Source organism: Canis lupus, chromosome 23 (assembly GCF_048164855.1).
Source record: "Canis lupus baileyi chromosome 23, mCanLup2.hap1, whole genome shotgun sequence".
NCBI lineage: Eukaryota > Metazoa > Chordata > Mammalia > Carnivora > Canidae > Canis > Canis lupus.
In genome coordinates, this window is record NC_132860.1 from 22,705,182 (window position 1) to 22,849,360 (window position 144,179).

General features: G+C 39.1%; 11 protein-coding genes and 1 pseudogene across 11 annotated transcripts in view; 3 read left to right on the forward strand and 9 right to left on the reverse strand.

Annotated features, from left to right (window-relative positions):
* LOC140615480 (olfactory receptor 51I2-like) overlaps positions 1–126 on the reverse strand; it is a 939-nt gene extending 813 nt beyond the window's left edge. Inside the window, exon 1 of the mRNA XM_072795347.1 lies at positions 1–126. This exon is cut by the window's left edge and continues 813 nt beyond it. Within this exon, the coding sequence (XP_072651448.1) occupies positions 1–126 (126 nt within the window).
* Positions 127–16,981: 16,855 nt separating this feature from the next.
* On the forward strand, positions 16,982–17,926 carry LOC140615481 (olfactory receptor 51I1). Its single transcript, XM_072795348.1, has one exon. The coding sequence runs from the start codon at positions 16,982–16,984 to the stop codon at positions 17,924–17,926; it is 945 nt and encodes a 314-aa protein (XP_072651449.1).
* A 9,536-nt stretch (positions 17,927–27,462) lies between these two features.
* Positions 27,463–28,407, forward strand: LOC140615268 (olfactory receptor 51I2-like). Its single transcript, XM_072795186.1, has one exon. The coding sequence runs from the start codon at positions 27,463–27,465 to the stop codon at positions 28,405–28,407; it is 945 nt and encodes a 314-aa protein (XP_072651287.1).
* Positions 28,408–36,288: 7,881 nt separating this feature from the next.
* Positions 36,289–38,071, reverse strand: LOC140615482 (olfactory receptor 51Q1-like). The gene has a single exon (XM_072795349.1). The coding sequence runs from the start codon at positions 38,069–38,071 to the stop codon at positions 37,118–37,120; it is 954 nt and encodes a 317-aa protein (XP_072651450.1). The 3' UTR covers positions 36,289–37,117.
* Positions 38,072–43,657: 5,586 nt separating this feature from the next.
* LOC140615483 (olfactory receptor 51Q1-like) lies at positions 43,658–45,137 on the reverse strand. Its single transcript, XM_072795350.1, has one exon. It carries the CDS (start codon positions 45,135–45,137, stop codon positions 44,190–44,192), a length of 948 nt encoding a protein of 315 aa, XP_072651451.1. The 3' UTR covers positions 43,658–44,189.
* A 14,365-nt stretch (positions 45,138–59,502) lies between these two features.
* LOC140615484 (olfactory receptor 51J1-like) lies at positions 59,503–60,456 on the reverse strand. The gene has a single exon (XM_072795351.1). The coding sequence runs from the start codon at positions 60,454–60,456 to the stop codon at positions 59,503–59,505; it is 954 nt and encodes a 317-aa protein (XP_072651452.1).
* An 11,484-nt stretch (positions 60,457–71,940) lies between these two features.
* On the reverse strand, positions 71,941–72,876 carry LOC140615485 (olfactory receptor 51I2-like). The gene has a single exon (XM_072795352.1). The coding sequence runs from the start codon at positions 72,874–72,876 to the stop codon at positions 71,941–71,943; it is 936 nt and encodes a 311-aa protein (XP_072651453.1).
* Positions 72,877–81,158: 8,282 nt separating this feature from the next.
* LOC140615486 (olfactory receptor 51L1-like) lies at positions 81,159–82,112 on the reverse strand. The gene has a single exon (XM_072795353.1). It carries the CDS (start codon positions 82,110–82,112, stop codon positions 81,159–81,161), a length of 954 nt encoding a protein of 317 aa, XP_072651454.1.
* Positions 82,113–90,487: 8,375 nt separating this feature from the next.
* Positions 90,488–91,480, reverse strand: OR51M1 (olfactory receptor family 51 subfamily M member 1). The gene has a single exon (XM_072795354.1). It carries the CDS (start codon positions 91,478–91,480, stop codon positions 90,488–90,490), a length of 993 nt encoding a protein of 330 aa, XP_072651455.1.
* A 9,653-nt stretch (positions 91,481–101,133) lies between these two features.
* Positions 101,134–112,292, forward strand: LOC140615269 (olfactory receptor 51Q1-like; annotated as a pseudogene).
* A 6,178-nt stretch (positions 112,293–118,470) lies between these two features.
* LOC140615489 (olfactory receptor 51B6-like) lies at positions 118,471–119,418 on the reverse strand. The gene has a single exon (XM_072795355.1). It carries the CDS (start codon positions 119,416–119,418, stop codon positions 118,471–118,473), a length of 948 nt encoding a protein of 315 aa, XP_072651456.1.
* A 5,796-nt stretch (positions 119,419–125,214) lies between these two features.
* On the reverse strand, positions 125,215–126,153 carry LOC140615490 (olfactory receptor 51B6). Its single transcript, XM_072795356.1, has one exon. It carries the CDS (start codon positions 126,151–126,153, stop codon positions 125,215–125,217), a length of 939 nt encoding a protein of 312 aa, XP_072651457.1.
* Between the last annotated feature and the right edge of the window lie 18,026 nt (positions 126,154–144,179).

Below are 144,179 nucleotides of genomic sequence, written 5' to 3' on the forward strand. Positions count from 1 at the left end.
GTTGCCTCCGAGGGCCACGGCATACATCACACAGAGGGGCCCTGCTAGCCAGGAGTGAGAGCTCTCCAGACCAGGGATGCCAGTCAGGAGGAAGGAAGCAGGATGACTGACAGTGAACAGTCCCATGGCAGGGGGAAGCCAGGGCACTTTATAGGTTCGGACCTGGAGGACTTTGGAGAGTTGCCCTTTCTGGGGGGCAGGGGCCAGGGAGTCGGAGACACAGGGCATGAAGTCCACACAGTGGGAAACTGAAGCCTTCCTGAGATCACTGCTTAGGGGAAAACATTGGCAAACTTCCTTTCTTCATATTTCCTCAGCATCAGGCTTCCGGCTGGGATAATAACCCTCTGTTTTATAGATGAAGGAAGACATTGATAATACATCAGTTAGGTAAAAGAAAATGTTTCAGTCGCATTATGTTAAGCTGTATTCTCTACAATTTCAATATGTTCTTGAAGCAGCATTGAACGTGTTAATAGAGAACCTTGGCAGGTTGTGGCATCAGGAACTCACATTATTAACCCCTCACCACATAGGCACAGCCTTACCCGGGTTTTGTTAAATGACACGTTACTCACTGCATTCCCAGACCTTAACTGAAAAGACTTTTCTGTCTGTGAGAGTGATTATAGTTGGTATTCTCCCGTCATTCGGATGATCTGGAAACTCTTTCACCTTCATTGCCTCATGATGATTAAAGACAGGGCTGGAAAGCTTTTCTTTTTTTTTTGGAAAGCTTTGCTTCTGGCAGAACTGTGTCAGGCAAAGGCACCCTCCTTAGGCAGAGGAACTCCAGAAATATTTTCCATTTCCCCTTCTCCCAACACTAATGACACAAGGCCAGAGCCTAATCTCAGAGTCTTTGCTGAAGAGGAGGAAGGAAGAAGGGGACTTGGGAGCCTCCGTTATCTCAAGGCCCCAGAAGTGCTCCAGGTAGGACTAATGCAGCATTATTACATGGGGAACGTGCCTGGAATTTCTGGGGTAGTGTATGACTCGGATCACCCCGTGGTTCCCAAGATCAGTGCCACCTCTCTGTGTGATTCATTGCATCCGTTCTAGTCACAGAGCTCAGTCTGTGCCCGCCTGGCCTGTCTCCCTCCAGGCATGTGATTGCTTGGGATCCACCACTGAACAAGCCCTTTTTTCTTCCCCCTGAATACAATTCCCATTCTTCATACAACTACCAGTGATGGAATTTAGGGGAAAAACCCCCAGAAGACAAGTGAGCAAAAGTGAAGGGAACAGAGAGAAGGAAGAAGAAACCAGGCTTCAATGAGCACGACTCCGGGCAGGGCAGGGCCAAAGCCATTCTGCGTGTAGGGATTTAAGTTTTAGTATTTGTGGGAAAGTGGCTGCCTGGCAGTCCCAGGATCACATTCTTTATCATTCCCAGCAGTGACTCACTCATGGTGTGAGTTGTCTGGATGAATGTGAAGAAAGGAAACCAGGAGAGAAACCAAGCAGTATGGAGCACATTATGTGTCAGATACTCTGCAAGGAAAACGTTGTATCTACTTACCAGGCTAATCCATGACAGATGAGGAGGCTTCTGGCTGTGAGCCTGCCTCCCACCACAGGGCAAGTAGCTGGTGATGCCTCAATTTGCATAGAGATGTGTAAGACTCTTATATCTTATTCAGTCCTTGAGGCACCATTAAGGTGTTGGAGGAGAATTTGAAAAGGAAAATAGAGTACACATTTCTGGACGGAGATTTCAAAGGTACTCTCGGACCCAGGGGATGGGCACAGACTCATGTGGCAAACAAGAGGCCGAAGTCCCTGTCTCCAATGCTGGACCCAGTTCCTGCAACCCTGGAACTCAGGACCCTCCCCTTCTCTGCAGCCAATAGGGACCAGGTGGTTTAGGGGAAGGGGTGCTGGAGGGGTGAGGAGCCCTGGGGCTAAGCTGGCTCTGGCTTGCCCTGGCTGTGTGAGCTTGAGAGAGTTTTGTTCTCTTTGTAGATCAAGCCCCTTCCCACTTGTCACTGTTGTTTGGATGTATTCTCGGATTCTTCATGGATCTCATGTTCTGTTACATTTGAACTTCTAGTCAAAGAGAGAATGCCTATAAAGTTTGCTGTGCAAGAAGGCACAGATAGGCAGAGATGGAGTTGGGGGATGAACAGAGAGGCTCTTCTGATGACCAGCCTTGAAACCAAGGGCAGAAAAAGCAAAAGATTAGAGATGCTTGGCCAAGTCAGGCTCTTGTAAAGTTTAGGACTAGCTGATTTCCTTACTCTCTTATTTCCTGAGCAGCTTTCACAGGCTTTAATGTCAGAATTCCTATTCAAATCGAAGGTTTTGTAATGTGATCACTCAGCGGTTAGTTTGATCCATTTTGTAGCTTGTGAACCCCTTGCTCCTGGATTTCAGAAGTTTGCCTGTGCCGAGCTGACTTTCCTCCCTGGTCTGTGTGATGTTAATGAGTCATAGAGACCTGGATCCCAAGTGCATTGAATCTGCTCAGTGAGCTGTGTGCACAGAGAATCACAGCGCAGTACCCAGAGTTGCACAGTTAGTGGCTGTGCCAGAACAGGGACCCCAGTCCTGGGGCTCTGCACCTGCTCTGCTCACTCTACTCAAAGCTCCCTTGTGCTAACCTCCAGGCACTCTCTCCCTTCTCATCTGTCATCTCCTCCATCCCTTTCAGGGTTTCACTCCTTCTTAAAGCAGGCTTCAGGTGAGTCAGCTAGCTGCCCCCTACAGGGTTTCAGAACTCACCAGAAGCCAGACAGAGGAGAGACACTGGAGGAACAACACACCCTTCTCTCTATCAGCTAGCATGAATTCATGACTGCCCATTTTGTATCTAATTCTAAGCCTCTGGAGAGAGCAGAGTGATGCTGCTTTGTGTCTGAAAAGTCATCAGGAAGGTTTTAGCCTCTAGAGGTCCTTAGAGACCATGGAGAATAAAGCGTGTGCTCCTGTTTCTGAAAAAGAATTCAGCAATTAATTAGCCAGTCCAATTCTCTTCCCCATGCAAGACACCATCTGTGATGGAAGGACAGGAGTGTAAGAAATGATCTCATTACCTTCTAGGGGATCCTGGGACTATGTAATATGTTGACCAAGTCCAACATTTAAAGTATCAACAGAAAATAACCAACTTTGCTTAACTGACCCCTTGGAATTAATTGAATCTGGCTAGTTCTTTTCTTCCACCCTGGATGGAAACAGAGTTTCCTAAGATTTCTGGTCACATTCAGAGGATCGCATAGCCTCTGGTGACCCTGTTGCATATTCACAATGCCCATGCTCACATAACGGCCAGACGGTCCAGCATTCAAAGTCACACAATTCCTCTCCTCCCATCCCTCACTTGCTAACCTGGATTTTGATGTTTCCTTCCAAAAGGACAGAGTAGAGACAGTGGATGATTCACAATCCATGAGTGCTTCAGTTGGCTGTTACCATGCTTACTAGGTGTGTTAAGTGTTTCGACCTGACTCTTTCATATTGTGTTTCATAGATTACTGAAGAAACTTCTTTCCCTCTTTTACTTCTTCTTCACTTGATGTAAATTAATATCTCTTTATTCTGAATGGCTGTTTATGATTTCACCCTACACAGGTCACCGTTGTAGAACTGTAGGCTCTGTGGACCAAATCAAAGATACCATGACAGCTGTCTCTAGCATACAGATCATCCAAGGAATGCTCAACCTTCCAGTAGTGTAACAAACACCCACCTCACAACATCACTCGTCTCTCATTCCAACAGCAGGGGCACTGTCATTTCTCTATTTCGATTTACAGGCATGAGTAAGGTACCTGTCTGCCACGTCTCTCTTTCCCCTAATATCAAGTAACATGTTCTCTTGTAGAATTCTTCCGGATTCTTGACCCTGAAGAATTGGGAAATGGGCTGTACCTCTCTACTCCTTTCTCTTGGGTGTGGAGTATGAGGTTGAGACTTAATTCTTTCCAGTAGACCTCTTCAGAAATCTTATCCTCTGGGATGCCTGGGTGGCTCAGCCATTGAGCATTTGCCTTGGGCTCAGGGCATGATCCCAGGGTCCGGGTTCAAGTCCCACATCTGGCTCCATGTAGGGAGCCTCCTTCCCCCTCTGCCTATGTCTCTACCTTTCTCTCTCTCTCTGTCTCTGAATAAATAAATAAAATCTTTACAAAAAAAAGAAAAAAGAAATCTTATCTGTAATTCACAACTCTTTTATAACTTTAATTAGTGTAGAATTTCTCAATCACAGCACTATTAATATTCAGGGCTGGATAATTCTTTATTGTGGTGTGATGTCCTTTGCTTCCTGGAATATTCATCAGTATCTCTGGTGTTCACACAGCCTTGTTCCACCCCAGTTTTGACTTCCAAAAATGCCCTGAGACACTGCCAAACATCCCTGTGGGACAAAGCACCACAGGGGAGAACCACTGAATCCTGAGTAGGAGTTTAAAATTTTGCTAGCCAGTTCTCTAAAAAATTAATTCCAAATTTCCCCCAGGTTGTTCATTAAGAAGAAAGTACCCACTGTCTTCATGTATTGACCATTTGGGGATATGAAGAATTCATTTTAAAATTCTGTTCCTTGTAAGTGTACATCCAAAATCTTGGCAGTTTGCAATCTGTTCTTCCCACAGGCCACTTTAGAGCTGCCATTATGTGATTTGGAGTTTGCCTATTTCCTTTATCGAACCCCTCCCCCTGCAAGGATTGCAGCTTGTGTGCAGACATTGCCTTCATCACTCCCCCTTTTCTCACCATCTCCATTATTCCTGGACTTTCCAACGTAGTTCAGAAACAGGTCTTAGGTACCTGTTGCAGGTTCTCAAACACTACTTTAGTTCATGCTTCCTGCTTCCAATCTTGTGGCCTCATCATTTCCTCTGGGTGGATATCCGTCACTTAAAGGTCTTCCTGTTGATTCCCATGGCTGTAAGATTCATAGGAAGATTTATGTGCTCTGTGATTCTTCTCCTAATGTTTAAGCATGTTCGCGACACTCTAGGTTCATGAGACGGTTTATCAAATGCTACCGAAATCTCTACAACCTTACATAAATTATGGACTCCATGTTATATTCATTGCCTTGTCCTCCGTACGTAGCTCATTGCTTGCATCTTGGTTGTCTTTGAGAATGAATGAATGACATTATTGTCAATGTCATAATCACAGATGAAGTCTGGCATGGCTTTGTGTGATATAGATATTTAGCAGCTGCTGTTGGGTTGGAGTGAGTCTGTGGGCACATGCATATTCATGACATAGCTAACGATGTTTCTGTAAATCAGCAGTTATTACATGGATTCTCTGACAATGTCATCTGTGTTTAGTACCATTCACTGGTTTTCAAAGTTTCTTTAAAACTTAGATTTTGAGAGCAGCCCTGGTTGCGCAGCAGTTTAGCACCGCCTTCAGCCCAGGGCCTGGTCCTGGAGACCCGGGATCGAGTCCCACATCAGGTCTCCTGCATGGAGCCTGCTTCTCCCTCTGCCTGTGTCTCTGCATCTCTCTCTCTCTCTGTCTCTCATAAATAAATAAATAAATAAATAAATAAAACCTTAAAAAACAACCTTAGACATTGAGAAATATTTTGGGAGATGAGAAATAACATGGTCAGTGCAACCAGCCATTTTCAGAATATCACATGGGATTTGGACTTGCAGCCAAAGAATTTGAACCATATTTTTGGCCTCAGTAGATTCTTCCCAAATACTTCCTCTTTTATTTTTTCCTGAAATTTTTCTGGTATGCTCAGAAAGGGGACCTATTTACAGTGTCCTCAGGCTATGGTTGCAAAATTCATTTTGAGGCCATGAAGAAGTAAGGGATGTGGTTCCTCTTACCCTAATATAACCTGGAGGCTCAGTAATATTTGTTGAATAAAATAGTGAATGATTAAATGAAATAGCCAAACACCACTGTTATGTATGTTGTCTGTGCCTAGATTGATTAAAGCTTTCAGAATTCTAGAATATGAATCCTATATCCATATTGTTATCAATTGATAAGTTAAAAATTACCAAAACATCCTATTCATATTAAAATGTAAAACATTCCTTATTTTAATAAATTATGAATACTATGTGGCAAAGGGATATATCAAAGATGCTCAACATCACTCATCACCAGGGAAATACAAATAAAAAGCACCATGAGCTATCACTCCACACCTTTCAGAATGGCTAAATCTAAATAGTCAAGGAATAACAAGTGTTGAAAGGATGTGGACAGAAAATCTAAATAGCCAAGGAATAACAAGCGTTGAAAAGATGTTTGTGGGAATGCAGACTGGTGTAGCCACTGTGGAAAACCACAAGGAATTTCCACCAAAAATTTAAAATAGAAATAACACTTGATCCTGGAATTCTACTACTTTAGCTGAGTATTTACCTGAAAACAGTAATTTTTAGTGATATATGCAACCTTATGTTAACTGCAGCATTATTTTCAATAACCAAGATATAGAATCAACCCAAATGGCCATTATAGTTGAATGAATAAAGAAGTGATCTACATATAGGATGAAATATTACTTTGTCATAACAAGTGAAGAGACCTTGCCATTTGCAGCAATATGGGTGGACCTAGGAGGTATTGTGTTACATTAAATAATTCAGACAGAGAAAGACAGATCCCATACAATCTTTGCACATGGATTATATTTAAAAAAATAAGCAGAGAAACAATAGCAGAAATAGACCATCAATACAGAGAACAAACTGAAAGATACCTGTGGGCAGAGCAGGTGAAGGATGGGCAAATGCGTGAAAGGTAGTGGGAGATAGAGGTTTCCACCTTTTTAATGAGTAAGTCATGGGGATTAAAGGCACAGCACAGGGTATACACTCAAGGGTATTGTAATAGCATCGGTTAGTGAGACATGGCAGCTACACTTACGGTGAGCACAGCATAATGTATAGATTTGTTGAATCACTGTGTTGTAGACCTAATGTAATATTATGTGTCAACTGTACTCAAAAAAAGAAAAAAAGGTGAACTCTGCCATATTGCTCATGCACTTAGGGTCTAGGAGTAGATTGATCGGGTGGTCTGGCCTGGATTCTTTCATTGTATCTGGCTCTTGCTAGGGCTGTAGTCTCTGATGCTGATTAGCTTTGGAAGATACACTCCCAAACTCGCATGGCTGTTGGAAGGAGGCTTCCATGGAGGCCCGTCCATAGCAATGTTCTTGACATAACTTTCTCCAGAAGGAATGATTTCTGGTATAATGCTACTCAGCTTCCTTTCTTTAATTTTCCAGGTTTTTTTTTTTTTCAGTTTTGTGTTTGCCTCACACATGCTTATTTACTCCTTATTCTATTACATAGAAGTGTCACTGAGCCCCCCAATCACACACTGAGAGGGTATGGCCCAGGGGCATGGACACCTAACCTGGTGATCTTTGGGGGCGGTGGAGAAGTAAGGTTTCAGCATGTAATGCTGACTATCTGAGTAGTTTCCAGGCACTTGAAGAAAGTACAATCACCTCAAAGCTGAAGGAAAAGAAGGGAAAGTTCCATGGATTAAGTGGTTATAAAGCACGTGGTGATCACACCTCTACTCACCTTCCCTTTATTGCTGTCTCTCTGTCCCTCATGCTCCTTCTCCTCTTCCAGTTACTCTCCTTCGTCTTGCTTACACCCCTCTTTCTTCCAGAGCTTTCCGTGTTCCTTCTCATTGTCTCATCCTTTCCTCTTCTCCTCCCTCCCGTCTTCGGCTCCCTTTTCCTCTCCACCTCGTCTCCCATTTCTCCCTCTTGATCTTCCTCAGCAACAGCTGTGACAGAAGTACTTCCTTCTGCTCCACATGTGCAAACCCTGTGCTTTAGCTCATGCTGCCCCTTACCTCCTCTTCACACTGCCCAGCCCAACAAAACATAATGAAAAATAAAAACCCAACTCTACATTCCTGACTCAGTTGTAGCTTCCTCTGTTATTCAATCAATGCATGTGGAGCTTTAATTAAGTGCTGGCCACCGTATAAAGCATGGTGGCAAGCCTGAGTGTATCAATCATGTGTTCCTAGTTTGAGTTTTATTTTCTTCACCTCATTTTTCATGCTCTGAATTTATAACAAAGTTGCTCTACATTATTTTATTTATTTTCTAAATTTTATGTAAATTCAATTTGCCAGCATATGTGTAACACCCACTGCTCATCCCATCAAGTCCCTCTTTAATACCTGTCACCCAGTTACCTCATCCCCCACCCACCTCCCCTTCTACAACCCTTTGTTTCTCAGAGTTAGGAGTCTCTCATGGTTTGTCTTCCTTTAATTTTTCTTTTTCTTTTTAAAGATTTTAAAATTTTATTTACTCATGAGAGACACAGAGTGAGAGGCAGAGACACAGGCAGAGGGAGAAGCAAGCTCCATGCAGGGAGCCCAATGTGGGACTCGATCCCATGTCTCCAGGATCACACCCTGAGCTGAAGGCAGGCACTAATCTGCTGAGCTACCCAGGGATCCCCTCTGACTTTTCACCACTCGGTTTCCTTCCCTTCCCTTATGGTCCCTTTCACTATTTCTTATATTCCACATATGAGTGAAACCATATGATAATTGTCATTCTCCGATTGCCTTATTTCACTCAGAATAACACCATCTAGTTCCATTCATGTCAATGTAAATGGTAGGTATTCATCCTTTCCAATGGCTGAGGTCTACATCATTTTAAATATTGTAGCACAACATAGGCAATGGATTGAGCATTTGTTGAAAGAATGACCTCATGATCCCTGCTCTGTTAGATGAAAATATAATGAATGTGTTTCTTGCTTAAGCAAGAAATTTTAGTGTCTGTTCAGTTCAGTTGTTTCTATTATTTGTAGAGTGTGTGCTCGGGAACTCCCACATTATACCTTACTTTCTCAATAACAGTCCTTTCACAAGACTGCATGGATCCACTTGTTATATTTCCAACTATACCATACGTCTCTTCCCAGAGGAGGACCCCAGTGCTCCTGATCAGCGCGTGTCTCCAGGTCCTAGCATAGGGCTTTGAATGTTGTATATAGTCTTGAATTCAGATATATTAGCCACAATCTAACCCAGGAAACAAAAACCAGGGTCCAGAGACAGTATGGTGAGACTATAATAAGCATATCAGTTCCTTAAACCGAGAAAAATAATGTAAAAAATTGTTGGGAAAATATTAGACAACACACAAGTCACAAAGGGAATGTGAAGGTATAGATTCCAAAAGTCACCTCCAACCATAGGTCTGGGAAACAAAAGGAGTGGATAGGAGTGTTAATTCTGACCAGATTGGAAGTGGAGCCCCTGAAAAGCTGAAATAGAGGTTGATCAAGTAGGTGCTGTTTAGGTGGTGCTGGGGTTTCAAGAGTTCAGATAAGAGGTCTATGTACCTGAGACTCACTCCTTGGGATGGGGGCAGTGAGGAGAGGAGGTGACCTCTCTGGCTTGTTCTGAGGTCTTTAATAGGTCATGGTAAGACTGGTTCTGGAAATGTAGAAAGCTGCAAAATGGAACTAATTACCTTATGGAATTATCCTCTCTGGTACTTGGGTGCGAGAGTGTGACTGGGTTGCCACTGACAGAGACAGAAGACGAATCTTCCTTTTCATCCCAGCTTCCCCAAGCCCTCATTTGCAGATTTGGGAAGCTGGCTGGCAAAGAAATGTGGTCTGCATAGGCCTACCCGCATATTACAAAGAATAGTATAAAAAATGGGCTTGAGACAGAGACAGTAACATGGTAACAAGTACAATAAAACAATGAGTTTAATCCTGGGAATTGTCTATACAGGTTTCCAAAGAGCTGAGAAACTGACCAGCAGAAGGGAATAAAATCTAGAGATTTGCAACAGCAGGAAGCCACTGCAACCCCTAGGCTGGAGAGTCTCTGGTGGTGTTAGTAGAGCTGCTGCTAAGGTGACCTTGCGTAGCAAAAGCTGGAGCCATGGCAAAGATGCAGACTCATACTTGTTGCTTAGCTTCAGGCAGGAGAGTGGAGGGAGTGACATGCCCCATGCCTGCCAATGCTCCCAACACCTGAACCCATCTCCTGCTGGAGTCTGGGATATTCATGTAATGATAGGAGGAAGAGTAGCAGAAGGCTGAGTAGTGGATCTGAGGGTAAACAGGTCTATTCTTGGTACAGAATAGAAGTATCATTCATTCATTCATTCATTCACTGCAGGGTGGTGGTATTACTAGCACTGTAAGATCCATGATTTCTCAAGGACTTTTATTCTCATAGCCAGCACCATGGAAGGGGTTGACTCACTGTAATGTGGGGGAGATGAGGGCAGTTGAACTTCTAGAGTTCTGAGGAGCAGAAATTCTTTTTATAAGATCTTTTCTTTCAAAGCCAGGTCACCAGATTTCTCTGGTAACTATTTCAAGATTGGCACACAATCAAGTCTCCTAAAATTCTTTAAACATTACCCACTCAAGTAGAATTCATGACTCTTTCTTTATAGCATTGTTTATTTCTGCCATGAAAGCAGTGATAACAGTCTGTTATAGTTGGTTCTGCATGGATGCATGGCCTCCACAGCAGAGAACAATCTGGGGAGGGAGGCAGATCCCCCTACAATGGAGCACAGGGATAGCAGGGAGTGTTGAGTTGTTACACGTTAAGCGGCTAACCTTGGAACAAAACAAACTGGACTCTTGTTTTTAACCATATGTAAATATATTATCCAAGTGAATAGATTTACCCCATAACACATATGAGCACTGAGTTTATACAAGATATGATCAGGGTTGGTTTCAATGGGGATTGAGATCTTTTTGCATTAGGTTGAATTTTCACTGCAGTTTTTAACATGGTGTGTTCTTTCAGAAGAATGGTCTATGTCTCGATCCATTTGTTTTTTATTTGATTATTTACATTATTTGCCACCATCAAGCAAACACTCTTTGCCTCAGTTTCTCCCACTTTCCTACCCTCTCCTGTATCCATCCAGGCAGGTCCAGAGTCAAAGCCAGTGGATGGGGTAGGGGCTGGAGAGCCATGCTGCAGTTTCTTGGAGATGGCTTGTTTTATCAGGGCCTCAGCGTGGGTTGCCTTCCTTGTCCATGGCAGGACACCTGGCTTCTTATTATTTTCTCACCCCTGATGGATGGTAGACAGTGGGCCAGGTGGGCCAAAGCTGGGCTAAGTTGACCCCTCAGATCTGACTGAACTTTCACCTCTCTCCCAGTGAGTCAGGAATTGGGTGGAGGCATTGGGCCTGGTGCTGAGGTGTGGGGGATGCCCCCGTGCTCCCTCTGTATGAGCTCCTAATGAGGATTGGCATACTGTAGACCTCAGGTTGGAGTGGACTGCTACCCCAAGTAGTTAAAAAAATTGCAACATTTTATCATGTACAATTTCAAACACAGAGAAAACTTAAAATAACTTTACAGTGAACATTGGTCTACTTACCACAGATCCTTGGTATTTTATTATGTTTGTTTTATCATCTCTAATTATGTAGCTATTCTTCTATAATTCATCCCATTTATCTTATTGATAAATTTCAAATTAAGTAGCAGCATCAATGCTCTTCTTCCTAATGAGTTCAGCAGTCTTATAATGAACTGAAGTTTAATATTTTACATAGTTCTTTGATTTCTTTCAGACATATAGTAACACAGACCTTACATTTGATAAGTTTTGCTAAATGCATTGATTTTCTTGTGAAATATGTTTATTACCTATTTCTAGATAGTCTCTGAGGCATATTTATCCACACATTGATCAGTTTTTCAATATTTATCTTATTTACAAGAATAGGCACTGTTGCTCCTTATAACAGTAGCTGGAGGAGAATAATGCTCAAAAAAGTGGGGTTCAAAAATTATTTTGTTTGGTTTTAGTTGAATTGAATAAAATTTGTAACTTTTAGGCTCCATACAGTGTTGGAGTAAAAGAAATGCTTAAATAAGAAACACACTTGTGGTTGCTGACATATATTTGTACAAAAAATGTACAGTGCATTTAAACTCCATATATGAATCCTGATTCCTCAAATAGATGCGGTGATGTGAAGTCATTGGATATTGTGTTGATCTCTTAATGAGAATGTATATATGTTTGGATGCATACTTTCCAATATGTAACCATAGAAATAATTTGAAATATATTGTTTCTTCAAGTATGCATATGAGTCTCCAATGATTTATAAGATTATTTCTATAAGCTACATGAATTTGTACAATTAATGTAAGAATACAGAGATTCTGTTATGTATTTGGTATATCGAGATATGTGATTGATGATTAGAGCATTGGGCAATTGAGCATATTTGTGTCTATTTGTATGTATGGATTGAAAAGAGGTAGTGTGAATATTAGTAAACAAATAGCTGAGTGTGACTAGTGTTGTATTTGTGGGAGTCCTAAAATGTCTAGAACTATGTATTTTTATGTGCATACATATGTTTGTATGCCCTGATCGAGGATAGATTAACATAGTAATGGATATGGATGATGACATTAAGGATGATGAGGTTAAGAACATGATTCTCCTGGGAGCAATTCTCATATGGCCTGGCTCACTACTCATTGATACCTCCTTCTCTTTTATTTTCACTTTCCTTCCTCCCACCACAAAAAAAAAAGAAGCCCTGGGATTCCAGGATAGTTATAAATTTATGAGTCCTAAGATAATGAGCTCATGCTATTCTCCCAGCTGGACTCACAGACCAATACATCCAGCTACAGGGGAAAGAACCATCTGCCACTCAGTGAGTGCCTTTCCTTTGGATTGCCCATGAGGGTTCCTTATCTAGAAGGTGTCTCAAGCTTTAACACTCTTATTGCAACTTCAGACAGACTCTGACCCCACATTTCCCCTCCAAACATGAGGCAAATATGTTTCCCAGCAAAGTCAAGGAGCACAGACTCTGATGCCCGGTTCCATCTGAACCAAAACCTTAATACCAAACTGTGTCTCCTTAAGGTTAAGGAGATCTAGATACATCAGATCTCGATTTTGTCTTGAATGTATTCCATGCTTTTGTTTGCCTCCAATTTGAATTATTGTCTCATATACCTAACTCTTGGGTGTGCAGCTGGAGAAAAAGATGACAGAACCAAATGAATTGAACTCATTCAACTATGTGATATTCAGTCTTAGCTAGATTTTTAGTATTGAGTATGTCATGGAATATAATTGGTGGTGATAACACTGTGGGTTTGTGGATGCTGGTGTATAATTTATGGCACTGTGTGTATACGCACACATGTGTATTCATAAGTCTGTGTTCTGGAGGGTATAAATATGAGAGGATATTTGAAACATATTGTATAATGTCAGTAAGTAGCTAAGTCTTCCTAAATTCTGTGATTGTGATAGTGTGTGTGACCAAAGGAGTGCATGATAGTTTCTATCTGTATGATGTGAGATAGTCACTATGAATATCTGAGTGCCTAAGTGTGTGTAGGAGTGTAAAAATTCATATTTAATGGTACCTTTGTGTGACTAGGTGTGTTCATGCTCATCCTGTGCAAAAGAACCACATTGTGCTTGTCTCTATCTTCCTGACTTTTCTTCCGGGGTTAATCACATTTAGGAATCCTTAACTGACACCCTTATGGTCCAAACAATGAAAAATGTTTGTTAGGTGGTGGTAGAACATGTTTTCTTTGGGGTAGAAGTTTTCAGGGTTGCTCTCTAGGCCAAGGAACATCTGGAGCATAGATGAAATATGCCCTTCTGGTTTACCTAAATTTGCTCAGGATTTAAGGACAGTGGAGTATATCTATCTTGTGAGAGAGACAAGTTGGCACTGTTAAGAACCTTTCCATTTCTTTAATAAGTGGAAATAATCTTGGAGTGAAGGTGATAAAAAGCAAATATGGATAGGCTGCATTTAATAAGACTTCGTGGAGACATTGTCTTTATTTTTCCTTTAACTATTCAATTTTATTTTTGTATATATATAAATTCTGCTTTCTTTACAATTTTGGGATTTAGTGTCTTTTAACACATAGACCAAAACTCAGGAACAAGTGGATTACCCTGTTTTGTCCACCCTATGAGATTATATTCTTTCCCATCCCTCGTTTTTTTTTTTCTTTTGCTATTTATTTTATTTTTATAAATTTATTTTTTATTGGTGTTCAATTTGCCAACATATAGAATAACACTCAGTGCTCATCCCATCAAGTGCCCCCCTCAGTGTCTGTCACCCAGTCACCCCCACCCCCCCACCTCCCCTTCCACCACCCCTAGTTTGTTTCCCAGAGCTAGGAGTCTCTCATGTTCTGTCTCCCTTCCTGATATTTGACTTATTTCACTCAGTATAATACCCTCCAATACCCACCATTTGCTTCGACGTGGATGGAACTGGAGGGTATTATGCTGAGTGAAATAAGTCAATCGGAGAAGGAGAAACATTACATGGTCTCATTCATTTGGGAAATATCAGAGATATTGTCTTTAAACCTGGGTCAGGAGAAAGAGAGATGTTTAGAGGGGGAATAGAGAAAAGAAATTCTACTAGTTAAATGATTCCTTTGAATTCTCATTTGGAGGAGAGGAAACAAAGCAATTGACAAATTCCTTCCCATGGCCCACATACTTTCAGGATTATTACTAATACTCGGATGTTCTCCAGCCTCTAGGCACCATCTAACTTATTCCACTGTATTTACTAAGAGAACTAGGAAAAAATATGGAAATTCTAGAAAGTCAAAAGAATAAGGAGTTGTTAAAAGGAAATAGAGAAGTTATTATGCCTAAATTCCAAAGAGGAACTTTTGTATTTTTTTATATTTTAAATACAGATTTTCCCAGTTTTTTCCCTAGATTTTCCCAGTTTTATTGTGATATTATTAGCATATAACATGTCATTTTAGAGTATACAATGTGATGATTTGATATACATATATACTGCAAAATGATCACGACAATAAGATTAGTTAAGACCTCCATTCTCTACATAATTTCCATTTTGTGTGTTGTGTTTGTGTATGTGAGGTGATAACATTTGATGACTTTCAAGTGCATATTATAGTATTGTGAATTATAGTCACTCTGCTCTAATTAGATTCACAGAATTTATTCATCTTAGGGCTGGAAGCCTGTATCCACTAACATCTCCCCATTCCCTTACCATCCCCTCAGCCCTGGTAACCACCATTCTTTTCTCTACAGAATGGAGCTTTAATTTTGAGATATTAAGTATGATGGAAATACAGTTACAGAGATATTTTGGATTAAGGCTGAGAAGAATTTTTTTTTAAGATTTATTTATTTGTTTGTTTGTTTGAGAGAGAGAATGTATGAGCTGGAGGGGCAGAGAGGAAGAAAGAATCCAAAGCAGACTCTGTGTTCAGTTAGTGCCCAATGTGGGGCTTAATCTCACAGCTATGAGATCACAACCTGAGATGAAACCAAGGGTTGTATGGTTAGTCAAATGTGCCACCCAGGCGACCCAAGGCTGAGAAGTTTTTATAGTATATTTTTCTCAATGTGCACCATTCTGACTACTGTTTACTTTTCCTGGAGTTAGACTGACACTGCTTAAGGATGAAGACAAAGAAAGAAGAGTCAGTAAAAAAATCTACAGAAAGAGATGCTAAGTAGGAGGAAACAGAATTGCCAACAATATTAACTCTGATAAAGAGATCAAATGGGTGAAGAGAGAGTATGTTTTATTTCAATTTAGCAACAAAGAGGTCACTGGTAAGCATAGAGAAATTTGTTTCAGTTGAAAGAGGGAAGTGTAGAAGCCACAGTGCAAGAAATTGAGCAATGATAGAAGGTTAGGTCAATAAAATTGAAACCCTGACTTTCAGGATCTCCGAATGGAACTGGAAAAGCAGAGACATAAACAAGCCTCCTTTCCATGGCATCCAGAGAAACAGTGCTTCAGAATGTTTGATTAGGAATTAAGGAAGGTAATAGGTAGCAAGAGAGGGAGGATTATGTCTTTATGAAGGTCTGGTCTTGTACATGCTTATTGCCTGAAAGGAAAGAGACAAAAAGGGAGAGGCTGAACATCCAGTACAATAGACTGTTGGGAGAAGTTTCTGAAAGAGATAGCAAGAAATGGAATCTGATGGTGGAGGGCCTGGTCTTAGAGAAGGGGAGACATCTCTTTCTCAGAAACCAAAGGGTAAGAACGGATTAAGATGTGAGTTTAAAATTCAGGTAGTGGTAGAATCACTGTCTGTCACTCTCTTTTCCAATAAAATACCTGAATCTTTGTTTTTTTTCCAGCTTTACACCCAGAAGTTGGGTTATAGAATTTATCAAAGGTTGGAGTTTCCTGTATGAATGTGAGGGAGAAGCAATGAGAAAATGAAGGTACCAGTCCCAGTGGGAGAGTGGGTTAGAGAATAAGTGAGGAGAAGCTCATAGACAAACAGACCAGAATGATATGAGAGTTATTGAGACGCCCCGAGCAGTACATGGGCATGAGAAAGTAGGAGAGGTGGAAGGTAGAAAGCAATTAATGGAGTAAAACATAAAGGAATTTAAGATTTTAGAGGTGGAACAATTTTTGGTGATGACATGTCTGAGGGTAGCCATGGGACTAGGAGTCTGAGGAGACGACCAAGATTCTCAAAGTGGTAATAAGTTCACAGAGTAGAAGTTTCATCTGCACCATTGACCTAAGGGTTCCCAAAATCATGGGTGGTGTTTCCTTTTACCTGATTATCTTAATTTCTATTTGTCCCAAATTTCCAGAAGGTGGCTTCTGGGATGAGGTGGGGCAAGTGAAGGGATGATGCACTTTGAGGTGAAGGTTAGGAGCCATCATTCATGCTGTCTCCTACCTTGATGCCTTGTCTGTCATGTGTATTCACCTGATCATCACACTTTCATAGTGTTTCTACCATAGCCTAGACAGACTGCTGGGCACTGGTGATAGAGAAATGAGTAGACCCCAGTTACTATCCTCAGAGAGCTCATAGACTAATGGGAGAAGCAGGAATATAGACAAACACTTTCAATCTCTAACCTTTTGTGTTGGAGACAGGATGTCTGAAAGAAAGTGAAGAACTCCCCCAACACATCCTCCGGGGCCCATCTCCCATCTGTATTCTCCCACCTGCCTACCATGTTGAGCTTCAATGATACCCCCTTCCATCCAGCCACACTCCAGCTGACAGGCATTCCGGGGATGCAGACAGGCCATGCCTGGGTTGCCCTGGCTTTCTGCATCCTCTACCTAATTTCCATCATAGGCAACCTCAGCATCCTCACTCTGGTGATTCGGGAGCCTGCGCTGCACCAGCCCATGTACTACTTCCTCTCTATGCTGTCTCTCAACGATCTGGGAGTGTCCTTCTCTACACTTCCCACTGTGCTTGCTACCTTTTGTTTCAACTACCACCATGTTGGCTTCGATGCCTGCTTAGTTCAGATGTTCTTCATCCACACTTTCTCTTTCATGGAATCAGGCATATTGCTGGCCATGAGCTTTGATCGCTTTGTGGCTATTTGTGACCCATTACGATATGCCACTGTGCTCACCAACAGCCGCATCTTGGCTATGGGCCTGGGCATCCTTGCCAAGAGTTTCATCACTCTCTTCCCTTTCCCTTTTCTGGTAAAACGACTGCCCTTCTGCAAGGGCAGAATTTTGCATCATTCATACTGTCTCCATCCAGATCTCATGAAAGTGGCCTGTGGAGACATCCATGTTAACAACATCTATGGGCTTTTTGTGGTCATTTTCACCTATGGCATAGACTCAGTGTTTATCCTGCTTTCCTATGCATTGATTCTGAGAGCCGTGCTGGCCATCGCATCCCAGGAGCAACGGCTCAAAGCACTCAACACCTGCATGTCACACATCTGTGCAGTGCTGGCTTTTTATGTGCCCATAATTGCTGTCTCCATGATCCATCGTTTCTGGAAAAGTGCCCCATCTGTTGTTCATGTCATGATGTCCAATGTCTACCTGTTTGTACCCCCCGTGCTCAACCCGATCATCTACAGTGTGAAGACAAAGGAGATACGCAGAGGGATCTTCAAAGTCCTCTATAAATCCCAGAGCTGAGGAAGGCTACTGAGAGAAGTCCTCTGGAGAAAAGACTGGGACTGGCTAGCCAGCTTTAGAAATGCTCAAACATGGGGAGGGGAACCAGAATCTTGATAATTGTGAATATGGAACTAATAAGAGAGTATCTGACTCAGTAAGATGTCATAAATATATATTGGACATTTACCATGTGAAAAAGCTTGTGCCAGTTGCTTAGAATGTTATAATGGTGAACAAATCATATGAAGAGATAGATGCATCAAGGGAAAAACATAAAAATGAGTAACAGATACACTGAAAAATGTTTATGGAAACAATGAAATTTTACCTAGCACATAGGCTGAGCACAAATAATTCTACAGCCACCCAGAGTGAGGGAAGCGATAAACACTGGAGACAAATAAAATTCTGTGGAGGCTTGGTGCTTCATGGGCAAGAGAAGACACATTTGGCTTGTGGATATGGGGATAAGATTGTGTGTGTGTGTGTGTGTGTGTGTGTGTGTGTGTGTAAAGTGGTTTGTGAAGGATGAGAGGGTTAGGATACTTGGTACAGGGTGGTAGGAAGAAGTGAAGGTAATGATCTTAGCATAAATAACTGCCTGAGAAGAAATCTTTAGGCAAGTGAATGCTAGGACCTTACTGTTCCAAGTGTGGCCCAATGAACAGCAGCACGGGTATATCTGGTAGCCTATTAGAGAAACAGAATCTTATACCTCACACAAGACCTACTGAATTCACATTGTATTTTATTAAGACCCATGGTGATTAAAGCTTGAGAAGTACAGTACTACTCTATTCAAAAAACCTCTCAGGCAGTGCCCATGTGATTTGTAACAAAAGATAACAAGACTCATGAGTTACAAGAGTCTGAAAAAGTGGTTCTCAAAGTGGAAGTCCCACACCAGCGTCACCAGCAACATTTGGGAACTTGTTAAGCATGCACATTCTCAGGCCCTTCCTCAGATCTCTTGAACCAGAAACTCTGGGGAGTGAGATCTAGCAAACTGTGTTTTAATTAAGTCCTCCAGGTAATCCTGATATAATTCTCCAAGGTTGAGAAGCCTTAATCTAGAATATCGGTCTAGAATATTTAGAAGAATTGCAAACAGTTTTGTAAGGGGAAGTTGCACTTTGAGAAGCTTGAGAAGTACAATCTTGAGAAGATCATGGGTGGTTTTATTTAAGGATTTTATTTATTTATTTGAGAGTGAGAGAAAGAGAGAGCAGGAGGAGGGGCAGAGGGGAAGTGAATGGGACAAATAGTTTCCATGCAGAGTGCTGAATACCCCCTCAGTCTCACGACACTGAAATCAGGACTTGAGCTGAAATCAGTAATCGGATGCTTAATCGACTGTGCCACCCAGGTTCCCCATGGGTGGTTTTTAAAGCTGAGGGAGACTGAGTGCAGGACAACTAGACATATGGTGCTATGGTAAAGGGAAATGCAGACTTACAGCCTTTTACCTCCATGAGATGGTGCGGGTGGAACACTGAAATAGCATCACAGAAGGATTTGATGAACAATTCCTAGCCATTCCACGGTCACCCTGAGGCCCCGCATCCCATCATGTGATTCCCTTCCTTACCGCCCCCACCACTGCCAATTCCCACCCCATGCCAGCACAACCTACCTAGAATCCAAAATTCAGGCACACTGTACTTTTAAGGCTGCCCTCTAGGCAATTAGAAACTAGAAGGAAAAAAAAATCAGTTGTTTGTCACAGTGGGATGTGAAACCTTGCTAGTTGTCAATGGGATTTCAAAGCATACCAGTCCCCCTGACCAACAACTCTCTGAGGCTTCTCTTTACTACAAAGTACATGAATTTTTTTCTAAAGAGTATATTCCTTTTCTTTCTTTTTTTTTTTTTTTTTTGAAGGGATATGCCTCCTGTGGTTATATTCTTCTACGACAAGCATGCACTTGCATTGTGCCTGTTCTGGCTTTACTCTATTGTGGAAAATCCCAATGATACTCCACAGGGCACATTTATTTCTTTGTTTAAGCTTTGTGGAGGGAAAGTGTTTCATAATTTCCCCATGGATGACTTTTAACACTTATAATAATTCCCTTTTGTTGGGATTTGTACAGATGTTATATTTATCACTCCAAATGAGTACTTAGGATTTCTCTTGATTTTTCCTGTCAATGAATGGAAATAGAAACTGAGTCTTATCTATATCTCAAAAAGTTCTACACCTAGCACAATGTTTGGTACCCCCAGTACATGTTAGTTAAATGAATAATCAAATGACTAATCAAATAAATGAATTAATGGGATCTGATCTTATGCCTGTTCCTCATCATGTCATCCCTAATGACAAAGCTAGAGTCACTCGGTTCTATGACTTCTCAAAGTCTTGCCCCTCCTCATCTGGAGCATATGTCCAATCTGCATTTTTTTAGGTCTCTTTTCTTTCTCCCATGATTTTCTGACTTTTTAAAAGATTATTTATTTATTTATTTATTTATTTATTTATTTAATTATTTTTTTTTATTGGAGAGAGAGAGAGAGAGGCAGAGACACAGGCAGAGGGAGAAGCAGGCTCCATGCAAGGAGCCTGACATGGGACTCGATCTCAGGACTCCAGGATCACGCCCTAGGCTGAAGGCAGGTGCTAAACCACTGAGCCACCCAGGGATCCTGATTTTCTGACTTTATTCACAAGGTTATTATCTAAATTCTCTTGAATCCCATCTCCAGGTTCCCAACTTATTCATCTGACTGAACCAATTCTACAATAATGGAAGGCAGAAAGTGCTCTTAAACTGGCTCTCTGAGATACTTCAAAGTTCCTCATGGACAAGGTGGAAATTTCCTCTATATCCATCTTCTATTTGCTTTCCCTATATATCCTGCCCCTTGAATAAAAAAGAGGGAGAGAACTCCCCTGCTATCCCTTCCTAAATATATCTTTACCTTATTTGAAACTGAAACAAGGAAGAGGCCAACTGAAATACTTAGTGGTAAGTCTAGATATTTGGGATATGAAACTGGGGACTCTTGCAAAACTTATGATAATTATCATGTGAGGTACAATCACATTAAAACTGTCACTTTCTTCTTTTCATTTGAATGTCTACCCCTATAGATAGGTACTAACTTCCTTATGAATTGGGTCCCAAGTTGAAAAAAATGCTAATCTCTTGAAATTAGGAAGCTGGTAGATGATAAAACTGGGACTCAAACCTATCTATATTTGTGTGACTTTGAACCCCACAGTCTTTTAGCATCCTGGGATGTCTCTCCTGGAGACCTCAGAAGTTGGGGGATTGAGGACGAAGGATGGGAGTAAGAGTTGAGTGAGGAACAGCTGTTCCCCACATAAGTGGGTGAAGAAAGCTATGATCATATCCCCTATGGGTTGAATTCTAGGCTCCAAGTGCTCTTCTCTTGAGTTCTTAGTCCCGGACTTTGTCCACTGGGGTCTAAGCTTTAGATTCTGCCTGAAATAAAGGTTTTAAACCCAGAATTTGAGGGTGTAGACTTCTGGTTCTGGACTGAGAGTTCCAAATTTGAGACGGGATAATTGGGGCCCATGAGAATGTTGCCATGGATTTTGGGACTTGTCCTCATCTTCTTCATCACAGGGAAGAAGTTGAGATTTTTATTTTCTGTGTGGAGAGAAGGAAGTATATTTAGGGGATGTGTTTTTCTTTTCTTTCTGTTCCCAAGGTGACAGCTAATCCTTCTCTTTTCCCCATCACCAGTTTAGCATCACCCTCAGGCACACCAAGACCCCAGGGTCCTGGCCTCCAGGGAGTATCACTCAGAGATACAGAGTCGGCCTCCTCTTTGGGCTAGTGCCAGCCTAAGGCTTATCTTTATGCCTTTGTGAGCTCTGGCCTACCCTCTTTCAATCTCATTGCCATCTTACAAAGCTCTCTCAGGTGAGTCTGAGCTTGTTTGTGCCTCCCAGGTATACGTGCAAGAGTATGTTTTTGTCTACAATTCCATTTGTGCTTCTGAGTTTCTTTTGGTCTCTCTGTCTCTGCATCTTCGAGTGAGTCTCTATCAAGGCCTGTAGGGGCTGTGTACTCACTGTGATTTGTTTGGCCAGCGAGGGAGAGGTTTAAGAAATAAAATCCCCATATCTAATTTTAATGCAGGTTTCCTACAAATAGAGTAATATTTATTCAAATGCTCCTGTGTCCTCCCACACAGGTAGGGTGCTGGAAGGGTCCTGGAAGCTGGCTTAGAGAAAGACACATGATCACACATCAAGAGTTGAGAGCTGGCCTCTGTTGGGCCCCACACAGATCCACAGCCATGATATTCTCAGTGCTATGGAAGAGAGATCTTGGAAGGCAGGACATCAGGCCTGAGGGCAGAAAGAGAGTCAAAAGGGCTTTTAATCCCAATTAAAGGGATTGTTGGAATTGTCCCTCCAGTATTCCCATCAAGGATTATTCAGTCTTTGCTGAAACATCTTCACTGATCAGAAGGTTATCATCCTGTTATATAGCTTTGACCCTTAGAAAACTCTTCCTTACCTGGGTCCAAGACTGTCTCCCTGTGATCTCACCTATCACTCAGTACCTCTTACACGCACCCCCCTACATCTCTCTCTTCTCTCCAAACAAAATACCTCTGGATCCTTCTGTGCACTTTAAATGACTTGATCCCCTTGCCCTTGAGTGTGACCCACCTGGTTTACTCCCGATCTACAGTGTAGAACCCAGAAATGAAAGCACTCAGTTATGGTCCTGAGCAGTATGTTCATACTTTTATTAGTTCATGATTTCTTAAGCATGTCTTTCTGTTAGAATTATGTGAAGCACTAGGAAAATAAGAATGAACTAGGCAAAAATTGACCCTAAAAGATCTGAAAGCAGGACAGAAAGGACAGAGGCATGAATGCAATTCTACCAAAATGGAAAAAGTCTGCACAGAATATTTTATTTTATTTTATTTTATTTATTTATTTATTTTTTTGCACAGAATATTTTAAAGTCACAGGTGAGAAAGTATTTCTGCTTAAACAGTGTTAGGAAAAGGTGCAGATAAAATGAAAGTTTTGAGTATAAATAATAGTAGAAGTTAAGAAAATCATCAAAGAAGATAAAGACAATGTAAGCAGGTGGAAAAGTATTGAATTTTATGTATATATGTTAAGACACATTGTCTTCTGAATAAAATACTTGCATTAACAAAGACTAAAACCAATTAATTTTTATGAGCTACATATCACACTGTCTATCCATACTAGATTTACTCTCTGTGAAATACTCTGACAGGAGGGCTTGTGATGAGGAAATTGAAATTCAGTTACTTTGAGCAGCTAAAGGAATTGAGGAAAAGTCATCTGAAGAAAGGAAGATTACAGAATATTATGATGGAACATTGAGATACATTCAATAATTTATTATCCAGTTGGAGTATTTATTAAGAATCTGTGATGTGCTTGACCCTGTGCTAGTATTGGGTGTCCAATGATTAAAATATGAAAAAAAGTTAAATGCTATATTTACTTTAGTGGAGTTTACAGTGTAATAGGGGATATAACATTTAACAAATAATTATGTAAGTAAATACATGTTTGCAAGTTAAGATGTGTTTTGGAAAAAATTAACAGATATCATGAAGAATAATATTCAGGTGAAACCTGAAAAAGATTGTTGTGGCTCTGTGTCTGCAGCAATTATATGTAATACGGAGGAAGCACATTTAAGCCCAATGAAAGAAAGCACTTCGGAAGTCAGTGCATCTAACCAAGATACTGGCTGTAGGTACGGTGAGCTCCCCATCATTGGGAATGTTCAAGCTGAGTATGGGTGATAGTTTGATAAGGATACTGTAGAGGGAATTCTCTCATTTTGTACAAGACTAGACTCTGGCTTCAGGTCCTAGAATACTGTTAAGTTAGTGGCCAAATCAATGGGTTTCTGAGAAGGGCCACTTCAGAAGGTCTCCTCATCTCTTCCACCTGTCCCCCTGTCTGCAGAGGAGGCAGGAAAAAAAATGTGCATCTGCTACTCTGTCCTTTTCACTGCTTGTGAAAATAAAGACCAGCTTCTCCAGCATCTACACATTCTTCTCCTTCAGGTGACTTCCATTTCAGATGCCGGGGCTGGGTTTCATAAGAAGGAAGGACTGCAGGACTTAGAGTTGGAAGAGCCAGATTCTAGGCCCACCTTAGCCTCTTACTGGCTTACTTCACATGATTGTTATGGGACTGAAATGAGGCAGCTTGGTAGTGAGGCAGTGGCCCCTCTGGTTATCATTTCTATGATTCACATTGTCATTTGAGTTAATTTCCTGGACCTGTGCGCTCCTGGGTTCTTCCCTTACCATGCCCCAACTCACATGTTCCCCCACCACACACACTGTGGGTCATGGTTGGTACTTCCAAGCCCTCGCTGTTAACTTTCTGCCAAAGAGATGAGGTTTTATCAGTGGCAGGCAGTCTCAGGTGAGGCAGGTGAAGACCCACAGGTGAGATGATTAGATAAAGCCCTAAAATGCTCCTAACAGGTCCTGCTCTCCCATTGGGTGCACCTTCACAGAAGTGATTATGCGAAACTAGCCCGCAACCTGTTACTTCTATGTGCATTACCTTGGGGTATTATGAGCAAACCCAAGTTTATTTAGAGGAGCTCCAGGATGTCAAAGAATCTAGCAGGTGATGGGACACAAGGAAATGTTTAAGTTATAAGTAAGGAGTGGGATGGGAAGTCTGTCTTTAAAAAAAAAAAAGACTTGGGGAATCTTTGCAAGTTATAATTTTGCTTAAAACACTCACTGTAAAGTGACTGGAATATCTGCCACTCCAATGGATCTAGATTAGTTCTCAACCTTGAGTTTACTTTGAGAGCTTTAAAACATATTGATAACTAGACTCTGCATCCAAAGATTCTAATTTAATTGGTTTGGGGTATTAACTGGGCACTGGGATTTTTAAGTTTCCTAGATAATTCTAACCTGTAGCCAAGGTTGAGAACCACGGATTACAAGACAGGACCAAGGGACACGAATGGATAAGGACATAAGCAAATGTGTATCACAGAAGTTCTTAATCTTGAGAAAACATGAGAAATAGACTGCATGGGATATCAGCAGGGTTGGTGCATGAAGAGAGGGCTACAGAGTGAAGAGAGTAAGACAAGGCAGATCTGGGGCTCTTCTCACTGAACCTTGTCATGGTCCATGGTCATAACTCTTTGCATTCCCTTAGCTGCATATTGTCCTGCCTGTCCATTCCACTGTAGTGTTCTCATTAAACTCTTTAGATAAATATGGACCATTTAACACCAATAGAAAGTAACTTCAGAGTAAAGAATTGATCAAGAATCCAGGAATCACACATCCATGTCAATTGGGTGAATAAGTGAACTGATCATTGGCGATAATTCAGCTTGTATACCATTTGTGATTGTATCTTCCTACTTCATATTTTAAAATTTATTTTATAAATTTAGGGATGCCTGGTGGCTCAGTTGGTTAAACAGCTGCCTTCAGCTTGGGTCATGATCCCAGGGGCCTGGAATTGAGCCCCGTATCAGGCTCCCTACTTCTCTCTCTCTCTCTCTCCCCTGCTGTTCCCTCTGCTTGTGTGCATTCTCTCTGTGTCTCTCTGTCAAATAAATAAATAAAATCTTTTAAAAATTTTATTTTACAAGTTAAAATTATTTATTTCATTTATTATGTTAATAGTGCACCTTGTACCTTACATCACATTATATCACATATTCTTGCCACCTTCTAATTGGGGTTTAACTATTTCTCTCTGATCTTTCACCATGAATGGAGTCCTTTATCTCTGTGTCTTTGACTTCTCCATGGATTCCAGATCAAATCTGTTATTTTTACAAAAGATTTTATTTATTTATTCATGAGAGACACACAAAGAGAGGCAGAGACATAGGCAGAGGGAGAAGCAGACTCCCTGTGGGGACCCTGATGCGGGACTCAATCCCAGTACCTGGGAACACGACCTGAGCAAAGGCAAACGCTCAACCGCTGAGCCACCCAGGTGCCGCAAGAAGAAAGGCAAAATCTGTTATTTTGAAGCCAATACACTTTTGCATTCTGAGAACCATGTTTAAATTTAGAAGTCTTTTGTGTATTAGTATAATTCTCAGTTGGAATGTCCATATCCTTTACACCTTTATTCATATTTCTCCTTTTATAAGTTTTATAAAACCCCTGTCTCATTTTCATTCAGAACCTTTCTTTCCCTGGAGTGGGATGGGGACACACATGGAGGTTACCACTTTCCTTGGTTACCCTTGGCATCCATGATTGCTCAGGCTCACAGTGGCAGAGCTGAAATGCAATTCTTCCTGGTGACTCCATTCTAGATCAAACTAACATTTGGTCTCATCTCCATAGTGAAAATAAGAAACATCACTAGAAGAATCTGCAGATCTAAGCAATCACGTATGTTCTGCAGAAACTGAGTCTTAGGCTTTTGGTACATTCCCTATTCTTCCTCTTTGGGTCTGTCTCTCTAAGAGTAAAATAGTTGATTCAGCATTTTGCATGCCATGCAATATCTTGATTACCATCAACCATATGAGACAGATGGATTTTTATCCCTAATTTACAAATGGGTGCACTGAGACTTGAAGGGTTAAGATATCTGCTGAAGGTCATATTGACGGTAAGCTGTCAACTGGGCTTCAAACTGAGGTCTGCTAGAATCTGTGTGTAGCACTCTAAAACACTGAACATATGATATTAATTTTCCCAATTTTTTTCTTATACACAAAAGTACTACTATTATCTCCATGTTACAAATAAAAAAACAAAAACAAACAAACAAAATCCCCTTTGGATTAGAGTATAAATAAGTTGTCCACATCATACATCTTGTAATCGGCTGAGTATGGATTTTGACAGGTCTGATTTATTCTAGTGTTTCTTTTTTATTTATATATTTTTTATTGGAGTTCAATTTGCGAACATATAGTATAACACCCAGTGCTCATCCCATCATGTGCCCCCCTCAGTGCCTGTCACCCAATCACCCCCTCCCCTTCCACTATCCCTGTTCGTTTCCCAGATTTAGGAGTCTCTCATGTTTTGTCACCCTCTCAAATTTTTCCCACTCATTTTCTTTCCTTTCCCCTATAATCATTTTCACCATGTTTTATATTCCCCATATTAGTGAAACCATATAATGATAGTTCTTCTCCGATTGACTTACTTCACTCAGCATAATAACCTACAATTCCATCCACAGGGAAGCAAATGGCTCTCAACTCTATGGTCAACTAATATTCAACAAAGGAGGAAATACTATTCACTGGAGAAAGGAAAGTCTATGCTAGTGTTGCTGCTCTTAATTTTTAAGCTATGTTGTCTCTCATAAGATTGAACAGTCTCAAATATATCCTTTACATGTAGAATTTTAGGATTCTAGAAGTCAGAGAAAAAGGAGGTGAGAAGAAAGTGTGTGATGATATAGATGACTCCAACATCCCTCACTTCCTTCCATCTCTTCCCTTCAGACTATGAGGTGGGCTCCTAAGGAAGAAGACCTTCAGGAGGAAGCTAATTTATTTTTTCCTCCAAATATCAGGTGAAGACTTATCTCTGCTGTTGGTGACATGGGAGCTGAAAGCAATGAAAGTCTTGACGTCCTATCTGTCTTCCTAACTGGCATCCCAGGATTAGAGTCCCAGCATGGCTGGCTTTCCATTCCCTTCTCCACTATGTATGTTGTGGCCATTGTGGGTAACAGCCTAATCATGATAGCAGTGCAGGAGGACCCTGTGCTACATGAGCCCATGTACCTGTTTCTCTCCATGCTGGCTGTGACTGAGGTGGGTGTTTCTGTGTCTACACTGCCCACTGTCATGGGTATTCTTTGGTTTGATGCCCGCCAGATCGATTTTGATGGCTGCCTGGCTCAGATGTTCTTCATCCACACCTTCTCTTGTATGGAGTCAGGGGTCCTTTTGGCCATGAGTTATGACCGCTTTGTAGCCATCTATAATCCACTGCGATATACTGCCATCCTAACCCTGCCCCGTATCATCTGCATGGGTCTGGGAATCACACTGAAGAGTGTGACACTTATGGCCCCACTTCCCATCCTTTTGAAGCAACTGCCTTATTGCCACACTAATGTCCTCTCCCATTCCTACTGTCTCCACTCAGACTTGATCCAGCTGCCTTGTGCTGATACTAAGCTCAATAGTATTCTAGGCTTGGCCATTGTCCTGGCCACTTTTGGGCTGGACTCACTGCTCATTGTGGTCTCTTATGTGCTGATTCTTTACACTGTGCTGGGCATTGCTTCTGAGGAGGGACGGTGGAAGGCCCTCAACACGTGTGTATCACATATGTGTGCAGTGCTTGTGTACTACGTGCCTATGATTGGTGTGTCTGTGATGCATCGTGCTGCCAAGCATGCCTCACCCCTGGTCCATACACTCATGTCTAGCATATACCTTTTTGTGCCCCCTGTGCTCAATCCCATCATCTACAGTGTCAAGACCAAGCCAATCCGACAGGGAATTTTCACCTTGTTTTCTTGCAAGAGGAAATAGTTCTGAATCCCTCCAATAGGATGGAGATGTTGAGCCACTCCATGAACTCTGATGGTGTTTCTGCTGTGAGCAAAGCAGTACACCAGGCATTTTATGGAGGAATAGGAATGAGGAATTCAAAGCGTTGTCACAGGGTTGACTCTGGATCACAAGTCATCTCTAGTCCTTTTTGTTTCGCATCTTGTCAATGTATGTGTGTCTCTGTATGTAGGTAAGTACATGTCTTCTCTAACCAGATGTGATCAGCTTGAGGGCAGAGATGGTGAATTTCACTTTTCCATTTTCCTTTAAAAGCCCTAGCAAAAAGCCTGATAAATAGTTAAGTTTAGCAATAAAGGCTGGAGTCTTACAGATGTTTAAATGGAAATAAAACAAATTGCTGTTTTTGGTAGGTTAAGCAGGGATTAAGAATATTCCCCAAGAAAGAATGATCATCCTAGGAATTTGCCTTTGCATGAGGTGAATAGTCTTTCTGGTTTGTGCCAGATAATCATGGTTTACACTTACCCTCCTCAGCATCATTATTAATAGCACTCCTTTCCCTCTCCCAAATGTCCTTGTTTAGGTAATTAATTATATGGTAACCTATTTATAATGCTGCCTTCTTTCTTTTATATAAGGAACCAGATTCTGTACAATCTTCATCCTGTGGTCTCCACCCGAAGAATTTATTTAACTGGGAGACTCTGAGGTTGAGAAACAGCTGATTAAATTGCCTCAGCTTAGGCATAAAACAAACTACGGACAATCTCCTAGTGCCCAGGTGTCAGATCCTAAGAATACCAGCCAAAGTCCTAAATTTTGCCCTGCTAGAATCTCAGACCCTATTTCTAGGGCCAGTTGATCTGGTGTCACTGTGCCTGGATATTCCCGTTTTTCTTTACTCCACTCCCTTTAGCTGTCAGTAACCTCAGCATATTATGTGATGGGTATATTTTTATATGTTCCTTGACCCTGCCCCCATTTCAGCCCTATCATTGTGGGGCTAATTGGTCCTGCTTGTATCTGCCTATGGCTCTCTGGGGTTTCCTGGAAATCTTTAGTCAAATGAGAAAGACCATTCTCACACCTCCAAAGTGTCACAAGGCTCTATATAGACTGGGTTGATGGGACTGTGCTGGTTGATCAGTAACTGGTTTTAGGCTTTCAGCCTCCAATTATAGGGCCTTTAGCTTACTTTTTACAATGCAGATGTTTTCCTCACCATTTACAGTTCTTTCCAACTTCATCCAGCTTATCAGGAGATGGTGACCTTCTTGTCCCTAATTACTAGTTTACATGCCCACCAGTGACAGCGTCTATAAAGTCAAGATGACTGATTATTTCTTACAACTGCATGTGCACCCCAAATTTTCTGGAAATAAAAAGTTTAATTTTTAGGGACACCAGGGTGGGACAGTCAGTTAAGTGTCCAACTCTTGGTTTCGGCTTAGGTTGTGATCTGATGGCTATGAGCTCGAGCTCAGCATTGGACTCCATGCTCAGCATGGAATCTGATTAAGACTCTCTCTACCCTCCCTCCCCCTCTAAAATAATTAAATAAATATTTTAATTTTATTTTTTTTAAGATTTTGTTTACTTATTCATGAGAGACTCAGAGAGAGAGAGAGAGACAGAGAGACAGAGAGGCAGAGACACAGGCAGAGGGAGAAGCAGGCTCCATGCAGGGAGCCTGACATGGGACTCTATCCCAGGTCTCCAGGATCACAGCCTGGGCTGAAGGCGGCGCTAAACCACTGAGCCACCAGGGCTGCCCAATAAAATATTTTTAAGAGTTTAATTTTTAAAAGGGTATGCAAAATACAAACCTAAATTTTGTATTGGAACTTAACAGGCATAGAATTCATCAGAATTTTAGAACATCTGCTCTTCAGAACTATTATTAAGAAAATGAAAAAGTAAGCTAAAGATGGGGAAAATATTTACAATACATATATCTCACAAAGGACTTACATAGAGTATATAAAGACCTTTTAATGTGATAAAATACAATACAACTAAAACCACAGTGAGCTAGGACTTACCAACCTAGCATGCCTAACATTGAAAAGACTGACAATGCTAAGTGCAAGCAAAGATGTCACATATTGCTGGTGGAAATGTAAAATAGTATGACTGCTTTGGAAAACTGCATGGCAGGCACACCTAGATATTTATACAAGAGAAATTATATCATAATTCATGAAAAAACTTACATAGATTTTTTTTGTAATAGCCCCAATATGGAAACAACTGAAATGTCCACCAACAGGTGAATGGATAAGCAAATTGGGGATATCCATATAATAGAACACTACTCAGTTATAAAAAGAACAAATTATCATACACACAAAGATATGAATGAATCTCACAAACATGGTGAGAAAGAGAAAATAGACACAAAAGACTACACAGGATAATTTCATTTATATGAAATTCTAGAAAAGGCAAAACCTAATCTATAGTGACAGAAAATAGATCACTGGTTGCCAGGGGCTGGGTGCAGGGAGGGGATTGACTGGAAGTGGTTAAGAGGGAAGTTTGAGGGGAGTGATGGAAAATTTCTGGATTTTGATGGGGTGGTAGGTGTAAGTATTTGTCTAAATCACCAAACTGTACCCTGATAATAATGTGCATTTAATTTTATGTAAATTATAACTCATTATGGTTGATTTTTGAAAGATAAAATACAAGCCTATATTATGTCTTAGATTCAATGCACATAAAAATACTCTATCAACTTGCTATTAAAGTTTCTAAATGCTCACACAGAAAAAATGTGGCTGATCTATTTGCCCAGTAACATTTCTCTTATGACAACGCGTTAGTTACAACTAGTGATATGCACATCGGGGCACCTGGGTGGTTTAGTCAGTTAAGCATCTGACTCAATTTTGTTAGGCTTAGGTCAATGATCTCAGGGTCATGAGATTGAGCCCCCTGTGGGACTCCATGCTTACCAGAGTCTGCTTCTCTCCCTCTCCCTTTCCCTTTGCCACTCTCTACATGCTCCCTCTCCCCCTCTCTCTCTCAAATAAATAAATCTAAAGAAAAAACAAATATCCCCCCCAAACCAAAGACTGATATGCACATAAATAACATCTAAGAAAAATATGTGCAGTACTGTACCATAATGAATGTGATATCTACAATAATTTAATGTTAGCCGATTTTTAATATACATGATACCACTATTTTTTTCCTGCCAGGTTAAAAGTTGTCACTGGAATCCTCTGTTTTGCACACATTACCTGGTGCTCAATACACAATGCAGATAGCACTTTCAGTAAATATTTATATATTTTTACTTAAACCATGACTAGAACCTAGCTCCCAAGATGAGAGTCAAAGAAATACAAATAGATACCAGGCTAGAAATCCATAATCATAAAAATTCACCATAAACATGCTCATATTGGGACATTGACAACATGTCAAATGTTTTACCCTTTGCAAACAAATACAGAAGGATTGTGCAAGCATGTACATTCACGTACTCTTCTTGGTAAGAGTGGATTGTTAGACAAATTAGACAAGTTCGACATCTTTTTTAATGTTTAAAAAATTTTTTTTTAATTTTTTTACCTGATATTTTTCTAGTATGGAATATAATGCTAGAAAAAAAGTTTAATTTATGAACGTCTTGAATTGATTTTCTCATTGAAAATCTAATAATTTTTAGCTTCTCTATTTCCTATGCTGATTTTATTTGTCAGATAAATTAAAATTGTTTCCGGAAATATTTGTTTATGTGAGTGGGTGTGAGTATTGCTACTAGTTTGTCATTGTTTCTAGGCCCTCTCACCTGGCAGAGCAAGGAAATCTATGTCCGTATACTCACCTGGGCCTATACAAATATCTATAAAGATTTCTGCATTTAACCATCAGCAACTACGTTGAACTAAACATGACTTCATACTGATGTCTCCAATTCCAGTGCATGAATCACTCAGCCTTCTCTCTTTGCTTTTCTGTAACCTCCCAATCAGGTAGAACCTGGTTCCCACCATCTACTGTATTTATTTAGGTGTTCAATTCCAGCACATGTATAGAATGTTTGTAGAATTGCTGACCACACTGCCCTGAGAAATTACTTCATCAAGCAGATAGTACACCATTTATTCTTCTTTTTGTCTTTAGTCTTACAGACTCTAACCATTTGCAAGGTTACTTAGGTCAGCAACTCCTCCCCTCACACCTGCACACAGGCCCATCTCCACCAGTGCAGTTGTTTCATATTTTGTAACAGAATTACATTTTTTGCCATATTCTGCATTCCATCCTGGGAATCCCTTATGTCCTAAGTGATTTTTTAAAAATTAACATGCAGTATTACGAAATTATTTACCCCTCTAGAAAATCCTCTGTGCCTCACCAATTCAACACTCCACTCTCCCAAATCCTTGGTTATCACTGATCACTTTATTTTCTTTATATAGAATTTTCAGAATTTCATATAAATGAAAGCAGACATATAGACTCTTGAGACTGGCTTCTTTCATTTAACAATGTACTTTTAGGATTCTTCTGGGTCTTTATGTATCTTGATATCTCATTCCTTTTTAATTTCTGAAGAGTATCCCATCATCTGGATGTACCACAATTTTATCCACTTGCCTGATGAAGGACATCTTCGTTGCTTCAACTATTCTCTGTCTTTGCTTTTTTGCTCATTATTTGCAAAAAGGGTCTTAAGAGCCCAAATGGAATGGTTCCCTTCTTCTGTAGCAGCTTCCTGGACTCTCTTCCACTTGAACAATATAATCTACCAAACATCTCTAAAAAATTGATATTCAATCTTACTTCCTCCTATATACCTCATTTAAAATAATTTCTAAAGGGTCAAGAAGACCAACTTCTGAATTTTATGAGATACAAGCACACTTTGGCATTAACATGGGACTAGTAGAGTCGTTTACATTCTAGGCACTGAGTAACTTATGCAGAAACATTTAACATTCGCCAAAAAAAAAAAAAAAAGAAGAAGAAGAAAGAAATTCCAAAAAGAAAATCTATTTTGAAATCTAAACATAGGATGTCATTTCTTAAGTCATGAAGGCCACACACATACACATGAGCACATATACATAAAGAAAACAACAAACAGTTTGTCCAGGGAAAGGAAACAGAAAGATTGAACAGAGAACAAGGGCAGGTTTCTTCATTTAATCTTCATTTGGTTTCCAGTTAAATATTGGCTGTGGTCTGGGAGATCAGTGACCATAACATTCTATTGATAGAGAGCTGTCACTAAGAGATTATTTCATTCTCAACAGCCACTAGAAGGCAGCCCATGGAGCCCTGACCCACACAAACCTATGAGCTTGAAGTCAACACATGCCTTGTCTTCCATTACTCAGCTCAAGTTTTACAACCTGGACAGTCAGCCAGACCATTCGTCATTGAAGAACTTATTTTGCCCAATAATTCTGCTTTGTGTTTCCAAACTCTAGTCTCTTTATAGCTGAAATATTTCTACTGTCTTCTACAACTGACCTTAATTTTACAGTTATGGAAATATAGGTCATGGGTTGGTATAGTCTGGTAGGGCTGCCATAACAGTACCACAGACTAGGTAACTGAAACAACAGAAACTTATTTTCTCACAACTCTGGAGGCCTTGCACTCTTTCTCATGACTGGTTTCCTTTGAGGCCTCCCTTTCCTGGCCTGTAAAATGGCTGTCTTCTCCCTGTATCATCACATGGTCTTCCGAATGTACTTGTGCTTTTCGGTGTCCTAATCTTCCCTTTTTCATAAGACAGCAGTCATATTGGATTAGAGCCTATATAAATAACCTCATTTTAACTTAATTACCTCTTTATAGATTCTGTCTCAAAATACAGTCACAGGCTAAGATACTGGGGTTTAGAATTTCTTTTTTTTAAATAATAAATTTATTTTTTATTGGTGTTCAATTTGCCACATACAGAATAACACCCAGTGCTCATCTCATCAAGTGCCTCCTTCAGTGTCTGTCACCCATTCACCCCACCCCCCACCCTCCTCCCCTTCCACCACCCCTAGTTCATTTCCCAGAGTTAGGAGTCTTCATGTTCTGTCTCCCTTTCTGATATTTCCTACCCATTTCTTCTCCCTTCCCTTCTATTCCCTTTCACTATTATTTATATTCCCCAAATGAATGAGACCATATAATGTTTGTCCTTCTCTGATTGACTCATTTCACTCAGCATAATACCCTCCAGTTCCATCTACATATGAATTTGCAGAGGACACAATTCAGCGCATGACACTGGTAGATCTCATTGTCCTGAATTGAATTTTGTTTTGTCACTTCTGCTCAGAAACCCACCCTCCCATCTGAGTAAGTCTGTAGGGGGCAGTGGGAATATCTGTGTGTGTGGACAATTACCTTTTAGCCACCCTAATTCCTGTTTTCATGGGGCTAAGACCATACATGTTTCCATAGATGTTCCCGTCCATAATCCACAGTGTAACTTTTTGAAGGAGAGATGAAGAAAATAATTCACATTTACATATTGTGTTTCATTGAAAACTTATGCCTTATAAGATGGGTATTATTATCCCAGTTTTAGAAATCCAAATAATGAACTCAGAGAGTTTAATAAGGTGGTCAAGAAGTCACACAATTAATAATGAAAAAAAAAGAGCAATTATTGATGTTGTCAGATGCTCCTCTTCAAAATCTGGCATGATCCCAAGATTTATTTTCCCCTCTGGATGTTTTGGGAGGTTCTTAAGCCTCTACTATCCATTGAAACAAAAGTCTTCTTTTTTTTTTTTTAATTTTAGTTAACTTACAGGGCAATATTGATTTCTGGAGTAGAATTCAGTGACTCATCACTTACATACAACACCCAGTGCTCATCACAACAGCTGCCCTCTTTGATCCATATTCCTAACCATTTCCTTGACTTTTTTTTTTTTAACATTTGGATTTCCTGGTCCTGATTTCCCCTGTTTTGAGATGGCATGTGCCTTTCATTTTCCAATTTATTTCCCTACACCACTGGCCCATGGTCCTCTGGATAAATATACTAACTTCTAGGCTCTGACAAAGAAGGAGGAAAAGGGAGGGAAGGATGTCAGTGGAGAAAGACATACTTTCCCCACTTGTTCTCTGCTTTCGCCTCCTAACCCCCACTACACTACCATGGAAGCTCTGTATATTTTGATTTAAAACTAAGTCAGTTCTCATACTGGTTGCTTGTGCTACGGGTTCAGTAATCAGAAGCTCTGACCACAATCATAGCTGCTTTTCACTGCTATTTCTGAGAGCCAATCTCGTTTCCACAAAATAATGATCAGGAAGGCCATATTCCTTCTATCAGAACCTTTTCTGCAACAGAATTCATGATGCCAAAGGGAACTTGCCCTTAAGAATTTGAGCCACATTAAGGACATTAAGATTTAAAAACAAAACAAAACAAAACAACAAACAACAAAACAAAACTCACCACCACAACAAAACAGTGTTCTCTGGTCAGAAAAATGAGTTCTGATTCTTACAAATAATGTATGTAGACTCATTTGAAGTTTTAATTCTAAACACTAAAGGGAACTCTAGTAAGATAGGAGCCTTAGTCTAGCTGTGGGGGACCTAACTGACCATTCCACGCCAATCTTTTTTTTTTTTTTTTTTTGGCTTTCCAAGTCAGTTTTATTAATTTTAAGGGATAATTATCTTATCAAATAAGCCATGCTAAACATAACGTCCATAAAACGGTCAACATTCAAAAGGATTTTTCCTTAATTATATTCATGAATTTTTCTTTTTTTATATAAATTTATTTTTTATTGGTGTTCAATTTTCTAACATATAGAATAACACCCAGTGCTCATCCCATCAAGTGCCCCCCCTCAGTGCCCGTCACCCAGTCACCCCCACCCCCTGCCCACCTCCCCTTCCACCACCCCTAGTTCGTTTCCCAGAGTTAGGAGTCTCTCATGTTCTGTCTCCCTTTCTGATATTTCCCACTCATTTTTTCTCCTTTCCCCTTTATTCTCTTTCACTATTTTTTATATTCCCCAAATGAATGAGACCATATAATGCCTGACCTTTCCCAATTGACTTATTTCACTCAGCATAATACCCTCCAGTTCCATCCACATCGAAGCAAATGGTGGGTATTTGTCATTTCTAATGGCTGAGTAATATTCCATTGTATACATAAACCACATTTTCTTTATCCATTCATCTTTCGATGGACACCGAGGCTCCTTCCACACTTTGGCTATTCCACACCAATCTTTAGATTGCATATGTTCACTTAGATTTCATGTGCTGAAATCATGTTGGTTAGGTAAACCTGAATAGCTAAGAAACTTGATCTGTTTCCATCTTCCATGGAAGGTTTGTCACTCTTTTTTGCAACAGAAAATTGGAGCATATCCATGCAGTAGAGTGAACCAGCATAATGGACCTAGAATTAACCCAGATGCCTGAGTGGAACTGCCAAAGGGAATGGGTGGTGGGGGGCAACAAGTAAGGGATTCCTTCAAACTTATTTAACCAAACTCATGGGAGAGAAGCATATCCAAAAAGGAAGATGAAACTTAAATCTCTACTCAATTAACAAAGGTCATCCCACTGGCTGGTAAATGTGCTAGAATTTAATCAACTCAGATTCACATCTCTTTTGGATAGAATATTTGTGGCTAGATTCTTTCAGTCTCCATTTCTAATTCTGACTATACTCTCCCTATAAGCCTGTGACTCAACTCCTGAGTAATTTAACAAATCCACTCTTTCATTTTAAGCACATATTTCTTTGGGAAATGAGGTGGATAATTCCCTGGCGGATCTGCTTAGTCTTGACACTGTAAATGATGGGGTTCATCACAGGAGGTGCCAACAGGTAGATATTGGCCATGATAACATGGACCAGTGGAGAGGCATGCTTGGCAAATCGATGGGTCATGGATACTCCAATCATGGGGACATAAAGCACCAGAACAGCCAGAATGTGGGATAGACAGTTATTGAGAGCCCGGAGCCGCTCAGTCCAAGAGGCTGTGCCCAAGATATTTTTCAGGATGAACGTGTAGGAGAGAATGATGAGCAGAGGGTCCATGACAATAATGAGCAAAACCAGAGCAAATCCATACCAGCTGTTGACCCGGATGTCAGCACAGACCAGGCGGATCATATCCTGGTGGAGGCAATAGGAGTGAGAGAGAAGATGGGAGTGGCAGAAAGGCAGGCGCTTGAGTAGGAAAAGGGAAGGGAGAACAGCCAGGATACAGCGGCCAATGATGGCCAACCCAATCCTGCCAATGACTTCGCTGGTGAGGATCGTGGCATAATGGAGGGGGCGACAGATGGCTACATAGCGATCAAAGGACATGGCCAATAGGACTGAAGATTCCATGAAAGAGAATGTATGAATGAAAAATACCTGTGCAAAGCAAGCTTCAAAGCTGATCTTGGGAATGTTGAACCAGAGAAGCTGCATGACTGTGGGCAAGGTGGTGAGGGTGAGGCCCAGGTCAGTCAGGGCCAGCATGGAGAGAAATAGGTACATGGGCTGGTGGAGGGATGGCTCTGTGCGGATGACAGCGAGAATGGTGGTGTTCCCCACGATGGAGATGGTATAGAGGCAGCAGAAGGGGATGGAGATCCAGATGTGGAAAGCCTCAAATCCAGGGATGCCCGTGAGGATAAAGTAGAAGGGGACTTGGGTGCTGTTAGACACCTTGGACATGACCAATGAATGTACAGGGTCTTTGCTCAAAGAGAATCAGAAACATGAGAAACAGTGTTTGTCTTTATCATTTGCCCTAACCTGTATCCAAACAAAAGTTCAGAGTTATTGAATGTTAATTAAGGAAAGATTCAAGAACACCATGGTTGCTCTTCCTTGACCTAACTCTGTAGAGATTGCTTTCATACAACTTGGATTCCTTTGATAATGCAACACATAGGAACTCATGAGCAATTCTTTATTTTATTATTTTTTTCCTGATTCTATTTTCTCACTCCCATTCAGTTCTTTTTTTTTTTAATTTATTTTTTATTGGTGTTCAATTTACTAACATACAGAATAACCCCCAGTGCCCGTTCTTAGTGCCCTGGAATCTGCCTTTCATCCAAGTCATGCTACCAATACTATTTTTACAATGACTGGGGGTGAACTCCTACACACAAACATCATGGCTACTATCTGGTCCTCCTCCTTTTTATCCAGTGTCTTCTTTTGAATTTTCTTTTGACTTTTCTAACAGTATTCTCACCAGTTTCACTTTTTCTAAAGGCATAATATTCTCTTTCTCTGTTATTCACTTCATTATGCACTAAGGTCATTATTCCTCTTGGTCAGTCCTTATTTCTCATGTATCCTTTTTATTCTCATTACTTGATGTCATCAGATACCAAGGCTTTCATTTGTGAAGTATCACAATATAACTGGAATCAAAAGGAAGTATGTACAGGAGAGGAGAGAGAGGAATGTCCAAGTGAGGACAACCATGTATCTAGGTTCAGGCACTGCTCTAAGGGATTATCTGTATTAGTTCTTGCAAACCCCTAGCAAAAGCCTCCACCCCTCCTTCTTTCCCTGAGCACTCACAGAGGAGTCTTACTTGTGGTTTCTCTGGTCTGGTGGTGTCTTCTTCACTATATGCAGCTTCTGCTTTCTGTTTGGCTGACATGATAGATCTCTTATAAGCTCCTGCAAATCTCTAGGCTGGAAGGTGGGGGAGATATGGCAGGTCCCCTCAGGATTACATGAAGAGGCATCTTGAGACCTGAGATCTCACTGGGAAGCCAGGAAGTCAGCTGTGTCCATGGGAGTCTTTGCTGCCCCTGGCACCCTCAGATAGTACAAGTCAGGACAACACACTGAAGTCCTGTTCTTAGAGCTTATTAAATATGATTTGAAACTACATGCTTATGCTTGGGAATGTATAATATCTCTAAAAATTACTTATGAGAAGCTCTCATCTATCAGTAATTTGAAACTGGGCAGAGTTATTGGAAGGAACAAGAGAGCTGCCGGTCAAAGCAATATTGTACACCACTTTCATGGAGCACACGCCCTGCAGCAAACCCCTGGGACTAGAAAGAGAACTTGTTTGTAATTATAAAATAAGTAAATGGTGAAAGCACATCAAAACTGAAATAGAAAGGAAGATTGTTCAATTATTAGTTGGCTATTTGGTGACTCACTTCGCAATTCACACAAAACTAAATTTCAAATAGATAAAGTATCAAACTAAATCACTAACAAAAGATCAAGAAAACCATATAAGAATTTACATATCTCATTGCAGGGGGCCCTAGCCTACGCAGCAATAGACAAAAATCACAAAGGGTAAGATGAGTGGATGTGAGTACCAAAAATGAAACCTTTCTCTGTAACAGAAAAGTAATGAAATTCAAAATAAACTTCTAAAAATATTTATTAAAAACATGCCATAGAAGGAATTGATATCTTAAATATAGAAAAGTTAAATGTATCAAAGTATTTAAAAAGCTAAATATTGTTAATATTTATTAATATTAGTATCACAATAGGTTAACAGGAAAGACAAAGTTCACAACAAAGTTTTGAGAAGTTCACAACAAAAGGAGAAATACAACAACCAGCAAGCACATGACAATATGCTTTACAATCAATATGTATCACAGCGAAATAATATAATTGTTGTTTTTAACCTTTCAAAAAAGCCAGAGGTCTTTTTATGACAACATGCTATGCAGATAAGGATATAACCATGCAGAAGGATTTGTGCTTTCCTGAGACACAATATGTGAAGTGAGACACAATATGACTTTAACCACCACTTTAAATCATTCTCATGCTTTGAGTAATAAAATTCACTCTGGAACAGAGTGATAAGGAAATCATTTTGAATGAGAATAAAATTTTATTCTAAAAATATGTTACTTAGTCTTATCTGTAATGACAAAAAGTAGAAAGTGAATGGTCAAAAAATATTAAGGTGTGTGTATGTGTGTGTGCGTGCGTGTATACACATATATATCATATACATATCTTGATCATTAAAATTACAAGTATATGCAACCACATTTGTTTTTTAAATATTATAGTGTATAATTTGTGTTATATAGTGAAGTAAATAGAAATGTTCTTATTGCTTGGGTCTGTGCTAAGAGCCTGTGGGTAGTTGGCACTTAACTGAGATACAGAATGCCGCCTGAAAGTGTGTGTGTGTGTGTGTGTGTGTGTGTGTGTGTGTGTGGCAGAGGTGGTGGTTGCAGGGTGTCACTAGCACAGGGGGTGGCAGGCAGTTAGTAAAGTTTTAGATACAATGAGTTTGAGATGATGCTGAGCCATCCTAATAGAGATGAAAATTGGGTATATGATTCTGGGAAACAAGAGAGGATTTTAACCTGTGGATATAGATTTGGACATTATATGTACATTAAAGGTAATGGATACCCATGATGATCAACAAGATAGCTAGAGAGAAATAAGAGAGGGAAAAATCAAAGGGTTCAGAGAGATTCCTGAAAATTGTGCCACTTGATAGCCATGTGTTAAAAGGAATTTCATTTACATCTTTGAGCTTAAGAAACTTAACTTTTATATTTATATAATGTTTCTTTTCCCTAGGGCTATTGTCATGATTTAATTCCATAATTTGAACCATCCAGTTATCAGTGGCTGCTTTCATACTCCATTAATAACAATAATGATAATAATAGCAACAGCGGTATGTAAGTAATGAAGAGGGACAAAGACGGATTCCATGTTGAGAGGTTTTTTGTTTGTTTGTTTGTTTAAGCCTGTTATGATTATCTCCCTTTGGAAAAAGGGAAAGTTAGGGCCATGGGATACATGTAATATATATTTTGAATACTCTTATATAGGTAACAAAAGTAGATTGTCCTCAGCAGCAGATTAATATTGCTATTTTAGTGTACCTGTCCTTTGAGTCATGAATAAAGTTAAATTACATAGTAAGGAAAAGACATTTTCTAGTAGCTTACTCTTAAAAATAAGTAAGGGTGAACTATTGAATCTGACGTCACTACTTGAGAGAATATGAATCTATAGCCCTTTGATACTTGATGTGACACATTGTAAGTGAGTTGTACTCTAAGACCAGCTTCAACTTCCTGGATATGGCACAAAAACTCCACTGAACATAAGAACATTTTTTGAGACACACTTAAATAGGTGGTGGGATATTTAAGAATTTATTACAAAAAATGTATTACAGACTCTTAAAAGATTAAGACTTCCTAAAAGAATTATTAATCTATATGTAGTTTTGGGACTTGATTCTCTTTATTCCTGAATTATTGCTGTTACTGAGAACAATGTATAGAATTGTGTTTAGTGATTCAGAGGTGAGAGATGGGATGTGTAGCACAGGACATATCCTATATCTACCAGGAGGGGTAGTGGGTATTCCCACATCCTTTATATGTCTATATACATGGGTTAATAGTTAAAAATATCATGAAATAACATATATTAAGAGCAATCTGCACACTAAACTGTGATGTTTCTTTACTTACATTGAAAACTGCTTTTCACAGTCCTGGTTTTTTATCCTCTATTGATCCTATCTACAGTCTTTTTTTTTTTTTAATATATGGAATATATGGAATTTTTATTTTTTTTTATTTTTTATTGGTGTTCAATTTACTAACATACAGAATAACCCCCAGTGCCCGTCACCCATTCACTCCCACCCCCCGCCCTCCTCCCCTTCCAACACCCCTAGTTCGTTTCCCAGAGTTAGCAGTCTTTACGTTCTGTCTCCCTTTCTGATATTTCCCACACATTTCTTCCCCCTTCCCTTATATTCCCTTTCACTATTATTTATATTCCCCAAATGAATGAGAACATATAATGTTTGTCCTTCTCCGACTGGCTTACTTCACTCAGCATAATACCCTCCAGTTCCATCCATGTTGAAGCAAATGATGGGTATTTGTCATTTCTAATAGCTGAGTAATATTCCTTAATGAGAATGCTCCCTGATGTTCCTTTATCAAAGATATTCCTTCAAACCTAAGTCAGTTTACAGATGTTTTATATTTAATATTCATTCAAACTAGTTTACAGAGGTATAATTATACACATTTTACAAATGAAGAAACTGTGCTTCCAAAAAGTTAAACTTTCTCAGCTCATTTATTAGTACCCAACAATATAAAAGCAAAGTTTGAGCCAGCTAAAACGAACAAACAAACAAAAACCAAGTCTAATTATAAACAACTCTCAGTTGTTTCTATACATTCATACTCCAGAGACATCTGGACACATCCAGAAATGTCCATCTTAGAGCTCCTACCTGTGTCTACCATCTTCCTTGAGTAATAGTTTCTATCTCTCTGAATCCCTAGTTCCACCATTGAGTTTAAGTGAACTCTGCTTTGGAAATTAGTTCAACAGTTTCTCAAACCCCAAGACTACATATACTTTGGCTTTTGATATTTGGTGTTAATTTTTTTTTTCAAGTAGCAATGATCTCCACAATGGTTTTCATTTTTTAATTTGACTTCCTACTTTATCAAAGTTCTTGTAAATTCTTGCAGATTAAAATCACATGAGCCCCTGTGTTTAATTAAAAGCTGACATTTGCTTTAAAAGCATGTAGATGTCATAGCTTCAATAACTATTTTTTGATAAACTTATTTTTAATTGGTGTTCAATTTGTCAACATACAGAATAACACCGTGCCCATCCCGTCAAGTGCCCACCTCAGTGCCCGCCACCCAGTCACCCCCACCCCCCACCCACCTCCCCGTCCACCACCCCTAGTTCATTTCCCAGAGTTAGGAGTCTTTCATGTTCTGTCTCCCTTTCTGATATTTCCCACTTATTTTTTCTCCTTTCCCCTTTATTCCCTTTCACTATTTTTTATATTCCCCAAATGAATGAGACCATATAATGTTTGTCCTTCTCCAATTGACTTATTTCACTCAGCATAATACCCTCCAGTTCCATCCATGTTGAAGCAAATGGTGGGTATTTGTCGTCTCTAATGGCTGAGTAATATTCCATTGTATACATAGACCACATCTTCTTTATCCATTCATCTTTCGTTGGACACCGAGGCTCCTTCCACAGTTTGGCTATCGTGGCCATTGCTGCTAGAAACATCGGGGTGCAGGTGTCCCGACGTTTCATTGCATTTGTATCTTTGGGGTAAATCCCCAGCAGTGCAATTGCTAGGTCATAGGGCAGGTCTATTTTTAACTCTTTGAAGAACCTCCACACAGTTTTCCAGAGTGGCTGCACCAGTTCACATTCCTACCAGCAGTGCAGGAGGGTTCCCCTTTCTCTACATCCTCTCCAACATTTGTCCTTTCCTGTCTTGTTAATTTTCCCCATTCTCACTGGTGTGAGGTGGTATCTCGTTGTGGTTTTGATTTGTATTTCCCTGATGGCAAGTGATGCAGAGCATTTTCTCATGTGCTTGTTGGCCATGTCTATGTCTTCCTCTGTGAGATTTCTGTTCATGATAACTATTTTTTGTACGGTAAGAGCATTTCAAGTTTATAAAGCAGAATCTTATGCATATTTAATGGCAGAATCACATACTTAATGGCAAAGGCATTGTTAAAGAATCAGAACAGGGATTACGTACTAAATAATATTTTTAAACACGTTTTTTCCCTCAAAGTCATATGGTTAGTAAAGAATAAAATAGGGTAAAGGACTTTAGGTTTTTAAATTTCCTGTCAAGGAATTATGATTTCTATTTATTTACATAGAAACTTCTTATGCAATAACTGCTATTTCCCCCATCTGTGTTACTTATACTTTTGATGGAGGTAGTCCCTGCTCTTGACTCCATGCTATTAAATAAAATTACTCCTATAATCCTATACTCCAATCATTAGTACACTTTCCTTTGGAAAAGTACATGGAAGATTCCCTGGCGGATTTGCTTAGTCTTGACACTGTAAATGATGGGGTTCATCACAGGAGGTGCCAACAGGTAGACATTGGCCATGATAACATGGACCAGTGGAGAGGCATGCTTGGCAAATCGATGGGTCATGGATACTCCAATCATGGGGACATAAAGCACCAGAACAGCCAGAATGTGGGATAGACAGTTATTGAGAGCCCGGAGCCGCTCAGTCCAGGAGGCTGTGCCCAAGATATTTTTCAGGATGAACGTGTAGGAGAGAATGATGAGCAGAGGGTCCATGACAATAATGAGCAAAACCAGAGCAAATCCATACCAGCTGTTGACCCGGATGTCAGCACAGACCAGGCGGATCATATCCTGGTGGAGGCAATAGGAGTGAGAGAGAAGATGGGAGTGGCAGAAAGGCAGGCGCTTGAGTAGGAAAAGGGAAGGGAGAACAGCCAGGATACAGCGGCCAATGATGGCCAACCCAATCCTGCCAATGACTTCGCTGGTGAGGATGGTGGCATAATGGAGGGGGCGACAGATGGCTACATAGCGATCAAAGGACATGGCCAATAGGACTGAAGATTCCATGAAGGAGAATCCATGGAGGAAGAAGAATTGGGCAAAGCAAGCTTCAAAGCTGATCTTGGGAATGTTGAACCAGAGAAGCTGCATGACTGTGGGCAAGGTGGTGAGGGTGAGGCCCAGGTCAGTCAGGGCCAGCATGGAGAGAAACAGGTACATGGGCTGGTGGAGGGATAGCTCTGTGCGGATGACAGCGAGAATGGTGGTGTTCCCCACGATGGAAATGGTATAGAGGCAGCAGAAGGGGATGGAGATCCAGATGTGGAAAGCCTCAAATCCAGGGATGCCCGTGAGGATGAAGTAGAAGGGAGCTTGCGTGGTATTAGTGACCTCAGGCATGCTTTTTAAATGCAAAAACAAAATCTGTGTGTTCCACAATAAGACATTTTATCAGTGTGCTACTACCATAGAATCATTATATATTCTTTAATCTAGGACCTAAATAGGTGTCTGGAATTGCTTTTAAAAAAATTTTTTTAAAGCTTTATTTATTTACTTGAGGTAGGAAAGGCAGAGGAGGAGAGGGGATCCAAGCATACTTCCCATTGAGCATACTCCCTGGATAGGGTCCATCTCACAACCCCAAGATCATCATGACCTGAGCCAAAATTAAGAGTCCGACATTCAACTGACTGAGCCACCCAGGTACCCCTGGAGTTGCTTTTCATGAAACCTTTGACCAATACACTAGTCAGAGCAGTAGGAATCAATTATGGATTATTCTGCCATAAATTTCTATTTAAAATAACCTGATTTTTCCAGCTTTCATACCAACACTATTCACTAAAATTTAGCTTTATGCTTTCTTCAAGCCTCGTTATACACTTCCCAACAGCTCTTGTGTATATATATATATGTATATATATATATATATATATATATGTACATGTATACATAAACTTACAGATACTCATTTACTAACTGATACTTCTGTCATCAATATTTCAAAAAATCTTCTAGTAACCAAAGCAAGAGACTTATTTTAGTTCATCTTATACTTGACAGGCAGGAAGATAAGCTTCTGAAGACAACCTCCTTCTATTCAGTTGAATGGGAATACAATTTAGAGATGGAAGTATGGTGATGTCCAGGGGTTTGTTTGAGCAACAGCATGGATAGTAGTGACATTTTATTTTATACAGTAGAGTAGGAGGTACCTCTAGCAGAAGGATCACAGTTTGGCTTGTGCATGTTGAGTTTGATGTTTATAGGAGCTATCCAAGAGAAATGTCAATTGAACAGACAGATAGGAGGCCCAAGAGGAGAAATCCACTAGGGACCTTGGAATCTCTGGCATATTTAGAGTAGATGGGAACCTGGAAGGTGAAGTGATAATCTAGGCAAGAATTGGGGTCAGAATGGAAGAAGGCAGAGAACAGACTTATATAAGGAAAGGTAAAATTTAGTAATTGTGTAGTTGTGGAAGGAAAAGCAAAGAAAAATTGCAGTACTGCTCAGAGAAGTGGGTGGAAAACAAAGGAAATGGGAATTACAGAGGCCAAGAAGGTAAAGGATGTGGTCACTACAGTTCAGTGCTGCTCAGATACTCACTAAAACTAGTTCTGGAAAGCACCTATCCAGTTTAAGGATGTAAATGTCAATAGTAATCTTTTGGAAAGACATTTAGAGTGATGGGGAGAAGCAGCCAAATTAAAGTGGCCTGAGGAGTGAATTAATATGAAGAATTGCACAGTTTCTGAAGACCATGTGTTCTACAGGGGGCACTATACTCCCCCCTGGGGAGGAGTGTGAATGCACACTTGTAATTTTTTATTTTATTTTTTTAAATTTATTTTTTATTGGTGTTCAATTTGCCAACATATAGAATAACACCCAGTGCTCATCCCATCAAGTGCCCCCCTCAGTGCCCATCACCCAGTCACCTTGTCATTTTTAAATAAAAGAATTTATATAACCAGAGTAAATGGGGCAGCCCGAGTGGCTCAGCGGTTTAGCACCACCTTCAACCCAGGTTGTGATCCTGGAGACCTGGGATCAAGTCCCAGGTTGGGCTCCCTGCATAGAGCCTGCTTCTCCCTCTGCCTGTGTCTCTGCCTCTCTCTCTCTCTCTCTGTCTTTCATGAATAAATAAATAAAATATTTTTTAAAAACAACCAGAGTAAATGAATAGTTATTAATTTTTGGACGGTTCTGAGAAGGAAAGCTGTGAACTTTCTTTTGAAGAAATACACATAGCACTTAATGTGTTCCTGTATTCATGATGTCTAACTATATTCTAAAACTAGGGAAAATGGGAAAAAGAAGATGAATATCAAAATGTAATTTTTTTAATTAGAAAAATTAAAAAGAATTTTAAAAAATCAAAATTATTTCTTTGAAAGGATCAATGTAATTTGAAACCCTTTGGCAAATCTGACCAAAGATAAAAGTATATAGACAAATATTTAGAAATCAAATGTAATGGAAGAGCCAAACTAAAGAAATTGCAGAGACCAATGAGAGGTCATCTTATTACCTACCATCCATGGAACAGTCCAGCCTTACCTTTGTGCTTTTTTGTTTCTTCAGTTCTCTCTGGGGCTTCTGTTCTCTGCCCTGTGGCTGAGTATGGTTATATGATCATGAAGATCCAGGCTGGAATGCAGCAGGTGGGTGGGGAAACCTTGGAGGGATCTTCCAGGAATATGAATATTATGCCCTGAGACCTGAGGCCCTAAGGGACAGAACTGGGAAAAATAACAATAGTAATAAATATAATAGTATCCAACATTAACTGAGTGCTCGACATGTACCAAAAATTGAGCTAGCAGACCCACAGAAATGTGCAGTTGTTGTTAAGTGACATGGGAAAGACATAGTCCATACCCTGGCAGTTTTTTTCTCAGTGGTTATTAGTTGCCTTCTGCTTACTGCCATAGCATGTGTAGTTTTGAGACAGACTGCTTGTTGGAAGGATTGCCATTTGATGTTGTCACCTTGAATACAACCAAACTCAGATTTGATATAGCTTGAAGATTTGGAGAAAGGTATCTGAGATCTCTTGATAGATTCAAAAGTCAGAGAGGCAAAATGGTGTTTCCTCTTGTAGTATCTTACAGATGTTAGTCTCAACTCTGTACTTTGTTTCTTTCCCAGGGAGGATGGCTCTCTACTCAGACAAGAAGGGGGTATGATGATTATCATCTAGAGATAACTGACCCAAGGTTTAATATGTGACTCTATTTAGCTTATACTTCTCTCTAGACAGTGGAAATCTGCATCTGTTCAGATGTTCACTGTGAATGGCTTGTTTTCTACCACTGAAGGTGCAGTGTTTCTACAAATGTGCATTCACTTTGTGATTCCTCCTGTATCTGGCCTACCTGGATTTTAGGATCTATTCTGGCTTTAAGAAATATGCAGTATTAAGTATATGATTACTCCATCTTTAGTAGGGAAGGCTTAAAAGACATAATTTAAACATTGAAAAATAAAGTTGTAAATAGACACTAATCAGCAGAAAGGTAAGATGCCAAAGTTGATAATATTGATAATAGCGGTAGTTCTTGAAGTTGAGATTGAATGAAGAGTAAATGCCTTAAAATAAGATAATAGGTAGAAGATGGTGGTGGACTGGGACATTCATTAATATCATGATTGTTTATGGTAAGAGATTAGTAGATAGTGTCTAAAAATAGAATATTAGATGTGTATGTTTTTGAATGGGTCACAAGATAAGACTTGTTTTTACATTTTTAAATGACCATAAAACCAAAAGATAATGATATTTTGTGGCACATGAAAAGTAAATTAAATTCAAAATTCAGTGTCCATGAATAAAGTTTTATTGGAATACACTCATATTGATTTATATTGTCTATGGCTGTCTTAATACTATAGTGGCAGAATTGAGAGTAGTTTGGGAAGAAGCTGTGTGACCCACAAAACCTAAAATATTTATTATCTGGTCTTCTGTAGAAAAAAATTGCCAATCTCTGACCTAATAGGAAATGGACATAGGAGATAAACAAATTTCAAAGAAATGGAAATAGACATTTTCTTGGTCATACGAAAAGATGTTCACTCTCACTTATAATGGAAAAAAATGAAATCAAATTGAGATAGTTTTTTTATGCATCCTATTAACAAAATCCAAAAATATTAACACAGTGAGTGGCAAAATGATGAAAGAAGTACTTTCAGAATTGCTGACAGGACTGTTAATAGCTATGAGTTATATGGAGGTAAATGACAATACTTAGCTGTCAAATTATAAATGCATGAAATCCTTTACTCAACAATTTAATTCCACTTCTTTTTTTAAGATGTATTTATTTATTATTTTTTAAAATATTTTATTTATTCATGAGAGACACACAGAGAGAGGCAGAGACATAGGCAAAGGGAGAAGCAGGCTCCCTATGGGGAGCCTGGTGTGAGCCTTGATCCCAGGACCAAAGGATCAAGGAATCATGGCCCAAGCCAAAGGCAGATGCTCAACCAGTGAGCCTCCCAGGTGCCCCTCACTTTTGCTTTTAATAATAGAACTCAAAATACTTTTATATCAATAGAAATAAGCATAGAGAGATATTTCAATGGCATTACACTCATCTTTAATAGGCCTCAAATATTTTCACTTCTTGGTGATATAGCTAGGTTTATTTGAAGTTGAACATGAACTTCCTTCTCCATACTTACCCTATTGTATCCATGTTCTCTTTCCTCCTCTCAAAGAAGCCCCAACCCAAGGCCCTCAGTTTTAGAAAAGACAGAAGAGGGGGAAATTGACTTTCAGCCTGCCTGCCACACCAATATATTCCCCACACTCCAAGGAAGCTGCACTCTTGCCCTGGTCCACTGAGCCAATGGGAAATACCCCCTCAAAGCTCAAATTTGCCATTTGTAAATTTAGAAATTACAGTTTGTAGAATTTGTTTAAATACAACAATCTATTTTCTTTTCCATTCCTAAATTTCATCCAGAACTCCAGAATCACAACCTGAGCAGAAGGCAGACACTCAACCACTGAGCCACTCTGGTGCCCCTTAAGATTTATTTATTTTAGAGAGAAAGTGTGTGTAAGTGGGGGGAGGGACAGAGAGAGGGAGATGAGCAGACTCCCTGCTGAGTGGGGAGCCTCACAACACAGGACTCCATTCAAGGACCCTGAGATCATGACCTAAGTGGAAACCAAGAGTCAAATGCATAGGCAACTGAAACACCCAGGCGCCCCAATTTATTTATTTATTTATTTATTTATTTGTTTGTTTGTTTGTTTGTTTATTTATTTATTTATTTATTTATTATTTTTTAAAGTTTTGCGGTTTCTTTTTTTTTTTAAGATTTTATTTATTCATGAGAGACAGAGAGAGAGAGAGAGGCAGAGACACAGGCAGAGGGAGAAGCAGGCTCCATGCAGGGAGTCCGACACAGGACTCGGTCCTGGGTCCCCAGGATCAGGCCCTGGGCTGAAGGCCACACTAAATCGCTGAGCCACCCAGGCTGCCCCAGGTGCACCAATTTAATTCCACTTCTAAAATAAGTCAGAGAAAGACAAATACCATATGATTTCACTATGCATTCACCGCATGTGGAATTTAAGAAACAAAACAATCATGGGGGAAAAAAGAGACAAACCAAGAAACAGACTCTTCACTACATAAAACAACTGATGATTATCAGGGGAGCAGGAGGTGGCTGGGGTGATGGGTAAAAAAATGATGGATTAAATAGGTGATGGGGACTTAGGAGTACCCTTGTGATGAGCACTGGGCATTATGCTGGTGAAATCACTGTATTGTTCACCTGAAACTAATATTACACGGTACATTAACTAGCTAAAATTCGCATAAAAACTTAAGAAAACTAACTTACAAGCATACTTTACATGTATGCAAGTTGGTATAGATACAGGATTATTCACCACAATATTAACAAGAAAACCAAAAATGGAAGCAGCTAGATATTCATCAACTGGGACCTGGTAAATAAATTCCTGTAACATGCAATGTACCAGAATTGACACAATGAAATGTTATGTAGATGTGAAATATATAGCTGTGCTCTTCACCTTCTGGTTGTGAATGATCTCAAAGATATATGCTTATATGAAAAATCAGCTAGAGGGTAGTGAACGATGTTCACTGGGAAAAAGTATAAACTCATATAATTTCTTCTTAATATAAATGCTTTTCTAAATGTAATAAACTGAAAATATTTGCTGATTTTGGAGAGGGCAAACTAGAATAACTGAAAAAGAGTCTTGTGGTAAATATATGTATATATTCAATAGGAAAATTCAACTTGGCGAATCTCTAACATTGCCAATAATATTTTAACTGTGTGGATGTCTAACATTGTCCATAGTGTTTACATTAAAATGTGAATACAACTAATAATTATTAATGTGAAAAATGACTACAAGAGATTAAATGGTAATTTAAAGCATGCTAAATTTTTTATTTGAAGAAGACATTATGAATAACTTTTGACTTTGTTAACTATATATGTTTACATTCTACTCATAGAATTAAAGTACCACTGGTAACTCCAAAACAAATAGGAAAAAGTAATTTTAAATCAGAGAGAAAGAGAAAATGAAAAAAATATGTAAATCAAAATATTAAAACCAGATAGGCTGAACAAATGTATTTTTTTCAAGTATTAATAATCATGCAAGTATAGACTCACAGTGACAGATAAATGGGTGGGAAGTCAGCGACAACTGAGAAGATTTTCAAAAATGAAATATAGAAAGCATAGAGATGACTGGTAACTGACTTGATAGAACAAAGAAAATGACTTGATTGACTACATAGGAACCTACTTAATTGACTACAGAGCAACAGGTGTGCAAGAAACCAAGCAATTCTATTAACTCAGAACTTTTCCTGAATTTGAGGCATTTGAGGAATATTTGGAACATCAGAATGTCAGATTGCATTTTTAGACACGTTTTTATTAAGATACAATATTCATAGATAAAAATACTCACCTTTTAAGTGAATAGCTTAATAATTATCATGAAATAAATAGATCCTATCTCCTCAATCCAGATCAAGAAATAAAATACTAGGGATCCCTGGGTGGCGCAGCGGTTTGGCGCCTGCCTTTGGCCCAGGGCGCGATCCTGGAGACCCAGGATCGAGTCCCATATCAGGCTCCCGGTGCATGGAGCCTGCTTCTCCCTCTGCCTATGTCTCTGCCTCTCTCTCTCTCTCTCTCTCTGTATGACTATCATAAATAAAATAAAATAAAAGTTTAAAAAAAAAAAAAGAAATAAAATACTACTATGCCTCAATGGTCAATTTTGCTATGCTGTTCCATATGTACTTGAAAGGAATGCATAGTACCTAGTAGCTGTTGATTTCATTTTCTTTGTTAATTAGATCAAAGTTTTAAGTCATGTTTCCAATTCTTTTAAATCAATTTTATTTTTAATTTTTGCCTTCTTTATTATGCCAGTTCCTATGAAAATCGTAATAAAATCTATCACTGTGGTTATGGATTTATTTACTCTTTGTGGTTCTGATAGCTTTTGGTCCATGTATTTTTTTCCATATTTAACTAGAAACTTTTTACATATTACATATGTAAAATCTTACATATTATTTTTTAAAGACTTTATTTATTTGACACAAAGAGCACAAACAGGGGTGCAGCAGGTAGGAGAGGGAAAAGCAGGTGTCCCCACTGAGCAGGGAGCCCTACACAGAGCTCAATCCAAGGACCCTGAGAACATGACATGATCTGAAGGCAGACATTTAACTGACTGAACCACCCAGGCTCCCTTTGCATATTATTTTTCATTAGGAAATGTCCTTCTTTATTGCTGATAATGCTTTTGCTTGAAGCTTACTTTATCTAATATTAAATAAGGCTATCCCAAGTTTCTTTTAGTTGGTGGTTACAGGGAATATCTTTCTAAATATCTTTACTTGAAATGTTTATGTATCCTTATATTTGGTTAGTTCTCAAAGGAAGTCCATATACTTCTAATTCTTGTATGTAATTATTGTATGACAATAATTGACTTTTTTTTAATAATTGACTTTTAATTGGAGTATTGTCCACTTATTTTCAGTAAATGAAGTGATTTTAATGCATTTAAATTTGCCATTTACCATATTAAAAATTTATCATACTCTTTTCTCATATGTTTATTTTAGATTACTTACTGTTTTATTATTATATTTTCATTTATATAAGATTTTGGTTGAATAGTAGTTCACTAATTTTTAATTTCCATATTAGTTTCCATTGAGATTAATTTAGGGATTTTTTGGGATGCCTGGGCAGCTCAGTAGTTGAGCGCCTGTCTCTAGCTCAGGGTGTGATCCTAGGGTCAGGATCCAGTCCCACATCAGGCTCCTTGCTGGGAGCCTCCTTCTCCCTCTGTCTGTCTCTCTCTCTCTCTCTGTGTGTCTATCATGAATATAAAAAAATATATATTTAAAATAAATAATAAATAAATACATAAAAATTCAAAAAATAAAATAAGAATCTTTTACTTATCAAGTGTTATGGATTGAATATTTGTGTCCCCAGGCCTCAATGTGATGATATTTAGAAGTGGATCTTTGGGAGGTAATAGGTTTCAGTGAAGTCATGAGACTGAGGCCCTCATTATTGGATTAGTGTCCTTCTGAAAAGAGGAAGAGAGATTTCTCTCCCTACTGTGTGAGGACACAGCAGGAAGGTGGCTATCTGCAAATCAGGAAAAAGATCTTTGCCAAGAACCAAATCTGCTGGCACTTTCACCGCAACCTCCTCATCCTCCAGATTTGTGAGAAATAAATTTCTGTTGTGTAAGCTAAATCTATGGTATTTTGATTAGGGCAACCTGAGCTGATTAATACATTGTCTAATTTATATTTGTTTTTCACTACTTAGTAGAGCATGCAGGAACTGAACGCTAAATTAGTTCTACTTACCTCTTGCCATGTTCTGTCCTTCTGGTGATATGTATTTAAGTTTTGCTAATTTAATAACATGAAATATTCCATTTTTCCTTACTGTCAATCTCTATTTACATTTACCGAGGTATTGTTCTGTACTGCTCCTTGCAGCTCCATATTCAATCAGATGGTTGCCCTGTAACTTAGTTTTAGTGATGTATTCTCTGGGTCTTGGGAGGTTTTTGTAGCATCTATTTTTGAGTGATATTATATGTCTATATATAGAATACGTATGGGGATACATTTTCCTTAGAAAGTTTGATGGCATCACTCCATTGTCTTTTCTGGGTTTTGTTGTTGTTTGTTGCTGTTGTTGTTATTGTTGTTGTTAGAAAATCAGAAAAAGAGATGTTACTGTTTTTGTTGAAAAATTGACAGATTTATAGCAATGTTTTTTCCCTTAGCTTTAGTTTTAACATGTTCCCTTTAATTTTTGTTTTTCAACTATATGAAACCAGCCCAGGGATGTACTGCTGGTTTTGTATTTATCCTTCCTATAGTTTATTGTGTTTCTTGAATTTTTGGCTCATGTCTTATATCAGTTTGGGAAAACATATATGTTACTATATTCTAATATTGCTGTTGCCCCAGGATACTCTTCTTCTGGGGCTCTAATTCCATGCATACTTGAATACCATATGTTCTTTAAGGTTTTTATTTGTTTTTTATTGTTTTGTTATGTATTTTATTTGTATTTTATTGTTATGTATTTTATTTGTATTTTATTGTTTTGTTATGCTTTAGCCTCTTGTTTCTCCAGAAACTCAACATTATCTATAGTCTGGACATGCTCTGAATCATTTTTCCCATAATTTGGTTCATTTTAAGTCATATCTAACATGATTAAATCCACCCACTTAGTCTTTAATTTCTGTTATTTTTTAGTATTTCCATTTTATTTTAATAGTTTTCAATTTGTTCCTTAAATTCTATACCTTGCCATATAAATTCTGGGCTATAGCAATCAAATTTATTTTAATAGCCGTGTATGCTGATCTCCAAAGCTGGATCTTTTTTTTTTTAATATTTTATTTATTTATTCATAAGAGACACAGAGAGAGAGAGAAGCAGAAACACAGGCAGAGGGAGAAGCAGCCTCCATGCAGGGAGCCCAATGTGGGACTCGATTCCGGGACTCCAGGATCATGCCCTGAGCCAAAGACAGATGCTCAACCACTGAGCCACTCAGGCATCCCAAAAGCTGGATCTTTTGTGGATCTAATCCTTTTGCCTGTTCTCTCCTTTTCTCTTGATCTTTGATCAATATTGTACTTTGCATTCCTGGTTAAATTTCAATGACTGACATGAAAAATTAACAGGATAGTTCAAGAAGGTGGTTAACATCTTCCTATTGAGAGTATTTAATTTTAGTTCTGATTAGAGTGACCAACCATCCCAGTTTATGGCTGAGGGGTTTACCAGGATGTGATGTTTTCTAAGATAAAGCCAGGAAAGTTCTGGAAAACTGGGTCTGTTGGTCACTTACAGAGTAGTAAAATTAGGTGTTAGTTGATTTTAAAAGCCAATGTTAAGCTAGTCCATTTCTCATTTTCCCTTATCCACTCAAGGTATAAATTTTCCAGAATCCAAATAAATGCCCAGGTATTTACCAGGGGATCCTTGGGTTCCAATTTTTGTCCCTCTACATTTCAGCCCTTTGTGATTACTAGAAGTTCTTCTCGTTTTACCAGCTACTACTTTTGAATTGGCAAGTTCCTTAAGGGGGAAAATGGCACCAAATATCAGGCTCACTTCTCTACACTCCCTTTGTCTTTGGAGTCTTGGCTTTTACATCCTCATTGCATTGGCTACTCTCTGAAGTCATTTAAAAATATTTATTTAATTTTTCTAGTTGTTCTTGGAAGGAGGATTGGTCTGGAACAAACTAATATTTATTCGATGAATGTGGAAATGCCTATAACATGTCATGCATTCTTCTCAAGTGTTGTTTCATAATTTAGCTTCATGCCTACCTTAACATAATGACATCATTTTGTCCTGTTGGCAAAATCAAGAATCAAAATAGTTTGTAAAGGTCTAGGAGTATCTGAGTGGCTCAGTCAGTTAAGTGTCTGCCTTCAGCTCAGGTCATGATCCTGGGGTCCTGAGATGGAGCCCAAGTTGACCTCCCTGCTCAGCAGGGGAGTCTGCTTCTCCCTCTGCCCCTCCCACCTGCTTGTGCTCTCTCTCTCTCACTATCTCTCTCTCTCTCTCTCTCCAATAAATAAATAAAATATTTTTTTAAAAGTGAAAGTCTACATTTTAAGTTAGAATAGTAATATGTCAGAAAAAGATGGAGTCAAACTTGATATTTTCCCAGGGTCATATCAGACTTTGCTCATTTTTCAGAATGAGCACCCAGAGATTTCTAGGGTCTTTTCACTGTGTGACCTTCTAGGATTTTGTCTGATCCTGAGGTTTTCTCTGAGACTGGACCTTAGGGGAAAAAAAAGTGAAAAAAAATTGGAAAGAAAGAAGTTAGAAAAGGTACATTATGAGTGGATTCTTTTCTAGGATGGAGCTTTTTGAAAGGTAGCCATTAAATTAGTCATGATCTAACAAACTATAACAACATTTAGAATCTCAGCGTCTTGATGGCTCTAAGTGTAAGTAACCATATTTAAGAAGCCTGAGCCTGAGGGTTCAGTAGCAATTTCATAAAGAGAGCAAAAGTGAGTTTTAAATTCTAATTTTATGTCAAGCTACCTAACAACCTGGCTTCATCATTCCTTCATGTACCTCTTCAGCTATAGGATGCCTTTTTCCAGGCATGCCAAAGATAGCCCTTCTTCTCTTTTCTCCCAGGGAACTGCCACTCTTGCTTCTCCAGTCATCTACGGTTAGATAGCCCTGCCTATAGTTTACCTGCTAGATTTCACTTGCTAGTCCTAAGTCACAGTTGTCTGCAGAGTACAGTCACCCATCAGTGGGCTATGAATCTAGGGCATAGTTATAGACAACTTAAGATCCCTAGGTCAGAATCTACAGAAACATGGTGTCTGGAAACCCGGAATTAAAATCACAGAATTATCTTTTACAAATAAATCTTTGGTTGCTTTGGCACCTCTGCAATGTAATCCAGCAAACCATTTAAAATTATTTTTTTATTTTTTTTGTATTTTATTTTAATTCCAGTGTATTTAATTTACAGTGTTGCATAAGTTTCAGGTGCACAATATAGTGATTCAACAATCTTTTTTTGAAAGATTTATTTATTTGAGAGAGAGACAGAGCACAAGTGGGAGGGGCGGAGGGAGAGAGAGAGAGAATCTCAAGGAGATTCCATAGTGAGCAGGGAGCTAACATGGGGCTCACTCTGAGTACCCTGAGATCACGACCTGTGTTGAAACCAAGAGTCAGATGCTTAACTGACTGTGTCACCTAGACACCCCAGTAATTCGACAGTTCTCTATATTACTCAGGGCTCATCATGATAAGTGCACTGTTAATCCTCTTCACCTATTTCACCCATCCTCTCACTTACTCCTCCCTGATGACTGCTAGTTTGTTCTCTGTAGTTAAGAGTCTGTTTCTTGGTTTGTCCTTTTTTTTCTCCTTTGTTTCTTAAATTCCACAAATGAGTGAATCATATGGTATTTGTCTTTCTCTGGCTTATTTCGCTTAATATTATACTGTCTAGATCCATTCATACTGTTGTGAATTGCAAGATATCATTCTTTTTATGGCTGAATAATATTTTTCATATATCTATATCTATGTCTTCTTTATTCATTCATCATTTATTGATGGACACAGGCTACTTCCACAATCTGGCTATTGTAAATAATGTTGCAATTAATATAGGGGTGCATAAATCCTTTTAAATTAGTGTTTTTGTATTCTTTGGATAAATAGCCAGTAGTGCAATTCCTAGATCATAGGGAAGTTCTATTTTTAAGTTTTTGAAGAACCTCCATATTGTCTTCCACTGTGGCTGCACCAATTTGCATTCCCACCAATAGTGCATGAGAGTTCCTTTTTATCCACACCCTAGCCACAACAATCAGACAAGAGAAAGGAATAAAAGGCATCCAAATTGGTAAGGAGGAAGTAAAAATTTCACTATTTGCAGATAACATGATACTATATACAGAAAACCCTAAGGACTCCACCAAAAAAACTATTAGAAGTGATAAATGAGTTCAGTAAGGTCACAGGATACAAAATCAATCTATAGAAATCCATTACATTTTTATACTCTGATAATAAGCAGAAAAAAATTAAGAAAACAATCCCATTTACAATTGCACCAAAAATAAGAAAAACCTAGGAATATATTTAACCAAAGAGGTGACACTTGTACTCTGAAAACTGAAAAATATTGATGAAAGAGTTTGAAGATGCCTCAAGGAAATGGAAAGACACTTCATGGATTGCAAGGATAAATATTGATAAAATGTCTATACTACCCGAAGTAATCTACACATTTAATGTAATCCCTATTGAAATGCCAACAGCGTTTTTCACAGAACTAGAACAAACAATACTAAAATGTATATGGAACTCCAAAAGACCTCAAATAGTCAAGGCAATCATGAAAAAGAAAAACAAAACTGGAGATATTACAGTTCCAGACTAAGTTTATTACAAAGCTGTAGTAATCAAAACAGTGTTGTATTGGCATAATATTTTTAAATCCATATTAAAAAGCTTTATTTGTGTGTGAGAATATTATAAGGTCTATTTTAAATTGGTTCTAAACATAGTTCCAGAGAATACAAAGTGGAACAGAGGCAGAAGTAGAAAAAAATATATATTTCTAAGATCCATGAGAGAAGGGGCATGTCTCTTTTGTCACCACTTTATCTCTAGGGCTTAGATTTGTGTTTGATCCATGCATGTACTCAATTAATGCTATTTGACTAACTACTAAGAGGACCTGAGGAGCCACAGTTCTTGCTTAGTTGACAGTATGATTTAGGGGCTTAATAACTTAGACTCTGGAGTTTGACCTAACTGAGTTCCAATGCTAGCTCTTGGATGTCTAGGTTTGAGCAAGATGCTTACTTATCTAAGCATCACCATTTCATCTAAAAAAAAAAAAATCACATTAATACTACCTTATAAGGTTGTGGAATGTGGGTTGAAATAATTAAGTGTTTAGTATACATTTGCATCTCGAAAGCTTAGTTCCCTTACCTGGAAATATAAATGTGAAATTTCTATTTGAAGTATCTGCAAAGAAATAGCCAACCAGACAGAAAAATATTAATGTATATAAAGGGCAAGCTTACCTTTTTAAAAGATTCTGCATCCTGGGTGGGAGACTTCAGATTTTAGCTAATGAACAAGATTTTTAATCTTTGTCATTCTCAACTGGAAGGTTGAATGAATACCAGTCAGAGACAAGACTGGAAGCCTCCTTTAAGCTAGTTAGTGTTACCTCCTGCTATTGAGATCAGGTACTAACAACTCAAGATACTGTAATCCATTTTACATCCTCATTCCCTAGAACAGAGGACTCAGCAGATTTCCCAGGACACCTTCCAACTTCTGATTACCTTTCACATATGGAGAGAGTTACATTTTCATAAGCAGTCCTTCCTGCATTTCTGCTCCAGCTAGGTAAGGTAATGAAAAACCTCATGTAATACAACATTTAAAAAATAACATCAATTCTTTATACTATTGTGTCACACATAGTCCACTCCCACTGATACTCCACTCCAGTTTATTGCTAGATTATGCAGAACCTTCATCAGATAACATATTTTATTTAAGGTAACACCGTTTGCATAACATGCAAAACATGTTATGAATTATAGAAATTTATAGAAAAAAAAGTCCCCTCTTACTTTGTCCTTTGTTTAAATTCTTGCTTTTTTCTGTGAGAGCATTCGTACAATGCCACAATGGATCTCTTTGGTCTTAATGCTGTAGACAATGGGGTTGACAACAGGTGGGAAGAAGAGATAAGCATTGGCCATCATAGCGTGCACCAAAGGGGACACATGGAATCCAAGGCGATGCACCATAGATAAGCCAATCATAGGCACATAGTAAGTGAGTACAGCACAGATATGTGAGCCACAAGTGTTGAGTGCCTTCCTCCTCCCCTTCCCAGTAGTGATACTCAGTACAGTGTGGAGTATGAGCCCGTAGGAGATCACAATAAGCAGTGAATCCAGCCCAAAAGTAGAGGTAACAATGAAAAGCCCATAGATATTGTTGATAGAAACATCCCCACAAGGTAGATGGATAAGGTTGGGGTGGAGGCAATAGGAATGCGCAAGGACATTATGGCCACAGAAGGGCAGATGCCTTAATAGCATGGGTAATGGGGCCATGAGAATAATGCTTTTCAGCCCCATGATCATTCCTGTGCCAAATATACGGGGCAGGGTGAGGATGGCTGTATAGCGCAGTGGATTATGGATGGCCACAAATCGGTCCACAGACATGGCCAGCAACACAGCTGACTCCATAATGGAGAAAGAATGGATGAAGAACATCTGAAAAAGGCAGGCATCAAAATTAATCTCAGTGGTGCCAAAAAGGAAGATGCCTAGAACTGTAGGCAGAGTTGTTGCAGAGACACCAACTTCAGCCAGGGCCAACATGGCAAGAAAGAGGTACATGGGCTGGTGCAAGGCGGGGTCTGTTCTGATGACATGAAGAATGGTGCCATTCCCAAGGAAGATGATAATATACATCAGGCAGAAGGGGATGGATATCCAAATGTGCTCTGCCTCCAGCCCTGGGATGCCAACCAGAATGAAAGTTGTAGGTAAAGACTCCAAAGAACTATTGGAGTTCTTCATCTTGAAATCTCATCACATGGGATCAGTGCTACCTTAAAAATTACAAACAAGCTAGTGAGGTCACATTATAACTGAGAAAGACTTCTAGACACTAAGGGAAAGGAAGAAGAAAACAAAGCTTACAGATTTATGTGGCCAAAAGTCTCCTGCCTGAAAATTGACAAGATGGCCACCATCAGGAAATTCCCAGTATTAAGGAGGTAATAGTCTCTATCAGAGAAAAACTCCAGGCTGATAGAAAATTATCCCTCTAAATTATACTTCACTTTGGATCTGCTAAGGGAAAAAATGGCTGTTTTGTCTTTGTGTGCAGATGTTTTGGTCTCAGAAAGCTGCTGGGAAGACAGACCCATGTAGGCAATCTCAGTTTTAAGGTGTGGATTAATGTCAGGGATTGGTGAACAAAAATATTGTTGGTAAATATGGATGTAAGGCAAGCAGAGTAGTACATGAAAACAGCTAAAAATACCTGGTAATGAAAGTGGACATATGGAATAACTGAGATCCAAAATATGGCTAAGAAGTGGTAGTGACCGGAACCTAGAGCAAATGATTGAGAAATTAACTAGAAAAGAATGGAGTTTGGATCCACACTAAGTTAGCTGTTCTGTGCTTTGAAAGGACTAGGAAGCAACTGAAAGGATTATATATAACAGACATAATGAGGCAAGAACCAAGGCTGACGGATTTGCATGCTGATGTTAAAACTCATGAAAATATTCTGACGTGATGATATACACAATCTTTCAACTCACAGTTCTCCACGACAACCTGTCTCATCCACTGGACCTTCTTTCTGACACAGACACACCTCCAATACATTGCCTCAACAACACTGGGAACCTAAACAGACTTTTAAGGAAGATTCTCCTGAGTGGGGCAGGAAGGCAACAGGGGGGAAGAGAAAAACAGGTCTCTAAACTGGGTTTATATCTTAAACTCAACACTGACTGAGAAGGCACAAGAATCACAGTAGAATCCTGAACTGACAAGGGCAGGAAGGACCTCTGTAGGTATTTTCATGATTTACATCATCCAAACACACATATCCAAACACATACACACACCTGCTCACACACTTGCACATATTTCCACACTGCTGAAATCTTGTCAGCATCTTTCCTGACAATGATTCCTCACTCAGTCATGGCTGAACTTACAGGGACCTCACTATTACATGCTAGTAGTTACTGAGGTCTTCTTTTCAGGTTAAGGGAACACCCAGTCAAGAAAGGACATGATTGGGGACGCCCAGGTGGCTCAGTGGTTGAGCGACTGCCTTCAGCTCAGGGCATGATCCCGGGGTGGAGTCCCCCATTGGGCTCCCTGTGAGGAGACTGCTTCTCTTTCTGTCTATGTCCCTGCCTCTCTCTTTCTGTGTCTGTCATGAATAAATAATAAATAAAATATTTTTTAAAAGAACTGGCATGATTAAAAATTAAGATATAAATGAGTGACTTATTAAACTAATTTCATTAATTTATAAAGGTGGTGGTGTTAAATATTACTAGCACACTAGTTATACAGTATTCTGTGGGGCAAGGGCACACAGATATAGACAAATTCTTATAGGTCCCAATAAACAAGTGGACTTAGAACAAGTTTTTAAATAAGAAATGGCAGAGCAGTTTTTTGCAGAAACAAGTGGACGACTTCAGTGTTCAACCTTCACATGCTTGAGTCTCCCCACAGAATGCAACCAAATCTTATGTTTGTAACAGCCCTTTCTATATGCATTTCTATCTTCATTCCAAGTTTTACCTACATTCCCAATTCTGCCAATTCCATTGTTATTTACAAAGAAAAAGCCTTCCCAGTTATTGTCAGAAACCCCTTTCATTGTGAGAGGATACACACCTATGGGCAACCAGCACTCCAGTATGCCATGCACTACGTGGGACCCTGGCAACACAGAGTCTTGATCCTACTCAGAAAATCTCTGCAACTTGCAACCACATTTCAAAGAACACACCCTCTCCCACTTACATGCAGGCACAAGCATCATGTATGAAAGACCTTCTCCCTAATCTAGTTAAGACTGTATTAAGTGCTACAAGAGAAAAAAAGGAAAGAAGGGAGAAATAAAGAAAATAAGGAGGGAGGGAAGGAGGGAGAGAGGGAGGAAAAGGAAAGAAAGAAAAAAGAAAAAAGAGAAGAAAGAAAGAAAGAAAGAAAGAAAGAAAGAAAGAAAGAAAGAAAAGAAAGAAAGAAAAAAGAAAGAAAGAAAGAAAGAGAAAGAAAGAAAGAAAGAAAGAAAGAAAGAAAGAAAGAAAGAAAGAAAGAAAGAAAGAAAGAAAGAAAGAAAGAAAGAAAGAAAGAAAGAAAGAAAGAAAGAAAGAAAAGAAAGAAAGAAAGAAAGAAAAATAAATCAGGATACAATGGGAGGGACCTAGAGGGAAAAGCCTAATTTATTCTTAAAAATCAGGGAAAGCTCTCCTTGAGAAGTGAGATTTCAGCTAAGGCCTGAGGAATTAGAATTTTCCCAAGCTAAATGGAGAGGTTGGGGGCGGGGGGTGGTGGGATGTGACATGAACCAGTGACTGTGGCAGTGGATGCCTAGGAGGGCATTCTGACCAGGGCTGAAAGAAAACACGGAGAGAACGAAACTATGGTTATATTAGGATGTTAAAGTCATTACTTGTTCTCATATATTTTACTTTCCTGAAAATATGAGAGGAAAACATGACAAAAACTAAGCCATGGCCTACCTGAATACAGGATCCCTGTGCACTTACCGTGGACTGACAGCTGTCTCAGCAAGCATTACCTTAAGAGAAGATCCAGTGGGCTGACTTAAAATTTCAGGTGAGTATATTCAGGGACAAGTTATTGACTTCAGGACATGATTGTCTGTCCATGTCAGGACTTCCCACTGCTGAGGAACTTATCTAGCTGTGGGGAACTTATCTCCTCCACTCTTCTCCCAAAGCCCAATGTATCTTTCTTAACCTTTTTGATGGACCAAAGTTGGTCTGCCTCTGGGTTGAGTGGCTGTTTCTCCTGTGTGTGGCCTCATTGCTCTTTGATTCCACTGTTCCCTATTTCTAGTTTATGTCAACCTTATGACCTGATATTGGAAAGCATAAATCTCTAAGGAGACTTGCAGTTTGGGTCTCTCTTTTCCTGTTAGCAGTCTACTCTGGCTCTCCATGCTTTCTCTCTTTCTCTGTCTTTCTCTGTCCCTTTTGCTTCTTTGCATCTTTTTTGTCCTTGACCTTCCAAGACACCCCTCCTCCCCAGCCAATCTAGGCTCAAGTTGCCTTCAAAATTATATTAAAAGGCAGCAATTTCCCTCAGTTTCAGATTTGGGTAACAAGACTATTTCAGGTTTGGGATCGAAAAGGGGGATTGTTTACTCTAAAGCCCATTGTAATAGAACAGAACAAATCAGCAGAGAGAGGAGAGTATGGTTCAGTAAATACTACATTCCTGGAAGTGGACAGAGGTGGAGGTGAATTTTATATGCAGGGCAACTTCACCTACTTAAACTTTGTGAAGCTCCTTTCTTTAGTTTTAAAGATAGAGGTGTTGATACCTACCTCTGAGTGGCTCTGAGTATTGAATGTGAGCCTTTAGCAACCAGTGACTAGCAGCATCCCCATCCTTTCTTAGGTATCCTCAGAGGGGATCAGTCATGTTCAGATTATCCCCTAATTTCTATTAATAATGATCTTTCCTGATGGAGAGGGACTTGGTTCCCAGAGGAGCAAGTAACCAGGTAATTACACCACTCCTTCTTAATGTTCAGGGACCCTTAAAGGAAATAAGCAATGGCAGAGAGTCAATACCTATTTGAAATGAGCATAATAATAGTAAACACCTACTACAAGAATAAAATAATTGATGTATGTGAATAGTGTACAAAAAGTGTCTGGCTTATAAAAAGTGCTTTATAAAAAGTGTTTGGCTTATAAAAAGTGCTTTATAGCAATGATATTATTGTGACAATGTATCCTGGAGAAAAACTATATTAATCTACTATGGTCATTGGCTATCACTTTTACAAATATGCAGATAACAAGTAAGGAATAGGGCACAGAGTCGATGGTATCCATCAAATATCAAGGGTGTTTAATAAAAAGAGATGATGAAATCCAATGGGTTAAGCTCTTGTGAGGAAAAGTTTCAGATAGGGTTGAGGACCACGGAGGGGGAGATTGATCAGAAAGATTGATCACCAGCAGAAGATGACTAGAGAGAGCTGGCAGAGAGTGAGTATTTCCAGGCCAGTGTTAAAGAGGATTTAAAATTGCTGAGCCAATCAGGGATTTCAATTATTTGTGGATGGCTGATTCATTGACTAATTTTTTGATCAACAAGAAAAAAAAAAAGATTTGGCAGGAAAATCCATTTTTATAGGACTTTCAAAAGTTGTTCTTAAAATATATTTTTGTTCTGCTGGTTTAACCAGAGAGAAAAGAGTTTATACACTAAATGATGTGTGGCTAGATTAGATCCAGGTATGTATAAACTCAGCAGTGAGCTGACAGACGGATAAAATGCAGGGACTGCCTCAGACGTGGGTGGCCTTACTAAAGTCAAACAAATCCCGAGTGAATAAGAAAACAGCGGAGTTTGGGAGATAAATATCTGTGATCAGAAAATAGGCTATTGGAGATCCAGGAGATGCCACGGGGGTGAGTGGACCAAGTAGAATTGTGTTAAACACATCGGAAGTGAAGATGAGAAGCTGAATAGATGTCACTGAATGGATGAAACACCTGGACGCTGAGCCAAATTTGGGATGTTGGTATATTTTCCTCCAGGTGTCCAGGCCTGTTTCAAACATTTAGCAAAAATATTACGTATGAAAGGGATTGTTGTTTTCCATTATAAATTGAGTTTGGGTTCTAGGAGAACTTAGGTCAAATTTTCCTTCAGAAATTCAGCACCGTTAGTTAACATTTATTATATCTTTAAGGATCCCTTCTTTCTCTTGACAAATATATGAAAATTAGAGTTTCTATTTATTAACTATTTTTATCAAGTAAGTCATACTAAGGACACTGCACAACTTTCTCAGAAAGACACATTTCAGATCATTGCACCAAATGGAATGTACAATATTTGCAGTGATTCCACAAGAAATATCTGCCCAAAATTTTATTTTTAATTTTTACAGCAACTTTTATATAAAACTCTTGCTGAGGTGAATATATTTTAGATGAGGCATTGGGATGGGATTATTGTTTTAAAAATGAAAGCTTGGGATCCCTGGGTGGCGCAGCGGTTTAGAGCCTGCCTTTGGCCCAGGGCGTGATCCTGGAGACCCGGGATCGAATCCCACGTCGGGCTCCCGGTGCATGGAGCCTGCTGCTCCCTCTGCCTGTGTCTCTGCCTCTCTCTCTCTCTCTCTCTCTCTGTGGGTGACTATCATAAATAAATAAAAATTAAAAAAAATAAAAAAAATAAAAATGAAAGCTAAAAATTTAATTAATTAATTAATAAAATAAAAATGAAAGCTGTAATTTTCTACCAAAACAAACAGGAATTACATAATCTGTATTTTAAATAAGGCTAACAATATTGAAGTATCAGTCATAGTATACTTCTCGAACTCCACATTTCACATAAAGTTTTTCCATAGGAAATTGAAACTAGCGAAATCCAAATGCTCCACATATGTAAACACATACTACACAAAATTTACTCTAGGACAAATATATTTGTGCTGTGTGTATGGAATTTAATTCTACATAAATTATGTGCATTTTTAAGATTATCATTTAATCATTATTCTTTTTCCTGGTTTAGCCAAAATTATCTATCAGATATAAGCTTCTTTAGAGAAAGTGCTTTTCATCTTCCTTGCTTTTGTTTTTTGCAAGTATTCTGTAATTTTGTTTCTGACAAAAATGAAAATGCCAACAATGGGACAACAGTGAGATACCGCAGTTATCTTAAAATAGGAAATCAGGTCTTTTGGACCTGATAAGATTGGACCCATGAGCTTGGTGTGTAATAGATCAAAGCCAATGAACGAATAAACCAACCTAAAACAAAAGCAAAAGCCAACCAAACAACCCACAATGTTAATTTTTAGCTGTGTGATATTTATTTCAGGTTTAGTAGATTATTCCTAAACATGAAGAACTTATGATTTCTTATTGTATACCAGAACTCTGTACTAGTACAAATTCCCTTAGTTCTTAAAACAACTTAAACTTAGTTTGACAAGTCATTTTCCGTGTTTCTTATAATCTAAAATATGTCTTAAACAAACAAATTTAAATTTGTTCTCGGAGGCAGGGGAACTTGTCCTTTCAATCTAGGTCAATAAAACAGAATAAAGTTATCACATAGATGTGAGCACTGCCAATCATCTCTGCATCAGCAGAATTTTAAAAGGGATTATAACAGCCCATTCCTATATTCTTTAAAGGATATGCTCAGTGGTGGGCCAAACTGTGTTTGTTGCTAAAATGTGAAGAGTGTAGATCTGCTTGGACTCCTGGGGAAGAACAACTTCTGCAAGTAGAGAGCTAGAAATAAAACAATTTTACAGTTTTTCTTACTAGGAAATTAAGTAGAAAGTTAAAAAACAGAACAAACATAAACATTTAAATTTTGCCTAGGGCTTCTGGTGTTTCCATATGTTAAAAATTTAAATTATACATTAGGCATCGCCTAAAGGGGAGTTGTGCTCAATTCTTAGCAAACACTTAATATACCACATCTTGATAATTATCTCTTTATAACAGAGTAAATTCTCTTGGTTTTCAATCCAAGTGATATTATAGATACCTATCTTGGAGTGAGAAAAATATATTAGCAAAAATATTATGTATGAAAGGGATTGTTGGTAAGCAATGCTTGTTTACACCCATTGGCTTCTTGGATGATGAATAGGTAAGCTCAATTCCACTTGCTCATCCATGACCACTTCATGATTCAAAGACTAAAGCAAGTCCTAGACTCTTTCTAATGGTTAAATTTGAACTAATTTTAATAATGAGTTTGATCAATGTTAGAAGGCATTTCTCTTGCTTTACATACCATTACAAAAAATGAAATACTTTCCCTAATAACCTAAATATATTTAATATGACAGTATATATTTTACATTCCAAGAAGAGAAAATTTTAATATTATATTAAAAATTCTTCTTTCACAGTTACAAGCTAATTTTCCTTAATCATCAATCTCCAAGATGAGTAATAAGAAAATTACTTTAATAGAAGTTCAATACAAATATGCAAAAGGCTAAAGCAATTCCAGGAATATAGAAAAATTAAAGTATTATATTATGCTATATTATAATTTATCAGATTCAGATTAGAATCACAAAGTGATTGTTTAATTAGTAGATGAATTATAATAAGAAAAATCATTTTGATTAGAAAAAAATCCAGATAAAGCTTGATGCAGTAAAAAAATTATTCAAATCTTTTTTGTTGTAGTTGGCCATTAATCCATATTAACATTTTGGATTCACCTAATTAGTGGGGTAGGCCATTTAAAGGAAAAAGGGAGTGGCCTCAGAATATTAGCTATGTGCTAGCTACGTGCATACTTTGACACAGGAAATCTCATTAAATAAATCTATGTCACAAAACTTGATGGTACCACGCCCTCCCTTCTCCAAGGATGTTTTTGAGATGTTTAATGTTAAGGATATTGTTGCTTCCTCCACCCAGGAAAACCTCAGCTCAGGTTTATATTCCATTCTCTTTTTCTTTTGCTTTAAGGTCTTCGTTTTTTTTATGTGAAGGAGGACTCTTCTCTCTTACCCCTCCTCTATCCATTATAGCTTATAAATCAGTAGTGGTGACCAAAGCCATAGAGAAGTCTGAATATCCTAAAGTGGCATCATTATAGTTCAGAGTGATCCAAGACTCCATAACTCAAAGGTCCTCTTTATTCTAATATGCCCTAACTTTTTTTCATACCCAAGCAAAATGCTATTGCATCTCACTTGAATTTGATACTGTAAGTATTGAGGTGGATTGAAGAGGAGAGAAAAGGCATTGACAATGGCAACCTATAGGAGTACAGACACTGTGTAGGCTGTCCAAAGTGGTGCACCTGGAAGAAAATGATTATCAACATTAAGTACAAGAGCACTCAGATATGAGGGCCTTCTGCCATTTTACCACAGAAACAATGTCTAGAATCTTACAAAAAAAGCAGTATGTACAGATCACAATGAACAATGAATCCAGGGACACCTGAGTGGCTCAGTGGTTGAGCATCTGTCTTCAGCTCAGGGCGTGATCCTGAAGTCCCAGGATCAAGTCTCACATCAGGCTCCCTGCAGGGAGTCTGCTTCTCCCTATGCCTATATCTCTGCCTCTTTCTGTGTCTCTCATGGATAAATAAATGAAATTAAAACAAAACAAAACAATGAATCCAGCCTGTAGATAGCAGTGATAACAAATAATAGATGACAAATACCAATGAAGAAGTACTTCCAAAGAGAAAGTAGGAACACCAGACACCCAAGTCTCCAAAGTAATGTCCATTCAATAATGCAGGGAAGTGTTCAGATGTTTGGGCAGAAGAGTGGGTTACAGAATGCCAAAAAGTTATCCACTGAAATGACCTTCAGAATAACTAAACCCATGCATGCAGAGCACCTAGAGAACACCAAGAAGAAATGTATTTGGTACAGATCTTGATATGCTAAAGAAGAAGTGACCTGACACAGTAAATAGATTTGGAAAATATCTTGATCTCAGAGAGTAGCAAAATATTCAGGATTATGAACTTGAATTTAAACAAGGCATGTTCAGTGTAAGTGAGGTAAAGAGACTTATGATGTATGCCAGACAGAAGAGTCTGTAGATTTGGAGTGCTCTCTTCCAATACCTAGATAAATGGCTCAGATGAGATCTCTGTAAATTGATTGGAGTTGGAATATTTTGCAAGACAGGTGTATGAGTGGATATTTGAGACAAATAAGAGGCTTATAATTATCGTTGAGTTATGAGTCACTAATTAGAACATCTTCAGTGTAGGTGATACAAGAAGGTTGTAGGTAATGGAAGGGAAAGACAGAACCGTTAATAAGGTTTTTACTCATAGTCTTCTCTGAAGCTCTCTATTCTGGGCAGAAAGTAACATAAACATACCAGGAGTATGTTAATCTGGATTCCAGTGTACCTGAGGGAGAAAGAAAAAAGCCATAATTTTAGTGGTCATCAGATACCCTACCCCAGGGGGTGACACTGCTATGTGGGCAGAGATGGAAGAGCAAGAATGATAACTAAACAGAATGGATATGTTTATGAAGGGAAAAAAATAGAATTATGAGCAGCATGGAGATAGTCTCATGGGAAAAAGAAACTTTATGTATGAAAGCTTGTAAAAATATTTTTATAAAACCTATCAGAAAAAAGAAACCCATATTCAAATCTTCTGTCTGAACCAGTCTTCACTGCATTTTGAGGCAGATTACCAAAGCATTTAATGATGAGGAATTTTAAATCACAGAGATATATATAAGTGAATTCAAATCTTGGCCTATAATCCCTTGTATAATGTGAACAATCTACCTTAAAGAGTTGCACAGATTCATAAAATATATTACATTTATAACTTTGATAACACCTTCACACATCCCCTTCCTATTTTCAAATTTCTTTCCAAATGTACTCATATTTCATATACCAAATCTAAAATATTACCATAGATTTTCCAAACATGATTAAGATTAAAACAGGTATGCATTTTGCCAATAGTCTCCCAAATGTTACTAAGAATGTTTAAATAATGCATATATGCTGCGACTGAGGATGAATTTTGTATTGAAGTCATTAATGTTTTACTGAGAAGTTAAAAGGCTTAGTATCTTCCAGGAGTATATTCTTTCGACTTTAGAAAGAGAACCTGAAAAAGTAAAAGGGGGAGAAAAATGGTAGTCAATACAGAAACAGAAGGGAGAGAAAGAGTAATGGGTACACAATGTCATCAAATGGGGTTCATGCACACAGAATAAAAAAGATGTGATATAAACATAAGGATCAAGCAAATATATGTAGACTTGTATTGATTCATTCAATAATTAATTTTTTCATCATCAAACATTTATTGAAAAGCTAGTATATTCTGAGCCACCAGAGGAGTCACTGGCTGTACGTAGTGAACCAAAACATTGCCCTACCTTACTGAACTTAAAATGTACTGGACATAAAAAATAAAACAGTACAAGATAATTATTGATTACCATTTTGCGTGTGGTATGAGACAAACAGCAAGAAGGAAAACTGCAGTTAGAATTCAAATAGGGAAGCAACTTGTCTTGTGAGGAGGACAGAGACACTTGTAAATCCAGGCCTCAATGAGGAAAACAAGCTTCTCAGAAAAAAACAAGCTTCCTGTGTCTCCTTATTAACATTTCATGTGCAATGACTTCAACTCAGCACAGATTCTGGAAACTCACATTTCAAAATCTCAATCTGACTAAGGATATTTGGCATTAGCAAATAATTCTCTCTGCTTTCCACTTCACCATCTCAGTGTCCATGTACAGTAGATTTTTCCAATGATACCTTAGTAGGTAAGGTATTAGTGTTATTAGTGTTATTCCCCAAAGTCAGTATTCCTCAAGAACTGTACAGATTCCTGATTTATGAAACTATTCCTTCTGGGCTTATTCTCAATTATAGGGCTTTGTTTTTAGTACCTAGTTTGCTTCTAATTGTTCTAAGATTTGAATAGGTTTTCAGTATAAACTTAAATATGCATATATATATATATACATAATATTGTGTATTTTTATAAGGAAGGAAAATGTTGAATGCTTTATTCTTAATCTTTTAAAATAATACAGATAAAGAATTCCTTTTGTGTCTCTCTACACCATCAGTCTCCTCCAAAAGAAGCTATTATTATTATCAGTTTAACATGCATTTTTAAATTCAGAAATTAACTGATATTTTATATGATTAAATTGTTTTACAAAAAGTGTTATTAAATACATGAGTGTGTGTGTATGTGTGTGTGTGTGTGTGTATCTTCTTATCTCTTGCTTAAACTTTGAATACCTATCAATCTAGGCCTTTTTTACACTGTAGAATACTCCATAGTATGGATAGATTCCCAACTCATTAAACTGTTTACTTATGGACAGCCAATTAGTTTTTTTAAATTACTATTATTTTATTTCAAACATTGCTGAAGTGAAAATTCTTATTCAAGTCTCTGTGGTCATAAACAAACAGCAGAGCATAAATCTAGGGCAGTGCTAAGAATTGGAATTTCTGGGTTAAAGACTAGGTACATTTTAAGTTGATACATATAACAAAGGAGCTGACAAAATACTATACAATACTGATTTAGATTATGACCTCTTGTATATGAAATGTGAGCTCTCAATACATTCATCAAAATGCAGCCTTATCAACCTTTCTAACTTTGACAAGATGACCAGGTCCCATAGAGCTGCTACTGGTGCCATTGAAGCACTCTGTGCTTCCCTGGACCACCTTTGTGGTGATGAAAAGGAGTGGCTTGTGGGTAACCATCTCACCGGCCCTAACCTCATTATTTTCTTGGAAGAAAGAGTTGGATGAGCCCCTGGCGAATCTGTTTTGTCTTAACACTGTAGATGATGGGGTTGAGCACAGGAGGCACCAGAAGATAGATGTTGGCCAGGAGTAGACGGAGAGCAGGTGCAGTGTGCTTCATGAAGCGGTGCACCAGAGCCACGCTGATCATGGGCACATAGTACACAAGCACTGCACACATATGTGACACACATGTGTTGAGGGCCTTACACCTTCCCTCCCCAGAGGTAATGCCCAGCACTGTGTAGAGGATCAGCACATACGAGAGGATGATGAGCAGCGAGTCCAGCCCAAAAGTAGAAGTAACAATGCAGAGCCCCAGAATGCTGTTGGGACGTGTATCCCCACAGGGCAGCTGGATTAGATCTGAGTGAAGGCAGTAGGAGTGGGAGAGGACATTGTGGCCACAGAAGGGCAGACCCTTCAGGAGAAAAGGCAGTGGGAACATGAGCATCACACTCTTCAGTCCAAGTGCAGCACCAGTAGCAGCAATACGGGGCCTGGTCAGGATGGCTGTGTACCTCAGTGGGTTGTAGATGGCCACAAAACGGTCCACAGACATGGCCAGCAGAACTCCTGACTCCATGATGGAAAAGCAATGTATGGAGAACATCTGCAAAAGGCAGGCTTCAAAGCAGATCTCATTGGCACCAAAAAGGAAGATGCCCAACACAGTGGGCAGTGTAGAAGCAGAGACACCAAGTTCTGCAAAGGCCAGCATAGCTAGAAAAAGGTACATCGGCTGGTGCAGAGTGGTGTTTTTCCTGATCACTGCCAGGACCAGGCTATTGCCCACAAGGGCCACAAGATATATGGAGCAGAATGGGACAATAAACCAAGGGTACAGGGCCTCCAGACCAGGGAGACCAGTTAGCAGAAAATACTTGGGATTGAATTGACTGCTGTTGAACATTTTCCTATGTTGGAGTCCGAGGACTTTGACACAAGCAGGTACCAGAGATATAACCTGGGGTGAAATACATAAAGGTTATTGGAGAGTGAGATAACCTGCAATTTCCTCTGCGTCATATATCTGCCCACTTATGTCCCTCCTCCCATTCATGATCAGTTCTTTTTGGTCTTTGATGCTAAACAAAAATGTGGTGTCATACTTAGAAATAGGCAATCTTCAGAATAAGAGAATCTGATAGGATATTTTATCATTCGTATTTAAAACTAATCTCTATACTGGTTCCACTGTCTTTGGTAAGAATTTAATGTTTTCCATGTTTCTATCAAGAGATCGTATTGTGTAGTTTTAAAAAGACATCATTGGAAAAACATTAACACAAAGAAAGCTGTAATCTGTCAGACATTCTCTGAATTACCTGTTGGAGAATATTGGGTTTTAAGTAGCCTATGGAAACAGAGGTTAGAATATACTTACTTCAATGTTAGTAGAGGATGGCTCAGGAGATAAAGATTCTAAATGCCCATCTCTGCCACCCCAAGCAGTATCGAAGACTGCTCTCCACTGGAGACACAGACTTCTCTAGTTTTACTGGATAAAACACTTCTAAAATGGGCTCAGTTCTCCATATTCTTTCTACTACCTTCTGAATGATCATTTTGGTTTTTACTCACAATGGAAGAAAACATGGAAAAAGTCAATGTTATAAAGGTTGATGAAAAGAAATACTTTGACCACTGGAATTTCTATTAATGGGAAGAAATATTCTGTCCAATGGATAATTCCTCTCCCACAGTCAATCCACACACGACAGCATGCTTAATCAATGCTTACTGTGTCTATGAAAATGATGAGCAGTAGTCCATGTTTTTGAAACTGCACATATAAAAACAAAAGCCTTTTAAAAAAAGATTAATTAATTTATTTATTTGAGGCAGATGTGAAAGATAGCACACTGGGGACAGAGAGGAGTGGGAGAGGGACAGTGGAAGAAGGAGTGGGACAATCCCATGCAGACTCTCTGCAGGGCTTGAGGCTTGATCTCAGGACCCTGAGATCATGACCTGAGCTAAAACCAAGAGTTGGATATTTAACAAACTTAGCCACCCAGGCACCCCCAAAACAGAAGTCTTTTTATCCATGATGGCCCACCTCAATAGTGTTGATGGTTTTGGAAAGCCTGTCTGGAAGGCCACTTGCATCATTTTACACTATCCAAGAGATGAATATGTTGAGAAAGGGAAAGATGTTTGCATATCAAGAAGTTGTATCTGTGAAGAAACTTCCAACTTCAGTATGGAAGTTCAATCAAAATTGACAGGTTAGAAAGAAAAATGAGAGTGGAAGAAAAGGATATCTTTCTCGTCAGGTAAAGAAAACAGATCTTATTTCCCATTGGAAACAAACAAATGTAAAAACATGACATGGAGGGAAGTGTATTGACGATGAGGAATTTGGAGACACAGAAGATGGGATACAATTGAATCTGCAAATAGGACTTTAAATCTCTGATTTCAACTTTCTGGTGGGCTCTGATTTTTAAATCTGCAAAATGGAGATAATCATATAGTATATAGTAAAAATTAAGGAGAGTAAACATAATAATGTGTATACAAGAGTCTTTTCTTTTTAAAGGAAGCTCCATGCCCAACGTGGATCCCTAAAAGAGCCTTATAAACTATCTGGTGATCACTAACTATAAGAAAGTAGTATTGCCTCTCGTGGGAGACATTAAATCTTCGGTAAAGACCTGTGACTTCTCTCTGAGGGACAGATTTCAATGATGTCATGAGGTGTTCCTTGACTAGGAACCATTTATGTGGCTGATACTCTGAGCCTGACTGCTTTTCTAATTAGTATTTGGGGTATATTGTCCCTTTCAGCTTGACCCTTCCACTCCTCAATTTGGCATAATAACAGTCGAAGTTATTTACTTCCTGTTTATAGTATGTAAGTGTTTGCTTTGTTTTTAGCAATATCCTTGGATTACTTAGAATTCAACCTTCATTTACAAATATGTATTTATTAATTGCTTCTTTATGTATTGCTCTTAGATTTCATGTTACGTATTTTGGAATTTCAGAGCAGTGTGCATAAAAAGGTAGGGCTGCAGAGTATGGGGTCAGATTACCTAGGTTGGAATCCTGGTTTGTCACTCTCCCATGGGCTCTCTATTCCTTATCTAGAAAGCAGACATAATATGTAGCCCTAGGCTTGTCTGAGGCTTACACCAGTGAATGTGTATGAAGCAGGTAGCATACTGCATACTTCCAGCAACTGTTACTTTTGCTGGTGAAATAATGGTAATAATAATGTCAATGTAAGTCAGGCATTTAATTTTTATTTTATTTTATTAATTTTATTTTTTAAATTTATTTATGTATTTATTTATTCATGAAAGACACAGAGAGAGAAAGAGAAAGAGGGAGAAGCAGGCTCCATGCAGGGAGCCTGACGTGGGACTTGATCCTGAATCTCCAGGATCACACACCCTGGGCTGACAGTGGTGCTAAACTGCTGAGCCACCTGGGCTGCCCGGCATTTAATTTTTACATAATCATTTTTCACTCAGGCCTTTCTCTCTCCAGCCTTATTCTCTCTCTCTCTCTTTTTTTTTTTTTTTGCAATTAAGCAATTTCTGAATTGCTTAAATTTTTCTAGATTGAAGATAACAATTTTGTATCTTTATCCCAACCTTATTGCATTTACAAGTATCTGGAATGCCTGTAAGAAATCATTTGCGTCTGCTTCCTGAGCCATCAGGATGTGGATGAATGTCACCTATATTAAAACAACAACAACAACAAAACTGGTGCAGCCACTCTGGAAAACAGTATGGAGGTTCCTCAAAAAGTTAAAAATAGAGCTAGCCTATGACCCAGCAGTTGTACTACTACATATTTACCCACAGGATACAAAAATACTAATTTGAAGGGGCACATGCACCCCAACGTTTATGGTAGCATTATCAACAATAGACAAACTATGGAAAGAACCCAAGTGAGATACACACACACACATACACACACACACTGGAATAATACTCAGCCACAAAAAAGAATGAAATCTTGAGGTGCCTGGGTGGCTCGGTCAGTTAAGCATCCAACTCTTGATTTCAGCTCAGGTCATGATCTCAGGGTCATGAGATTGAGCCACACGTTGCATCAGGCTCCACACTAAGTGTGGAGCGTGATGGGATTCTCTCCCTCCCTCTCTGCCCCTCCCCACCCCCACTTAAGTGGACTCTCTCTCAAAAAAAAAAAAAAAAAAAAGGAAATCTTGCCATTTGCAACGACCTGGATGGAGCTAGAGTATATTATGCTAGGTAAAACAAGTCAGTCAGAGAAATACAGATATCATATGATCTCACTCATATGTGGAATTCAAGAAACAATACTTGAACATAGGGGAAGGTGGGGAAAAGGGAGGGAGTCAAACCCATAAGAAGATACTATTAACTTTAGAGAAAAGACTGAGAGTTGCTGGGGGGTGGGGTGGAAGGTTGGGCTAAATGGATGATGGACATTAAGGGGGGCAATTGTAATGAGCACTGGGTGTTATATATAAGTGATGAATCACTAAATTCTACACTTGAAATAATATTACACTATATGTTAACTAATTAAAATTTATTATTTTTTAAAATATTTTATTTATTTATTCATAAGAGACACACAGAGAGAGAGGCAGAGACATAGGCAGAGGGAGAAGCAGGCTCCATTCCATGCAGGGAGCCTGATGTGGGACTCGATCCCAGGTCCCCAGGACCATACCCTGGGCCGAAGGCGGCGCTAAACAGCTGAGCGGCCCAGGCTGCCCACTAATTAAAATTTAAATAAAGACTTGAAACAAATAAAAAAGAAAAAATGCTTGAATGATATACATAACATTTAATCATTGACTAAGTGAGTCAATTTTGGAGAAATTATCCTAATGAGAAATGTGAAAAAAATGTTTGACATTTTTGTCCAGAACAGCTTTGTGCACATACACATACAAAATCTGATATTCAAATTATGCTTAATTAAGCATCGTTTCATTTTATGAAACAAAATTTTAAATCATCTATTAAAGTGATATTTAATAATATGTAAAACAAAAGGCTGCTGCTTTCCACAAGCTACTCTAAGCCTTAAAAACAAACAAACAAAAAATGTTTGCATGAGAAGGGAGCCATTGTGTAGAATTGCCAATACTGAGTATCACCCACCACGTCAAAGGAAACCCATAAAGTTTGAGAGAGAACATGCCTGTCTGTGATACAGGTTGTGGAAAGGGAGTAGTGGCCTGGGATCCAGCCTCAACTTTGTGTTTGTCATCTTCTTTGTCTACTGGCCGGTGTATTAATTTTGGAGGCACCAAGAAAAAGTGAAGGAAACAGATTCTAAAATGCATGGTATCCTCTGGCACTTCAAAACGGTCTGGTGGAGAGGAAGTCAGTGGTATCTGAACATCATCCATCAATTTGAATTGATAAAAGGAACAGTGTTTTGCTGTTGTTGTTGTTCCCTGCCTCCACTGTTTAAGATGAAAGGGAAATTCTTCTATCTCATGTCTGCATCCTCTTTGAAACTCCCAGAGATCTACCTCTTTTAACCTGACTCATCTGCAAATCCTGACACATCCTAACACCTCTTTTCCCCTCCTGGTCATTCCTGTGATTTTTGTTATTATTTTCTTTTCTGCCTTCCATTTCTTAAACACTTCAGCATTCAGATCAACTAAAAATTATATTTTAAAACCAGTGTAACTTTCATCATTGTTTTGGAACATCTGGCTCAGATGTCAGTCCTGTGATGTCTTCCTCACTTGGGCATGTGGTTAATCACTTTCTGCAGCAGCACCTCCCTCTAATCTAGCACTCCATCCCCTGTATTGCCATTTAAGTTGTCGTGTGCCTTCTTCTGGTTGTCTGTAAGCTCTTCCAAAGAAGATGGAGGGCCGGGGATCCCTGGGTGGTGCAGCGGTTTAGCGCCTGCCTTTGGCCCAGGGCGCGATCCTGGAGACCAGGGATCGAATCCCATGCCGGGCTCCGGGTGCATGGAGCCTGCTTCTCTCTCTCTCTCTGCCTGTGTCTCTGCCTCTCTCTCTCTCTCTCTCTCTGACTACAATAAATAAATAAATAAATAAATAAATAAATAAATAAAATAAAATAAAATAAAATAAAAAAAGATGGAGGGCCTACATTTTGAGCATGTCACCAGGGCTTAATAAAAGGGAAGGGACACAGGGAGGCAGGAAACAGGAAAGAAGGTGCATGTTGATATGGTGATACGGTTGGTCTAGGCTGGAAATTTGAGGCAGGAAACAGGAAACAGGGGAAGGACTTTGTCTTCTTCTATCAAATGATATCCTCTCAAGACAAAAAAAAAATCATGTAATATCCTTTTACTCCATTGTATATGAAAAGCTGTTACCTTAGGAAGTCAGGGATCGATGCTGATGAAAGAGGTGTGTGGGTTGAGAGGGAAATATTTTAAAAGGAGGTTAAAGCCTGGTGTTTGGTGGGGAAAAGGTAATTCTTAATTAGAATTTGGTAATTCTTACTTAAAATTACAAGAAAAGAAAAACAATCCACATTGATTTAGTACAATGTATCAGGTACTCTGGAAGGGTGCCCTGTATGTGTTATCTTTGTATATAGGTCACCTGACTTATTCTCAAAATACTCACAACTCACTCATACACATTTAACAAGTGAAAGTGAGAGATCAGCATTTCAAGTGACTTGCCAACTCACAGTGGCAAACCTGCAGTTTAAGAGAACAAGGAGCCTGAACAAAAGTGGTACAAGGAAGCCCATGGTAACAAATGGGTTGGAGGAATCAGTCAACCAGATGGGGAGGAAGGACAGTGAAAAACACAGGTCATCGAGGAGCTGATTTCAAGAGTGACTAGGCCCTACAGGCTATGTGGCTGCCTGCATGGGACAGAGGGGACAAGGACTATTGACATGGAAGTTTAGGGAGAGGAGGGTAAATAGGTCTAAGAAACAACGATTTAAAAGGAGAATTAAATACCTACTTTAAAATTTGGACTTGGAAAAAAAAGGGAGGTTTCCCTGCCCTAGTTTTCCTGAATTAATAGAGAAGAATTGAATAAAACAAATCAAGTATTTCTCTGCCACAGTGAGGCTTTCTGGATAAAAGTCTGAGTCCTGCCAGGAGAGATATTTCATGACATGAGGAAAGGGGAGCATAAAATCTGTGCTGGAAATGAGCTGCATCTCAGAAAGGAAACCCATTTCAGCTCACCTGAACTGATTTCCCATCCTCCTGATGCAATTGGCTGGACTTCTATGCCAACTCCACTACTCCTCTATGAAGGTCCACCTACCCATTCAAGGTAGTCAGTCTCAGGCTGGTCTTCAGCTCACTACCTGGAAGCAGGGGCTGACTGGCCTTCTTATTTATTGTGACTTTAGAACTAGCCTTCTCCTTCTCTCAATTTTGCCAGGCAGTCCTCTGGGATACACAGGCAAACCAGCCTCAGAAGAATGTGTTGCCTCTAGGCCTGCAGGAATTGGGCCAAGAGCAGAGGATCCCAGCAGATGCTCTCTGGGGAACTATAAGTCAAATTCAGAGATAATATACAAGATGTGTATGTGTGTGTGTGTGTGGATATACATATCTGTGTGAGCATGCTTTTATGTGCATTCGCTAGTGTGTAAATTCATGTAAATATGCATCTGAATGCATGTGTGTGCGCATGTGTGTAGATGTATATATACCATGTTCCTTCATGTAGAAATTTGTTTGCAAGTTTTTATGAACCTATAAGCATGTATATTTTCCCACGAATATATTTACCATCAAATGTGCATTTGTGTAGGTAGTGATATGACAGAGGTATGTCCTTGACTCATTAATCCAAGGAAAGAACCCTCGGATCTGGGTGAAAAGTGAAACTGAATATCCATTCACATCCGTGTATGTGCATAAATGTCCCGCATGTCTCTTATAATCTTATGTATTTGTATGATAGTATATGTCTGCTTAAAGATCCTTCTAAAATAATCTGGTAATTGTCCTTTGTCCTAAATCTTATTGGTCCATGACATTCTTGTGTCCTAAGGGGATAGCAGAAATTGTCTTGTACTGAAACTGGCAAAGTATCATCTAAGTGGCCTGTTGAATTTGCACCTTGTACTCAGATCTGGGGGTTTTTCCTTAGGTTAGCAATTCAAGGACATACTTCTGCCACATTACTACCTACAGATCTGAACTCCGACAACCTCAATTTTTCTTGTTCAGGTTATAAATTAAGCTTTATTTTTAATGAGAAAGAGAGTAGAAATAGAGGGGGGGAAGGCAGAGGGAGAGGAAGAATGAGAGAGGGAGTCCTAAGCAGGCTCCACACCCCACACAGAGCTAGACTTGGGGCTCAGTCTCATGACCCTGCGATCATGATCTGAGCCGGTATCAAGAGTCAGGTGCTTAACTGAGCCACCCAGGGACCCTATACATTAAGCTTTTATGCCTCCTCCAGACTTAATTCTGTCCCAGACTATGATATAGACAAAAAAAAAAAAAAAAAAAAAAGATATATTGGAAAGTTACTCTTAGATATACAAAAAAACTTTCCCTGATAAATGTATATAATAGAATTATTTTTTTATTTTTTCTTTCATTTTGTGACTTTTATTTGTTTTTTTATAAATTTATTTTTTATTGGGGTTCAATTTGCCAACATATAGAATAACACCCAATGCTCCTCCTGTCAAGTGTCCACTTCAGTGCCCGTCACCCAGTCACCCCCACCCCCCGCCCACCTCCCCTTCCACCACCCCTAGATCGTTTCCCAGAGTTAGGAGTCTTTCATGTCCTGTCTCCCTTTCTGATATTTCCCACTCATTTTTCTCCTGTAATAGAATTATTATATTTTAAAGAATGGTGGCAAACTCATTAGTTAATCCAAAAAATGTGAAGTGATGATTTTAGTCTCCACATAATCAGAGTAACTTATCACTAACAACATTATGTAATTAGAGTTCTACCAAATCAGTAGAGGAGAAAATATAAAAATCACTTTGAACATGCAAACATTTAAGTAAAAAAAAATCATTCTTTTTAATATAAGAAAGTAGCCACTTTACATTCATAAGGATGTACATAAGTAGTATGAGCATAGACTTTATTTGATTTTAACATTAGAGTCAATTCATGATGTACAATCAATTGATCAAACTAAAATAGGTAAGCAGAACTTGCTTTAAGGTATGAAGGCTTAAAAAGAAGCGTGAACTCATTCCTCATTTTGAACTGCTGTAGTCCATTGCCAATGCCTCACTGTATCTTCCCCAGTGAAACCACCTTGAGGATGGCCCTGCGGATCTGCTGGGTCTTGATGCTATAGATAACGGGGTTCATCAGGGGTGGGAAGAGCACGGAGACGGTGCCCATGAGGATGTGCACTAAGGGCGAAGTGTGGTGTCCAAATCTGTGCACGATGGAAAGGCCTAGCACAGGCACATAGAAGCAAAGCACAGCCAGGATGTGCGAGACACAAGTATTGAGGGCTTTGAGCCTCTCCCCGGCAGAAGCGATGGCCAGCACAGTGCGGAGGATGACAGCGTAGGAGAGCAGGATGAAAAGGACATCTGAACCCATGGCCAGCATGATGATGCACAGCCCATAGAGTCTGTTGAAGCGTGTGTCGGAGCAGGCCAGGCGGATCATGTCCTGGTGAAGGCAGTAGGCATGAGACAGAGACCCTGGGCGACAATAGTCAAACTTCAACAGATGCAGTGAGGGCGCAGCTGTGATGGCGGCACTGCGCATACCCAGCACAGCCCCGGCCAGTGCCACGCGAGGACCTGTGAGCACAGATGCATAATGCAATGGGAACCGGATGGCCACCAGGCGGTCCAGGGCCATAGCAAAGAGCACAGCTGACTCCATGAAGGAGAAGGAGTGCAGGAAATGCTGCTGCAGAACACACGGCACCAGGCCCACCCTCCGGGCGTCAAACCACAGTACACCTAACACTGAGGGCAGCGTGGACATGCACAGGCCCAAGTCTGTCACAGCCAGGATGGCCAAGAAGTAGTACATGGGCTGCTGGAGAGAAGGTTCAGTTCGTACCAGATGCAAGATGGTAGCATTACCTATGAGGGCCACCAAGTATCCTACAAAAATGGGTAGTGAGATCCAGTGGTGAGCCCATTCCAGGCCTGGGAAACCTGTTAGCAGGAATGTAGAGAAGCTCATGTTGGCCCTTGGTAGGGTGGATATCCTCATTCTCAAGAAGTCTATTCACTCTAGGAAAAGGGGGTGGTGTTTTGAGAGTTACTAGGCTATTAAGCACTGAGCACTCCTGCTATCACCGGACCCCAATCTCCTGCTGGCTGGTCTGGTCTTTCTGTATACTGTGGACTCAGTGACCTCCTGATTAACCACTGCCCACAGAAGCAGCCTGTCATTTTCCTGCTTCCTCCCTTCTTTCTCTTATTCCCATCCATCCCTTTACTTATCTCATGACAGTAAGCCTCAACAAGGGTTTTTCTCTACTTTTGTTCTTAATCAGTTGTGAAACATAGGGTTATTGCTGTTTTTTAACTTCTCTTAGAAAAAAATTGGGCAGCCCCGGTGGCTCAGCAGTTTTGCACCACCTTTGGCCTGGTGTGATCCTGGAGACCTGGGATCAAGTCCCACGTCAGGCTCCCTGCATGGAGCCTGCTTCTCCCTCTGCCTTGGTCTCTGCCTCTCTCTCTCTCTCTCTCTCTCTCTGTGCCTCTCATGAATAAATAAATAAAATCTTTAAAAAAAAATCTAGAGCTCAACCTTAACAGTGCTGAGATTCTCTGAAATTCTGTTACTCCCAAGTTGTCTTTTTTGTATGACTCAACCTTTCAAGCTTTTCCTGTAGAAGAAATTATATCCAATTATATCCAATTTATTTCCAATTTTCTAAGCAAATCAAGAATGCCTGTAGAGAGTTTCCTCATCCAGTCTGCTCTCCTTATTGCCATTATGAGATCCTCCCCACATGTCCCTATGATCAGGAGAAGAGGTATCCTGCTTCTTTCCAAATCTAACCCTCTCAAAGAACCCATGACTCACTCTGCAGTATCTTATGCCTCAGGTACCTCAGATCCCTGGGAAGTCATGCTAATTCATCCTTAATACAGTCTACATCTTTAAAGCTGCTACCTTTACTCTTATTTCTGGAACTTTCTTTCTTGTCCTTCTTTCTTTTCTTTTCTTTTCTTTTCTTTTCTTTTTTTTCTTTTCTTTTCTTTTCTTTCTTTCTTTCTTTCTTTCTTTCTTTCTTTCTTTCTTCTTTCTTTCTTCTCTATGTTTTTAAAGTATCTCTCCCCAGAAATCAAGCTGGGGAACTGATTTAACTTTAATAAATCAGGGCTACTTATTAGAGCAGTATTTCCTGAATAGGTATTGCAAAAAAAAAAAGTGTATCAATAAGTGTACCTTGAAATAGAAGCAATAAGGGCCAAGCCTATTCTTTACTCAAATTAGTTTATTAAGAACTAAAGACAGGAGTACTGGAGAGGTGCTCACAACACAAGCCCTGCTATCTGAGATCTCAGTGTCTGATGTAATATTTGGTTCTGCATCCTTATCAGTAAAATAATGATACTATTTCCTAAGTAAAGAATTGATGTGTTTTAATTAGCATATGATATGTATAAAATTTAGCACCAACTCTGGATTATAATACACAAATATATTTGCTATTGCTACCAAACCAAACAATACTTTTCTTGTATTCTTCCCTTATGAGTTTTACTCTTTATCTCCTGTTATGCAGAAAGAAATTCCATCTCCTCCTTAACATGAGAGTGTTTTAGATCTTGGCATAAGGTGCCACGTGCCCTTGAAAGATTAGGAATCTACTGACAGTGCAACAGGCTGAGGGAGTAACTGGGGGCAGGGATAAAAGGGGATCCTGAGGAATAGATCACAGCATTTACTGAAGGACAGACAGGATGAGGTTGAGGAATGGGGGAAGGTATAATGAGGGTCAGTTAGAGGAAGGAAAAGAGAAATGGCCTTAAAACAAATATGCTGAAAGGCAAGTTGCAGAGACCCATGGTTCAGGAAGAAGAGGGGCTGGAAGACTGGGAAGAAGTGGACAAAGAAGGATGAGTTATGGGGAAAGCTAGGGAGAAACATGTTGAAGGACAGAAAAGGGCTGGATAGGTGTCAGGGATAAAGGGGCTTGGTGACTTAGAAGAAGAACCTGAGGAGCACAAGATGAGAGTGAAAGCATGTGAGACAGAGCAGGAATGGATGGAGGAAGTGGTGGCAAGGCTAAGGTCAGAGAGAGGCTGGCACCAGACAGGCATGGACAGACAACTAGGGAGAGGACAGAGTCAGAGGAGTAGTGAAGTGGAAAGCCAAGGGCTAAACTAATGGGAAGTTTAGAGACTGAGGGAAGATGGAGAGAGAAAGGGTGAAGCAAAGAAAGGGGTGGGTGCAGAGTGGCAAGTCTGGAGAGGGTGTTGAGAAGAAAGGAGAGTCTCCTTTGAGACAACATGAGAGAGAAGCTGAGCAGCACAGAAGATGGGGATAGGGGATATGGTCAGACTGAGGAGCCGATATGAGAAGCATGAAGAACAGAGGGGTGAGGAGGCACCCAGGGAATCTCCAACTGCTCTCTATTCAATCTCACTCTCTCAAGCCCACTGGCAGTGAAGAACCTATGGAGTCCTGTGGCCTTCTGGACACAGTTTCTTTAGGTACCACAGTGTGGTGGTGAAGAAAGTAGCTCTGAAATTAGGTCTGCATTCAAATCATACCTCCAACATTTATTAACTCTTTAATTATGCTAATTTTTTATAATCTCAATTTCCTTATCTGAAAAAGTAGGACAACTATTACCCTTTGTAGATCATTGAGCCATTTATAAGCGACTCTACGTGTGGTGCAGTTAGAGCCACACACTCAACAGATGCAGATTATTACCTGCAGTTTCCAACACTACTTTCTAATTGGAAGTTCTCCACAGCAATTATCTACCTTTTGAGAGCTATAGCTCTTCCCTTCATATCTGCAGCAAGCTCCAAGGGAAAGCCAATAAGTCATCTGACAAAAGCAAAGAGTGAGAAGCTCAGAGTTGGGACTCAGAGCTCTTAAGCAGTTTTTGGACAACCAGCCACATGACTGGTGAAGTGAGTGAATCTTAACCTTTTTCTGCAATGGGAGATTTTCATGTGTTCCCTGCCTTCTTTCCAGGGAAACTATTGGATTTAAAGGGACTATGGAAAGAAGTGTTCTGAAGTGCTAGAAGCCATATCCGTTGAGGGACTGGAGTTGTTGAGGTTATGATCCATTCCTGCCATACCCTGTTTTACTCCAGTCCAATTCTCAGCCCAGTGCTAGGGGAGGTCACCAAGACGACATGACCACAGCTTGACCCATAAGAAAGACCCAGGGAATCTGAGGCTTTTGACTCTTCACCTCTGTCCTTGAAATACACCTTCTACCTGCCTTCCTCATCCTCAGACACAGCCTTAGGAGAATAAGGTATGTTGAGCCCATCTGGAGGGTATACATGACTGAACCCACTCAAGATTCTGGTGGTAGGTGCAGAGAGCTACTTTTCCTGTGGTGCCCAAGACATGCCATTGTAAGTAACTTCCTTTGTTTATTAAACCTGCCATCTACCAATCTGGAGTGGCCTGCCTCTTTCTTCAATCTCTCCCTGCCCTCCATCTGCCAGGGCCAGCTTCAGATTTTACTCAGGAAGCTGCCATGTTTGCAAATGAACACCTAGTGACAAATTCTGGTCTCTCTTTCCAACCCAAAAGATCATGGGGAAATAAGATACCATAGACTGGCCATAAACCTGGAAGCTGCACTATCCCATCACCCTACCTATAGGCCTTCTAGATAGGAGGTACCAGAGACGTCACTGGGTTGGCTATATCTAGGCACCTTCAACAACTTACTGGTCCCTTGTTGTCTATGGCTTCTTTCTCCAATCCTGCAATACTTCTCACTTCCTGTCCCAGCCTCTTCTGACTAAATCAGGATGCAGGTCTGCATCTGCTGCAATGGCAATTATATGGCTCTCTGTTCTCCCCCCCTTGGGTCTTGGGCCCTCAGAGGAAACTCCTTTAGGTAAATGTAGACCTTCATACACCAAAGAGGGATCAGTAGCTTCCCAGAACTTGGTCATTGGGCACCCCATTTATCTTCCATGGAAATGTAGTGACCTTTAAGTACTGTCATGAGATACTTTGCAAATCAGATGGTTCTTCGTTCTCTTCTCCCACTAGTTGCTATTGTTACAAGAAAATTTATTGGTAAACCCTCAGTCCTCTTTTCTGTGATCCCCTTTTCCCCAGTCCAGCCTCCTTTTGAGACTCTCTTTCCTATCATATAGTTACCATGCTCATTCATTCAGCAAATATATAGACACCACAAGCTTTGGAACATATACTTGGGTGCAAATATCAATAAAACACAATCTTTGCTTTTGAGAAAATCATTGTTTTTTGCAGGAGACAGATCTGAAAAGGACGGATTCTTCCCAACAGAGTAAAAAACCAAAAAGATTTCACAGGAAATGTAAAGATTTAACAAGAATTCTTTATTAATGGCTGCTCCCTCACTGGGTCCAACATTCCAGATAGGGAGAGAAATACCAAAAGGCTCAGAGTTGTCCCAAAATAAGACATTATAGAATTATGTGAATTTCAATTACCTGGAAGACAAGTTTCAATGACATGAAAATATGTATTTTACAAACACAATGCCAGATTTGAAGGCTTAGGGAGGCGTGAAGATATTAAATAACATGACATGTTTGTAAAGAGTTTTGTATGTGGGAGTATAGAAATGGTGCTGGTAAATGGGCCACACAATTTACACCAAATATTATCGTTAGCATGAACAAATCTTTGTTTTGTTGGTTTGTTCTTGTTTTTTACTGAAGAGGAGAACATGGTAGCTGAAAACATAGACACTGCATGAGTATAGAAGTTCTATGAACTTAATACTAAAGCAGTTCACTTCCGTAGCATAGATGTTAAGGAGAAGCTAAGTAATAATGTTTTTTAACTTGAACTTCCTTTACCAAAGCAGGATCTTGTTCTTAAGAGATTGATCCAGTTTAGAGAGGATGTCCAGCACCACTGTAGTTGCTGAAAGTAGGTCTGTGTCCAAACAGAAAAATACAAATCCTTATCCTCACAGAGTGCACATTCTAGAATCTTTATATTTCCTTTATAATTATTTCATTAGGATAGATTTCTAGAAGAGGTGCTTCTGAGACACAGGGTATGAGTATGTTTAAGCCTTTCAATGCATCTCACTTTCTATAAAAGGCAAATCAAGTTATACTCTCATACCAGTGTGGGAAAATCCCTCTTTTACTTCATGCTTATTAACTTTTAATATTTGTTTATTAATGATCTTAAAAATTTTAGTTTTCATTTTAATTTTGAATAAAGTGGAAGTTTCTAAATATGTTATTATTTGTATGGATTTCCTCATTTTGAAGAGAAAGAAATTTAAATGTTAGTGGCTTCTCTGTTAATAAGTGGCACAAATAGGACTCAGACTTGAATCTATATCCAAATTCTGTGTTCTCAGTCAGTATACCTTCCATCCATTATGGGAAAACCATTCTGAATCTCACAGCTGCTTTCAGTGGTGTGGTCTGCTATGTAGACTTCCATTAAAGCTTAGAATGGAACCTATGTTTAAGGGGTGTCTGGCTTCAGGACAAAAAGACTCTAGTGCTCCTTCAGGCTTCCCAAGCCTAAAGCACTGGGATTCCAATGGCCCTCTACACATGGACACACATAAGCATGCATGCACACCCACATGCATGATAGCACACAAACACAGAGCATTTTATGTTGAGTTTTAGAGTTTGGTTCTTTTTAAAATTTCACTTTGTACTTTTGTTTGTATGTAAGTAGGAGGTATTTTAATTATAAAACATAAAGAATGATATAATAACCACTTGAGTATATGTACATCTGTGAGCTTACCTGATTTTAACAAATCTTAACAATTTGCTTATTTGCCTTAAATTTTTTTCCTAGATAGAATTAAAACTTTCCATGTAACATGGCTCACTTGATTTGTTCCTTTCCTTAAAACTATTTTCCAGAGTTTATCAATCTCAACATAGTTTTTAATGCTTTTCCTGTGTGTGTGTGTATGTATGATATACATTCAGTATTATCAGACTTTTTTCCAATGTTGCTAGCTTTATTGATTAAATATGATATCTTTTTGTTATTTATTTTATTTTCCAAATTCCTTATGAAGATATACAGATATTTTCAGATTTTTATTGGCATATTTGGCCTTTTTTTTGTAGGTGCATTGCCTATTCATATCTTTGCTTAATTTCTTATTGGATTCTCTTTTTAATTTTTTACTGATTTATAGAGGTTCTTTATATATTCTGATCATTAAACATCAGTTACTCATATAGACATATGTTGCAGATTTAATCTCTTAGTGTGGTTTGTGTTGTCTTTTTGTTTTTGGTGTGTTCTGTTTTACTGTATTTTAATTGTCTATTCTCTCATATTTCCTTTTTTTTTAATTTTTTTAAATTTATTTATGATAGTCACAGAGAGAGAGAGAGAGACAGAGGCAGAGACACAGGCAGAGGGAGAAGCAGGCTCCTCGCACCGGGAGCCCGACGTGGGATTCGATCCCAGGTCTTCGGGATCGTGCCCTGGGCCAAAGGCAGGCGCTAAACCGCTGTGCCACCCAGGGATCCCTCATATTTCCTTTTAAACATTTTCAAGTTTTCCTTTTAACGTTTATATCTTTAATTGAATACATTTTATGTGTACTATTAGGTAAGGATCAAATTTTCTCTTCCACACGGGGAATAAATTTGGCTAGTACTGTTCAGTGAATAATCCAACCTTTCCCAACTGTCTTTAATATTACCTTTTTCAAGAGCCATTATACCAAGGGATCTTTGGTATGCTGTTACAACCATTTCTCCTCCCACTTTGACCAGGCAAACAGAAAAAAGAAGCCAAAATTTAAATCAGAAACCCATTTTACAGGTATTAACCATCTTCATGCCACCCAAAGGAATTCTCTCAGGCTAAGTATAAACTAAAAGATATTTAAATAAAATTAATAAAAAAAGAAATGAAGAGATGGCAGACGCTGGAATATAAAGGCAAGAGAAGTTGCCTTTTGTGGAAGTAAGGGTATGATTACTCTGGCCCCAGGAACTGCTAGACTCCTAAGTCCATGGAAAAAAAAAAAAAAGAGAATTGAGTTTATCAAACAGACTCAGCAAGGTTTCTGTTCAGCCCAGATCATGGAGGAGAGGTGGTGGACTATATACAAGGTTTCCCATGCCCCAGAGCTGTGAAGAATAACTCTCAGGAAGCATTCTGGGACCTAGTAACCTGTGGCAGAGGACGCTGGAAGGGCCAGAGGGCCTGAGTGAAGCAGAACTAGGAAAATGATGAGGAACGTCCTTTGATGGATGGCATCACAAGGGGGTCCTCTTGGGCTTCCTGAGTGTAAAGAGAAAAAGTTTCCCTAGAAGAGTTCTCTTTCTTTGCTTTGAATTTCAATTTATGCCAAAATTGATAGTATGTATTCATTGAGCATCTATTCTCTGCCAGTCATTGTATTTATAGAGATGTACTGGTTAACAAGACATGGCTAATTCCTGCAAGGAGCCTGTTTAGTAATCCATTCTGTAAGACAAAAAGAAAAAAGAAAGAAAGAAAACAAAAAAAGAAACTAAACTGAGACATGAAGCAGTACATTACTATGTGACAAATGTTACACTAGGAAATGCATTTCATTCAGTCAATGGTGTGAACAATCTTCTCTGCCAGTTTTAGGTCCACAGCCTCCTGAGCAAAGGGATTATGATTTACAAATATTTGTGGTATTTTCCTTTGTTGCAACTTTGTCACATTTCATATCATTGTGCAATATATCTCACAACTGAAATACCTAGAAACAAACACTGACTTCTGCTTACTGTCAGTAAGTCCACAGGAAAGGTAAAATCAGAGATGAGAAGAAGAGAAGAGTCAAGGTTGGGGTCAAGGGCTTCTACTAAATGAGTAGGACCAGAAGTGAGCACATCCACAGAAAGATTTAGAGGTGTTCTAATGGGATCATCCATTAGGAAAAAGTGACAAGTTCTGATTCTTCCAATGTGATTAAAGAGTCCAAAAGATATAGCTTAACCAGGATAGAAACTGAGGAGGACTTGACCAGGGCGAGAAGAGGGAAGCAATGCCAAGGAGCCATGGGATAAGGTACATTTGCTGAGGTGAATTTATCTCTTCTCTGCCAGGTTCTGTTCTGGGTGCTTTTTTGTTTACTATTCTCTTTTCATTTTTGTTCAATTTCACTTTAGTTTTGATATTCGTACACTGATGATGAACTTCAACAAAGTCTTCGTCTGGGCAGTTTTTGGTGCTACCAAAACAACTAGGTCTCATATATAGGAGGCGGCATTATAATTTAAGCAAGAGCATATCAGCATTCTTAAGCATGACTCAGGAAAAGAAATTCATCCATATTTTATGTAGGGCAATGGAAAAGAATCCCAGGGAAAATGTGGGGTAAAGTAGGTTCTCAATGCTATTGATCTTTGGCCTGATTTGGGACCTCCTCCTGGGTACCCAGTGGAATTTTTAGCCCCAGGACCCAGCACTGACCTTCCTAAGACCCAGGAGCTTGCTGATAACATGACGGATCTCCTTGGTCTTAATACTATATATGATTGGATTAAGCATGGGTGGTACAAAGAGATAGACATTGGCCATAAGAAGGTGGACAGCAAGTGGTACATGCTTCCCAAAGCGGTGTACCAGAGACAGCCCCACCATGGGTACAAAGAATATCAGCACAGCACAGAGGTGTGAGGTACATGTTTGGAAGGCTCGGAGTTGCTCCTCATGGGAGGCCAGTCTTGCCACAGTGCGCAGGATGACCCCATAGGACAGTGCGATGAGCACCAGGTCCAGCATCATAGTGAATACCACCACCGCCAGTCCATACAGGTTGTTGAAGGAGGTGTCTGTGCAGGCCAGGTGTATCACTTCCTGGTGTAGGCAGAAGGAATGGGAGAGGACTCGAGGCCCACAGTAGGGAAAAGTCTTCAGGAGAACGACAAGAGGAACTAGGGCCACAGGTCCCCGGAAGATGACAGCCAGGCCTGCCCTTACCACTCGCTGGCTAGTGATAATGACCGAGTATCTAAGGGGGTGGCAGATGGCCAAACAGCGGTCAAAGGACATTATAAGGAGCACTGAAGACTCCATGAAGGAAAATGAGTGGATACAGAACATCTGGATTTGGCAAGCTGAAAAGTAGATACCACGAGATTTGAACCAAAAGATTCCCATAGTAGTGGGCAAAGTTGACACTGACAGTCCCAGGTCAGTGAAGGCCAGAAAGGAGAGTAGATAGTACATGGGTGTGTGTAGACGATGGTTGGTCTTGATAATTATCAGAATGAAACAATTGCCTGAGATGGCCACAAGGTACATAAGGAAAAAGGGGATGAAGATCCAGTGTTCGATGGTTTCTAATCCAGGAAAGCCAGTGAGGTACAACATGGGGCTAAACTGAGTGATATTGGACAAGAGCATGAATTGAGGACTGAGGGGATATTGGGCTGGCATTTCTCAGGGATGGAGCTGAAAATAAATGAATATTTCTAGTTAATTCTTCAGTCTCTCTAACAGTCACACCAGCATAAACAGAATCATGATAGTCATCATCTTTGGTACCATCTAATTCAGGATCAATTCTACCACCCTATTAGCTGTTCAGAACTGTCTTTGATAGCACCATCCTCATCGAATTTTCTTCAGTATTTCTATAAATTCTATTCCTTCTCAGTCTCCTTTGCTGGCTTCTCTTCACTGCTCATCCTTAAAATAAAGCCATTCCCATTCTGGGCAATTTTCTGGCCATAGTCTATTGTTTCTCCTGGCAATATCATTACTCTCATGACTTTATTTACCATCCATACATTGATAAATATCAAATGTATAACTCCATGATTTCTCTTTTTTTCTAGGCACATTGATCTAGCAGCATCCTAGGCATCTGCATGTAGTTGTTTCAAAACGTCAAAAATTCAGTTTAGAGTCACTCCCTCCAGTAGGATTTCCATTTATTTTGTTTTCATTAACTCAGTATAGGAAATTTTAACTTCAGAAATAAGTTGAGGAAAAGACATATATTTGAGAGATATTAGTAAATAGGCTGGACGAAACCTAAGAAGTGACTGTAGAGAGAAGTTTCTAGTATTGAGCCCTAGGCAAATTTGAAATTTAGAAGTCGAGAAGAGAGACTCCATAAAATAGTTTGAGGGAAAAAATGCCCATTGGATAGGGGAAAAAAATAGGAAAGTCTGGTTTTGTGTGTAAGTTTCATGAGGAATTAATCAATTATATATATAATGTTGCTGAGGGGTCAAGGTAATAAGGACTGAGAAGTGACCAGAAAATTTAGCAATGAGGAAATCCTGGATAAGGATGAAAGAGAAGTTTCATGGAATGGTTGGGAATGAAATATGATTCTAGTGTGTTCAGATGTAGGATTCCAGGCAGTGATGTGGCCCATTGGATGTTCATAAATTCAGAGTGGAACCAGTCATCGTTCTGGTGTGTTTTTAATTACTACACTTCTGTGCTCAAATGCAGAAGAGAAGTATGTAGAGAGTTACATTTACTCAGATTGAAGTTAGAGTAGGCTAGTAGGACTACAGTTAAAGGTGTATGCTTAGGAGTGATTATGAAGATGTACTGTGGAGAAAAAACTGCATAAAAATAAAAGTGAAAGCATGGAGTGAGAGACAGTGAGAAGGACCAGGGTTCTAGAGTATGGGATGGGCTCGAGTTGCTGATTTAAGGTAAAGGACACAATCCTTGTTGAGAGGAGGTCAAGGGGCTGAGAGTGTGGCTGCTGATTGGATCAAAGGAGGGAATATTGGAATTTTAAGGATTTTTGTCTAGATCAGTGGAAAGAGCAAAGTAAGTTAATGCTAAAATATGAAGTGAATAAAATATGACTGGAAAGGTGACTGTGGAGGCAACAAGGAAAGGGTAGCAGCAGTGATAATACATACTGCCATGCACTGGAAAGAATGAGGCAAGAGATGGTGGGAAGGAAGAAGGTTCAGGAAGACTGGTGCCAGCCATTCATCACTTTGACAAGGGGGATGAAAGAACTACCCATATGTATCTTCTCCATTTCTTCATCCCTCAGTTCACTACTCAACCAACCACCTAATGACTTTTTTTTTTTTAATTTAGTGAAAGCAATGGTCTTTTTTTTTTTAAGATTTATTTATTTATTTGAGGCAGAGAGAGAGCACGTGCAAGCATGAGCACACAGTGGAGGGGGAGTGGTAGGAAAGGGAGGGAGAAACTTTAGCAGACTCCACAATAGCAACTTTAGCAGACTCCAAACCTGACACACAAGGCTTGATCTCACAACTCTGAGATTGTCACCTGAGCCAAAACTAAGGGTCTGGAAGCTTAACTAACTGTGCCAGCCAGGCGACCCCAGCACTGCTCCTTAAATTCACCAGTGACCTCTAGGGATGAAATTCAATGGAGACTCTTAGTCAACACCTGATCTCTATAGCAATGCCTTCCTTTTTAAAGCTCTCTCTTGGAATTCTTGATGCCAATATCTGATGGTTCTCTTCTAATTTTTATGACAGCTCCTAGTTAGTCCCTTCCATCCATTGCTCAAATATTCATGTGTTCATGTTACTCAATCTCTTGACATTGAACACTTTCTCATTCATTATATAATCTATTATTATTTTACTTACAGACTGATAACCCTAAATATTTATCTCCAGCCCAGACAACTCTGTTATGCATCAGGCCTACATTTCCACCTTCCTGATAGTCTCCAAGTGGATGCCAATTAAATCCAACACATCTAATTTTGAGCCCATTATCTACCCTCTCCACACCTGATTCCCCTCCTATTTATGCATTTTTAAAAATAACATTTGCCACTTTCTAATCATCCAAGACAACTTTTTGGAACATACACTTCAATTGACTCTTTCCTTCTTCCTTGATCTATTTTGTAACTGAACTAAACATTTTTTACTTCCTAAATATCCCTTCGATCTATTGTCTCCACTCCTGTGCTGTCATAGTTCCTAGTTTTTCCACACCTGCTTAACTGACCTCTCTGTCACTTAACTTGCCTGCCCAACCCTCCCTCCCCTTGATCCATTCCCTGCTGCAGTCCTGGGGGTTGTCCAGTGTCCAGAGAATGCTAACTGCCTGAGTCACTAGGCTGTTCCCAGTCCTTCACAGCCCCTTTTCACCAGAATGCAGTTCAGACTTGTGAAGAACTATGGGGAGAGCTCCAACTGATTGAGCTCATGCATGATTCATACACTGGGGAAACTTATAATCATCATGTATATTTCTCATGACCATGAAGCATTCCATCCTCACTACACAGAAGGAAACTACAGAAAAGGTAAATAACTTTGCCCAAGCTTCCCAGTGAGCTAAAAATATCAGAGACAGGAGCTGAGCCCATGTCTGCCCAATTCCCAAGTGTGTGCTCTGAATATGCTCACATTCTGTCTATAGCCAGGCCCTTTTGGCTTTGGTATCTTTCTCAACTCAACTTTTCTCTCTTGCAGACGGCAAATCCATATAACTCTTTTTACAATTCCCTATATGCACTTTTCTTGTTTTTATTATTTACTATTGCTTCATATCTTGCTTTCCTGAAAACAAAATCTTGATTTTCTGACCAGTGAACATTGACCAATCCTTTAAAACAGCAGAAATTTCATTTTCTCTGACAGATCTCTTCTGACTTTCTTGTATAGAGTTAGGTGGATCTTTCTTGGTACTCACATAATACCTTTGCTGCAGCACTGTTAAAGTGTAAATCACACACATACATCCTTTATATTATACACACATATTCTTATTTATACTTAGAAGTAGCACCTACTTATATGTTAAATATATACAATTACAAATATGTATAATATAAATAAATAAGTATATTTACCTAAATATACTTTATATAGTATGTATTCTTCATATACATATACTCTTTATGTATAAGTATGTTATACATATTTATGCTTATATATTCATACATTTCTCACATACACTGCATATGATACATATTATTTGTAGCATATATGCTCCTTATATGTATGTTGTTTGTGTATTTACAATTTAAGATGTTGACTCATTGTCTTGTACAGGTAGGAGTCAGACTCTCTAAGAAATATGCTGGGAACCCAGAATAAGGTCTAAGGCATGGTAGGCACCACTAAATGCTTTTGCATGAAAAACAATGAATGAGTGAATGAATTAAGTGCTCAACTCTTGTCCTGATTAGTTGTATCTGGAGTTTGGTATTGAGACCTGTATTCACTGACTTTGGAATAATAAGGATGGGAAGAGGGATCTCGGGGAAAGGGAAAGTCTATAAAGAAACAATGACAGGGCTGGGGTTATTTTTCCTGGAAAGGAAGTTCTAGGGAGTTTCTCTGGAAATGAGATAATTATCCATGTTAAGGGAGCAACGGGTGTTTTTTCTTAAAAACAAACAAATTCCCACCCTCCTAAAGTGGCTCCCATTCTCCTCTTGACCCTAAACCAGACAGCCAACCCCACCTCCAATCCCCAGCACAGCCTAGCACAGCCTACTCAAAAGAACTGGCAGGACAGAACCAGAGGAAACGGGTAAGACTCTCTTGGCTTCTGTCCCAGCTCCCTGCAGCCAGGTGGAGAGGTGGCTACTTGCTTTCCCTGAGACCATACCCGATCCTCTTCCAGGATAAGGAGAAACTGGAGCCCAAACTTTGATCCGCCATTGGAGTGGGCCACATCTTTCCATCTGGGATAAGTGCTCAGAGGCCCAAGGCCTCTACCCAGTCTGGCCTTGGCCTCCAGCCTCCATCCCTTTGCTAGGGAGGAGGAGATCTACTTTGTCTTATGTGGAAGGGGTAACATCAGACCCCCTCTGGAGGTTGAGGCCCCACTAACCCCAAAGCAGAATAATGTCTCTGATAAAGGTTTTGAAGTGACTAAGGTTTTAAAAGCCCAAAACAAACAAACAAACAAACAAACAAACAAACAAACAAACAAACCAGGAAGTCCAATTGTCCGCACATAGTCATGACTAATGACAATGTAACCGCAGTATTCATAGCAGAGATATGCAGAGCCCGGAAGAGGAAATTCCTGAGAAGAAGTTTTTCACTATGCAATGAACGAATAGATCTCTGCCCTACCTTTGTATTTTAAATATTTTTTTTTTGTTTCAGGATGCCTGGGTGGCTCAGCGGTTAAGCATCTGCCTTTGACTCAGGTTGTGATCCTGGAGTGCCAGGATCGAGTTCCACATCAGGCTTCCTGCATGGAGCCTGCTTCTCCCTCTGCCTGGGTCTCTGCCTCTCTCTCTGGTATCTCTCATGAATAAATAAATAATTAAAAAATATTTTTGTTTCAATTTAATATTTTCTATTTAAAGAAATGAATTAGTGGTAAAGGCTATTGTTTCTTATGAGAAGGAAAATACACAGAAGAACTTGGAACTTCTTTTTGAAGATGCCTCATTTTGAACCAGACAGCATTTCCACAATGGTCAAACTCATATGCAAACATGCCTCTTGTGACCAGGGTATAAGAGGATTTTGGAAGGGGGAAGGCATATCCTAGATACTGGGGAAGCCACAGGGATGTCTGTGTTAATAGGAGATCCTAGGGGCAGGATCTCCCCTGCCATGTTCACTGGTCTGACACACAAAATGCACTTAATATCTGAGTTGAATAAATGAATGGTGCTTGGTTGATAAGAAGACAAAGGAAGGCTGTGTGTACCAGATAGCGCTACAGGGAGGAGTCTATGGAGACCAGAGGGTTTATGATATCCGTATTTCCAGACATCATCCAAGAAAAGCCTGACCTGAGCATATTGAGACTGGACCAAGGAGCCAGGCAACCCTTTCTCCTGGCCTCAGCAACAGAATATTGTAGATGGTATCTCCTCTTCTTTAGGGACAGAAGTCCCTGTTCCTTTCTCTGGCTCTGGTTCTTTATAAAGACTTTAGGAGTGTCAGAAGTGGGAGAGTTTCTGTGGGACCATGGAGTCCAAGACTTCTTTTTGCAAATGGAAAACACTAAGTAAGGCCCAGTGTGGGGAACATACTGGCCTCAGATCATTCAAGCATTTAGTAGAGGAGCCTGAATTAGACCTTAGACCACCCTTTACCAGGGTAACTGCTTCCCGGGACAACTGTACATCCCCTTCTCCCTGCATTCTTTCTCCTCATAAGATATCCCTAATCCCCAGACCGGAAACCCTGACACAGGACAGCAATAGAGGCTTACCAGAAGCTGCTAATGTTTTTTTAAAAATGAAGCTCAGGTGATCTGTACTGGAAAAGGAATCAAGTAGGCAGGAGGGCACCAGAATCAGTGAGAGGCATCAGGCTGTGCTGCCAGGGAAGGTTTTATTCTCCTTTTTCCTCTGTGCATGTGAAGCACTATAGCACCAGCTGGGAGAAGCTGAGGACAAACAAAGAGTCCCCAGGGCTGGCAACACTGTGGGCAGAAGCTGTCATTACTCCCTCCCCTCTGCATCCCTCTCTCCTTCCATGAGTTCACCTAAGGCTGAAGAACCCTGACTTTATAGGATTTAATCTCCAGGCTTCAGCTGTTGACAGATCTCTGCTGTAGGAAAAGTGGCTCACCTTCATCCCATTTTCATGCTACCTCATTCTCTCCCTCCCTTTGTTCATTAGAATGGACCCACAGTTTGTCAGAGAGGCAGGAAGTGGTATATGAAGATTATCCACATAGCTTCCACATCGGCTCACATTGCTCATCTTCCTGGAAGTACCATCACCATCACCGTCCCAATGTCCTCTCACTTCTGCACTAGTTTTCAGACCTATGTATCTGTTTCCTTTTATGAGATTATTCATTCACCCATGGTCTCTGCCAGTCACTGCACCTTTGAACCTAGAGATCAACTAGATGAGAACTTTCCATATACACTTCCAACCCAAATACATGTTCTAGCCAGTTTCTCACTTTCCCAAGGCTTTCCACTCAACTCTCAATGTGTGGACACTATTCAACAAACTCTAAAACAAGTAGTCCTTCCCCAACATTTCCTCTCCTCTTGCCTTTTCCCCCCTTCTGGTAGCAAACACCACCATCTTTCAGAAAAATCAGTGTGTATTTCTTCCTCAGTTTATGTTACAAAGCTTAAATTGATTGATATGATCAGGTCATATGCACACTTCCTTTCCCTTTAAACACACACACACACACACACACACACACACACACACAAATAGAGACTTGGAGATTGCCATGAACAAAATGTTATATTATAATAATATAATCGTAAGCAGGAGATGGTTGATCAGAGTTGTGTGAGGGTGAACCTCCAAAATGAGGCATAGAGATCCAAAGGGAGGACAGAGGCCCATGAAGTTTATGACATGACAATGTCATCAGAACACACCCATATAAAAGATGGCACCACATTAAATCAGGTAAATAACTAGTGGTTATGGACAGACTGTATGCAGGCAACGTTACAGTGATAGGACAGGATGCAGAGAGCAGGTCATCTTTCAAAACTGTGGTTGATCCAGACAGTTCTGGCTCAGGCAACAAAGGGATAGAGTGGAAAACCCTCATTCAGGTTTGAAGAGAGGAAATCCTTACTGGAAAAATCTGAGAATATTCTGTCTTTATTAAAAACATAATTTTGGCCCTGTCCTAGAGGGAGCCTAGTTAGGGAACAATGCTGCTGTTACTATCATCAATAACAACTATTGCTATTATTTGAGGGCATCTATCACATATGAGAAAATACAATTATCATATAGGCAACCAAAGAAATGGACATAGCAATTACGTAAATTTGGGTGGGTTGAAACCAGCCCACCTGGAAGACACAAGGAATTGTTCAAATTGAGCTAGGAAGACTAAGAATTAATCATGAGATGGGACAGTATAGAAAGGGATTTCCAGGAAGAAGGAGTAGTATAATGTAGGGCATGGATGTAAAGAAATTTTTCTGAGAACTACAGAAATCTCCAATATGCAACTATAAAATTTAAGAAAGATAATACCTTGGAATGAAAGAGTAGATGTAGGTAGAGATAAGACTCTGAAAGAATGTATACGTATTGATGATTGAGTTTGAAAGGGCAAGGAATGACCTTATATTTTTTATAAAATATATTGTTAGCAAGACATATAAAATATTTAAAATCTGCACTGAAAAACATGGAGCTAGGTGAGATTTTTAACTCCTAGCTTTTCACATGGCTAAATAATACTATGTAATGGATAACCTGCCATTTATGTAGAGACTTGCAATACTTGCTTTATATTTTTTTTACTAGCATCTGTGTAATAGCTCCCCTTTGCTTCCCTGAATTTTATAATAATTTAAGGACTAGTGCCCAAGAAATTCTTATTTTACAAAATACAAAGTGTTCTTAGTTTTTTTTTCTAATTCCCCTAAATGATCTTTAAATTTATCTTATCATATCACAAAATAACCCTTTTTTTTTAAAGTAAGCTCTATACTCAACATAGGGCTTGAACTCATGACCCTGAGATCAAGGTTCTTATGCTCCATGGACTGAGCCAGCCAGGCACTCCCAAAATAATCTTTTTGAATGAAGATTGATTACATTAAACATTCTTATTCATTTTCATTTGTTATGCATCTATTAAGTGTCTGCTCTGAAAAACCCTGAGTAGGGAGACATGACATACTATTGCCTTTATGAAGCTCATATTTGGTAAAAAAAAAAAAAAAAAAGAAAAGAAAAGAAAAAGAAAGAAAAAAAGACTGTCAAACAGAGTTTACCAAACAGTATAACTAGTCCAGGCTAGGAGGGTAGAATTTGTTTCTAAAGGCTGGTGGGAGAGAATGACAAAGGAATAGTCCTTGGGTGCATATCTGTCTCATTGGGTAATGATGGTGTGTGTGGGGGGGGGGTGTGCAAAATTTGCCATCCCAAAATGTGTCTCTTTGGCATGTGGATTATTTTAGGCTGATTATTTTTAAGAAACCTAAAACTGACAGGATATATTGGATCCTAGCATGATTTCCACGGTCCCAATATAAGTTATATTCAAGGGAGCGTCTATGTTGTGTCCATACCTAACCAACAGAGTCTGGCTTGGTGGGGTAGATTTACTACAGAACAGCCAGGTCAATATGCATGGTGTGGTTTTCTAATATAACCACCAGGGGGAGACTTCAGATTAAAAAAGGAGTTAAATTCAAACCCTCTTCAAGTCCCAACAGATTAACAAAGTAGATCTTCCAGTTTCAGTTTCCCACATACTGCTAATCTCCACATAATGCTTTATCTCCCATCTTGATAGAGATTTTATTTATTCACAGAGAGAGAGAGAGAGACAGAGACATAGGCAGAGAGAGAAGCAGGCTTCTTGCTAGGAGCCGGATGTGGGACTCCATCCCACGACCCTGTGATCATGACCTGAGCAGAAGGCAGATGCTTAACCACTGAGCCACCCAGGTGCCCCTATCTCCCACATAGTTCTGAAAAATGCCAACCTGTGCATTCCTCCTCTGATGATCCCCTCTGTCTCATGCGTATGCACTGCAGACACATCCACACCCTATAACCCACATAAAATCCTGAAACTGATGTAGAGATGATATTTTTCTCTACTTTCTCAATTATTAAAGGTAACCTCATAGGATGCAGATGCTGTGTGCTTTAGTCCTAGTCATATTGACAGGCTTTGAATCCCCAATCTGACCACAGAACTAAAGGAAATCCTTAGAATTTTCAGTTTCTCTAGTCTCAGACTCAATTGGGTGTCTCTATTGCAGAAAACGGTGGTGGCCTTAAAGGGAGCAGAATTTGTGGCTTCAGAATATGCCTCTTTGGCACAAAGACTATTTTTTAGGTTGATTATTTTTAAGAAACAGACTCAAGAGAAGTTCTGAAAACCAACCAGGTGAGATTGCCTTTTTGTAAGAGACATTTGCATTTGAAAGAAAAACCTCCATTTCTCAGAGTGTCTTCCTTTGTGTACCAGGAAGTGGAGAATGGCTAAATCTCTAGAAGTTTATCAGTGAGGAAGGCAAAGACCTAAGTCTGCAAAAGAACTTACCCTTGATCACTGCTTTTCCAATAGCTTCCCATAACTGGCTTCCCACCCTCCAGCATCTTTTGTCTTAACTGGATCTGGGATTTAAAGTGGTGTCTTGGGCCATTTTGGTGGGTTACTTAGTTTTCCTGGGTACCGCCATGTATGCAAGTGGTATGCATGTTATTAAACTTGTTTTTTCTCCACTTAAACTGCCTTTTATTATTGGAGAGTGGGGGTTGGTCCCAGTCTTGAACCTTGAAGGGTAGAAAGAAAATTATTCCCACTACCCACCCTCCACCCCTCACAAAGCTCAGCATACTTTTTTTGTGATACAAGGTCCAGGTTTGGTGAGCCAGGACTTCCCTAAATCAACTTCATTTTGTGGTATGTGATTGATAGAGATCTTTCAGGCTGGTAAGACCTATACATGCTGGGAATGTCAAAGGGATCTTCTAGCCTGGTCTGAGCCCTTAAGAAAATTTCAAGCTGGAATTTATTTTGTCCATTCTCCTGCGGCCTGCATCTATGTAAGCATAGAAAATCTAGAATGTTTCCATAAAGGAAGGCTCTCCATATCTTCCCACAGAAATCCTTTTAGCAAGTTCTTCTTTCCTTATATCCTGCCTCTCACCAGTAATTCTAAAGAGGAACCTATTTTCATCCTCACTGCAAAAACTTTTCAGTGAGACCCCTTTTGAAAAGCCAAAGATCCATACCTCCCACCCCCAGCCCTAGCTTGGGCTAATGTCTACCTGGTATTTTTGTTTGTTTGTTTGTTTGATTGTTTTGGTTGTCTCTAATCATAGCCCATCAAGCTCAAAGAACACAAACACCTCTGTTACCAAAGCAGGTCTGACATTTCCCACACTTCTCTATAGGTCACTCCACTGTCTTTGCCACAAATCTTAAGAAAGAGAAGGCAACTTTCCTAGGTCTGGTCTCTTTGTTGTTCAGTTTGTGGCCATAAGTCTATGGTGAGAATATTGCCCCTATCTGTACATCCCCACACTGTGTGTTATAAAGAGACAAAGGACTAGAGTTTGCCTGCAGTGAGTAGGACTTGAAACATGCTGGAGAGATGATACCCATGTAATGAAACCAACATTAGTTCACTCCTTGGTGAGTCACAGATACACCAAGTAGAGTTGTGTACAAAGTAAGCTTTATTTGTGGCAAATAAGAAGATCATGGGAAATAGCTTCCAAAGCCCTGACTCTCTAAGAGAAGGTGAATGAGTTCCTTCTGTTTACAGTTAAGGTAAATATTTAGATTGGGAATCCTGGTCATTGGATATAGCGGCAGGCGCATGGTCACGCATACACCTTAAGGAATCCTACCTATATATACACGTTGTATGTTATGTAAATGAGGCTGAGGATTTTTCCTTGGGCAGAGATTTTAGTATTATAATGAAGTAAAGTTCATTGCTAGTCATTCCAAGGGTCACTCCATGGTCCACATTTGTAGGGTGTGAGTCAGGTTTACCTCAAAGGGTCTGGGTGGTCTGGACAGGCAAGAAATCTTGTCAGGGCAGTCACCTTCACCTGGAGGGTAGTTTTGGATTTAATTTGCCTGAGTTAAGAGGTAATCTGTAAAGAAGAGCTTAATGAAAGATGTAAGACAAAGATAAGTAAGTACAAGCAGGTGGGCTGTAAAGGTTAGGTCTTAGGGTTTTACTGGTGACACTAAAAGCTTAGACAACCTTTAAAATACTTTTCTTTAATTATTTTTTTTTTTAAGAAAAGAGAGAGATTGCACACTGGAATTGATGGGGGAGGGTTGGGGAAGGGAAAGAGAGAATATCAAGCAGACTCCCTGCTGAGTGCAGAACCCTTCACACGGGCTCCATCTCAGGATTCTGAGGTCATGACCTGAGCTGAAATCGAGTGGGATGCTTAAGACACCCCCAAAAACCTTAAAAATGCTTTAAGGAAGGTAATAAAAATACACATCGGTGTTGATATTAGAGAAATAGAATATATTTGGGGAACTCATAAAAATTCCAGTGGGAGATGAGCAAAGTCATAGGATACAGTCAAAGAGGAGATGAATGAGACACGTTAAGCGTGTACAATCTATGCAACCTGCAGACTATCAAGGTGTGAGTTAAGCCTGATACATCGGCACATTGACACCTATATTCCCGTAACATAGCAATCTGGAACCATTTTCCTAAAGCCAAGTACACATCTCTTTAATTTATTTTTATCTGAGGTCTTGTCAGTTTCTATTTTACCTACCTCTTACATCTTCAGTCCCTTTACAATAATCTGTATTTTGATCCCTCTATTCTGAGAACTTTTGTTTTGTCTTCTTTATCAGGCTTCTTACCTCATTTCTCTTTTTTCCTCCTCCTTAATAGCATATTATCAGCTGAGCCATGATCAAGGAGGTAACATCAGTTTACTAAGACCTCTGAATCCGTGTGAAATTTCCTGAGGAGAAAGAATTTCTTATAAAGTCTGAGTGAGAGGCAGGTCCTCCTCTCTCCCCCCAAACAAATAGTGAGCATCAGGACCAGGCCAAACAGAAGAAAAATGGACACATTTTTTCTGAAAGAAGAGCTGAGAGTGAGTGCCTCCCTAAATTTGCTCCATGTGAGTCCTCTCGGGTGCCTATTATATATTAGGCATGGAGGATACACAATAATTAAGAAGTGATCTTGGGGACCCACATGCTGCTGAGAAAGACAGACACATAAGTAGTCAATTGCAATAGAATGGTTTAAGTGGACCCATAGAAATAAGAAATTAAACCAGCCCCAAGGGCTTAAAAGAAACCTCCTAGAGGAACAACCAGGTAAATCAATATATGACAAAATATCGCATTAGCCAGGGAAAGAAGAGGGAGAGAATATAGTTTTCTAAGCACACAACTAGCCACTGGCCTCTTTTCCAATGATGATTAAACTCATCCTCTTGGAAGATGGTATGAAAAAACAGAAGTTCATAGGACTTTAAAATCCACCTGAGGGGCTCAGTGGTTGAGCATCTGCCTTCAGCCTAGGGAGTGATCCTGGAGTCCCAGGATCGAGTCCCGCATAGGGCTTCCTGCATGGAGCCTGCTTCTCCTCTGTGTCTCTGCCTCTCTCTGTGTGTGTGTGTCTCTCATGAATAAATAAATACAATCTTTAAAAAAAATAAAATTTAAAAAATTTTGAAAAATGAAATGAAATAAAACAAAATTCAGTCAGGTCACTCAATTGAATCCCAGCCATGTGGCAAAAAGCAAGTGATTTAACTTCTTCCAGCTTCACTGTCTTGAGCATGTTAAAAAAAACCAAACCAGACCAAACAAAACAGAGGACCCAAGTTACATCACTGAAGTTAAGGCCTTAAATCAGTAAACCAGGGCTTAATACCAAATCTAATTTCAATTTCATCCTCTCCCAGAAATGTAGTTTTCACTGGTCAGTCAGCAATTTTCTGATGGGCACCAAATCTGTCACATGAACCTCTCCATTCCTGAAAGGAAGATGAGGTCAGCTGCATGAAAAGACTCCCAAGACTCCCAAGCACTCCCTCTAAAGGAATATGCTCTTGTCTGGAATAATTATTTCTTTTCTTTTGCTTACAACGTTCTTACCCCACCATCCTTCCAGTAAAAATCCTCCCTTTTGGGCAGCCGCTGGTGGCTCAGCAGTTTAGCACCGCCTTCCCCCCAGGGTCTGATTCTGGAGGCCTGAGATGGAGTCCCAGGTCGGGCTCCCTGCATGGTGCCTGCTTCTGCCTTTGCCTGTGTCTCTGCCTTTCTCTCTCTCTCTCTCTCTCTGTGTCTCTCATGAGTAAATTTTAAAAAATTAACAAAAACAAATGATTTAAAACCAAAAACAAAACAAAAATCCTCCCTTTTATATACCTCCTAAGAGAGTTCCCCTCTACTTGCTAGAAGGAATGCTCTCTGATTCATGAATTATTTAATAAAGCCAGTTAGATCTTCAGATTCACTTAGTTGAATTTTGGTTTTTAGCAAGTAACATATGTTTATAGTATACACCATCCAGACAGCTATTGAGAGAATTACGTATAACAAGAAAGTGATAATTTCTGAAAAAATAAAGCAGTTATGTCCTGAATTAACACTAACTGCTCTACATATACTTTCTTATGGAGCCTGAGAAAGAGTCAAACTCTTTCTGTTTCATTTACAGCAATGAGGAAGCCTACGGGGTGAAGTTTCTTATCTATGTCCTGCAGGTTTTATGCTAAGTTGTCAGTGGGATGGTTTAGACAGGGAGCCTTGGCCTAACTGTAGGCAAATGAGGAAGGAGCTGGACTATCTACTGGTGGCAATGGACCCAGCTTTTGCTCTGCTTCTTTGTAATCACACATAATACAATAGTGGCTAATAGGCTTCACACTACCCTTCCTCCTAGTTTTGAGGCTCAACTTCTTGGCTAACTTCAAAGTAACAGGATACTGCTTACTGGGGCCCTGCCTTTATCCAGGCCGCCCACTGCTCTACTGTCACCTGGCCTCTGCCAGCATCTGCACATTGACTCTGATCCCAAGGAACCTCACTCATTACTTGGTAACAACCATTGCTACTAACCTGTGGCCCTGAGTACTCACTTCAGGGTATGTGCCTGCTGTGTTCCAAGAACGATACTATTTGTCAAAGTTGGAGAATGAAAGTGTCTTTTTAGTCAAATTAAGGAAGTTCAACAGATTACACCCCTATACCCAGAAACATGCAGGTTTACACAGAGACATGCAGAAAGCCCCACAAATATCCAATTGTACAACAAACACTTGTTTAGAACCTACTATATGGGACAGCCCTGGTGGCTCAGTGGTTTAGCGCCGCCTTCAGCCGAGGGTGTGATCCTGCAGACCCAGGATCAAGTCCCACATCAGACTCCTTGCATGGAGCCTGCTTCTCTCTCTCTGCCTATGTCTCTGCCTCTCTCTCTCTCTGTGTGTGTGTGTCTCTCATGAATAAATAAATAAAATCTTAAAAAAAAGGAAATTCCTAAAATAAAAAAAAAAAATTTAAAAAGAACCTACTATATGCCAGGCACTGTACAAGACTCTAGGATAGAGCAGTAGATAAATAGTAAGTGTTCTCCTGAGCCTCAAAGTCTACAGAGGCATTTTCTCACATCATCTCTGTATAGAAACATTGAATACATAACAAAGCTGTGGAAACAGGAGAGTAACCTTCTTAGACCACCTAGCCGACCAATAGCTCTCATGAGAGCATCCTAGCATTAGCTGATTAGACCAACCCTTCTCTGTTTTTTGTTCTGTTCACATCTATTTTTAATTCCAGTACATAAAGAATATCTTCTCCTCCAACAACCAAAGTAGGAACAGGAGTCAGAAGACCATTAATAACCCATTTATTCTGCAGATACTAAAAGACAAAAGGGAAAATAGATGCCACAAGATAGCCTCCAAAAGAATCTTGGAATGGTCACCATCTGTTCTTTTCAGTTATGATGGGCTGTATCAAGTTGCACTGTAGCTTCAACCCAGAAGGGACTCATTTTGAGTGGTATCTGAAGAATATTCCTTGGTTCTCTTCTACCCAGAAGTGTCCTTTCAAAAAGTGTGGCTGAAATTTGCCCTTCATCTTCCATTAAGCTATCATTGTTTATCTTGTTCCCAATAGATCTCTACTTTGGATATGAAGAGATGAGGAATTTAGATATGGATGAGATTAGGAATTTCAGGAAGTATTTGGAAAGTGTAAAAAAAATTATAATCTAAGTAGAGAAAAATAAATTTAAAAAATTATTGGTTGGGATCCAGAGTGTATTGGGCAACATAGAAGGAAGGGTAACTGAATTTAAAGATGCATCAATATAATCATCTAAACAGAAGCATTGAATGAAATACAAAGATTTTTTTAAAAGTTAAAATACTCAAATAAATAAATAAATAAATAAATAAATAAATAAATAAATAAAAATAAATTTAAAAAGTTAAAATACTCCCAGAAGTAGTGGATGGATCATTATCAAGCTGTCTACCATATGTGCAATTGGTGTTTTAAAAATGAATTAGAGAGAAAAAATGATCAAAAACTTTTGAAGAACTATTGGCTGAAATTTTTCAACATTAGAACATAAAGGATACCCATGAATTCAGATGCTCAGCAAATGTCGAGCAAGGCCAATTAAAGTAAACCTACAGCTAAATGAATATAGAAAACAACACATTGCCTACAAGGAAACTATGAGAAGAATATTGTCTGACTTTTCTTCAGAAACAATGGAGGTCAAAGAAAGAAAAACATGGAACTTCATTTGTGATGTGGTGGAAGTAAAACCTGTCAATGTACCTTTCTAGTGAAAATTTCCTTCAAAAACTAATCTAAAATGAACATTTTTCAGGTTAAAAAACAATTGAGACTAAGATTATTTTCTTTCTGTTTCTTTTTATTAAATTCAATAAAACACAATTGAATATTAAAGTGAAAGTAATAAAGTATTGTGGAATTATTATATAAGCAAAAGTAAAATATATCTGAATTCTAGTACAAAGAATAGATTGGGCTATAAATGAAATGATAATTTGATAGAACAAAAGGAAACATAACAACACATTGGGTCAAGACATTTCTGATTCCAACAAAGCAACGACTTTTCTGAGAAAAGAAAATTACTACTTTATACTATGTATCCATGAACACATTTTAGTTCATTTAAGGTTTTACCAAATTAATAATAAGTGACCCCACTAACAATAGAAAAAGAGTAAGACCTCAACACCATTCATTTGGAGGTTAAGGGAAAACAATAAAATCTTAGTATTTCTTGGTAGAATGTAATAATTTTACATTTTTTATAGAAATTCAAAAGAACTATAGTAGCTAAACACTTTGAAAATGAAGTACAGTCTTTTAGAGCTCATATAATACCTAATTTCAAAACTTACTATAAATCTTTGGTAAAAAGGTAGTGCTGAATAATCATGAGAGACAAATACATCAACCAAAGAGATGAGAGGGATGCTGGGGTGGCTCACTGGTTAAGCATCTGCTTTCAGCTCAGGTCGTGATCCTGGAGTCCTGGGATCAAGTCCCACATCAGGCTCCCTGCATGGAGCCTGCTTCTCCCTCTGCCTATGCCTCTGCCTCTCTCTCTCTGTGTCTTTCATGAATAAATAAATAAAATCTTAAAAAAAAAAATAACAAAGAGGTGAGAGAGTCCAGAAACAGATCTTCATATTAATCAATTATTGACACTTAATAAAATCACCAAACTATTTTTGAAAGAAGGAATAATCTTTTCAATAAATGGTGCGGTTAACTATATATTTATACAGAAATAAAATTAGCTTTGACCCCATTTCACACCTTATGCATAAATTAACTTAAACACAACAAAGACGTATATGTACAAATAAAAATATACCAAACTGTACAGCATCTAGAACTCTACAGCAATAGAAGAAAAAGTATTTGTGATCTTTTTTAAGAAAGAAAAATTCATTGATAAATTCAACTTCATTAAAATTAACAAGGTGTGCTCCTCAAAAGAAAATCAGCCCAGAGATTGAAAAAAAAAAAGTATTTATAACATGTACATTTGAAAAAGCACTTGTATCCGGATTGAATAAAGAACTCTTACAACGTGATAATCCAAAGACAATCCAATGAAGGCAGGCAAACTTTTAACCTAAATATTTCACAAAAGATATGCTAATGCTTAGGAAGCATATAAAAAGATGATCAAATGATGAATTATGAAAGAAATGCAAATTTAGGAGAAGGGTAAAAAAAAATAAATAAATAAAAATTAAAAATAAAAAGGAGATGCAAATGTGTGTCATTTTGGTTTATGCATTACCAAGCTATAACAATGTCCCTGGCATTAAGGGTTTAAGTAATACAGGTTTGCTGAAATTTCTGAGAACAAACATGAGGGTCCTCAAGCTACTTTTAAGTTGCTAAGAACACATTCCTAACAATCTAATTTTCTTATCCAGAGATCCTGACACCATGCCTGCAGATTAGGAAAAAAGATAGATTGAGAAAATAATGAAAATAACTGCATCTTTGAAAGTTTAGATAATAGTAATAATAATAATAATAATAATAATGTAAGAATAATAATGAGAGAGTTAATAAGTAGTAGTAGAGTTACTCTAACTCTAATAGTAGAGTAACTCAGTAACTCTAATAGTAGAGATAATATAAGTACAATTAGTATTTATAGCTAACAATTATTTAGGCTTTGCTATGTCTCAGGAAGTGTCTTCAGCGCTTTCCAAACATGATTCTTATCCTTGACATACTGAAAGTAAAATTGAGGCAAAGAAAGTTTAAGTCATCAGCCTAGAGTCACACAATTAGTGTGTATTCAAATTAGAATGTGAACCCAAATTAGCCTAATTCACAAACACTTAGGTAGGAAAAAGCAATATTATTGCTTCTTTCAAAAAAAAAAAAAAAAAGGATTACTCAACATAATGGGGAGAGATAACACTTATGATCACCCTCAGTCACAAGGGGATTCCATTTTCTTGTGGAGGACAGAAGTAACAATATATTTTGAGTTTATCAAGAGCAAGTTTAGAGAAAGTGGAAGGAATCTTTATCAGATAGCAATGTTAAAAACAAACAGATAAAATAGTTTATCCAAACAACTGTAAGAGAGGAAAAATAATTTTCTGTTTACCCTTCTAGGTTTTTGGCTGAGGCCTCCCTATAGTAAAAGATTATCAGGTGAAAAATTAGCAAAAGTTTAATAATGTATGTATGGAATTTACCCTGGAAAAGTGAGTAACTGCTTGAAATAGCCCAAACCATCACCTTAAATGCCTTCTTTAGATAAAGACAAAGGAAGATGTTGGGAGGTTGGATGGGTCGGAGGGAGGGTTTCTAGTGGGAGGTTCCCAGGAAAAACACAGTAAACAAGGGAATGTTTGTTATGCAGATTTACATCTGTGCCTTCTTCTTTGATAGGAATTTCTAAAGAAATTCTTTAGAATTTCTTCTTTAGAATTCTTTAGAATCCTTCTCCTCATCAGGTCTCCCTTATACATGTAAATGTCTTAGAGGTCAGTGTAAGGATCTGAAAGGCAACATCTACTCTGCTTTCAGAGATTGATTGTTCTATGTCTACTGTTCCTTAGAAATAATCAACTCAAGATAATCCTTAAACCAAAAGGCATATTGGGGGGAGACAGATTCTACTCCCTTTCATGTCTATCAATATAAACTTATACAGTTTCACAGTAAACTACTGGCTGATCCTATGGATCCAATTGCTTTATGAACCAAGAGTATATTTTTTCTTAGTCCAGCCTTCTGAGGCTGTTCCCACAGAGATACTCCTACCTATTGTTGCAATCTTTCCCAGAAAGTGCATCCTAGCTAGTCTTTTATTTATTTTTTATTCTTTTCTTTTTTTTCTTTTTATTTTTTCATTTTATTTTTTTTAAAGATTTTATTTATTTATTCATGAGAGACACAGAGAGAAAGAGAGGCAGAGGGAGAAGCAGGCTCCATGCAGGGAGCCCAACCAGGATCACACCCTGGGCCGAAGGCAAGGGCTAAACCACTGAGCCACCCAGGGATTCCCCCCTCTTTTATTTTTTTAAAAAGATTTATTTATTTTTGAGGGGAGTGAGAAGGGACAGAAGAAGAGAGAGAGGAAGAGAGAATCTAAGGCAAACTCCCTGCTAAGCATGGAACCAGAGATCCTGTTCTGAATCAAAATCAAAAGTTGGATGTTTAACCGACTGAACCACCTAGGCACTCCTAGGCTAGCTTTTTAATACAGGTTCTTATGACAGATATCTGAGCACCAGTTTTACCCATTTAGCTCAGGTAGGGTCCTTTCCAATAAAGTCCCTGTACCTGTCTGGCTTCTAAAATTTTCATCTTAGGGCTCCTAGATTCTGAAGTCAGGCATTATCTTTTCCTACTCCTTTACCTCTGTTTGTTTCTCTCTTTATGGTTTGCCTGGCTCAAAAGAGTCAACTGGCATATTGGAATTGCTTTGCACATTTACTAGTCTTAGCCTCATCATTTTCTTCTAGCCTCATGGCATCCAAGGATGTCCTATAGTAATCTCTTCTCCATAGCCATACTTTCCAACAGCCATAAAGCCCCTCTATACCTTCCTGCTGCAAAGGCATAACTACTTTCTGCACAAAGAAGCCTGTAGGTTAAAACCAATGAGATCTTCATGCTCTCATCACTCGTTGACAAGAGATGACAAGCTAGGACCTAAAACAAGCAAAACTGATAAAACATTTGTAAACTCATTTCCCAGCCAATTCCCTTCCCACAGGTCTTACTTGATGATCTATCAGAGTGATTTCCAGTAGTCAGAGAATATTTACTCAAATTCTTATGTTGTCTACTTTTCACAGATTTGACAAAGAACTCTAGTCTTGAGGCTGCCTCCTCCAGTCACGTTTTTAGTTACTAACTCCACTCAAGTCCCCTTTTGCTTCATCCTTAATGGCATCCCTGGCTTTGAGGTTTTCCATAACTGGATTTCCATCCCCTTTTGTTGTCTCTACACTGTCTCCATCATGGGCAATACCACCATCCTGGCGGTCATCAGGACAGAGCCCTCCCTACATGAGCCCATGTACTTGTTCCTCTCTATGTTGGCTGTAACAGCTCTGGGGCTCACCCTCACCACTTTGCCTACAGTCATGGGAGTCCTCTGGTTTGGGGCCTCAGAAATTAGCTTTGAGGCTTGTTTTGCCCAGTTCTTCTTCCTCCATGGATTCTCCTTTATAGAATCTTCTGTGTTGCTGGCCATGTCCTTTGATCGCTATGTGGCCATCTGCCGTCCCCTGCATTATGTCTCCATCCTCACCAACCAAGTAATCAGAAGAATAGGGGTGGCCATCATTTGCCACTGTGTTCTGGCTGTTCCTCCCCCATTGCTCCTGCTGAAACGATTGCCCTTTTGTGGCTCCCACCAGCTTTCCCACTCCTACTGCCTCCATCAAGACATGATTTGCCTGGTGTGTGCTGACACCACTGTCAATAACTGGTATGGATTTGTTCTAGCTCTGGTCATTATTACACTGGACCCCCTGCTCATTGTGCTTTCCTATGTACTCATCCTGAGAAGTGTCTTGAGAATCAGCTCCCAGGTTGAAAGGCTTCGGGCACTCAATAACTGTCTATCCCATATTCTGGCTGTTTTGGTCCTCTATGTGCCCATGGTGGGATTGTCCATGACTCACCGCTTTGCCAAGCATGCCCCTCCAATTGTCATGTCATCATGGCCAGCATCTATCTATTAGCGCCTCCCGTGATGAACCCCATTATCTATAGTGTTAAAACAAAACAGATCCGTCGAGGCATTTTTCACCTCTTTTCTCATAGACAATTGCAATAGAGCATGGAGAAATGGGTTGTGGGTACTATTCCTTAAAGAAAGAACTTAGGAAACTTGAAAAGTTATGGTTTGGGTATCCAGTCATATATGAATCACAAAGCAGGAATGGGTGTTAAATACATTATTGTGCTCCCTGAATTGGTAATTTAAACTAAGCTGAACCATCTACCCATCATGTAGCTGTTCCATTTACAGGAGATTTTTGCATACCGAGTTCCTCCAAACTGTAATTCTCAACTGTATCATATGGATAGAAATGTCTGTGATTTGTCCTGTACAAAGGACCACCCTGACCTGCAAGTTTGCAGGCAGGCTAAAAATGTTATTTGTGAGACTTATGCTACATAAGTGACTTTAGGAGCCTGGTTTGTTGACATTATCTGACCTCCAGGGGAGAATTGGCCTTTCTGGTCTGGACACCAAAAGCTGTAAATCTTGCCTTATATCCCCTCTGGCTCCAGGCTGGGCTGGCCCCCAAGAATGGAATCTGGGAAGGGTCAAGCACATAGGGCCCAGGCTCCTTAAAAATGTGAAGACATGATAACATAGAAATGCAGCTCATTCAAAATTGCACGTAGGCAAACAAATGTTTAACTTCTGACTCTGTCATATGCCCTATAAATACAGCCTTCATGGGAATGGTCAGTTGGAAGTCTCACCTGAGAGGAGGATGCCCTGCCCAGGCCTCTCAACTGGGACTCCAGCTTGGCTGTCTCCACCCACCATCCCCAGCTAATAAGGTTGGATGTTGTAAGTACCCAGTCTGATATAACTCTGTCCTATTCTCCTTTACTGCTTACAATTGCCCTCATGTATGCACGGATTTCCCTTTTCTTCTTTCTTTTTCTATTAGATTTTTATAATATCAATAAAGTGGTTTCTCCCTACCCCCCCACCTTTAAAACTGAGAGTATGGCTGCCATGAATCTTTTGTTGAGAAATTAACTTCTTTTTGCTTGCATTTAACTTACTTAATTTTTTGACTCTTGATCTTATTTAGCCAATACCATTTTTATCTATCAGATAACATGAGGTCGTGGCTTCCCTGATTGTAACCATGGGTCTTCTGTCAGACATGTTTTTCACGGCTTCCTGCTTTATAATTTTTTGCCCTCTCTGGGTAAAAAGACTCTTTATAGGGCAGCCTGGGTGGCTCAGCGGCTTAGCACCACCTTCATTCAGCCCAGGCCATGATCCTGGGGACCTGGGATCAAGTCCCAACCCACACTGGGCTCCTTACATGGAGCCTGCTTCTCCCTCTGCTTATGTCTCTTCCTCTCTCTCTGTCTCTGTCTTTCTGTCTCTTATGAATAAATACAAATCTTTAAGAAAAAAAAAGACTCTATAATTCAATCCCATCTTCCTAGATCACATCATTTAGGAAGTGACAGTATAGTCAATGTTCCTTCTAGACTTTTGGTAAATTGGAATGAGTTATCTACATTTTTTTCTGGCCTTGTTGTTTTCATAAAAGAATTATGTGATTGGTCCTGGTCCCTAAAGGAAACAACTCAGCTAAGAACAAATTCTTGCCATTGAATGTGTTAGAAAAAGTAAATAGGATCTGACTTGAAAGCCAAGAACTTTCTCAGTATCTGTAATTTTTAATAAATTTGTCATCATTGTAATGCTTTATCCACTATTCTGGACATTCAATTTATGTACTGACGCAAATTCTAAGCCTCCCTCTGGAGGGTCACAGGAGCTGTGAGTGAACTGGGGGCTTCTCTGGGGGCAACAGGCCGAGTGAAGTTTGGGTTTATTGTGAAGTATAATCGGAAGAAGGGCAGTTTGCCTTGGTGAAGTAAACTTCGAGAAATCTCTGACTGCTTTCTAACTGCCGAGTGACTGAGAAGTGACTGATCTTTATCATGAAAGCAGAACATTTGCATAAAAGAATACATTTAAATGTATGTATTGTGCCACTGTCTCTATCCTCATTTACCAGCACATCAGAAATACTAGTTTTCCATTTTAACTTAAAAATCCGTAGAGGTTTTTTTTTTTTTTTTTTTTTTTCTAGTTTAATAATGAAATAACAAAAACTTGGTACACCTGTGTGGCTCAGTTGTTGAGCATCTGCCTTCAGCTCAGGGCATGATCCTAGGGTCCTGGGATTAAGTCCCACATCAGGCTCTCCATGGGGAACCTGCTTTTCCCTTTGCCTAGGTCTCTGCCTCTCTCTCTGTATCATAAATAAATAAATAAATAAATAAATAAATAAATAAATAAATAATAAAATTTAAAAAAATAACAAAAACTCAGGGTTTAAGTATGTATGGTAGAGCTTCTTTTCCATCTGAACCATAACAAGACCTGAGGGACAGTCCTCTGCCCCCTTTCTAGAGGCTGTCTCCTGGTTCATTCACTAAGGGGGCAGGTGGCAGTAGTTGCAATGTTGAGAGGGGAATGGTTGGAGAGCAGAAGGCTTGTGCCTGTGAGATAAGATTCCAAGTCTAGGGAGGGGCTGAACATATGAGCCTGTTGTCTCATGGCTCAGATAGTACCCCACCTCAGCCCTCTCAGTGTTGCATGTATGGGGACTCTTGCTTGGGGAGGGGGAGGGGTTAGTCACTGATGAAGAATGAAGAATGATTTTCTTGAACTTGGGTCCCAGGGGAACACCCTGACTTCCTTTCCCTCTTTAACATCCTGCCCACAAAGAGACTTCCCCTTGGGTTTCCTTTCTGACTCTCATTCCTGTCTCCCTGGCCCTCTCTCATTTGTTTTCTCCCCTTCCTTCACTCATTTTCCTTCCCATCTATTTCACTGACCTTATCTTCCCATCTATTCCACTGACGAAGCCTCCCCCTGAGGCTTGTTCTGTCTTCTCTACTTACTTTTTCTCATCTTGCCCACTGAGGCTCACCTCTAAGCCACTTAGTCCCCAGGACAAATCCGGATAAGCAATGCATGTCCCCCATGTGCCCTTGCAACACAACTGTCCTGCACACAGCTGATTGCCTGCCTTCTCCATGGGTGCTCAACAGTTGCTAAGTCCTCCTCTAACTGGCATTTGGCAGTGTTTCAAAGTCTGTGGTTCCCAGTGCTGGTGGTGAGGCTGGCCCCCACTCTGGCCACATTCAGACTCACATCCCCAGAGAAGCAGACAGAGGTCCTCCAAGAATGGTTAGGGACATAAACTTTATCCTGCCTTCAAGCCAGTAGATACTGAACATCTAAGACATTATAGAGAATGTCAATTGAAGTGGAGGTTACATCTGGACCATAATCTTTGACCTCAAAGGTTATATCTAAAGATTTTAAAAACCATTACCGTATAATGTAAATGTATCAGTTTATGTTGAATACAATTGAGCACATTTTACTGTAGTGCTAAGCCTCACTAGGGCCTTAATGTGCTTGGAATGGTGTGAAGCTAGTCAGTCACAGCCAGAGCCCTGTCAGGCCACAAGGTGACCTGTAACTCACTTATGTTTTAACGTATGAGTATGCTTTATGGAAGGACTTCTTTGGAGATACTAAAACCATATCCATTGCTGCGTATAAAGGAGAAGATGGTTGCTGACAAGCAGAGCAGAATATTGAGTTGTTATTCTCTCTTTATCTAAATGCCTCTCTTCACAGTATTTTCTACCACATGCTTGATCTTACCCTTCTTTATCCTCTGAGGAGGGGTAAGATAATGTTGAAAACTTATTGCTGAGCTGGAACCAGCTGGCACAGTTTTGTGTTTGGCATCACCATACACTCTAATCCCATGGTTTCCATAGCTGGCAAACACCAATGTTACTCTGATAACACTCCTCTTAAGGCACAGAACCTGTTGCTCAGTGACCACCAGTTCCTCAGTTACCTAGATACCTCCATGGACTGTTGATATATAATAAAGACATTATTTTCAGTTCTGGCCTAGTTCCTGGCCCTAGTGATCTAAATGTCTACAGAACTCCTTACCAGACAAAAAAGAAATGTTCTTTGGCAGATGCAATAAATAACCACTGGAATTCAAGGTCATTACTAAAAAAACACAATTGGTGTTATTGAGAGTCCTTTATTTATCCCACATTGAATGGGTTGCTATGGTAAGGAGGCAAAGAACCAGACAAAGCTTGAGCAACCCTCTCATAGACTCCTCTTCTGTATCTTTTTCTTTTTCCTCTTTCTCTCCTTGGTTATCCTACAGCTCTTAGGAAAATGTGGAGACCACAATGATTGAAAATCATTCACTAAAAAAAAATCAACATTTCATATAACTCCATTAAAAAGAAAATTCACCAATGGAAACTTAGGGAAGTTGACAAAGATGTCCTATGAGGTTGGCTTCAGTGTACACAGAATATATACCCAGGAAGGAACAGGCCGACTTCAAACATAGGAGACTTTGGTTATTCACTTTGGGGAGTCTCCTGTCACACAGTGTTGGGCAAAAACTTAGAGGAATACCCCAAAGTCAGAGACTTTGATCTCCATCTCTACCTCTACACTCTATATAAAAATGCAGAATTAGGAGAAATAGACACAGGAACATCATCCACTCTTAGTTTATTATTTGATTTAATAAACATTTTCCTTTTTAATTATTTTTTGCATTTTCAAAATGTTTTATTTAAATTCAATTTTTAACATATAGTATAACACCCAGTGCTCATATCATCATGTGTCCTCCTTAATGCCCATCATCCAGTCACGCTATCCTCCCATTCACCTACCCTTCTGCAACCCTATGTTTGTTTCCCAGAGTTTGGGGTCTCTCATGGTTTGTCTTCCTCTCTAATTTTCCCCAATCAGTTCCCCTCATTTCCCATATGGTCCCTTTCATTATTTTAAAGAACATTTTCTTAAACTCCTGCTTCACTCAACCAAAGCATTATTCTTGAAGCTGGTACACAGTGGATTTCATAGTCCAGTAGGGGAGGAGCAGAGAGAGAGACACAAAAGAAGAAATTTTAAGTGTGACAAGTGCTTCTAAACAGAAAGTTGTGCCAATCCTTGGGCATGACAGATACATGATACATTACATAGCTTGTAAACTGCACCAGAGCATTTGCCAAGGTCCCACATTTGCATATTTGGCTTGCCTCCATATTACCCAAAATTCCAATGATTCTGTAAAGTTCTTCTCCTTTGATGATTAAGGGCAAGGGAAGGTGCAAGAGGTCAGAAATTCATTTATATTTAGCCCTGATTTCATCAATCGTTAGGGAAATAATCTTCCTCTGGGTGGCCTCCACAAGGCTGTTGAACTCTGGTAAATTTATTCCTTCCTCTTTCTATATTAAATCTATAGCTACCCTTACTGTCACCTTTGAGAATGGGATCTTATCTGAATCCCTCCTCACCTGCTATATGGATTAAACTTATCCTTACAGCCTGCCCTGAAACCGTTTTCTCCAGGCCAGGCTTTTTTCTGCCCCTAACACATGTGTCTCTTTCTTTTTCTTTCTTTCCCCATAATTACACACACATAATCTACCCTTTGTTACCTCTGTTCTACACACCTGATAAATATACACCAAGTTCCAAATGTGTCCAGTTCTGATCTGAATTAATTTCCTTTCAGGCTCTGATTATTTATAGTTTCTGACTAGCACCCTTTTATCAAGATCATCATAACAAACTCCTTCCTCTGGACAAGGAATTGATTCACTTCTTGATTTCAATTCACTTCACTACGTAAAAATTGAGCATTAATATATTACATGTACAGTTGTCTTGCATGCATACTGTGCTCAATAGCCATCATTTGGAAATTAGCTCAGAAAGACTGTTTCAATGATGACAAGGTTCTAGAAAATGGAGCTGGGTGCACATAGGGACACAACAGATAAAAGTTAATGGTTGCAAGGATGTCCAGTCCACATGAAAACACAACCAAGACTGGAATCTGTTAAACTTGTTGGACCATGCCACAGAATTCAGAATCACATCAGAGCTGTTATTAGTAAAATTAATGCATTTAGTACAAAATGAATATCAATTGAGTACATTCTAAGAACCTTGCACTATGTTTTGTGCCTTACTATGACTTATTACATTTCATCCTTATGAGGAAAAAGAAAGGGGGGGATGGCAGAAAAAAAGCAGCTGTATCTGTAAGACTTTTTTTCTGACATTTGCCCATTTATTTTAACGTGTTTCTTAGAAATCTGTGCCAGTCAAGTTATCATTCTGTTTATAACTTCTTAGTCATTTTCCAGATAGGAGAAAGTAAATGTCATGTTCTTGGTGGGGACAGAGAAAATAATTGGAGTATACTACCGCGAATCTGCTTAGTTTTAATACTATAGATAATAGGGTTCATGAAAGGGGGGAAAAGGAAGTAGATGTAGCTCATTATGATGTGTACTAGATGGGGAACATTCTTCCCAAATCGGTGGATGAATGTCAAACCAAAAACAGTGACATAGAAGACCAAGATGCAGCAGATGTGGGAGACACAAGTGTTGAGGGCCTTGGACCTCTCTTCTTCAGAGGCAATGCTCATCACAGTCTGGAGTATCAAAATATAGGAGCAAAATATTATCAAGCAGTCCATTAGGACCATAGAAAATACCACCACAACAGGATACAGGCGATTGAAGGTGATGTCAGCACAGGCTAATTTGATTACATCCTGGTGAAGACAGAATGCATGAAAGAGGACATGGGATCTGCAATAGGAAAACCAGTAGAGAGGCAATATTGGAGGCAAGATGAGAACAAATCCCCTCATGAAAACTCCCACTCCAATCTTTAACACTTGGATGTTGGTGATAATGGAAGTATATCTCAGTGGGTTGCGGATGGCAATAAACCGATCATAGGCCATGGCAAGCAAAATTCCAGACTCTATCATAGAGAGGCTGTGGATGAAGTAGGCTTGGAGAAAGCAGATGCCATGGCTGACTTCCCTGTGATTTATCCACATCACACACAGCACAGTAGGCATTGTAACTAGGGTCATCCCTAGGTCTGTGGTTGCCAGCAGGGCTAAGAAATAGTACATGGGTTCATGGAGGTTATGGTCAACCCTGATGAGAAATAGGAGAATGCCATTGCCAAGAAGTATAGAGATATAGACGACAGATAATGGGATGGAGATCCAGTGGTGTGCTTTTTCCAGGCCCACGAAGCCAGTCAGCAGAAAGGGTGTAGCACTGGTATTGAGTTCCATAATAGGCATTTTCATAGAGTAAGTCTTCTCTTAAGGAAAGACCATGCACAGGTCCATAGGTCTTCAGAAATGCTCCTTTAGTAGCTTCTACTTTTTTTATTTCCTGTAGTTCTTTTCTAAACTGTGATGACGTCAGAGAAATAAAGTGGTCATTCTTAGGAAAGCCTTAGAGATAGGAGAAAAAAGAAAGAAAGAAAGAAAGAAAGAAAGAAAGAAAGAAAGAAAGAAAGAAAGAAAGAAAGAAAAAGGAAAGAAAGAAAGAAAGAAAGAAAGAAAGAAAGAAAGAAAGAAAGAAAAGAAAAGAAAAAAAAGAAAAGAAAAGAAAAGAAAAGAAAAAAGAAAAAGATCAACAACTGCAAATCATTGTTTAATATATGTGCCAGGGAATGTACTAGGCAAGGTGGATTTAATTGTGAGTTTATGAGATAGAGCTGATTCTTGTCCTTATAAAACATAAAATGTGAAAAAAAAGAAAATATTTGAGATTACACTATTAAGATTAAAAAAAGGATGACATATCTAGGGTCTGGGGGAGGGTAGAAAGGGGGAATGAGAAAAAGGGGGGAGTACTTTAGTAAGTGCAGTCCAGCCTGATGGCAGCCTGCAGCCTTAGGCTTCATGCGGGGGTGGGGGCGAGGCAAACTTTTCCCTGGTAGAGCAAAGAGAAGCAGATTGTGCAAACCAAAACTAAAAACAAACAAACCAAACACCCTCCCCACAAACAAACAATCCAAAGCCAAAAAAGAAACTGTTTTGATAGGGATGGGTCTGAGTTGCCCATCCTCACATGTCTAACCCAGGCTATTTCCTAGGTCATGCTGAGATCCAGAGGAGTATGGGAACCAAATAGGGAGGGAGAGACAGAGTTAGAGAGCATAACTGCTTCCTATTTTACAATAGACATGGTGGGATGTGCCAGTGTGCCCTATTTTTAAATAGAATGCCCAGAAACATCTTAATTACCCTATTTTTTGATAACTGTTACTGAACATGATAAAGAGGCCCCCACAAGGTCCAGATGCCAGGAAGCAGCAGAGTTGTTCTCTTCCTGTATCACATTAGACAAGGGTAATTTCAGAAATGGTGATCTCTTAGTAGTATCTGTGAAAAAAATAAGCCTTAACGTGTCCTTTTCCATGTTCACACTCAAAGACTGAGAACCTGTGCTTGACTCTAGCAAAGTAATGAGCATCCTTTGTGGAGCTGGCTGTTACTGATGTGTGTGTGTGTGTCTTGAGAGGTCCAGGGGTTGGACGAACAGTTAATTGATAATTAGGATCGTATATTCAATGATACAGTTTGATGATGTTGAAATAAACTTTCTAGGCCTGAGATGGAACTGCTTCTACCCAGGGTGCCACATTAGCAAACTGAAACTTACACAACTTTCATGTCCCTGTCAATGTTCCACTTGACCAGAAACACAGTATATCCATCCATCAGCCAAACCCCCAAAACAAAGTCAACTCTGGGCCTTCTCACCCAGACAAGATTGACTATGTGGCTTCAGACAATAAGGTGTTTCTATTGTCTCTTCCTTATTCTTTGTTCTTTATTCTTTATCCTGTAAAAACTTTCTGGCTTGCACCCCATATTGCAGTTCTCCAAAACTGCATGTCCGCTTCATGAAGTGTTAAATATATTTGTTTGCATTGGGGTGCCTGTGTGGCTCAGTCAGTTAAGCGTCTCACTTTGGCTCAGGTCATGGCTCAGTGCTCTGGGATTTAGCCCCACATCAGGTTCCCTGCTCCTAGTGGGGAGTCTGTTTCTCTCTCTTCCTCTCCTTCTGCCTCTCCCCCTGTTCATGCTATCACACTCTTCCTCTCAAATAAATAAATAAAATATTTTAAAAAATATATTTGTGTCAACTAAATGGTCTTCTTTAATCATGATTTAACACTGCAAAGACTTATAATTCTACAACTCTACAACCTTATCACCTTAAAAAAATATATCCATCAACTCACAGAGGTGTTCATTCCTGGGGAGTCCTTAAGATCTTGTATTGATGAAAAACTGTTTTCCCAATCTAATCATTCTATTCCAGAAACTTAGAGGCTTCAAGAAGACACTCTGGTTCTCTCTTTTCTTCTGTGTGTTCTCATGGAGGAACACCACCCAAACATTCAAGTAACACATTTTACATTTGCCTTTCCTTGGGATCCTTCTCTCTTTTGTTTCCAGCCTTTGTTCCCCATATTCCTGTCTGCCTTGTACCCTTTATTCTTATCTTCTGCATTCCCAGCATCATCTCTGCTGACTGATTAGATGATTTATATTATGCTACCTGTTCTGATACATGGCATCCAGTAGATGTAATGTAATCATCAAATACTCACTATACACCTCTACATTTGCTGAGGTGTATACATTTCCAAAGCCACAAACTGATCATCTTACCTATAGATGCAATAAATTCCTGACTTTCTTACCAGTGAATACTGGCTGTGAATGCCTTTCTACTCAAAGCATCCAGCTTTCTTTCCTTGGGTAGCATCCCTTGCTGGTTAAAATGGTGACCACTTTCCCCTACCCATACCACCCCATCACCAGATTCACTATTACTCCCTATCTGTGGGAGTTTAAGATCCTCAAAATCTACAGTGTCTATACCTCAATATGGAAGAGAGTGAACAAAGAAGATCTACTTTGCCTTTAGTTACAGAATATGTACACTTATTTCCTAACAGATAAGAGGCTCTCTTCTGGGAATATGAAGCAATTTAAAGCAGAGTGTGTAATGTCTGCCTCTGCTTTGATCTGAGACTGGCTTCCTTGGCAAGTTTTTCTTTCTCTTAGTCTATATCCTTGATCATTATAGTGCCTCCCCTCCTCAACCTGATTTAAGCTCTGTGGGAATAAATACTTGGTGGCACACACAGGGTTTAAGAGAAAGTTGGTACAAACAGCTGGAGAGCACAAAAATAGCTAATCCATCCCAAACCTCTGAATCATTCTAGAGCTATCTGCCTCTATTACCACAAATGTTCTGCTTTTTTCTTCCAAAATATATCTGCCTAGCAAGGAAGGGAAAGGCATATTTTGGCTTTTCCTTATTCCAAAAATCTGCAAGAAAAGATTGTTTGGGAGTCCAGCTTTTTTTTTTTTTTTTTGAGGGTGGGTTCCTTAGCATATTCCTATGCCTCATCACCTCTTGACTGACATATTGCTGCCTTTCTCCATAAGTTTCATTAAACCAACTCTCTATACTCTATCCTGCCCTGCCATATCCTGTAATCTATACTAAGCCTTCTAGGACATGATACATTGGAGTTTCTTACTGACCTGTTCATGAGTCTTTTGTTCATCGGTGCCATAGATGTGACCCTGGAAACCTGACTCTGGCCAAGGTCTTGGTTTCTACACCATCTCTTTTGGTTGTATCCAGAAGCCAAGCTTCAAGTAGCATTTGTTTCAGAAGGTCCTCCCCAAGGCCCTTTTCTGCCTCCTCCCTCCTTTGTTCTCCCAGCCTTGGGAATTTGGAGCTTTGGAACAGTGATGCCCCAAGGTCTAGAGCTATATCTTGGTTTGGGCATTAGTCTTGCCACCAGGAAGGTGATTAATTTTAAGCATCAGATATTGATAGGAAAGAAAAGTTAGGGAGGGTGGACTTTTGCTCCCCCCCCCTTTTTTTTTTGAGAACTCCCAGGACTTTGCCTTTACATTGAAGCATATGTGGATATAAGGATCAGAACAAGGCATTAAATTGGTCTATCAGGAAAGTTTCCCCACCCTAACTCCCTTGACCCAAGTGTTCAGCTGAGACCACTGTAATCTCAGAGCTCTGTTTCAGAGGACTCATCTCCATCTAACTTCCCAGTCCTTTATTTCTTAAGAGCTCTTTCTCTGACCTTTCCATACCATCTCTGCAAGGTAGGGAAGGAGAGAAAGAGAAAAGAGAAATTTTGGAGGTGTCAAATGCACCCATTTGAAGACCTTCTAAAATATATTGTTATCCTAATGTCCTTTATATTCATCTACAATGGCAGGTCCCAGGATCACTGGGTCTAGAGAGAAAGTTAAGAAAGATTTCCTTTGATGGAGTTAAATCCCTCTGAATTGATTCCCAAGAGCACAAGGAAAGGATGCATTCTGAAATAAAGAGTTAGGAGTTTATATTTTTGAGGGTGTTACATGAAAATTCAATTTAGGATGCCCAAATATTTGAAGGTATTACAGGACACAATAATAGAGACATTCAGAGGACATGTAGATTCAGAAACATAATCAGAAGGACCAAGAGACACACAGAGACACTGGTCACTTTTTAAGTTTTATTCATTTTGATCAAAAATTTGTATTTTATTAAAGATTACCCATATGGTAGTTTCTGTAATACAGTAGAAGGTAAGACTCATCATCCTCCTGGAGCACATTGTCTAGAAACTACAAAAGGAGATAGACAAATGTCATGCAGATAGATACACAGCTGACTTGAATAAAATAAACGAATGAATAAACAAATAAACAATAGTCCAGTGAGCTCATCTGCTAAGGGTTATTTATAAGCCTGGAAGTTGCTCTAAAGGTCTAGTTTCATGTTTGTTTCTCCATAGTACTCATTAATCTCAAAGAGTTCTGGGAAATTCTCACTTTCTTATGAACAAGACTAGGTGCAGGAGTCAGAAACCATTTTGAATGCCATCATGACAGAGCCCAGAAACAAGCTCCATCTATATGAAGGAAAGTGACTAGTCACTGGGTGGCCCCTTGTGTAATCCTAGCATTTCACACTGGATCTTCTGTTCATAAAAATATCTTCTCTGATTCACATTAAAACCTGTAACCTGGGTCATGTGTACTGCTCTTTAATTGGTCATAGGACTTTATGTGAACTCCTCTGTATGTCTAGAAAATGAACAAAATCAACTTTGATAGCTATTTCGAGCCAGAAAAATGTCATTTTTTTCTTCTAGTCACAACCATTGTCTCTATCCTCTCCCTTTCTCTCCACTCACACATATGACCAACTCTTTGTCAGCTGGTATTTTTCACATCCCAGGAACCCCCATCTAGCCTTATCTGGGGTGTACTGCCAAGCTGGAACTTTAATGCCACTTCACTATTTGAAAATACATATCTCTGATTCCCTGTATCTAGGACTAACTCATTAAGACATTAAGATTTAGGAGTTATATCACTGTTATTATACGTTTTACATATATTTACATATTTACATATAATGTATTAAAATAATATTTAATAAATGTTTATCAAACATTTAACTTTGTAGACTTAGACACACTTTCTGTAGAGTTGTCATATTGAGCTGATGATAGAATAAGGATCATTTTTTTTCACTTAGTGCAATTTTACAGAAATGGCAGTTATACTATTTCCATATTAGCAAAAAAAAAAAATGAATGTTTGAGATTTAGAGTGTCATTGCTAGGTACGTCAGAGCCAGGACATGTAGAACAAATGAAGAAACAACAGGCTTTTACTCAAACAGTCAGAGACCCAAACTGTAGATCGAAGAATCATATATTAGGTGCTTTAGGCTCACCAAATAGGGTGAGTGACCTAAAAAAAGAGTATCTCAAGTGTCTCAGTTGGACACTTGAGATATATGCTTAGTGTTATATTTATATATGTGTGTGTGTGTATATATATGTGTATATATATATATTATGATATATAATGCCATGCACAATCCAGCAATAAATATGCTGTGTAATATGATGTTCTAAATATCAGAGAGAGGTAGATTTCGACTGACATGTCTTTCTCTAGCTACTCCTACTGATAAAGCTGTCAGTTTCCCCAGGTTCCCTGAGTTATTTCTTGGAGAGCAATGGGTCAAAGTTATGCTCTAGAATTAGGCAGAGAGAATAAACGAACTATACCACTCTGGATCTGCTTGGTTTTAATGCTATAGATAACAGGGTTCATAAAAGGGGGGAAGAGGAAGTAGATATAGCTCATTGTGATGTGGACCACATGAGGAGCATGTTTTCCAAATCTATGAATAAATGTCAGACCAACTACAGTGACATAGAAGACCAAGATACAACAGATGTGAGAGACACAGGTGTTGAGGGCCTTGGCTCTTTCTTCTCCAGAAGCAATGCCCATGACAGTCTTGAGGATCAAAATGTAGGAGAAAAAGATGATGAGAAAGTCCAACAAGACCATTGCAAATACAACCACAACTGGATAGAGTCGATTGAAGGTGATGTCAGCACAGGCTAACTTAATGACATCTTGGTGTAGACAAAAAGCATGAGAAAGTACATGGGAATGACAGTAGGGAAACCAGTGAAGGCGAATAATTATTGGCATAATTGACAGACCAGCCCTTGTCAATACCCCTATCCCAATCTTCATTACCTTGGTATTAGTAAGGATGGAAGTATATCTCAAGGGGTTGCGGATGGCAATGAAACGGTCATAGGCCATGGCAAGCAAAACACCAGATTCCACAATAGAAAGAGTATGGATAAAATAGGCCTGAGAGAAACAGACCTGATGGCCAATCTCTCTGTGATTTAACCATAGGACACCCAGAACTGTGGGCATTGTGGTCAAAGTCACTCCAAGGTCTGTGGCTGCCAACATAGCTAAAAAATAGTACATGGGCTCATGAAGGCTATGATCATCTTTGATAAGAAAGAGAAGGGTGCCATTACCAAGAATAATGGAGACATAAACCACCAATAATGGGATGGAAATCCAGTGGTGTGCCTTCTCCATGCCTGGGAAGCCAGTAAGCAGAAATGGGGAAACAGTAGTGTTGAGCCACATGGCAGGCCTTGCAAAGAGGAAAATACTCCTTTCAGGGATGCAGTAGAAGCTCTGGTTCTGTAGAAGTTACCCCTGAATGTGCTACCTGTTCATAAGATGTTTATCAGTCTTGACTTCCAGTGATAGCAAGGATGATAATTTAGTCATTCTTTTGAGATTCCTAAGTAATGGGAGAATAGAATGTATAAAGAACTCTACATATAATTCAGGGTTATTGGACAACATACTGGCGATACAGCGATGTAGGAGAATAGCCTTAGCTGATGTCTTTATAAATTATATAATCAAGAAAATAAAGACAAAAATGAAAGAAGAAATCCATATATTTGAATAGTATTGGAACTTACAGCATGTTTCTCATGGAGCTCCTTATCTTGACTTGCGATATTGAGGGTGGATGGAAAGTTTCCCCAGAATGTATGAAACCTAAAAGATAGTAGAAAATTAGTTCCAGGTAGTGTTGGAAGTGCAAATATGAACATCTGATGGCAAAAGAAAAAAATATATATATATAAGTAAACAAAAATCAATCAATAAAATAGACTTAATTGATTTGAGGGAATGACTAATACTAGTTGCAAAAAATGAAGCTTTAGAGACCTTTGAGAGGCTACAAAAGTGATACAAGTTAATTAATTATATGTATCTATCTCCAAAACACATAGACCTCAAAATCTATGTTGCCTAGCATCATAATCCCTTAGTTATTGATGTCATGTGTCTCAATGAATTCAAAATTTCACAGTATTGATAAAAAAAATGAGCAAAAAAAACGATTTTATGATAAGTACTTGAGAGCACTATTTGTTAACAGCATAAATTACTGTCAGTATATCACCTATTTGGAGATACAGACATAGATATTGCTTATGTAGGCAAGATCAAGGAGGATATTAAAAGTTATGGAATCTGATGATATTTAACAAAACTGAGAAGGCTCTGTGACATTAGAATTTCAGATATTCCCTCTTGTGGCAGCCAAAGTCTGGGAGTAAAGAAAGCTTGCCTTGTGGCATCATGGAGAGACAATGAAGACCATCTTTTATTTGGTTGATATGGACTAAATATCTCCCATGCTTTGAAAAGGACATCTTTCTGTGAATTTAATATATGAGTCATAGAACACCTTTTTGCCATGAAAAAAGGTCTATGAGATTACTGGACTTTAATCCTCAGAAGAATTTGATTGATGTTCCAGCTGTGCTTTGTATTGTACTTTGTAACAATAATTATATCAGGGAAGTCCTTTCATCCTGGACTTTGATTTCGTTATCTATCAATTTCTATGTTGCCCAGTGACGCTCTTGACACAGGATGTGAGAAGGGAATGAAATCGCCAATGGGGAAGTGCTTTGCAAGGGGTAAATTATTCTTCACTTCTGAAGCTTTGGTATTATTATTGAGAAGAGCCTTCTTCCCATGCTCTCTTTCTCATGGCTATGCACCATGGTTATTCATTCTGAGAAATGTGTCAATTTTTTTTATGAAGCCTGGGGAACAGATACAAGATGCTGGGTGTTTTGAGGAGGCTGGATTTGACTGTACCTGAAAGTATTAAACTAGGGTTTACCTGAGCAGTGGATAAAAGATAGTATGTGTGGGCAGAGAGAGAGAGGAGAGGAGAGTGGTGAGTGAGTGTGGAGACTTTCGAAGATAGCTAAAGACATCAAGCCTGGAGCACTGAGGCTAGAGTATGTTAAGGGAAAAGCAACTCTCTTCATATGGGTTAAAGGAGGAATAGCTGACTCCTGCCTGTGAGTGAAAGGTTTGGGAAATACTTGGCTCGTGCAGGGTTAAAGAAGCAGGTGTGGGAGCACCAGACAGAAAATACAGAGTCAAAAAGCCAATTTAAAGAAAAAATAATAGCTGAGCCTTCATTTTGTGTCAGAACTCTAGGACACTACATGGGTCTCTTTTTTGTGTGTGTAGAAACCTAATAGTAGCCTATTTTTCCCATTTTACAGAGTCAGGTTGATTATATGTCCAAGGTGATACAGTAAGCAAATGACAGAGTCCTTTTTATACACTTTGGATTAGAAAGACCCCAGGAGTGGTGAAATCTTTGTAGTATTTTGGAATACAACCAAGCTTACTCCCTTTTTTTTTCTGTTTTCATATTGAGAATCTGAACATTTTTACTTGATTTACTCAGAGCTATTTTTGTTGGACATGAAATTATCTGTAAATTTCAAGAGTTTAAAAATCCTAGAATTTTAAAATCTTGTCCCTGCAGCCACTGATGATCTCCCTGAATCTTAGAGTGGACTTGAGTTTTAATTAATGAGAAGTTAATTACCAAAGTCTCAAACCCTGCTACAAAAACTGTGTGCTCTGTATAGACACCCTAGGTATCCTGCTCAGACTTTTATCTTCCCTCACCTTCTCTTAGGCTCTTTTCCTGACAATTCCTCTATCCTGCTTCCATTTAAAAACATATATCCTAACCTCTGTTATCCTTCTTTTCTAGATAGTTCAAATTTATAGTCCATTCTCTGTTTACTCTATTGCAGGGCTTCCTATGGCTCTATTCTCAATACATAGTTCTTAGCAGAATGCCTTGCACATGATTCATGTTCTTTTCTGAATGATTGGTCTGCGTATACATATAAATTGATTTTCTGACCATCTTAGATGCCTGAGTTTTTTAAAAAAGATTTTATCTATTTATTCATGAGAGACACACAGAGAGAGGCAGAGATATAGGCAGGGGACAAGCAGGCTCCCCACAGGGTGCCTGATGCAGGACTTGATCCCAGGACCCCGGGGTCACAACCTGAACCAAAGACAGATGCTCAACCACCGAACCACCCAGGTGCTCCTTATATGCTTGATTTTAAGCAAGTTCTCAAATCATCAAAGCATATAGATTGATTGGTACTCAGTGGGTGATTGATTCTGAACACACCTGGAAACACCCTGAGGGCTGTTATAAGGGATATGGAGAGAAAAACTCTACCCTATCTTCAATTCAGGGAGTTGAATACCTATTGTACCCTGTGTCCTTTTCCAGGTGCTGAAGACACACAGCTATGCAAACCTAAAACAAAGGTGCACACACAGCCCCCACTCCATCCAAGACTAATTTGGACCGATTTATCAGTCTTGGATGATGGTGACTATTCTCCAGGAAGTGTTTATACCTCTCATAATTACAGAGCTACCCCTTCTCACTCTTTTGGAAGACATTCTATCTTTGTCATTGATCTGGGCTTCTAGGGGGGAAAAGACCATGCAGGAAATCACAGTGTTAGGCTGGAGGCCAGAGAGGCCATAGGTACAGACATGGGGAGAGCAAGAATGAGAAATGCATAATTCATCCCTGATTCTACACCCATCACCCGGTTTGTTGCCATAAGTCTTCTTTGTCTCCTGTGTTCCAGAATCTGTCCATGGCCTTATTTTATATATCTGAGAAGGTAATCCTTAAAGAAATGTTGGAGGGTCTTAAAAACCCATGACTATTCTCCACATACTCAACAGAGAATGCTATCATTTTCTTTTGCCAAGAAATCAGATCCCTATTTCCTACTCTCTCTGCCCTCTTACCTGCAGTGAGGCATTGGAGAGAAGATTCATTACATATCCTCACTAACCTGAATTTTGTTTCCCTTTCATTCTTCATTCCGTAGTTGTAAATCTGGAGTCCTTGGCCTTATCAACGACTTAGTCATAATGCCACTCTTTTCATAGACTGCACAGAATCTTGGCAAGTAAGAGCATTTATTTCAGAAACTCGTCTCCAGGGTCTTTTCCTGATTTAGGTCACTCATTGTCCCTTCCTCTCTGTATCCCTCCATCCCTTTGTTCCTCCCTCCTTCCATCTTTTCTATCTTTATTTGAACCCTTGACTTTGGAGATCTGAGGTTTGAACAGCAATCCCTAAGGTCTCCGTCTGTTAAAAAAAAAAAAAAAGTGTTGGGGGGGTGCTTTAGTAAAATCTCCGTTGCTAGGAGAGTGATTACTTGTTTATACCTATTGGTATATGGAAGGAAAAGTAGACCATATAGGACTGTGGACTAAAACAGAGTTCTTCAGAAAGCATTTTCCCCAGTTGTCTGTGGGAACTCCTCATCATTGTTCGTAAAATGAGGAACGTGTACAAGTTAGAGGAGAGCAGGACATCACTTTGGTGCAGTAAGAGTTCTCCCCATCCCATTGCCTTTCTGCTAGTCTTGAGGTCTGGCTAAAGTCAATGAGAGCCCAGATGCCTATCTCGGAGAAGGAAGCTCCCTTTCCTCCTCAGCCCCTGATTTCTTTTCCCTCCTCTATATCTTCCATCTTCACGTTCTCCATAAGAAGACAGAGCAAGGATGGCAGTTACTTTTAATCAAATTATAAGTGAGCTATGGAGGACAGAAATTGTAATGCCAATTATCTGGAAACCAAGAGTCTTACTCTCTTTTCCCATAGAGAAATGACAACATATTATACGTGTGATTAAAAGCATGAATGTTAGAACTTGAGTACTTGGTTTATACCGTGACTGGTTCTTGCTGTGTTACTCTGCCACTTTTGAGGACTTAACCTCATTGTACTTGTGTGTTCCTTATCTCTAAAATGCATGTAATCATAATCACCATCGCATAAAGTTCTTTTAAGTTTTAAATATAAATAATTTAGAATAGTCTCGACATAAACACTTGTCAATGTTAGCTATCATTACCTTGGTCATGATAAATCACACTCATTTTAATTACTTATATTTTGGACTCTTTTCTGCCACTGAATATTGAAATATTTGAGAAATGAACTCTGTCTTTTATAATTTTATGGCATATCGATATCCAAATGATTAAACTATAGAATCAATGTCATATTTCCCAGTTTCTTTTTCTTTTTCTTTTTCTTTTTTTTTTTTTTTTTTGTTTATTTTTTTTATTGGATTTTGATTTGCCAACATATAGTATAACACCCAGGGCTCATCCCGTTCAGTGCCCCTCACCCAGTCCCCCAAACCTCTGCCCACCTCCCCTTCTACTACCCTTTGTTCGTTTCCCAAAGTTAGGAGTCTCTCATGTTTTGTCACCCTCACTGATATTTCCCACTCATTTCTCTCCTTTCCTCTTTAATTCCTTTCACAATTTTTTATATTCCCTGAGTGAATGAAATCATATAATGTTTGTCCTTCTCCGATTGACTTACTTCACTCAGCATAATACCCTCCAGTTCCATCCACGTTGTAGCATGGTGGGTATTTGTCGTTTCTAATGGCTGAGGAATTGTATACATTGTATACATAATGTATGTATATGTATCCATTGTATACATAAACCACATCTTCTTTATCCATTCATCTTTCGATGGACACCGAGGCTCCTTCCACAGTTTGGCTATTGTGGACATTGCTGCTATACACATTGGGGTGCAGGTGTCCTGCCGTTTCACTGCATCTGTATCTTTGGGGTAAATCCCCAGTAGTGCAATTTCTGGGTCATAGGGTTGCTCTATTTTTAACTCTTTGAGGAACCTCTAGAGTGGAGGTTCTTACTGTTTCAAACTCCACAGTTTTTCAGAGTGGCTGTACCAGTTCACATTCCCACCAACAGTGCAAGAGGGCTCTCCTTTCTCCACATCCTCTCCAACATTTGTTGTTTCCTGTCTTGTTAATTTTCCCCATTCTTACTGGTGTGAGGTGGTATCTCATTGTGGTTTTGATTTGTATTTCCCTGATGGCAAGTGATGCAGAACATTTTCTCATGTGCTTGTTGGCCATGTCTATGTCTTCCTCTGTGAAGTTTCTGTTCATGTCTTTTGCCCATTCCATGATTGGATTGTTTGTTTCTTTGCTGTTGAGTTGAATAAGTTCTTTACAGATCTTGGATACTAGCCCTTTATCTGATATGTCATTTGTAAATGTCTTCTCCCATTCTGTAGGTTCTTTTAGTTTTGTTGCCTGTTTCTTTTGCTGTGCAGAAGCTTTTAATTTTTTAATTTTTATTATTTGTATTTTATTTTTATTTTTTTTAATTTATTTTTATTTTTTATAATTTTTATTTTTATGTTTTTATTTTTTTATTTTTTTTTAAATTTTTATTTATTTTTATGATAGTCACAGAGAGAGAGAGAGAGGCAGAGACATAGGCAGAGGGAGAAGCAGGCTCCATGCACCGGAAGCCGGACGTGGGATTCGATCCTGGGTCTCCGGGATTGTGCCCTGGGCCAAAGGCAGGCGCCAAACCGCTGCGCCACCCAGGGATCCCCTATAATTTTTATTTATTTATATTTTTTTCAGAAGCTTTTTATATTGATTCAGTCCCAATAATTCATATTTGTTTTTGTTTCCCTTGCCTTCATAGATGTATCTTGCAAGAAGTTGCTGTGGCTAAGTTCAAAAAGGGTGTTGCCTGTGTTCTCCTCTAGGATTTTGATGGATTCTTGTATCACATTTAGATATTTCATCCATTTTGAGTTTATTTTTGTGTATGGTGTAAGAGAATGGTCTAGTGTCATTCTTCTGCACGTGGCTGTTCAATTTTCCCAGCACCATTTATTGAAGAGACTGTCCTTTTTCCAGTGGATAGTCTTTCCTACTTTGTCAAATATTTGTTGACCCTAGAGTTGAGGGCCCATTTCTGGGTTCTCTATTCTGTTCCACTGATCTATGTGTCTGTTTTTGTACCAGTACCACACCCCACACTGTCTTGATGATCACAGCTTTGTAGTACAACTTGAAATCCAGCAATTTAATGTTGCTGGCTCTGTTTTTTGTTTTGTTTTGTTTTGTTTTTGTTTTCTTTCTCAATGGCTATTCTTTCCCCTGGCTATTTGGGGTCTTTTCTGATTCCACACAAATCTTAAGATTATTTGTTTCAACTCTCTGAAGAAAGTCCATGATATTTTGATAGGGATTGTATTGAATGTGTAAATTTCCCTGGGTAGCATTGACATTTTTGCAATATTAATTCTTTCCATCCATGAGCATGGAATATTTTTCCATCTCTTTGTGTCTTCCTCAATTTCTTTCAAAAGTGTTCTGTAGTTTCTAGGGTATAGATACTTTAGCTCTTTCATTAGGTTTATTCCTAGGTATCTTATGTTTTTAGGTGCAATTGTAAATGGGATTGATTTCTTAATTTCTCTTTTCTGCATTCCCCAGTTTCTGCTTCTGATGTCACAAGCAATTTACGGATGTATCTCTGATGAAGAGTAATTTTCATTTCCAGATCAAAACCACTAACTCATGAACACCATGTTACTTAGCAAAAAATTTTCAGATATCTACTATATTAGGTTTTAGTCATGGATGCATATAATAGAGGATATACAAATAAACACACAGATATATATTTTTTCAATAAGCAAATGATGAGATTCAATAGAATTTAATTCCAGATTAATTAAATTTATTCAATCATTTTATTATTGATACAATAAGGAAGAAATAACTGTATTGGGAAGTTGTATTATAGATAAACCTAAACTGACAATCAAGAAATACTCAATGAGCATTTTTAAGTAAAAAACTTATTGATGTAAATTTACATAAAGAAATGTATCCAAATTATAAAAGTTCAGCTCAATGAATTTGTTGCAAAAGAAATTCACCATTGTAATTACCACCTAGAAATAGAAACAGAACTTTAGCCCTTTTGTGCCCCTGTCCAGTCCAGCTTCTGGATGAATTTTACCCATTTGTGACTTTTATATAAGTGGAATAATACTCCGTACTCTCTTTGTGTTTGGCATCTATGCTCAGCATTAAGTTGTGAGAAATATCCATGGGTTTGCATGTAGCAATATATATAGTATTCCTTTGTATGAATAAACCCCATATTTACTTTTCCAGTCTGTATAGTCAGTAATAGTTGGAGCTATTTTAAATAATGCTACTCTGATCATGCTGGTCCATTTTTAATTGATCATTGTGTGCACAGACATGAATTTCTGTTGGATTGAATCATAGGAATATAATTCCTTAGAAAGATATGTGTTCATCAATGATAGTAGTAGTAGTAGTCTTATATCAAATATAAGTATAGTGTGTATCTTTGTTAGTCTACAGCTGACTTTTTACTTCTTTTAATAACTTTTTCACAAAATAAGTTATTTTTAATGCAAATTTATTTATGGTTTTTGTTTGTGTGTGATATATAAGAAAACTTAAATCCCAAATCAGTGAATAAAAAACACTCTGTCATTTTACAATAGCTTTGTTTTAACTTAACCATAGATTGAATTTTTTCTATGGTAGGAAGTTGGGATCAAGAACCATTTTGGAGGATGCCCAGGTGGCTCAGTGGTTGAGCATCTGCCTTTGGCTCAGGGTGTGATCCTGGAGTCCCAGGTTTGAGACCCACATCAGGCTCTCTGCATGGAACCTGCTTCCCCCTCTGTTTGTGTTTCTACCTCTATCTCTCATTCTGTGTCTCTCATGAATAAATAAATAAAATCTTAAAAAAAAGAACCATTTTGGTGTCCAGATTAATTTTGTGCCTTTCATTAGCCTACATTCTGTTCTGATCCCAGAATGACCCATAGTTTGATGTACCTTCTTATATGCTTTCACATAGTCATAGCATGATTTTGTTGCCAGGAACGGTCATGATACCATTTTATTCCCTACAGTAGCTCTCTATTCAGAACATTTATATTCTTGTGGAGCAATGAAATTTATACTTTCACAAATGGTTGATATCTGATTAACTGAGTATGTTCCTGTCACTGGGTGAGTTCTCCAGAAATAGATACGAAGACCAAGTTTGGGGTGAAAGTTGTTTATTAGAGGTTAGGCTTTTGAAAGAAAGGAGGAAACAGGATTTGGCAAAGGAAGAAGTCAAACTGAGATACAGGCTGACAACACAGCAGAAAGCTCTGGAGCAGGTCTTTATTACCCAACAGTATTACACGTTGGTGGAGTTGAAATGACCAGACTTTTAAGATCTCTCCTCGCTTAGTCACCTAAGATGGAAGGTCATGACCTTGAGCAATGGCGCTCTACAGCCAAGAGAGACCCTGTATAGGCTGAGAGTTGGAGGCTGTCTGCTGACCCCACTTTCAGAGGTGGGCAGCAAGTCTTTCCTTGAAGGGAATCTGGCCCTCAGATCAACACATCTACAACAAATTCCTTATTGATATCCTGTGTCTGGAGGCTATTTTCTAAGAGTTTTCAGATTTATTTCTCCTAATCTAATCAGTTTCCTATAACTCCTAGACCAATGGACAATTGGAGCATATTATCTAGATATTAAAGGAATATCTCCAGGATTTCACTAGCTCCCAGCAGCACATGTGGTTTCCTAAGTTGTATGGGAGTATATATTTAGAGTGTTTCAATACAAGTTCAATAAACTAGCAAACAAAACACACATTATATTTTAAGGATGTTTGTTTTCTTAACTTTTCATTCTGAAAGAATTATAGATTCATGGGATCCCTGGGTGGTGCAGCGGTTTGGCACCTGCCTTTGGCCCAGGGCGCGATCCGGGAGACCCTGGATCGAATCCCATGTCGGGGTCCCGGTGCATGGAGCCTGCTTCTCCCTCTGCCTGTGTCTCTGCCTCTCTCTCTCTCTCTCTCTCTGTGACTATCATAAATAAATAAAAATTGAAAAAAAAGAATTATAGATTCATAAGAAGTTGCAAAATATATATAGGAAGATTCTATGGACCTTTTCTCCAGTTTTCTCCAGTGGTAACATCTAGCGTAACTATAGTGTGATACCAAACCAGCAAATTGACATTGGTATGACCACAGAGATTACTTAAATATCACCAGTTTTACATGCACTCTTTTGTATGTATATACATGTAGCTTTGTGCAATTGCATCCTGTACAGATTCTTATAAATATGACAATGACCAAAATACAAAACTGATCCATCTCCACAAGGCTACCTAATGATACTCCTTTATAAACATACTCCCCTCTCTTCCTTTCTCCTTCCCTCAGTCTTAACCTTTGGCAGCTACTTATCTGTGCTCCATGTCTAAAATTTTGTTATTTCAAGAAAGTTACATAAGTAGAATTATTGGCTAGCTGGATGACTGGGTGGCTTCCTTCCTTCCTTCCTTCCTTCCTTCCTTCCTTCCTTCCTTCCTTCCTTTCCTTCCTTCCTTCCTTTTCTTCTGTCCTTCCTTCTTTCATTTCATCCTTCCCTCTTTTTTCTTATTTCTTTCCTCAGCAAAATTCTCTTAAAAGTATCCAAAGTATCCAGTTGCATATATCAATAATTTATTTCTTTTCTTCGCTGAGCAGCAAGTCATTGTATGGATTTACTAATTTGTTTAAGCATTTGCTGACCGGAGAACACTTAGGTTGTTTGCAGTTTTAGGCAATTATTTTTAAAAGCTTCTATAAACATTTGTGTACAAGTTTTAGTGTAAACATATCTTTTCATTGTTCTGAGATAAAAGCCCAAAAGTACAATGTGAGGTGATAAGGCAAGTACATGGTTAGTTGTATAAGAAACTGACAAAAGAATTTGCCAGAGTGGCTGGACCACCTTTTATTCCTACCGTTAATGTAAGAATGACCCAGAACTTCTGCATCCCCATGTATTTGATACTATTTTTCATTTAGGCCTTTCTGGAATATTATAGAAATATCTGTTTGTGGTTTTAATTTGCATTTTCCTAATGATTAATGATGTTGACATCTTTTCATGAATTTATATGCCATCTGAGCATTCTCTTCAGTGAGAAATTTGTTCATGTCTTTTGCTTATTGTCTAATTTTATAGTTTGATTTTTCATTCTGTGCAGTTTTGAGAGTTCTTAAAATTTTCCGTATGCTAGTCTTTTTTCAGGTATGTTGTTTATAAATATTTTCTTCCATTTTGTAGTTCATCTTTCTATTCTCTCTCTCTCTCTCTTTAATCCTTCCATTCTTTTAACAGAGCCTTTCCATGGCAAACATAACTCTTCACTTTGTCATAGGACTCAGAGATTTTCTCTTATCTTTTTCCATAACTTTTAGAGTTTATATTTTACATTTCTGCTTATGGTCCATATTTATTTTGAGTTAATTTTGTATAAAGTGGGAGTATTTCTCCCTCCACCCTCCAGAGATGGCTAATTACTCCAATATTATTTATAGAGGGTCTTTCATTCCTCCAGTCAATTACTTTTGCAAGTTTGTTGAAAATCAATTCTATTTTTTAAGATTTTATTTATTTATTCATGAGAGACACACGGAGAGAAAGAGAGGCAGAGCCACAGGCAGAGGGAGAAGCAGGCTCCATGCAGGGAGCCCAATGTGGGACTCAAACCCAGGTCTCCAGGATCATGCCCTGGGCTGAAGGCAGTGCTAAACCTCTGAGCCACCAAGGCTGCCCTGAAAATCAATTCTAAAGTGCCATTGGAATTGTGATAGGGATTGCACTGAATCTATGGGTGTCTTTGGGTAGTATGGACATTTTAACAATGTTAATTATTTCTATCCATGAACATGAAATATCTTTCCATTTACACATCTTCTTCAATTTATTTCATCAATGTCTTATAATTTTAGTGTACAGATCTTTTACCTCCTTGGTTAAATTTATTCCCAAGCATTTTATAATTCCATATGCTATTGAAAATGGAATATAAATGTTTTTTTCTCTTTCTTTCATTTCTTCAGATAGTTTTTTGTTAGCATATAGAAATGAAACCCATTTTTATATGTTGATTTGTAGCCTGAAACTTGATTGAATCTACTTATTATTTCTAATAGGTTTTTTTTTTTTTTTTGTAGGGTATTTAGGATTTTCTTCATATAAGATCAAATCATCTGCAAGCAGAGATAATTTTATTTTTTCCTTTCCAATTTGGATGTCTTTTAGTTATTTTAGTTATTTTTTTTGCCTAACTGCTCATGTGGAACCACTAAAATCCCAGATAGCCAAGCAATCCTGAGAAAGGAGAATAAAACCTGAAACATCACACTTAGCTGATTTCAAACTTTATTACAAAGCTAGGACCATCAAAACAGTATGGTACTGTCATAAAAACTGACATGCAGACCAATACAACAGAATCAAGAGCCAAGAAATAAATTCACACATATATGGTCAAATAATATTTGATAAGAGAACCAAGAATTTTCAATGGGGAAAGTCTCCTCAATAAATGGTGTTGGGAATACTAAATAGTCACATGCAAAGTAATGAAGTTAAACCTCTTCCCACTCACACAAAGTAACTCTAAATGAATTAAAGACTTAAATATAAGACCTGAAAGCATAAAACTGCTGGAAGAAAACATAGGAGAAAAGCTCCTTGACATTGGTTTTGGTGACAATGTTTTGAATATGACATCAAAAAGAGCAAGTAAGAAAAGCAAAATTAAACAGGTGGGACTATACCAAACTAAAAAGATTCCACACAGCCAAAGAAACAATCAAAGAAATGGAAAATCAACTTATGGAATGGGAGAAAATATCTGCAAATCATACATCTGAAGAGAGATTAATATCCAAAATATATTAGGAACTCATACAGCTCAATAGTAAAAAAACAAAAAACAAAACAAAACAAAACAAAACAAAAAGACAATGCTATTAACAAATGAGCATAAGACTTTCACAGACATTTTTCCAAAGAAGACATATATAAATGGCCAACAGGTACATGAAAATATGCTCAACATCCCTCATCATTTGGGAAATGCAAATGAAAACTACAGTGAGATATCAACTTAACCTGTTAGAAGAGGATCTTGTCATCAAGAAGACAAAAGATAACAAGTATTAGTGAGGATACGGAGAAAAGGGATCCTTTGTATGCTGTTGGTAGAAATGTAAATTGGCATAGCTGTTGTGCCCAAGATTACCAATCCGAGAAACCACCAAGGAGCCGACACCCACGCAAACACACGAGGGTTTATTTACAAGCTCCAGCTTGGGTCCAAGTATACCCGACACACCAGAGCAGGGACTTAGACCCCGAGGCTAAGAGGTGTAGCAGTTTTATAGGGGCCAGTGGCCAATGAGATTGTAACACACACAGAAAGTTTCACAGTCATGTCGGTTCACACTCAGATGGCCAATTGAATTACAATTTACCCTATAGTGACCATTTGAACTAGCCTATCACTCTGGTCAGAATTGGCATACAGGTTTGGTGGGCAAAAGGCGGGGTTTACATTCTTTTTTTTTTTTTAATTTTTTAAAAAATTTTTATTCATTTATGATAGTCACAGAGAAAGAGAGAGGCAGAGACACAGGCAGAGGGAGAAGCAGGCTCCATGCACCGGGAGCCCGACGTGGGATTCGATCCTGGGTCTCCAGGATCACGCCCTGGGCCAAAGGCAGGCGCTAAACCGCTGCGCCACCCAGGGTCCCCGGGGTTTACATTCTTATGAGCCCGTTTCCGGTAAGGGTGTGCTCAGTGGCTTGACTAGGGTGGGGGAGTGCCTTAAGCAATAACCAGGTCATGCGGGGGTCATACAGGAGATGGTGGATATAGCACAAAATGGAGTTAGCCCTGCTCTGCTTGTCCAGGGATAGGGGTTTTTGTTAAATTCCTTGGGTCCCACATAGCCACTATGGGAAACAGGATGGAGATTACTAAAAAAATTAAAAATAGAACTACCATATTATCCAGCAATTAGCTTCTGGGTACATAGCTAAAGGAAATGAAATCAGTATCTCAGCTAGCTATACCTCCAAGTTCATTGTAACATTTTACACAGTAACTAAGACATGGAAACAACTTACATGTCCCTCTACAGATGAATGGATAAAAAAACAAATATTTATCAGGTTTTCTTTATCTCTCTCTATATATAAACACACACATATATTAATATCTGTGGGACTAAGGTGATGAGATGTGCTTGGCTGAACTACTATGTTATATGTTCATGTCATTTCCTGGAAAACAGAAAAATTCTGGTGAGGTTAAGCCAATAAAAGAATGATGAGTACTATAGATAGTGGGTTCATGCTGATTACTAGAGAGGCTGACTGGCTCTTATCATATTTACTCCAGTCCATCTAACTTTCCATTCTTAAACTAGACTTGAGATAATCCAAGCAGAAAATATAATTAGAATTCAAAAGACTTAGGGGCACCTGGATGGTTCAGTAAGTTAAGTGCCCAACTCTTGATTTTGGCTCAGGTCTTGATCTCAGAGTTGAGGAATTGAGCCCTTTTTCAGGCTCTGTGCTCAGCAAAAGGTCTGCTTAAGATTCTCTTTCTCTCCCTCCCTCTGCCCCTCCTCCACTCTCACATTCACTCACATGCTATTTTTCTCAAATAAATAAATAAATCTTAAAAAGAGAAAGAATTCAAAAGTCTTAGGCTAAGAAGATACATTAAGTTTCCTCCTGAGAGCAAATGGGAAAGATTTAACCTTTGAAGTAGGTGTGTAAGATAAACGGTCTCCTAGAGGGGATAACAAGTTCTACTGGGGCCATAAAGACAAGCCCTCTGATTTCTCACACATAAAGCTGCCACTTGAGGCTCTATTAATTCTTTATCTTATTTTGAGAAGATATTTTAAGACCTTGGGGGATTAGTTAAATGTTCCTTCTCCTTCATAGGAGGCGTTAGGATACAGAAAATGTTTCTTAAAGATCTACAATTGGCTGGCAAAGGAAAATCTCGGGAGGTGATTTCTTCATTAATAACTTCACTGACTGTATCTCTTAGCTGTCTATGAGAAGGAGCTATATGATCTGAGTCCTCAGGCAGGACCCAAGAACCCTGCTTCTTATCCTTAATATCCAGGTGATGGTGCATGTATGGGTAAACACCCAGTATATACAGGAAAAGGGTACTAGGACACTCCTCTGAGCTTGTCTAGAGAGAGTATAGGGGGAAGAGGAGGGCAAGGATCTTCATAGCTTATGGCTCTCGATGAGTGCACAGATCTCGGTATGAAGTTGGTAGCACTTGGAAAGATATTCAGGCATGAGTACCTCAGATCTGCCATGCTTAGTGGCATGATTATGATTGACCATCTCACATATCTCCTATCCTTTCTAGGGGAGTGAACAGAGAGGCATCTCTTATTCTACAGGATATCTAAATGAGGCAGAGAAGGGTTATAACTTTATGTGATAGAAAATTATTTGAATTTCAACATACTCAACTATAAAATTTTCTTCTTGGTTCTATTTCAAGTCTTCATAACTTCTTTCCTTCCCCATAGTCTTTCTTTGGCTTTTGAGACTTTTCTCAATGTCCTCAGAAAATACAAGAAGCTCTTTGCTGAAGACATGTAAATTTCTCACAGGATGGAGTATGAAGTAGATCTGAACAGAATTCTTGGAAATAGAGAAGAGGAACCTCCATTGAAGGTAATTGGCAAAATAGAATGGATACTCTCCGCTTTGGGTAGGTTTCTCTATCATGATTTATTCCTGTGTTACATATTCTCATATAGAGAGAATTCTTCACAAATTGCATTAGGACTTTGGGTTACAGATCATTGCTTAAGAGTCAGAGAAGGAGGGGTAATGAAGCTGTATTTAGAACACATAAGAAGAGGAATGATTATGTGGGATTATCGTTCTATCCAGTGACTGCAGAATAAAGAATATTCATCATATTTCCAATAAACACTAAATTTATGTATCTTAATCCTGAAGATAGAGTATGGGCGATGAGAAATAATTCTGTAAATTTTTTGTCACTTAGTGTCAGGTCAAAAGGGCTAAATCATTGCCTTATGTTCAGTTGTCTGGCACCTTTTCAATGCTAGAAACTTGGAGTTTGATTTCATCTACACAGGTACATCGTTTTCTTTGAGAGCATCTTAAGGGTGGTGGCTTCCACTGGCAAAATATCTTCAAAGAAGCATACGTGAGTGAGAATATATTTTTTAACTTAGCAAAAAAAAAAAAAAAACAGCTTGAATAATCTTTTCTGGTATGTAACAAGAAGAAAAAATAGGACATCCATTTGCTCTAATCCAGCCATATTTACTGATAACTCTTGATTTCCTCATTAGTAAATATATATATCTTTCAAACTTCCCCTTTTGAGAAAATGATTGTACCATCCTCCTATTTGCTGAAGCCAAAAATCACACAGATAAAGAAATAAACCAATCTCATTTTGTTTTCCCTTATTCCGATTAACAATATATCAGCAAAACTTGGTACTACCTAAAAAAAAAAAGTATCTTTATCTGTTTAAATTTTATTTTTACTGTCCTCCTAGTCAAAATTACCATCCTCAGTTAGATTATTTTGTTTCTAAATACTTTCTTTGACCTTGCTTGATTATCTATTAGTCACAAAGTAGTCCCAGTGATAATTTAAAAATGCAAATTTCAGTAGGTCACTAGGCCCTGAAGAATTTTTAATTTCCCAATGTTGGGACGCCTGGGTGGATCAGCAGTTAAGTGTCTGCCTTTGGCTTAGGGTATGATCCTGGAGTCCCAGGATTGAGTCCCAAGATCGAGTCCCATGTCGAGCTCCCTGCATGGAGCCTGCTTCTCTCTCTGCCTATGTCTATGCTTCTCTGTCTCTCTCTCTCTCTGTCTCTGTCTCTCTCTGTCTGTCTCTCATGAATAAATAAATAAAATCTTTAAAAAGAAAAAAAAAAAGAAAATTCCCCAATGTGTTTTTATCACATTTGTGGTAAAACAAAATTCCAGTGTTATCCATAATACCCTGTGAGACCTCACCACTGCCTGGGTCTCTGATGGTACCTATTGTCTGTCTCTTGTTTGCTCACCAAGCTCCAGACATGCTAATTTCCTCCTCTAAATGGAACAGTCTTTCTCCAGATCTACTTATGACGAGCTCTCATTGTTTTTCAAGTCTTGGCTCAAATGGCACCTCCTCAGAGATATAGTCCCAGGTCATCCAAATTACTAAATTTATGCAATACCATCCCCATCAATCTCTATTAAATAGTGCTTTTTTTATTTTATAATTGCATTTCTATTTACCTAAATGTTTATTTATTTTCTAACTTAATGTATGCCTTATAAGATCAGTGACTTTGTCTTATTAGCATTTAATTCCAGTACTTAAAATGTCATGTTTATCACACAGTGGATGCTCAAAACATATTGGGTGAATTAATATATATATGTATAAATGTCTAAATGTAGGTGTGTATATGTAGATATGTACATGCAGGTTTATATGTACATGTATGCATGTATACATGTATTAACATATAGTTGATGTATAGATGTAATGGGTGTGTGTAAAACATAACATGTTAGGTACTTCACTAGGTATTGAGCAAGGCAAATAAAACATGGTTTCTATATTCAAGTAGTCCATAATCTAGTGGCAGAAGAGATGTGGAAACCTTTTTCAAGGACATACCTCTTCCCTCTGCCAACAGGCAATTCTGTGTAAGCAACAATAGGGCTCTCATTTATTATTTCTTGGGACAGGTTCAGAAGTGTATGGCTGGTTATAAAAGAAGGAGATCAAGAAGATGGATATTTAAATACAAATGGAGAACTTGAAAAAACAGAAATCAAGTTCTAGGGAGTTGTGATAGTGGGTCTACAGAAAAGTAATAGGGAAAGAAAAAGAAATGACATGGAAATAAGATAATTTTTTTTAAAACACTGAAGGATAAAGTCAATCATGAGCCATATCTTTGGCTGGCCTAAGCATTTATTCCAGCTCCAGGGTCCATAATCATCTAACTTCCAGTTAGTCTAGGCTATTGTAATGAACAGTGAGTAGTTCTATAGTGTCCAGGAGGAGGTTAATAAGCACATCATGTTTGTCTTCCCATCACTAATCCATGGAGTAGGGAAGTAAAGTGCCTCTTCTTCCTATCTGTCTACTCCTTAGCTATGGTGATAGTGGTACAGCTTTTCTTTCCATATTTTTTTTCTCTTAGACACCTGGGACTTTTATTGAGAATTCAGAGAAATCCTACATATGCAGGATAATGTGGGTTAGGAATCACTTGTGAAGGCAAGTATAGTTAGGTTAGGGTTGAGTTCCCTGAAATCCTCCAAATATGGATTCTTCTGTGAAGTTGGTATAGTTGATGGAAATGGTTTCTATGTGTAGTGTGTATCAGAAATTTGCTGGGGAGCTTATTAGAATACATATGACCATATGAAACACCAGGGATTTAATTGGGAAGTAAGAAGGAGATGGTTCCTAGAATATGCAGT

What these genes read in the sequence shown, in the direction of transcription:
- OR51M1 (XM_072795354.1), bottom strand. Translation starts at nt 91,480, where the DNA reads ATGCCAGCCCAATATCCCCTCAGTCCTCAATTCATGCTCTTGTCCAAT.
- LOC140615489 (XM_072795355.1), bottom strand. Translation starts at nt 119,418, where the DNA reads ATGCCTATTATGGAACTCAATACCAGTGCTACACCCTTTCTGCTGACT.
- LOC140615481 (XM_072795348.1), top strand. Translation starts at nt 16,982, where the DNA reads ATGTTGAGCTTCAATGATACCCCCTTCCATCCAGCCACACTCCAGCTG.
- LOC140615483 (XM_072795350.1), bottom strand. Translation starts at nt 45,137, where the DNA reads ATGCCTGAGGTCACTAATACCACGCAAGCTCCCTTCTACTTCATCCTC.
- LOC140615268 (XM_072795186.1), top strand. Translation starts at nt 27,463, where the DNA reads ATGGGAGCTGAAAGCAATGAAAGTCTTGACGTCCTATCTGTCTTCCTA.
- LOC140615485 (XM_072795352.1), bottom strand. Translation starts at nt 72,876, where the DNA reads ATGTTCAACAGCAGTCAATTCAATCCCAAGTATTTTCTGCTAACTGGT.
- LOC140615484 (XM_072795351.1), bottom strand. Translation starts at nt 60,456, where the DNA reads ATGAAGAACTCCAATAGTTCTTTGGAGTCTTTACCTACAACTTTCATT.
- LOC140615490 (XM_072795356.1), bottom strand. Translation starts at nt 126,153, where the DNA reads ATGTGGCTCAACACTACTGTTTCCCCATTTCTGCTTACTGGCTTCCCA.
- LOC140615482 (XM_072795349.1), bottom strand. Translation starts at nt 38,071, where the DNA reads ATGTCCAAGGTGTCTAACAGCACCCAAGTCCCCTTCTACTTTATCCTC.
- LOC140615486 (XM_072795353.1), bottom strand. Translation starts at nt 82,112, where the DNA reads ATGAGGATATCCACCCTACCAAGGGCCAACATGAGCTTCTCTACATTC.